We start from the raw sequence: 138,404 nt of genomic DNA on the forward strand, positions 1-138,404 counted from the left end.
GGTTGGTACCACTGAATTTAACTAGGGTGTGGCACAAGAGTACTTGGAACCCAAACAGTTGTGTTCTAAACAACTTGCAAGTGTGTTCCAAGGAGGTTTTGAGAAAAATGAATAAGGAATTGCAGTAATTCAGATAAATGAAAGCAAACAATTTCTAATTCCAAGTGTGACACAATAGAAATCAACTTGGCATTTTTCATAAGTGGGGGGGAAAAAAACAAGAGTGAACAAGAGATTTGTCATGATTATCTAAAGTGAAGGCTGAAGATTTAGTTGATATGGCACAGAAATCATTACCTTGGGCACAAACAAGGAATGTGTTTTCTGTTTGAAGAAAATTGTCAGCCATTCAAATTTTAATAGTCCAAACACCTACGCAAGCCCTGCTGCTTAGAAACAGCAAATGGTGTTTATACATCACTCTGCATTTAATCTTTAGTTATTCTCTGGCTCTCTTCCATAACATGTTGTCTGTCTTGTCTCCCATCACCTCAACCAGTTGCAGCAGATGGCCGCATCACCTGAGCTTGGTTCTGCTGCAGGTTTCTAACAGAATGGAAAGGAATACTTCCTTCCCACTACCAACAACCACTTATATGGGGTTGAGTTGTGGACCTTAAAGTGACTGTAATTTGTCTTTAAAAAAAAAAGCCAAGTTTGACTGCACTTTTCCCCCCCACCAGTTATAATACATTTATAATAATAAAAATAAATTGTATTTATAAAGCGCCTTTCAAGACAACCAATGACACTTTACAATAGAATAAAACACATAATGGAAAAATGAAGAACAATAAAATAAAAGCACAAGATAAAATGAACAAACAGTGGGTTCACAGTGAATATGCAAATTTGAACAGATGGGTTTAAAGTGTTGTAGTGGTAGTGCAGAAACGATGGCTTTTGACAACCAATCCACATTTCAAAGGCTTCAGAAAGTTGAGATAATTTTGAGGGATAAATGAATCTGATGAAACATGGGCTGCATCTATTTGGTTTCACTTTAGTTTTCTATAGAACAGTCAAGTCACTGTAACTTAATGTAAGTGCAACAACCATACCAGGGTTGGAACACCCCCTTGATTTGGTGTGGTGAAACAACTCCCATTTGGCAAAACCAGACTGAAGGATGGTGGTCATCTGCAGCTTCTGATTGTTGTGTGATTGGAGAAAAAAATGGCAGCGCCATGAACAACCGAAAGGACAAAACACAAACTATGGAGAAGACAAAAGTTGGTCCATTTTATGTTTTTTAATAAGCTAGTATTGCAAATCATTGAGGCAAAATGCAAGTGGAGCAGAAGCCCATCATCTGAGTTACATATAGAAACAATTAAGTTCTCATGGTATTCCCAAAGGTACACTTGTACGTTTCACTGTGTGATTATTTCTGGAGGCTTTACCTTTGCTCAAGTGGTAGAGCAAATCGTCTATCAAATGGAAGGCAGGTAGATCAATCCTCAGCTCCTCCAGTGTGCAAGTAGCATCCTTGGGGAAGATGCTGAATCTTTACTTGCCCCTGAAGTATCCGTACAAGAGTGAGAATGTGAGGGGGAAAAATACTTCTTACAGCACTTATCTATGCCCAAGTGTAAAAGTTTTAGTAGGAAAGGCTTTGAGTGATAAACCTGAGCTAGTTCCAATTTACCATTTAAAGGAATTTGGAACTCATAAGAGGGTACTATCAATATCATTTGATATGTTGTATTTTAGACTCCTATTCTGAAGTCTTTTGATTAGTCAAACTGCAGTTTGACCAAAGTTTGACTATCAATCAAAAGAAATGTATACTACAAAAGGTTAACCTTTTTTTCGTGTGTGTGAATAGCCAAATGAAATACTTCAGTGTGTGACAGTTGGTGTGTTTGGTTTTCAGGGAGCACATCCAGTGTTGGGCTGCCTGGTTATGATCCTCTCACTCATCCAGCCTATTGGGGCTTTGCTGCGCTGTGGGCCACAACATCACCTGTATGTATCAATCTGTGTTTATTCAATATACTGTGACATTCAATACACATTTAAGAGTACTGTGTTCAATTTTTTTTTCAAACAAATTAAAAAATAGCCTGACTTTTTTTTTTCTTTTTTTCCTTTTTTTAATTTTATTTAAATAACCCATACAATTACAAGTTTTGTAAAAACCATGAACCAAAGGGACAGGAATAGTTTTCCTTAATAACTGCAGAGGGAGCAGTGCATTTAAAGTACCAGTTATAAATTTAGTTGTTGGCCTGAGAGTTGTATTCATACTTCATCCAGAAATGTTTTTGCAATTTCAAACTTTTGCAAAGTTTAACCTATTATCACAGAACAATTTTACACTGACACACCAAGTAGGAAATATTTGCATATGAGTTATTCCTTTGGCCTCTTAGTGCCAGTGCTCCTTTTAATAAAAGTAGCCTGGCTGTAGCTTTGGAGGCAAGGCTCAATGAATGCAAGACTGGGCTCCCCATGGTTTCAAAAAAATCCTACTACAAGTAGCTTTGCCCTGAAACTGTCCCCCACCAGTTTTTCCTGAACTGGCTGGCTAGGTGACTGTAGGGAAGAAATCTAATCCTAAATGGAAGCCACTGATACACCACCAACCTGTTTGCGCTTTTTATTTTACTTTTTTTTTCTTAATTGACTTTCCTCACTCGGCAACACATCTGCAAAGGAAAGCAACTCCGTAACTACTCTAATATTAAATGGAAAGCTAGAGACTCCAGTGACTATATTAATGGTCTTTCACAGTCCAGACTTTGGAACATATGCTACTGACTAAGGCTGAATATTGATTTAGTAAAATTGTAATTCACATTGGCAGTAATGACACTTGGTTTTGTGAATTAAAAAATGAATCTTCCAATCAGATGCAGGAGATGGCTGCCCCACCCTGAGCCCAAATTGATTTAAAATGCATCTTTTTATTTTAGCCTCTATTAGGACATGAGTGCTGGGTATTGCCTATTGTTCAACAAATGGACTCCAGAAGCTGATGAGTTAATATTTCTTCTCTTTTCTTTGATAGGAGGTATCTGTTTAACTGGACACATTTTTTAAATGCAGTGGCAATAAAATCTTTAGCAGGTATGCTTGTTTTACTTGATGCTTTTTTGTGCCCTTGAATAAATCCTAACCTTTCCAATAGCGGACTCACGGTCACCCCTGCTGCTAATCTTAAAATGCCTGCTTCTTTGTATCACACAGTGGCAGCCATATTTACAGGCCTGGACAGGATTGACAGTGATGATGGGTGGCTAATGAAAGTGATGGGTGGCTTCCTTGCCTGGGAAGTTCTCTTCATTATCATGTTGGAGGTCCATGACTGGATAGTTAAGCACAGAGGTAAGGCTTTTGTTTTTCAGCATTTCAGTGACAGAGGAAGCAATCCTCACTACCCAGACACATTTTAATGACAAACTGATCTAGACCCAACAGTCCATTTGCACTGTGAAGAGCCACCTGATCAGTTTGGCAGCATTTAGCTGAGTGTGCAGCGAGTATAACCCCTGTACACTTCAGAATAGGGTTGGATGGGTTTTTTGGGGTTTTTTTTTTTTTTTTTAAAGGCATTGTATTGCAAGATTTTCTGTGGAGATGGTACAATACAGTGGCATCAAATATTAGTATTTATTAATTGATAAGTGAAAACACGTAAGAATGTATGCCAGTCTGCTGGAACAAAAGCTGTTACACTTTAACTGCGCTGAAGTGTAGTGACGATTTATTAAATAAAATACTCTGTCAATACTATATACAAGGGCTCATCTCTCCCCACTAATTGACCCTTAGAACTGAAGAAGCTTCTCGGATGAGAGGTGAAACGTCTTCAAGCAACTCAAAGAAGTCCAGACGCTTTTCTTTCCAAGCTCCTTAGTCATTCCATTAAAGCTTAAAACTAATATCATAACTCAAGCTGTATAAATACAATGATTAAAAACATAGCCGACTGTTTTAGTTCACTTCAGTTAACGTGTCCTGCAATATTTCACTGTTCTTTGCTCTGGGTTTCAGATGGTACTGCTGATCAAATGGAATCGGCATTGGTAAGCTGAAAGAAATATAAAAGCAAACATTCACTGATTGCCACAAGATGGAGTATTTGTAATGTAATTTTACTGTTTTTTTTTTTTGTTTGTTTGTTTGTTTTGTTGTTGTGTTTTTTTTGTTTGTTTGGTTTTTTTTGGTCTGTCAGCTCAGGGGCGACGGTTGCCTGATCATTGTTTACCTTCTGGGAAACCTTTGCTTTTTGGTGGCACTTCTGGTTGGAATTGGACAGAAATGAGCAGCAGAAGAATCTTCCAAAGAGTTTCCCTGTAGTTTTTATTTTTATCATCACTTTTGACATACTTGATGAGAGACTGCACTGAAAATTCAGACCATTGATGAATCCTGGAGAGTTTCTCTCACTAATTTCCTTTAAAATATATATTTATGTGGTGTTTTTCAGTTTGCCAGTATATTTTAATGATAATCAGCATTAAACCTCATTATGCCAAAGTTTACTGTCCATTATATATGTAATATTTTTGTTTTGAAACACTAGACTGTGCATTCTAGAAGTCTTATTTTGAAATCGTAGTTTGTTACTGTTCAGTGTGTTTGCAGCCGATTTCTGCCACTCAATGTTTTCTTGTATAGTGTTGTCTTTGTCTCTATTGTTTCCCTGTTAAGTTGCTTCCTGTATTAGATTTGAGTCTCTTCTGCTTTTCCTTTAGTTTTACTTCCACTTTCATTGTCTGTGGTTTGTGCCTCATCACCCATGTTTCCAGTCTTTGCATGTTTTTATTTTTTTACTTTGACATACTAAGTAATAAAGAGGAAGTTTTTGATTATTCTTTTTATTTTATTTTTTTAAAACTCACAGAACCCAAATGCAGGACTCTATCTTAACCCAAAAAGAAACGCAAAGCTAGCACATCTTATCACTGGAATATCTTTGGTTTCTTTTCCACACTGTATCCAAGTTGATTCTTTGAGCTGGGTATTCCTTAAACCTTAACTAGTAAGGATGAGTTTCTTCACAAATAATTTCAACTAACAATTTTCATAGAGCAACTCTAATATCTGCTCAGACTCAGATTAAACTCAGTTTGATAGGAGAGATTAAAGGAAAAAAGTTGAAGTTCTTATTAAACCATCAAGGTGCCAAGATTGAGTATTTGTAACGTAATTTAACAATGTTACATCAGGTTGATTTAAAAAGCTTCCATTATTTGATTTTAAATGATTAATCTCTTAACTATTGAGTAGATTTCAAACCATTCTGATCAGAACAATACTGTATTTTGAAAAGTTAGGATTCAGTGGCTCATACCACAGAACATTATACAGCATCTGACAGTGGACTGATGTTTCAGCTTGTCCTGCTAGACCTTGGTGCACTGGTGACCACAAAAAAAAACTGCATATCAGAAGATTCATCCACAGGCATTAAAGGTTTTCTACACAAGTGAGAGAGATGTTGCCTGTAGTTTTTTGGCTGAGTGAGCGGGTCACGGGGATAAGAAGTTGCTTCAAAACTTTAATGATAAAACATTTACATTATTTAACAGTTATGCACTTTGTTCAGTAATTCATGCACAGTTAAATTTCCAGCTTCTTCAAATACGCATTTAAAAAAAAAAAATGAAATGCAGATATTTGTAACCAACAGCCTTGAAAATGTAGCACCAACCCTGCTAATTTGTTGTTCTCTAAATTGTTAATTGAATGGTGTAGAATCACTGGCTGAAGGGGAAAACATAATTTTTGCAAGAAACAGACATTGTATTGTAGGCAGTAAGCAAAGCAGTATACAGTCTGTGTGTTTGGTTTTTAAGTCACAGTTGTGCACACTGATTTGTCCATGATAGCTTAAAGTATGATTTGACTGCTTTAATCAGTTGGTGCAGATAGTCCTCAAATTATTTAGGATTTTGAACAGTATAAACGTATTTATGTCTTGCAAACAGGTGTCTATCATATTTTTTCCTTGGCTTTAATAATGAATATGTTACCTACCTGGAATTTATCTTGAATATGAGATGAGAGATGAGATGAGATGAGATAGCCTTTATTTGTCAGTTGCAGGTCTTTTGCCCACAACCGAGATGACAGACCTTGCCGATCGTACATACAATACACAAACATCACATTGGGGAGACAGGTCAGGCTAGGTAGCGACGAAAAAAACATCGAAATGTGTAACACAAAAGGATAATACAGGAAGGCACAGATATCAACACACCATAGCACAATAAACACAGACAAGCAACATGGGAAAGTGTTCCAGTGTGTACATCTGATCTGGGACCGCTGCAATCTTTCGACTGCGCCTCCAACTGACCCAATGTCCACATCAGAGGGGAGGTAAGCGTTGGAGGTGGCGTTGGATCCGGGGTAGGGAGGGTGATGCGTCGGTGAGCGCTTATCAGTATCAGTATATGTATGTGTGTGCGTGTGTGTGTATGTCCAGAGTTCAGCTGAGACAGTGTCCTTCGCCCTGCCAGGCTAAGTAAACAGTCTTCCAGCCAACCCAGGTGGCCTTGCATAGAATGGGAAGGAACAGACTAAACACAGTCGTTATCAGGGTGTTTTGTTCAGCTCAGGCCTTGCAGCTGGCACCAAAGGGGTATCCGCATAAGTGATGTTATTTTTTTACTTTAGTGCGAACAATTCATATGAATTTCAAAGCAGTTCTACAGTCCAACACTGGTCTCTCAATCTCCCGTTGGAGAGCTGCGAGCTTCGCCATACTTGCGTTCTGTGATGTTGTCACTTCTTGTGCTCAAGGAGCCAATTTCTGAGAACTCACGGCAGTGTGCCTCCCCGAGATGTCATCCATTTTTGCACCCAGAGATGTTATTCCGGGCTAGCCCTTCCGAGATGTATCCAGTCTGCAGTCAGAGATCTTATTCTGAGTATTCACAGCAGCCGTAGCCTCTCCAAGATCTTATCCGTGCTGACTCAATGAGCCCATTTTGAGAAACTCACGCCTCTCCCATCGTTTCAATCCCAGCAAGCAGCCTTGTGGAGGTTTGAACAGCCGGTTCCGCTTCCTTAATTCTTCGATAAGTCAGGGCCAAGCCAGCTCCGATCAGCCAGAACCCTGTTACCATGGTTCTGAATAGGTAGATATCTTCACCACTCAGGCTCACCCGAACCCAGACTTCTCGTTGAGAAAGGGGTGTCAATTGCATTTAGGGACCAGTTGATCCAATCCATAATTCCTCTTTAAGGTTTTAGAGAACAGACTGTGAGAGAGTGTTCCAGGGAAAATACAAAAAAAACACGAGACTAGACATGTAATCATGTTTTCCTCTTTTTATTAACATTGTGCTCTCGTTTTATTGTCAATTTTCAGATCCCAATAAAGTACAATCCATCCATAATTAAGGAAGATAATCAAGTCCTTAAAATATTGGTAGTGTTTAACAATTTATTTTACCTATTTATCTAATTATAACATCAAAACCCTCATTCATATTGTTAAATATCATCTCATTTTGATTTTTTTTAGATTCCAGAGAGTCTGTGAGGCTAAAAGTTCTAAAATGCTGTACTTTGAACCTGTTGATGCTGGGGTTTTGCCTCTGGATTGTCCTTTGCACAATATGGACGAGCTGAACAATACAGTTACCGGAAGCAAATAAAACAATGGTAAATTCTTAATTACTTTTGTAATTCAGAACTTTATGAAATGTCCAATGTGGTTAAACTGGTTAAAATGGCCTTGCTGTATGCTCTCTGGAAGATCCAACAATAGGAATGAAAAACCATTTTACTGAAAATATTTTGGTTAATTTCTTTCATCTCTGTAAAATTAGGCTTTGGAAAAAAATTATCTCTTACATCTATTTCATGATGTCAACACATGAAATAGATGTACTCATACTAAGGGCCATACTTTGGACCTAGTTTGTTGCTCTGGACTTACTCCTTTTGACTGCAAAGCTGATGAACTGCTAATTTCTGACCACTTGCTTCTTTCTTTCAATATCAAAATGACCTTTTCTATAACCAAGAACCTTCGTACCATTTCTTTTCGGAATATTAAGAAAATCAATCCTGATACTCTTTCTTTTGCTTTCTCTAGTCATTTGCATTTTCATAACCTGCTCACCCAAGAGGACTTAGTTTCCTATTATAACTCTACAGGGAGTGCAGAATTATTAGGCAAATGAGTATTTTGTCCACATCATCCTCTTCATGCATGTTGTCTTACTCCAAGCTGTATAGGCTGGAAAGCCTACTACCAATTAAGCATATTAGGTGATGTGCATCTCTGTAATGAGAAGGGGTGTGGTCTAATGACATCAACACCCTATATCAGGTGTGCATAATTATTAGGCAACTTCCTTTCCTTTGGCAAAATGGGTCAAAAGAAGGACTTGACAGGCTCAGAAAAGTCAAAAATAGTGAGATATCTTGCAGAGGGATGCAGCAGTCTTAAAATTGCAAAGCTTCTGAAGCGTGATCATCGAACAATCAAGCATTTCATTCAAAATAGTCAACAGGGTCGCAAGAAGCGTGTGGAAAAACCAAGGCGCAAAATAACTGCCCATGAACTGAGAAAAGTCAAGCGTGCAGCTGCCAAGATGCTACTTGCTACCAGTTTGGCCATATTTCAGAGCTGCAACATCACTGGAGTGCCCAAAAGCACAAGGTGTGCAATACTCAGAGACATGGCCAAGGTAAGAAAGGCTGAAAGACGACCACCACTGAACAAGACACACGAGCTGAAACGTCAAGACTGGGCCAAGAAATATCTCAAGACTGATTTTCTAAGGTTTTATGGACTGATGAAATGAGAGTGAGTCTTGATGGGCCAGATGGATGGGCCCGTGGCTGGATTGGTAAAGGGCAGAGAGCTCCAGTCCGACTCAGACGCCAGCAAGGTGGAGGTGGAGTACTGGTTTGGGCTGGTATCATCAAAGATGAGCTTGTGGGGCCTTTTCGGGTTGAGGATGGAGTCAAGCTCAACTCCCAGTCCTACTGCCAGTTTCTGAAGACACCTTCAAGCAGTGGTACAGGAAGAAGTCTGCATCCTTCAAGAAAAACATGATTTTCATGCAGGACAATGCTCCATCACACGCGCGTCCAAGTACTCCACAGCGTGGCTGGCAAGAAAGGGTATAAAAGAAGAAAAACTAATGACATGGCCTCCTTGTTCACCTGATCTGAACCCCATTGAGAACCTGTGGTCCATCATCAAATGTGAGATTTACAAGGAGGGAAAACAGTACACCTCTCTGAACAGTGTCTGGGAGGCTGTGGTTGCTGCTGCATGCAATGTTGATGGTGAACAGATCAAAACACTGACAGAATCCATGGATGGCAGGCTTTTGAGTGTCCTTGCAAAGAAAGGTGGCTATATTGGCCGCTGATTTGTTTTTGTTTTGTTTTTGAATGTCAGAAATGTATATTTGTGAATGTGGAGATGTTATATTGGTTTCACTGGTAAAAATAAATAATTGAAATGGGTATATATTTGTTTTTGTTAAGTTGCCTAATAATTATGCACAGTAATAGTCACCTGCACACACAGATATCCCCCTAAAATAGCTAAAACTAAAAACAAACTAAAAACTACTTCCAAAAACATTCAGCTTTGATATTAATGTGTTTTTTGGGTTCACTGAGAACATGGTTGTTGTTCAATAATAAAATTATTCCTCAAAAATACAACTTGCCTAATAATTCTGCACTCCCTGTAGTCTCAATAGTATTCTAAACTCTGTTGCCCCACTCAAAACCAAATCTGTATCATTCTCTCAGTCAGCACCCTGGTTTACAGCTGAACTCAGGCTCCTGAAAGCAAAAGGACGACGACTTGAGCGCCTTTATAAGAAAACTGGTCTGAATATCCACAAGGAAATGTTTAATAATCATATTATGTATTATAAGGAGTGTATTAATCAAACAAAATCTGCTTACTACTCCACCATTATTGGTTCAAATGATTTTCACTGTTCAACTCTTCTTTCAGGTCACCAGATTTTTTACCTGCTCACCTTTACTCGTCTTCCTTCTGTGATTCTGTAATGTTATTTTTCATCGAGAAAATTCACAAAATACACCAAGACCTGGTTTCCGATGTTCCATTTAGCTCTTCCTGTGTAATTCCTCTCCCATCACACTGCTTTTCTGCTTTCCAGCTCCCCTCGGTTACTGATATTTCAGATTTCATCTGTAAGTCAAAACCTTCTACTTGTCAGCTAGATCCCATTCCTACAGTTTTGGTTAAGGCATGTCTACCTTCTTTGCTTCCCCTCATATCTGCTATCATCTGCTCTTCACTTACCACTGGAACTGTTCCTGCTTCCCTCAAAATTGCCGCCATCACCCCAATATTAAAAAAAAAAAACTGGTCTAGATCCCAATAATTTTGAGAATTTTCGGCCTATTTCCAATCTACCATTCCTTTCAAAAATTCTTGAGAAAATAGTTGCCACACAACTCCACTCACATTTAACTAATAATAATCTGTATGAACAGTTCCAGTCTGGTTTTCGCCCCTCCCATAGCACTGAAACAGCACTTATAAAAATAACCAATGATCTTCTTATGGCAGCTGACTCCGGCTTACTTTCCATCCTTATTCTCCTCGATCTGAGCGCTGCTTTCGACACTATTTCTCACTCCATTCTTCTCAGTAGGCTAGCCTCCATCGGTCTTTCCCATACTCCACTAGCCTGGTTTACCTGTCTGATCGCACTCAGTTCATTCAACTCAAATCCTTTACTTCTCAGCCCTTTCCTCTGACCACTGGCGTGCCCCAGGGATCTGTCCTGGGGCCCCTTCTTTTCATTATCTACCTTCTACCACTTGGACGCATTCTCCGTAAATACAATATCCACTAAACCTGATTCTGCTCTTCCCCCATCCTCCCTCACCCTCTGCTTAGCTGAACTAAATTCATGGTTCTCTTCTAATTTTCTCAAACTCAATAGTAATAAATCCGAGCTCCTCTTGGTAGGCACTAAATCAACATTATCCAGAACCAACAGTTTCTCTATTACTATCAATAACTTGCCGGTCTTCGTTTCTTCCTCTGTGAAAAGTTTGGGTGTCATCCTCGACAGTACTCTATCTTTCAATTCACACATTAATAATGTTACTCGGTCTGCATATTTTCAATTGCGCAACATTAATCGTCTCCGTCCTTTTCTCACCCCACATGCCACTGCCATTCTTGTCCATAGCCTTGTTACTTCCCGGATTGATTATTGTAATTCACTTCTTTTTGGTCTTACTCAAAAATCCATCCACAAGCTTCAACGCATCCAGAATTCTGCTGCCCGTATCATCACCAGGACCCCTTCTGTCCACCACATCACTCCTGTCCTGCAGCAGCTTCATTGGCTCCTGGTCAAATATCGTATCAATTTCAAAATACTCTTGTACACATTTAAAGCTATTCATCATCTCTCTCCTCCATATCTCTCTGATCTGGTTAACATCACCGCCCCATCTCGTTGTCTCAGATCTTCTTCTTCTTCCCGTTCACTCTCTGTCCCCTCCCCCCGTCTTGTCACCATGGGGAGCAGGGCTTTCAGCTGCTCTGCTCCTCGACTATGAAATTCCCTACCTCCTGATTTAAGAAATATCTCTACCTTCTCTCTCTTTAAGTCCCAACTCAAAACCCACTTGTTCAAAATAGCTTATCCCACATAACCTCTCCATTTGACTATTTTAAATTTGTTTATGTCTTATGCTTTTATGATTGTGTAAACTCCTTGCTTTTATCTTGCTTTTTACTCTACTGTGTACAGTGACCTTGAGTGTTTTGAAAGGCGCTTTCAAATAAAATGTATTATTATTATCATTATTATTATTATTATTATTATTATTATTATTATTATAAGCATATTCATGCACATTTAAGCCATAATTCACGATAATTCCGTTTTTAAAAATATATTGATAGGTGAGATATTTGCTTTGATTGAAGGGACCACACTGGAGGTATGAGTCCGTCACATGCCATTACAAATGAGCTGGCCTCTTGACTTAACTGGGCTGGGAGAAAAAGTAAAGACCAGACTAAGCAAAAGAGGGCATTTAAAGAGACAGTGCTCTGTAGATGCATTTTTTATTGTTTAATGTTATTATCTATTTCTGATTAGCCTTCAGTGAACAATAGTTTTCTTTAAGGATACATGGCACACCACGCTAAGATATGCCAAATTTTCAGCTAATAGCTGGGAATAACTTTGTTTGTACAAAAATATTATTTTTTGCCAATCACACTGGCATTTTTCATGATTCAACTTGACAGTTTAGTTTATTTGGAACCACTTAATTGGAGTACCAGCCAAATATTTATTTGGACAAGCTGAGCCACCATGCTGAGATTTCAGCTAATAACTCTCAAAGTTTCTTAAAATCTCTCCACAGGCACCTGTGGAGAGATTTACATCTTGTGTCAGCTGATCTCAATAGGTCACATGATAGGATCAGGCAAGGTCTCACAATGGTTTCACCCTAAACCTCTGCTGATAATATCCCACACCCTTTTTTACACCTTGAAAAAGTCACCTTTCATACATGATCAATAGTGGGTCGTTGACCCTCTTAAGGGACTACTCGCACTAGGGTTTAAATACTTGGAACTCTCAACCATTTGGTCTTAGAACTGAAGAAGCTTTTTCGGATAAGAGGCGAAATGTCTTCAAGAAACATAAAGAAGTCCAGTTGTTTTTTTCCCCCAAGCTCCTTAGAAAATGGTCAGGTACAAGGAATGGGCTGAAAATGAGCAAAAAAGCAGCCAATGTCCAAACAATGTTGAAAGACTGGAAACTATTACTGAGGTCAAGGTCAGGAACAAAACAATCAAGTCTGGCACCTTGGAAGCAAAAAACAAATAAATAAGGTGTAGCGCAAGGCTTTTGCACAGTACTGGCTGATTAGAAATTTAATAACAGATATTGAAAAGGTGCACCTAATAAATTGGCCACAGAGTGTAATTACAGTTTTAACATACCAGTACAAAAAGCTGTGTTGAATATTTAGAGATTGTACTAGAGTGGCTTATCATAATTGGATGCAGCAGCTCACAACTCTGACTTTTAACAAGCTAGAAAGTTGTTGTGTAGCTCCCATGTTGGGTGCTGCTACTTTAGCTTGGTGCCTCGGTGTTTCTTCTTCTGTTCCCCTAGTCCAGCTCACAGTGTTTCTAGGTGCTGCTCTGTTTTTGCTAGACTTACAGCTTTTAGTTTGTTACAACATCTGGGCCAGGGTCCTGGGGGCTCAGAGAATCCCCTGCAATGTGGTCCTGTCACAAACTCTCCACACTGCTGGAGTAGATGCTCCAATATAGAGTTTCAGTGATGCTTTACCCAATGCTTTTGCATTAATAAATTTGGTAGACTTATTTCTATCTTAACCTCGGCAAGGTGATAGTTGTGGCTTGCCCAGTCCTCCTCGTCTGAGGGATACAGGAAAATGCTTAGGACACTGCCTGGAATTCGAGGCCACATCTTTGGTCCTGCAGCCAACCAGACCGCAAAATATAGCACACAGGTGAACAAAGTGAGGCAACAGTTTAATGATTTCTGCCTTGTGACTTTGATGTTAATGCATATGAACTACTATGGCCTAGTAGCTTATATGCTTTCTCCCTGTTAAAACTTTTGACAAAAGGTTATTCTTATTTACGATAAGATAAGATAAGATAAGATAAGATAAGATAACCTTTATTAGTCCCACACGTGGGAAATTTGTTTTGTCACAGCAGGAAGTGGACAGTGCAAAAGTTATGAAGCAAAAATTAGAATAAAATAAAATAAGAATAAATACAGTACACAACTGTACAGAATAGAATAAAATAAAATACTATACACAGTAGAATAAAATAGAATAAAATATACAATAAGATAAAAATAGAATACAAATGCTATATTCAACTGAGTAAAAATACAACGATGCCAGAAAAGATTATTGCACATTAGTGTTATTGCACATTTGTGGAGGTGTGTGTTTGATCAGTTAAAGTCTTTGTTGTGGAGTCTGACAGCAGTGGGGAGCTTTAATTTAAGCTCTAATTGAGCCTCTCTTTCTTTCTGTTTTCTTTGTTTGTTTGTGTCCTAGATGGCCTGACTCAGCAGGTGGGGGTAAATGAAGTTTCTGAATTTGCCTTCGCCCAAGCAGTGCAGAAATGGTTCTGCTCCATGGGTGTTGCAGGACGCCCAATATCCAGCCCCATCCCAGAGTAAACTAAAAACAATTAATTCTAAATGATACATTTATCAAAAAAAAAAAAAAAAATATTGATGCAAAGATGTCTGGTGTCATTTTTATTTTAATTAAATAATACCCAATGCTGAATATTATAGGGATATTGTTATGGACATGTTAAATTGTACAATAATGTTCAACATATAATGGTTAGCTGTTTTTTGGATAATACACAATTGTTTTTTTCACAGGTTTAAATACTGATGGTAATTTGCAACAACAACAAACAACCTTTATTTGTCACATACACAATTATACAGAGTACAACATGTAGTGAAATTCTTCTGTCCGAGCTGCGAACAGGCTGCAGACATAGCCACGCCATTCCAGGGCTTGGTTTTAGCATGGGGGGTCTAGCCAGGACCCTTACTGGATACCGGGTAGGAATCGAACTTGTGACTCCCTCTCCAAAGGTGTGCAGTCTTACCACTACACTATCCAGCTGCCTGGATACTAAACCACCTGCAGTGGTTTAGTATTGATTGAAATACCTGCTAAGTCCTTTTGATTTTCAATCATGATTTTATTGTTGTTTCAATATTAACTAAGGGTGCAAAAGAGGTGGAGAAACAACACCCAAATTCAACATTGATTCATTATTAACTGAATGTTAAAAATTGATATAAAATCAATGTTAAAATATAACATTGATTTTATATCAGACTCTAACACTGTTTACATATTAACACAGGGTGCAAAAGTGATGTAAAATCAATGTTAGATTTCAATGTTGATTCAACCGATTTGCCTGATATTGATTTAATATTATTTCAATGAATGTTCGCTATCTGGGTGTAGACGGACCTCGGCTCCATGTTAAACTGTAACGTCACAGTCTCTTAATTGTTGTTGTTATCAGGCTTTTTGTTTAATCATGGGGAGCTCCTTTGGCTTAATGCTGTCATAGTTTTTGTGCACAGCTGTGCTCCTAGAAACGTTACTATTGTAAATATGTTTTTAATCGCAGATGCGATGTGAGACACACGTGTGTTTTAGTGGTCACTGAGTGTTGTGGCCATTTTTGTTGATTGTTTATAAAATGCAATTTGTATTCATTTTAGTTTTCTTTAAAGTTGCAAGAATATACTGAATAGGATGTATACTGATAGAATATAGTTTTGTTATGTAAATTTGTAATTTTATTGGAGAAGCTTTTGGAAAGTGATTGGTTTATTAGCTTATGGACCCTCCCATTAATCAAGAGATTAAGAGCACCCTGGATGGGTGTGGTAAGGATGTTTTGTTTTTTGTTTGCCAAATGTCACATGGGAAGACGGGAGGGTTAGAAAATGATTTTTTGACCACTTTTGAAGTTGTTAAAGCAAATTAAGTTAACTTTCGTTTAATTTTAAGTTTTAAGAAGTTATTTGGCTGATTTCTGTTTATAATTTTCCACGAAATAAATGGCATATGATTTTTAAACAATGGAGTCAGAAGTGCGTTCTAAAACAAACCTCCCGTTGCCACCCACGGCCTTTTCTTGGACTTTTTTTTTGGTGTTTGGAACATGTTTGGAACATAAAAGGCCGTGACATTTAAGTCAAAAAATCATTTTGACTTGCTTGGATGTCAACTTGGAAGCTGGGAAAACTTGCAAGACTGGACTTGGAAGATTGGATCTTCGCAGAATGGACTGAAAAAATGACGCAAAGTTCGTGAGTAAATGCGAAACTTTGTTTGGATCAACCGAGATGCTGAGCTGCAACATGAAACATTTGTATTAAAGAATCATCTTTTGGACCTTGTGAAACGAATTTTCTGGTTAAAATGGAGGAACAAGAAAGAGAGCTTTTTAATTTAATTAAAAAACGCAGAGCGAAGCTTGGCGTTCTGACAAGAAAACGAAATGACATTAATGCTCTCATTGATGCTGGAGAATCAAAAGCCTCCATAGATGAACACATGAAAACATTTAATGATTATTTGGGAGAGTTTATGGACTTACAGACTTCAGTTCAAAAATTGCTGAATGATGATGAAAAGGAAACAGATCACAGCGATTGGTATGAACCTAAGCTGATCAGTTTTAAAGACTTTCTGCATGGAATCGACACATGGATAAATGCAGACCCTGATCCACAAAAGGATGAAGTTGCAGCCTCTAATGTTGAATCAAAGGTAGCATCTCATGACAGTGACATTGCACCGCATGATAGTGTCTCACAAGTAGCGCAAGAAACGAGCGACATGATTTCTGAACGAGTTGCTAAACCTGTCAGCAAGGGCTCTAGTAAAGCGCCCAGTAATGTTACTGCTGCCTTAAGTTTAAGGAGTAAAAGCTCGCGTGCGGCTTCAATGGCGCTGATGGAAGCTGAAGTAGAAAGAGCCGCTTTAAAAGCGGAGGTGGACGCACTGCAAGAAAAACATGCGCTCGAACTGGAAGAACTTCAATTAAAAGCAAGAAAAGAAGCATTGGCTCTAAGAACTAAGTTGGTTAAGGCTGATGCAAAAATGCAGATTTTCACCTCTGCTCAGGATCGGCAGAGCTTTGGTTCGAGGGCTGAGGTTGAATCAGAAGGCGGGATTACAGCTCCTTCTGGAACATCTACTGAGTTCATACCTGCTGCTACAGCACAAAAGGCTCCAAGAACAAAGAAAGACCCTTTAGTTCATTCTCCTTTGCCAATGCCCCTAGAGACACATGCACCTGCTAAGGTCAAACCAGAAGGGGAAAGCCCAAGGCCAATCTCTTCTCAGGTTGAGGTTCACAGCAGTGCCCTAACAGAGATTATGAGAAAGCAAAATGAGATTACTCAGATGCTTGTAAAACAACAGAGGTTGTCACTGCTTCCAGCTATAGAAATTCCTGTTTTTGGTGGTGATCCTTTGCATTTTAGATCCTTTCTTAAGGCGTTTGAGCAAGGAATAGAAACTAAAACTGATAACATGCAGGATAGGCTTTATTATTTGGAACAGTTTACGACAGGACAGCCCAGAATTTTAGTGAGAAGTTGCATGCACATGAGTCCACAGACAGCTTATGTTGAGGCAAAAAAGCAGCTTGAGTGGAACTTTGGTAACAGAGCAAAGATAACATCTGCATTTATAGACAAGGCTCTTAACTGGTCAGTTTTAAAGTCTGATGATGCTTCAGCATTACGAGCTTACACATTCTTTCTAAGAAGCTGCTTCAACACAATGGATGAAGCCGGGTTTCTTGATGAGCTGGAAAATTCAACCAATATGAGGATTCTTGTTTCAAAGTTGCCTTTTAGACTTCGTGATAAATGGCGACTAATAGTTGTTGATATAACAGAAAAGTGCAATCGCAGAGCAAGATTTAAAGATCTTCTTGATTTTCTTGAAAAGCAAACAAGAGCTGCATTAGATCCTGTTTTTGGAGAGAGTCAAAACACAAAAGAAAAGATGGTTTCAAAACCTTCAAAGGCTCACTTTAAAACTAAAAGCAGTAGCTTTGCTACTTCTGTTGCTGTAGTTTCAGAACAGAACAATGACAAACACAAACTGGAACGGTTTCAGATAAGCCATGAAGATAAAGGGTTAGATCAAGCTCAGTGCTTGTTTTGTGACCAAAATCATTTTTTGGACGTATGTAACTCATTCAAACTAAAAGCCAACAAAGAAAAGGTGACATTCCTTAAGAGTAAAGGTTTATGCTTTGGTTGCTTACAGAGAGGCCACATGAGTAAAACTTGTCCACATCGTTTGACGTGCCACACCTGTAATAAAAACCACCCTACTGTTCTCCACATAGACTCAAAAGAAAGGCAGTGGCAAGCAGCTAAAGCTGAATGTAAAGAATCATCAGTCTCAAATGCTCTTGTTTCTTTGAACTTTGGTAGCCATACTGGGGCCGGGTCTAATGAATGTGCCTTGTCAGTTGTTCCAGTAAAAGTGAAGTTGGAAAATGGGACGAAGGTTGTGGAGACATACGCCTTTCTTGATCCTGGCAGCTCTGCAACTTTTTGCACTGAGGCGTTGATGATGCAGTTAAATGCATCTGGAAAGAAAGTGGAAATCATGTTAAAGACTATGGGACAGGAAAGGCCAGTAAGTAGCTATAAACTTTTTGGATTGGAAGTAGCTGCTTTAAAACAGAATGAGTATTTGAGGTTGCCTGATGTGTACACTCAAAAGTCTATTCCTGTCACTAAAGAAAATATCCCTAAAGAAGAAAACTTAAGAAAATGGCCTTACTTAAAAGATGTCGAGTTGACACCAATAAATGCTGGCATTGGGCTGCTTATTGGTGTAAATTCTCCCAAAGCGCTGGAACCTTGGAGAATCATTAACAGTGAGGGTAATGGACCCTATGCTGTGCTAACTCGTCTTGGTTGGGTTGTCAATGGGCCACTCAATCATGGTAGTGAGATGGATGGGCGTGATGCTAGTTTTGTCCAGGTAAACCGCATTTCTATAAGTAGTTTGGAGGAAATGCTGGTTAAACAGTATAATCAAGATTTTGTGGAGAGCCAGTGTAATGAACGTGCAGAAATGTCTGTAGAAGATAAACGGTTCATGAGCATAATGTCAGAGTCAGCTGTACTTAAGGATGGTCATTATTACTTGAAATTACCCTTTCGTAAACCTGAAGTAAGAATGCCAAACAACAAGCAGGTGGCTCAGCAGAGGGCGCAATATCTGCTAAGACGGTTTCAGAAAGATCAGTTATTCTTTGAAGAATACAAGGAATTCATGCACAATGTTAGTATGGAGGGACATTCAGAAATCATACCACAAGAGCAATTGAAGCATGAGGAAGGAAAGGTGTGGTATATACCTCATCATGGGGTCTACCACCCCCGCAAGAAAACACTGCGTGTTGTGTATGATTGTGCTTCAACATTTGCTGGAACATCACTGAACAAAGAGCTATTACAAGGCCCAGATCTGACTAGCACTTTATTAGGTGTGCTGATTCGCTTTCGGCAGGGTCCAATAGCGCTTATGACAGACATTAAAGGGATGTTTCATCAGGTCAGAGTAGTTGAGGAACACGTAAACTTTTTACGTTTTCTCTGGTGGCCCAATGGTGACGTCACAAAACAGCTGGTGGAACATAGAATGTTAGTCCACATTTTTGGTGCAGTATCCTCCCCCAGCTGTGCCACCTATGCACTACTAAAGACTGCTGATGACAACCAACATCTGTACCCAGAGGAGGTTATACGTACAATCAGGCATAGTTTTTATGTAGATGACTGTCTTAAATCTACTCAGTCTGTTGAGCAGGCCATCTCACTTTATCAGCAGCTTACTGAGGTGTGTGCCAAGGGGGGATTTAAGCTCAATAAGTGGGTATGTAGTGATCGCTCTGTCCTCTGTCAGATCCCGGAGGAAAATAGAGCCACAGGTGTAAAGATGCTGGACCTTAGTCGGGATCAGCTACCCACAGAAAGAGCTCTCGGTGTGCAATGGGATATTGAACATGATGTTTTCACATTCAGTATTGTGAACAAGGACAAACCACTTACAAGACGTGGTATTCTGTCCAATGTCAGCTCCGTTTACGACCCTTTGGGTTTCTTAGCACCAGTCATTCTGCCTGCAAAACAAATTCTGCAACATCTATGTAAACTGAGGTTTGGCTGGGATGAGACAATACCAGCAGAAATGGCACAAACTTGGCAAAAATGGGTTGAAGATTTAGTTCTTCTTAACAAGTTTAGTATTAGTAGGTGTGTCACACCCAAAGGATTTGGGGAGATAAAAAGTGCACAGCTGCATCACTTTTGTGATGCCAGTGAAACTGGGTATGGTGCTGTATCATATCTTAGGCTATCTAATAGCAAGCAGGAAGTGTGTGTTTCCTTTATTATTGGGAAAGCAAGGGTGGCGCCGTTAAAACAAGTCACCATCCCACGTCTTGAGCTGGCTGCTGCAGTTTTAGCTGTGCGCTTGGACAAAATGCTATCAGTTGAACTCAATCTTAATCTGAGTGAGTCAGTCTTTTGGTCTGACAGCACAACTGTGCTACAGTACATTGCAAACACAACCACACGGTTCAAAACGTATGTAGCTAATAGAGTTTCCATCATTCATGCTATGACAAAAGTTGAGCAGTGGAGGTACATCAGTTCAAAACTGAATCCAGCTGATGCAGCCTCTCGAGGAATGACAGTTGGCTCTTTCCTGAAATCTTCCACCTGGATCAGTGGTCCAGAATTTCTTAGTAAACCTGTTGTTCACTGGCCTGTAGGCATGAATTGTGTATCCGTCCATTTGGAAACTGACCCAGAAATAAAAGGGGAGGGCCTGATGTGTGCAGCTGTGCTGAAAGAAGATGTGTGTCCCACTACTAAGCTGCTGTTGTACTTCTCCAGATGGACAAAATTAAAAAGGTGTGTGGCATGGGTGCTGAAAGTAAAAGAAAGGCTTAAACTGCAAACAACGAAAAGACAGAAGCTGCTGGACACGCACTGTGGAAATCAAAGATGTGCTAAAAAGGATAATAAATGGAACACTCTGCTCAAAACTGAGGATTTGTCCAAGGCTGAGGAAGCTATAGTGAGCTTTGTGCAGAGAAAACATTATGCTGATGAAATGACTGCCCTAAACTCTGGCACTGTAAGGAAGTCAAGTCATCTGTATAAGCTTGATCCTGTAGTTACTAATGGTGTCTTGAGAGTGGGTGGAAGACTGAGCAAAGCAGATTTACCTGAGGAAACAAAACATCCTGCAATTTTGCCAAAAGAAAGCCATGTTTCAAAGCTTATTCTTCAGCATATTCACGAAAAGATTGATTTCTTCCTCTGTGACCACATGCTTTCAACTCTTCGCCGTCAATACTGGATCCCTCATGCTAATTCAGCAGCTAGAAAAATAATCAGAGACTGTATAGTGTGTCAAAGACAACGGCAAAAGCCAGGTGAGCAGAAAATGTCTGATCTTCCTATTGAAAGAATCTCAGCTGATCTTCCACCATTTACTTATGTTGGTGTTGATTATTTTGGACCAATAGAAGTAAAGAGAGGCAGAAGTCTTGTTAAGAGGTATGGAGTTCTTTTCACATGCCTAACCTGTCGTGCAGTTCACCTTGAGGTGGCGCATTCTCTTGATACAGATTCCTGCATTAATGCCATCAGGAGATTCATCTGCCGCAGAGGACAAGTCAAAGAAATCCGGTCAGACAATGGAACCAACTTTGTCAGCTCAAATCGTGAGTTAAAACAAGCTATGTTAGAGCTAAACCAAAGTAAAATCCAAAAAGGTTTAGCGCAGGATGGCATAAAGTGGACCTTTAACCCGCCTTATGGGGCCCATCATGGTGGAGTATGGGAGCGCTTGGTGCAAGAAATAAAGAGAATATTATGCTCTATCGCAAACCAGCAAGTACTAGATGATGAAACCTTGCATACAGTTTTGTGTGAAGTGGAGGCTATACTGAATGACCGCCCAATCACACCTTCTTCTGACGATCCCAATGATGTAGAAGCTCTTACTCCAAATCACTTGCTCCAATTAAAAGGCAAACCTGTGCTGCCACCAGGTTTAGTCAAAAAAGAGGATCTGTATCTGCGAAGACGATGGAAACAAGCCCAGTATATTGTGGATCTATTCTGGAAAAGGTGGGTGAAAGAATACCTTCCTATGTTGCAGGAACGACAGAAATGGAACAAGATTCGTAGAAACTTTTGCATTGGTGATGTTGTGCTTATTGTTGATGGAGCTGCACCAAGAAATTCTTGGCCCATTGGCCGCATCACTGAAACCATGGCCGATGCACACGGAGTAGTTCGCCGTGTTAGAGTTAAGACACGAACAAATGAGCTAGAGAGGCCAATCAACAAAATATGTCTCCTGGTGGAGGCCATCTAGAGGAAACAATGAATGTTTGCCTCCAACTGAGCCATGTTCTGGAACCTCTGGCTCTACATTTAGGCTCTACATTTACACTGACACTCACTTTGCAACATTATGCAACATACACCCTTGTTCGATACACACAAAGCAAACACATGAACAACAAAGACTTGAAATCATAGAACATTGACCTTTATGGACATATATGGACTAATGAAGAAAACTAATGGTATTGCATTTTGTGATGGCCACTTAGACAGATATAATTCATGTTACACAGGAATTAGGGGCCGGAATGTTGTGGCCATTTTTGTTGATTGTTTATAAAATGCAATTTGTATTCATTTTAGTTTTCTTTAAAGTTGCAAGAATATACTGAATAGGATGTATACTGATAGAATATAGTTTTGTTATGTAAATTTGTAATTTTATTGGAGAAGCTTTTGGAAAGTGATTGGTTTATTAGCTTATGGACCCTCCCATTAATCAAGAGATTAAGAGCACCCTGGATGGGTGTGGTAAGGATGTTTTGTTTTTTGTTTGCCAAATGTCACATGGGAAGACGGGAGGGTTAGAAAATGATTTTTTGACCACTTTTGAAGTTGTTAAAGCAAATTAAGTTAACTTTCGTTTAATTTTAAGTTTTAAGAAGTTATTTGGCTGATTTCTGTTTATAATTTTCCACGAAATAAATGGCATATGATTTTTAAACAATGGAGTCAGAAGTGCGTTCTAAAACAAACCTCCCGTTGCCACCCACGGCCTTTTCTTGGACTTTTTTTTGGTGTTTGGAACATGTTTGGAACATAAAAGGCCGTGACACTGAGCGTGCCAGTTATGCATGAAATGATGCATCAACCTCTGGGGAAAGGAACTTTTTTGTTTGTTTGTTTGTTTGTTTTTAAATGTTTTAATAATTGAGGTATTGTATTTAATCGATGAAGCGCTGCAGCCTTTAAAGTGACCAAAATTATCATTGGCACTTCCTCAGTAATCTTATTGTCAAAGAGAAATAACACTAGTTACATTTAAAGTATCCTAATATCTAAATTCACTGTCAGGTCTTTCCTGAATGTGACCGCAGAGCTAACATTTTATTTTTCTGTGATTCCAAGTGGAGCTACAGGGTCCAGACTCCACACCGTTCACTGGTTTCCTGTTGGAGGCTAGAGAAGTGGGAAACAAGACTCCTGTGGGTTCCTTTGCCATACCAGCAGGGGCTGCTAAACTCCTCACCTGCAGCCAAAGACCTGTGAGTTTCCCTTAATTTTCTGGACGCTGATGCCAGCAGCATGCGTGATACGCATCATTCTTGTACTGAATATACTGTCATTTGTTTTGCTGACTGTTAGCATGGAAATTGTAACAAAAGAAAAAAATGTGTACTTCAGCACTGCAGCAGAGAGCATGTGGACCTACCTATCCTAAATACAGTGCTATTAGTTTTTGTGACAAGCTAATGAACAGTAAAGTGCATGGCATGTCAAGATCTCTGTCTAATGAAATAAATAAATAAATAAATAAGTTTGGATAAATTCCCAGATGATTAAACATGCAACTATTTTGCTGGTAATAACTGAAATGAGTAAAGAAAATCAACAGCCTATTTATGCAAGATAATTCATAATTTTGTTGGGGGGGTTATATTGGTTGGGTCTTATTATTGGGGGGGGGTCATAACCCCCCTAACCCCCCTGGAAATTACGCCCCTGGACAAATGGATATATAATAATGTCATATTCATGGTGTAATGATGGTAGCATTATGGGTATGTTTGCAGGTTCCTTGATGCTGATGCTCTCTAATGCAAGATATATTATTATAGGTTAAAATACAAAAGTGAGGAATGTCTTTAAAAAGAGTGACCTGTCTCATTATCATTATTTTTGGAACAATCCTTAACTGTCATTGGCTCTGCTCCTGAACTTCCCATTGAATGTAGCACACTTCACCCAACACATGATAGCTGCTTGATTATTTTTATTATTATTATTTTATTTGTCATTGACTTTTTTAAAACCTTCGAAGGAAGAATATCAGCCCTAAGGACTGTGAGCCTAAGCCTGTTTGGGGGTGCATGTTTTGGAAGTGAGTACATACAGTACTGTATGCTGCTTAGTCAACAGAAAGCTGAATTCTGTTTAGACATGCTTGACTGTTGAGGTGTTTAACATAAATAATCTTGGAAGAAAGCCTTCTTCTGGAAGATGGACCAGCTTTAAATGAAGAATGTTTTCGTGTCTCTCCACTTCTGCTTCTTTTTAACAGTGGACCTCTTTCAGGATTTTGCTCCACCCTGCGGACATTGAATCTACTGCCTTTAGATGCTGCTTTACACTTGAGCTAAAAGTATGTCAGCAGGGAAAATGGTATCCTCTGCTCTCCCTTTGACTTGCTGACCAGCCAGTTCAACTATACTACATTAGGAAGATTAAGAAAAAAAGACAAGATGATGGATGGAGGGAGACCCAAGGCACTTCCATGCTCACAAATATCACTGAGTTTTTCTGACAGTGAGGTGAAAACAATACTTACTTGGAATCAGCAAGGTTTCAAAAAGTGTGTGTTTGATAGAAAGAGAGAGAGAGGGAGTGTGTGTGTGTGTGTGTGTGTGTGTGTGTGTGTGTGTGTGTGTGTGTGTGTGTCCGCCTGCCTTCTAAGAGAATCTTAAAACAGCAGTTTGTGTTTATATGAAGTAAATAGGAACAGGTGGAAGTAAAAAAGGCAAAGTGCTGATCAGGAGCTGTTTCAACAAAACACAAGAAATCATGCTTTTATTTAAAGCACAGATTTATTTGTCTTATATATATATATTATAAAGGCAAAACTGTAAATCCTTTTTGATTTATTAACTTGTTTCAGGAATATAAAGGACTGGATGTGCAGAATCTGTTAAATTTAGACTGCTCACAAAGCAATCCAGTTAGAATGACACATAGGTGGCAGTGCTGACCCAAAGATAATATAATGCTAAATCTCATTGCCTTGTATAATAATGGATTGGATTTCATACAGCGCTTTACAATGCCACTATTCATTCACTCTCACATTCACACACTGGTGGAGGCAAGCTACAGTTGTAGCCACAGCTGCCCTGGGGCAGACTGACAGAGGCGAGGCTGCCATATCGCGCCATCGGCCCCTCTGGCCAACACCAGTAGGCAGTAGGGTAAAGTGTCTTGCCCAAGGACAAGACCAGGACAGGACAGGGAGCCCAGGGATCGAGCCGGCGACCTTCCGGTTACAGATACGCTTCCCAACCCCCTGAGCCACGGTCCCCCCGTTACCTCTCTTGTAATGGTGTCAGTTCAAATATTCCCAATGAACCTCTGTCTCATCATAATAAAGGGAACATTTAAGGGAACTTTTCATTCACTTAATTTTGTCTAAGTTACACAGAGTGTTTGATTAGCAGGACATCAGATTTATTGGAAGACATATTTGAAAGTATTAAGTTGAAAGTATTAAGGCCTTAATGTAGGGTCCAGTAGGTGGCAGTGTTGACCAGAAAATGCTTAATGTCACTGTAGTCTCAGTTTTTAACCCTCATGTTATGTTGTTTCTCGGGTACAGCAATGTTGTTGCTGAGTCAGTTTGACCCAAGACATGTTTAGTCATCCAAAAGTGTCAGAAACCAAAAAATTCTAGAAAACTTTGTTGATATCTTATTATCAACTCCATGACGAACAATTTCAATCAATATTTGTCCTGGTGCAGCCACAACAACCTGGTGCTGAATGCCCAGAAGACAGTGGAGATTATTGTGGACTTCAGGAAGCACACAGCCCCACTCCCCCCCATCATCCTGACTGACACCCTCATCACCTCTGTGGACTCATTCCACTTCCTGGGTACCACCATCACCCAGGACCTGAAGTGGGAGACCACCATCACCTCCGTCATAAAGACAGCCCAGCAGAGGATGTACTTCCTGAGGCAGCTGAAGAAATTCAACCTGCCAACACGGATGAAGATGCAATTCTACACCGCAATCATCGAGTCCATCCTCACCTCCTCCATCACCGTGTATTATGCTGGAGCCGCTATCAGGGACAAACAGAGACTGCAGCGTGTTGTGCGCTCTGCTGAGAAGGTGATTGGCTGCAAACTCCCATCTCTGCAGGACCTGTACACCTCCAGGACACTGGGGCGTGCAGCTCGGATCACAGCTGATCCTTCTCACCCTGGACACAGTCTGTTTGACCTGCTCCCCTCAGGCAGGAGGATCCAGTCCATTCGCACCAGAACGTCTCGCCATAAGAACAGTTTCTTCCCCTCTGCTGTTGGACTCATGAACAATAACCACATGACTGTTCCCACCACTAACACATGACCCTACACTGTGTTCACTGCATCATTCCATGTCTGGCACTGATCACCACCTGCACTCATGTACATATCTATCCTCTTAGCACTTTTAATTCTTATTTTTATGTCTATTTAAGTGTTGTATAACATTATGTTTGCACTAAGTACCGCAGCAATTTCCTAATGTTGTAAACCTGCTCAACATTTGGCAATAAAACCCTTTCTGATTCTGATTCTGATTCTATTTAGTGCAATGGGCTTCTATACCTCTCGGAGATCATGGTCCAAAGAGGATATATCACTCGTTTCAGAGAATCTTTATATATTTTGGTGCTTTCCTGCTGAGTGTCCCTTCAGTGTGAGTGGAGTTTGCCGACGGGAACAAGAAAGTTCACAACGACTATTCTCACACTTTACACATGAGGTTAATATAATAGGGGGTGTGTGTGTGTGTGTGTGTGTGTGTGTGTGTGTGTGTGTGTCACAGTTGCAAAACTTTGAATGCCAAATCTTCCATTTTCATTTTATATGCTGGATACATTTTTTTAACAAAGCAGCAATTTTGTATTAAAAAAGTACTTTTAACAATTTTTTCTTTTTACATTTTTAAATCAGGTCAATTTGACCCACTTCATAATGAGAGGGTTAAAGCCTTTTTTACATATTAACATCTTTTAATCTGACAGCAACTCTCTATATATGAATCTGCACCTTTGTCACTTTAAAAACAAAAGCCAGCTATTTTTCTACTGTTGACCTTGTAAGATTTATCAATTTAACCATGGAACAACTCTAAAAGCATAACTGATAGGCAAGCATAAGACCAGGCTTAAGAGCATTTACCATTAGACAGATCACTTTGGTTTTAGCCCTGAATAAGGAAGAAACCAACAAATGAAATTGAATAGCTGGCATTTAGTGTAAAAGTTAATGAAGGTTTGGTGATGATACATATTGTTAGGAAACTAAAAGTTGTTCAAGCAGCCTCATTCAATGTAAAATAATCTGCCCTATTTTCAGTAAAAACTAAATGATGTCTCACCTCCTGCGTGGACTGACAACCAAATCAAACCTGCAGCAAACAATTAGCCATGACTTGGACTGAACCACAAACTCTATGGACTGAACCAAATGATGGGCGAGCACTCAGACGCTCTTATTAGTGCTGTCAATTCCTAAATAGTGGAAAATGGTTATCTATGTGCAAGCTGCATGTGCATAGATAACCATTGTGTTCTGCTGGTGGTTTTATTGCAAGTAATGGCTCATTAATATAGGGCGAATACAACCACATGACTACTTTTTAAAAAGGAACACACTTTCTAAAATCCTACATTTCTATACAAAGGTAAATGGTAAATGGCCTGTATTTGTATAGCGCTTTACTAGTCCCTAAGGACCCCAAAGTGCTTTACACATCCAGTCATCCACCCATTCACACACACATTCACACACTGGTGATGGCAATATCATTCTCCTACCATTAATAGCCAGATTAGCAAGTAGCACATGTACCGTGCTAGAAGGTTGTCTAGTTAGCTGTGTTGCTGTCATTGTCAATATGTTTGAAAAATTAGCTGTTTTGTTAGATATTGTTATTCTAATTATAGACAAAATAATGCAATCAACTGCACACTGCCATCTCATCCTACACAGTGGTCCTGACCAATGTTCCCTCTAAGCTGCGCACGTGCGCAATTGCGCACTGCTGGCACGGTCTCTGCGCACAGAAAATCTGCATTGCGCACAAAAAAAAATCTAACCTGAATTGAAATTAAACTTAAAACTTTAACAATTCTGTTTTGCAGTGTTAGTCAGTAAGTGACTGGCTGCTCCTGTATGGGATTAGAACGATGCCACCTTATCCTATAGTCCAGCCAATAATGCGATTCACATTCGTATATACGCAGCCAATCAACGTTGTTGACAGGCTATGACAGCGTCCTTAGTATGTGCCGACACCGGTGTTTTAGCTGGCAAAGCGGCGTGGCTGATGTGGAGTGAAGCCACGTTAATGACAACGTGTACAAACATTGGAGATGTGAGCAGGACAGACGGAACAATTGACGGAAAAAGTGTGGACTTTATACCAGTTTTTAAATTGTGTTGATAGGCCACGTAAAACCAGAGTTATGATAAAAAAAATATATAATGTTTGGTTTTCTTCCTGAATACTATTGTTGTTTATATTTACTGCGGGAAGAAACGGTAAAAACGGCGTTTTATAAGAAAAACACTCGAAAGCACTCTCCGCCTGTGAGCAAAAACAAAACCAAAAAACCCCACCCTTTCCTATTGGTCGAAAAAAGTACCATGTCGCCCAATCAAAAAATGATATGGCAAGTTGTTAAGAAACGGGGGGAAGTTTTAGAAGTGACGGCGGTGTTTTGAGATGTGAAAGATTTGCGACGTTTAGCGCAAATCTTGTGTAGTTAGTGTGTAGTTAGTGTGTAGTGTAGTCAATAGTTTTGTTGTGTGTGTCAGAACAATGAGGTGTTACAGCAGTGATACATCTCCTGTTGTCAGGCCTGCAGGTATCAGGCTGTTGTTCTCCTTTATGTGGACAGAAATTATTTTTGGAGTGGCACAAATAATTTCTGTGGCATCAAATTTGATGCAGAACAGCTGATTGTTCTGTAAATAGTTTGAAATGTTTATTTAAAAAAACACCTTGGCTGCATTTTAAAAAATAGCTGCAAAAAACTTTGTTGTTTGCATAACTCAGTTAATTTTTGAAGAAGTAACTATATAATTAATTGCCAAACATTGGTCTTTATATACTGTATTTTGCAGACAGAGAGTTACGGGACTCTCTCCCAGACCACAGACTCAGACTCATAGTACAAGTCAGAGCTTTATTTTAAAAAAAAAGAAGAAGGAGAAAGTTGTGTTTTCAAAATTCAAGTTCAAGTTATTTTTACTTCCAATAGTGTGAACATACTACACAGGCCAATGACTACATTTTTGTTTTACATTTTCATTGTAAGTGGGCTAAAGCAGTTAATTAAAAGTAGTCTAACATAAATGTAAATGCTGTAATTTGATTATCTTAATAAACCATGTAACTTGGATGGATTTGATGCTGGCGTGACCACAGTGCACACGTCTGATGTCGTTCACAGTGGTCCAAGGGACGCTCAGGGAGTTTGTGTGTTCGCTCAGACACATGGAAAATTAGAGGGAACATTGGTCCTGACACTTACTAGTCCCCGGCCTACTTTTTCCGCTTACTGTATAGCCCCAGGGTGCTGGATTTGTGGTGAAACCCTCCATGCGTGATCAGGAGCTTCCTCTTTTTCTTGTCAGTGGCTTCTATCTCCTCCTTTGGCCAACTTATTATCCCACAAGGGTATCCGATCACTGGCAGGGCGTAGGTGTTGATAGCCTGCATCTTGTTGTTACCGTTCAGCTTACTCCTCAGGATTTGCCTTATCTCTGCAGGTACTTGGTGGTTGCCTCTCTCCTAGAGTGGCTACGGACCAATGACCAACGACTGTTTTATTGGAACCTTGCATCGTTGATCCACTTCCTTCTTGACTACAAGAAGGCCTATGACTTGATGCCCCACACCTGGATCCTGGCATCCTGGCTCCCTCTCGCCTCAGCATTTGTGTTGTATCTGGTCTATCTTTAGCCGTGAGAGGAGCTCCTTCTTCTGAATTTTGGAATGCTGAGTAGTTTCTGCGTCAATCTGGATGCTGGGTATTGAAGGTTCCATAGGTCTCATTCTATTCTTCCGCTGGGTTTACTTGTGTAGTAGCATTCCAACAACACTCTCATCTCATCTCATCTCATCTCATCTCATCTCATCTCATCTCATCTCATCTCATCTCATCTCATCTCATCTCATCTCATCTCATCTCATCTCATCTCATCTCATCTCATCTCATCTCATCTCATCTCATCTCATCTCATCTCATCTCATCTCATCTCATTTCATCTCATCTCATCTCATCTCATCTCATCTCGCACCAAATCAAGGCTCTTTATATTCAACTTACAATAATACATAAAACAAAAAAACTCAACAATCATATGCCCCCCTATGAGCATGCACTTTGGCCACAGTGGGAAGGAAAAACTTCCATTTAACAGGAAGAAACCTCTAGCAGAATCAGGCTCAGGGAGGGGCGGGGCCATCTGCTGCGACCGGTTGGGGTGAAAGAAGGAAGACAAGACAAAAGCCTTGCTGTGGAAAAGAGCCAGAGATTAATAACAAGTATGATTCAATGTAGAGAGTTATATTAAAGCATAGTGAGTGAGGTGACTGAAGTAGAAATACTCAATAAATCATGGGAATCAGTGTAGGCTGCAGGGGGTTAGGGGATAACTAAAAGAGGATCACCCGATGCAGCCCTAACTATATGCTTTAGCAAAAAGGAAAGTTTTAAGCCTAATCATAATAGTATAGATAGTGTCTGTCTCCCAAATCCAAACTGGAAGCTGGTTCCATAGAAGAGAGGACTAGAAACTGAAGGCTCTGCCTCCCATCCTACTTTTAAATACTGTAGGAATAACAAGTAAGCCTGCAGTGCAAAGTCTTACATATTTGTTCAATATGTGCATTGAAGGACATATTCTGGTCAAAATCTCTTGCCCACTGATGCCCTCTTGTTCAAGGAGCCAACTTCTCATCAGTGTGTCCTGGTTCCTCAACATCTGACGCGGACCTTGTTAATCCGGGGAACGTCCGAGACGGTATGGCTTCATTTTCTGTCTCTCACTCAAATCCGTAGGCTATGTTGCATCGGGGTGGTGATAGTCTGGCCAGTAAGGGGAATTGAACATTGCTATACTCAACGACATGTGCTTTTCACTTGTAATTATCACTTATAAATTAAATTATTCACACTATCCTTTATATGGTGAAACATTTTTATTTCATTTTTTTCCCAGTTTGTCATCTTGGGCCGACAGATAAAGTGCTCCTTGTCCTCCACCTGTTTTCATCTTATGCTTGTAGTCTGCTAGTCTTTTTTCATATCAGCTTTATTGTCCAATCTTTTTTTGCACTTGAGGTACAGTCAGTGTCTTTAGGGCTCTAAGCTCATGGCTTATATTTGACATTGTGCAATTCACAAGTTGTCTGTTTTTTCCAAGGAATTATAGTATCGTATACATTTCAGTACATTTGAATGTAATTTATGAAATTAGAATGCATCTCAAATTTTCTGTGTTGACCTTTTATTAGTTACTATTGCAAAGTCCAAAAACAAAGTAAAAACCACAGGAATACATACGGCCAGTAAACCAACACAATGACAAAGGAAAAGTAAGGCTGTGTATAAAAAGTAATAGAAACTAGGATTACAAAATATCATGAATTAATTATATTGCAATGCTCATGGAAATAAACAGTATTACACTATATAATGAACAATCAATTTTGACATAATGAGGTTTGCTTAAATGCTGATTTACATTCTACTAAGGCAGCTGAACTCAATTTTAGTTATGAAACTGAAAGTATAAGAAAAATATCAAACAAAAACATCCACAAAAAAATGACATTACTGAAGGAGAAAACAAACTTTCCAGGATTTGCCAGCTGATGCCTTAATGGGTCAGAATTTTCAGTGCATATTCTTTCACTAAATGTCTTTTGATCAAATACAACAAATTAAATGCTCTAGGTGATTCTTTTGTTGCTCTTATTTCTGCCCAATTCCGACTAAAAGTGCCACCAAAAAGCAAATGTTTCCAATAAAAAACAGACCGATCAGCAGACCATCACCTTTGACCTGACAAAAATAAAAATGTAAATTGCATTAATAATCCTTGTAATGTTACAATTATCAATGATTATTTGCTTAAATATTTCTTTCAGCTTACCAATGCTGATTCCATTTCTACAGTGGTGCTATCTGAAATCCAGAGCAAACGGAACAATTAAAATAACACAGCTCAAAAAAACACACCCAAAGAATATTTCATGGCCACTGACCTTGCCCCTTACACCTGAATCTTCTTTATTTTTCAGTTCACTTCAGTTTAATTCAACGTTTATTTTAATTATTTGACTTATGCTTGTAGCACAAGTTATATTATTTTTAAGCTTGACTGTAATTTCAAATTGTTTTAACTCATTTAAATATTATTCAAACCATTCTTAAATCAAACAGTATGTTATTGAAATGCTTTCAGCTTTAATTCAGAGGTTTTTAAAAAATGCAGTAACTGTTTAGGAATTAGCCATTTTTATTGATAATCTCCTGTTCTTTTGGTTTTTTTTATTTTACAGTACAATTTACTGTAAACTTGACAGTAACTTAACAGTTTAATTGCCAAGTGAGGCCTGTTCCCTTTTTATCTAATGAAAAGTGATGCACTTACCTAAAACACAGAGGTTTCTAAACATTCACTTAAAAGGTACATGGTTGATTTTTTTTTTTTCATTCTAATAACATAAGGCCTTTACCGTACAGAATAATGTACCTTGAGATGGCCATTGTTGTGAACTAATCCCATTCAGTAAGGGTCCTGGCTAAACCCCCAAGCTAAAAACCAAAGGCCTTGAAATGGCGCAGCTATGTCTCCAGCCTGTCAGCAGCTCGGGCACAAGTATTTCACTCCACTCTGTATAATGTGTATGTGTATGTGACAAATAAAGGTTGTTTGTTGTTGTTTGTATATAAATAACACTGAAAATTAAAGTATTTTCTGTTGTGGTCTCTAGATGGCAGCCCTAGACACAGTTGTACCGTTAAATGTGTATGAACTATAATAAATATACAGGTGAATGACAAGGAAAAAAAACAAAGTGGCCGCCACGTGCTCTAGAACATCTAAAACAAATCCCTTCACTGCAGGTGAATGACTGCTTTATTCTGTCACTGAAATGAGGAAAAACAAAGCTTACCTGTATGCTTAACTATCCAATCGTGGACCTCCAAAATGATGATGAAGAGAACTTCCCAAGCAAAGAAGCCACCCATGACTTTCATCAGCCATCCATCACTGCTGTCAATCCTGTCCAGCCCTGTAAATATGGCTGCCACTGTGTGACACAAAGAATCAGGCATTTTAAGATTAGCAGCAGGGGTGACCGTGTTGAAAATGTCAGCATTTATTAAAGAGTGCAGAACAGCATGAAGTAAAACAAAAGCTTACCAGCTAAAGCTTTTATTACCACTGCATTCAGAAAATGTGTCCAGTTGAACAGATACCGCCTGTCAAAGAAAAGAGAAGAAATATAAAACCATCAGTTTCTGAAGTCCTTGAACAAAGAAAAAAAAAAGCACAGCTCATTTGTTCAACAATAGGCAACAGCCAGCTCTCATGTTCCAGTAGAGGCTAAAATAATAGATGTAATTCAAATCAGGATTCAGGTCACCTGACCCATAAACATGGGTCAGGTCGGTTAAATGTTTATTGGGGACTTCTGTTTAGGCAGACTCTTCCTCATCACAGTCCGCTGACCAACCTGATTTCCCAACTGCTCAGAAGACCCTAGTTGGGGAGAACATACTGGTGCTGGGCTATTTTGGCATGGGGTCTGGTTAGTTATGAGGTTTTAAACAGTACGGAGCCAAGTCTGCAATTCACGGAGACTGGCCTCAAAAGATAAATTATAATTTATAAACTATAGTGTTTCCAAAACTTGTTGAATAGTTGTCGGGGAAAAAAAGTCAGGCTATTTTTGAATCTGTTTAAAATAATATTTGAACAGAGTACTCTTCAAGGTGTATTGGCAGAGTAAATTGAATAAACACACACAGATGGATACATACAGGTGATGTTGTGGTCCACAGCGCAGCAAAGCCCCAATAGGCTGGATGAATGAGAGGATCATAACCAGGCAGCCCAACACTGGATGTGCTCCCTGGAAACCAAACACATTACCAATGATTATCATGGAGGTGTAAATATCAGTCTGACAGCTGAAACATATGATTAGAAAGAGAGCTTGAGGAATATCAAGATAAGTAAACGAATATCCCAAAAGCTCAACAAAAACACAGCCACACAAAATTTCCGACATTAGCGCTACTTAAAGAACAACACCAATAATCAGCAGCTAGTAGATAGATAGGCACTTCAAAAATGATGGGCACTTGGCTCCATTGGTTTCTTTTGTCTCTCGGTGCATTTATAAGCTAATACTGCACGTCAATGACTTTTGTCTAGTTTGTGTTTTGTTCTGTTGGTTGTGCATGGTGTCAGAATTGCTCCTCTCACCACACAGTCAGAATCTGCAGATGGTTGTCTGTCACTGGTTGCCAATTTAAGGGTTCCCCAGCTTTCTCACTTTAACCCCTGACTGTAATCATTTTTACATTTAAGTGTGAAGGCAAAGAAAAAAAGGATTTGCATCTAAAATTTTTATTATACGTATTTTTATGGCCAGTTTCCATTAATGTTGCACCAAAATAGTTGGTAGACCTTCAGATAGCTACTTTTGTACTTTTTACTTTGAGTAAATTTCAGAGCCTGTACATTTTCACCTTTACTTGAGTAAAGAACTTAAATCAGTACTTTAGTATTTCTCAACAAAAGTATCTGTACTTCTACTTAAATATCTCCAAAAGTTGATTCTGTTCATCTGGACGTAGCGTTTTGTGGGAGAAACGTGCTGAAACCTGCAGTCAGCTGAGACTGAAGAAGTCACTTGGATGAGTGATGAAACGTTTCTCCCACAAAACGCTACGTCCAGATGAACAGAATCAACTTTTGGAGATTTACTTTCCTGGATGATTGAGCATGCATCAAGACGTTCTACTTAAATAAAAAATGATTTTAGCTTCCAGCGTGGCTTTGGCAGAGCTCACTCCAATAAAATAGCTCTTCTTAGAGTTTCCAGTGATGGAGGAGAATGTTCTGGTTTGTTGATGTTGGACCCGACCTCTGCCTTTGACACTCTTGAAAACTACATTTGTTTCAGTAGGATGAGATACTGGATGAGTGTTTGAGGGTCATCTTTAGATGGGTTCTCCTTAAATCTTTCTGAATGATCCTTTTCTGTGGCTTCTTCTAATTTCAGGTCCTCTTGCTTATGTGCCACATGACTCCATTTGGGTTTGTTTATTCTTTCTGTTACATCTAATGTAACACATCGGCACATTTTGAGCCTTTTAAGGACATTTCTTAATACTGCAACATTAAGTTATAGATCTCTTTAAAGCTACATGTCTTGCGTAGGTGCTTGGGTCTTATCAAAGACTGGATGGACAATTTTCTTTAATTTAATTAAGACCTCACATATTTGTACTTTTCTTACCCACCTGTCTCAACCTTGGAAAATTGAGGTGCTATACAAATAACGTTTTACTTACTTATTTTACTTACATGTAGCACTTATAAACCAGTATTAGATGAAATGCACAACATAATATGAAGGGCATATGCATTCATTTATCAAACAGTAAACAATTTGTATACAGTAACCATAAGTTCATATAGGACCAACTTCAAATCATCAACACCAACTCATACAAATTATATTGTATGAGTTGGTATTATTGAAGTTCTAGTCTGTTCTAACTGCGTTTCCTTGTATGTAGATTTGTGGACCCGTCCCCATTTGCTGATCTGTTTCGTTTGGACCCGTTTCCCCTCCATCCCTGGAAATCCTTGCTCTGTGCACTGTAAATACTTTCACCTGGTGTAATTGTAAATAAACTTGTGACTTTCATTCTAAATCCAGCTGGTCTGCACCTGAGTCCGTTCCACCTTTGTAACACCTGTATTAAAAAATACAAAACTATAACAAATCTGCTTTGATCAGAGTCAGTGTACTAACCCCAGACCAGTCCTGAGCATACGAGAAAATGAGGATGAAAGCAATGATTGTGGCAGCTACTGTCAGACACATTACTCCAACATGGACCTGGAGGAACACAAAGAATACAATATGATTTTAAGCCAGCCAAACATATACAAAATCAGCTTTTCCCAAAAAAGATTAGGACATTCTTTATGACTAATTTTTTATAATCTGGTAAGCAAAAGCTTTGGTTACATGTTGAAAAGACATAATACATTGTTTTGTCCACAATGTCTCACCACAAACCAGAGATCTTTGTTGCACATTCTCGTTCCCTTGGCCATTTTTTTCAGATATCGGGCAACCATCATTCCCAGTGTTCCTGTGGTCATCCAGGCAATCAGCATCAGTGACCCTGAAACACAGTTTAAAGTTGGAATTCTCTGCACTTCTCTTTGTTTTTTGAGTTAAGATGAATTTCTTCCCCTGGTCTCAACATACACAACAGAAACATTTGACAGTAGCCGTTAAATTCCTGATTGAAACTGATGTAGTCAACAGAACAAAGGTAATATAACAGTGAGTAGCTCAACAGCAACATTGGGCCAAAGTAATAAAGAAACTGGGTCCATTGCCATAATTAAAGGTAAACCATTACCAGGACAACAGCACAGAAATATTTTTCAGGTCTTCCAAATTATATTAAAAAACAATTTTGATTATGGTTTTTTAAACATTTTTACATTATGTTACAAATAAGTATTTTGCAAGATGGTAAGTCCTTGTCTGGTGGAAATGGCAAGTTATTGCCAAGAGATCACCCATCCAATGTGTCCAACCCAGTCAACTGTTTGGGTTCCTTTTTCTTGTGACATGTCTCTGTGAAATGCAACAGGCACAGTTCAATGTAAGGAACTGTAAGTCTACTTAGTATTATAAGTTAAACAGTTTAATCTTATTTGAAGCATAAATGAAATGCCTTAGAAATGTCCCGATGTTCCCAGCAGCATTTATCCTCTGTGGATCCTGACTGTTTTAACACAGTGTATTAGCTGTGAACAGGTTGGTCAAATTAAGTGACAAAAGACTTTGCTCACACTGAACATAAACATTTTCACATTGAGATCTCTCTGTGCAGGTTCTTACCATGAGCTTTGACGATATCAGGAATCGTGTCTTGACTGACAGCCAAAGGAGTAGACATGGCAATCTTGCTGTTGCTGATGAAGTCATTTGTATGGATGCGGATTTGTCCTGTAGGAAAGATGTTGCAAAGCTTATATGCACACATTTGTATATGTGTGTGCGTGTGTGTGGCCCTCAAATGAAGATTTTGGACACTCATTATGAAGTAGGTACTAATATTCATCACTCCTCCATTTGTTCATTTGCCAGGTTACCACACTGGTTTCATCAATCGGATACAGAGACGGCATTCTTTTTTGTTGTTTTTTTAAAGTGCAGCTGTGGGGATGGTTAATGTGTGGCTCTGTAGATCAGTCATCCTGCAGTTATGTCTTGAGACTAACTGCTATTTCCTGTGAATATCTTATGAAGTCCTGACTAAATACTGACTATTAACACAATGACTAAATAGCTAGTTTTCAATGATTTTCAAACTAGGGTTTGAGTTCATGCTCACTTCATCTTACTGATCTGATTGGTTGAGTTAGACAAATAGTACCATGCTCGTTTAAAAAAAAATGCTTTTTATCAACTGGTTTAAAAGGATGACTGTTTTGGTGCAAGAAACCATGTGGCACATCAAATTACATTACCATTGCTGCTGGGCCCATAGACAAACAACAGGTAGTAGGATTGGTTGAAACCTGAAGTCCCCTGAATAGAAATGATGTTCGTAGTAGTGAAGGAACAGCTGATGACACCGTTCTGCACCGACATTGTTACATTATAAACGTTCCCCTGTAGGACACACACAAAAAATGCCACAAATTTCAGATATAATTTATTTGATCAAGTAGAATTCAGTTCAGTTTTTCCAAGAGCAGCAACAAAACATTATATCTAAACATCCTAGCCTTATATAAATCACTGATATCAGAAAAACGTTAGTACCAAAGCAACAGCTTGTGGAGTTGTGTGTCCCGTTGAATACATGTGTTGCACAACAGCTTGTCCACTACTGTCTGTGACACAAACATAAATGTCATCGTTTCCCTGAGGAAAGACAAATATAGTCAAGAATTAGCATGCTTTTACACATATGAAAGTTTTAACTATTATTTACTGGTTTATTCTTTTGAGATAAAACATCCAAATTTGTTGATATTAAAAAAAGAGTGTTTGTGTAAACAAGACAACCAGACATTTTTTAAAAATTGTAAACTTTCAAAAACAAACAGAAGCTCAAACAGCAGCTGTTCACCAACAGGTGCTGCTCAATACAAGTACACCAAACGCCTTATTGTTGTTATCGCTTAAAACATTTAACATTTCAAAGAATCAAGAATTTTGTCTTTACACTACCATCATTTGATCAGCAGAGAATCCAAACGCGATGTATCCTTGACTAGGACCAGTCATCTCATAGCGGACGGCTGTACCACCAGGTAACATCATGGCTGACATTAAATAACAGCTAGAACTGACTGCTGGGTCACAGTTTGAAGGCTGAGTGAAGCACACCTTGGTGACACCACAGTCAGCACTAGAGATGGATCTGGCTGATTTCTGGGCATACACACAAACAGAATGAGAAGAGAGAGACAGAAACTATGGCGTCATTATGTTGTACTGGAATATACCATCTCATTTTCTCACTTTACATTTGCATCTACATTAAGCCAAAGCTCATTACAAAGTCTCAGTACTGCACAAAGTCTCAGTACTGCACATCACTGTCATGCAGCTCTGCTAACAAACTATACAGAGACTGTATCCATGGTTTCACGCTTTCAAACGTTTTAGTATTTTACTGTCATTTGCACAGTAAAGAAACATATTTTCTGTACAATGAAATTCTTCGTTTGCTGCCCACTACAGATACCAAACAAATCAGCCCACATATAAAATAGATAAATAAAATAAATGATTATAAAAAATAAAACATAACAGCATATGAGAATTACTTAACTAATTAAGATATACAAAAAAAATGTGACTACATAAATAAAATAAAATAAAAACTGGGCTGCAAAACAAAAAGATATGAACATATTTATCCAATGTAGAATGTGCAGCAGACACCAGTGAATAAGCAAATGAATAACTGCGAAATGTAGACAGTCGTAGATTGAAGTAGATGAAGGTCTTAAACAATTGCGTAGGACTGCTTTCTTCTATTTGTGCCATATCTCTAAAAACTTCTTTTCTCAGAGTGACTTTTTCAAACTTTTCATGCATTTATTAGTTCTAGGCAGGACTTCTGTCATTTTTATATCAAGATGACATAATGACAAAACTCCCTGAAAAGCCTTCAGTTGATCCAAAATGCAGCAGCAAGAGTCCTGACAGGGGTTAGAAAGAGAGAGCATATTTATCCTATTGGCTTCTCTACACTGGCTCCCTGTTATATCCAGAATCAAATTTAAAATCCTGCTCCTCGTACCATATCACCCCATTAGAGCAGTTTGCGCTAGACCTGCGGGCTCACTTGTGGTCTCGAGAGTACTTAAAAGCAGAATGGGAGGCAGAGCCTTCAGCTTTCATACTGTGTTAAAAACAGACATTGTTACTTACAACAAGTGGTGCAGGGTCTGTACTGCCATTCCCAGTGAGGGAACCTGCAGATCTGGCAACCCTGGCATTAGTGAAGGTCAGGACAGGGCTCGTCACATTAACCCAAAATGTTGTGGAATTCAGCACAAAGGATGCACTGCAGCGACACCAAAAGAAACATGAACTGGGGTATAAACACTTGAGCGTTATCAAAGTGCTTTGCTAGAATTAAGAAACTTTACCGGAACTGAACAGCTTTGATGTCTCCTGATGGTTCTGATCTCCATGCCACCTGAATGTAGCTGCTATTAAAGCCTGATGTGTGGGACACAGCTGAGTTCTGGACACACACACATGAGAGAGACTGTGGCATCATTATGTTGTTTGAATATACTGCATGTCATCTGTTTTTGTCATTTCACATGTGTACTTACACTGAACAACAAAGCTTATTCAGTATTGTGCCTGAATTTTGTATTCAGTGTTATGCAGCTCTGCTAACAAGCTACACCCAGGGTATAAGTACAGAAAATTTACAGTCTTCAAATGAAAACAAATCAAATGATATAATGGGAAACACAATATACTTTGTTGCAATCTAATTTTAAAAATACACCTTGCAGCATGTCACAAAAACTAATAACATTGTTTTAGAAAGTCTAAGGTCTGCTATCTTACACGTGCATACATTGTTTTCATAGTTAGAACTTTCATTATTTAAAAAAAGCTAATCAAAAAACAATTTAAAAAACTGTATTCAGTAAAAGCAAAACACTGACAGGAAAATTACTTTTTTTACAGGGACTTATTAAATATGTATTAAATGCTTTCATTTTATCTCATTTCTTTGTGTGTTTTTATTTAGGGCTATTTCACTATTTTACACTGGTGAAGCTCTGAGTGTTTTAGCAGTTTTCTATCCATTTTACAATAGTTATAGAACTTCTTCATACAATGATGGATAAACAGTTCAGATAAATATTAATTTCATATTTATTAGTGATAAGTCGGGAATCCATGTTTATTTTTCTCTCTTAAATTTGAATAACACAAGCATTGGAGAACAATAGACTGTTCTATCCATCAAAAATGAATTGTCACTTTGAATGGCAATGTTGGTATAAAACTAACAGCAGAATCAAGGTGTGATATATATGATTATACATTATCCTTCATGGTGTTCACATTAACGTCCAGAATATGAAAGGAAACTCACAGGTCTTTGGCTGCAGGTGAGGAGTTTAGCAGCCCCTGCTGGTATGGCAAAGGAACCCACAGGAGTCTCGCTTCCCACTTCTATAGCCTCCAACAGGAAACCAGTGAATGGTGTGGACGCCGGACCCTGTAGCTCAACTTGGAATCACAGAAAAACAAAATGTTAGCTCTGCGGTCATATTCAAGAAATCCCTACTGACAGTGAATTTACATATTAGATTGTGAATGAATGTAACTGTTTATCTTTCTGACAGTAAGATTATGAAAAAAATTCAGACAAGAATTTTAGTGACACTTAGTTAAGAGATGAAATTCGACCAAAGAAAGAACCCACTGAGTTTTGCTGCTGATCAGCTAAAGAACATTCCGAACTCATCCATCCTCTTACGCGTGTCCTTCATAGGGTTGCAGGGGGTCTGAAGCCTATCCTCAGCTACCAGAGGGTGAGAGGCAGGGTAAACCCAGGACAGGTCTCCAGTCTGTCACAGGACTAACACAGAGAAACAGGCAACCATTTACACCTGCAGGATATTTGGAAACCTAACCCCACTAACTGCATGTCTAGTGTGGGAGGAAATCAGAGTACCCTGAGAGAAGCCATGCAAACATGAGGAGAACACGCAAACTTCACACATCTGCCCCAGGCTGCACTATAAATATTTTATAGTAAAAATCACCCCTGCTGTATTATTACTATAAATGGGAACAATTTAAAAACAATAAGTGAATAAGGATAAGGGGTGAGTGAATCCATTTAACGGCTAGATACCCTGGGAATTTTGAACAAGCTTTAAGATATAGGGCTTGGGATAAATGGTCCAGTGAAGCTGGCTATAAACTCGTTAAGTTAAACCAGGGTTTTCATGAAATGGGTGATGGTGGCACCTTCTAACTTAAAATGGCATTTCACGAATCATATGACTTTTATTCCACAGAAATGATTCCTGTTAGGGCCCCTTAGTCCAGAGACATTTTCAAATAGTGATGAAAACTCAACATTGAATATTAAAAAAACCAAAACAGTAAAATGTAAAAAGAACATGCGATGAATGCTGCAGCAAATCGTTAATCTGGTCGTTTAGAACAATGAGAAAAGAAACGTTTTAACTCTAGTTAATTTTTTTGAGACTGACTGCGCTCTCAGTGCTCCCCTTTACCTCTAAGGTACTTTATAGCTCTTAAGCTTTAAGCAAGATCCATTTAAACTTTAAAGTTTAGTCTCGCACCGCAGATCAATAACAGACACATGGAAATCATGCCAGTTTGTTGCAGATCAAAGTGAGACTAATTTGACTGAATATCATAGGCCTCATTGCAGACAACATTGAGACGGCCTATAGAGAGGAGATGAGGGCGCTGTACAAATGGTGTCTGGATAATAACCTGTCTCTCAGTGTCAGCAAAACAAGGCGAAATGATAGTGTACTACTGAAAACGACTAGTCAGGGAACACCAGCCCGTCCACATCAACGGTGTCAAGGTTGAAGGGGTCAGCAACTTCAAATTCCTTGGAGTCAACATCACCGAGGATCTCTGTTGGATCCTCCACACAGACACTGCAATCAGGAAAGCTCACCAGCAACTCTACTTCCTGAGGAGGCTGAGGAGGTTTGGCATGAACGCCGACATCACCTCAAATTTCTACAGGTGTGCAATCAAGAGCCTGCTGACGAGCTGCATTACAGTCTGGTATGGGAATTGCTCCGCCAGCAGCCCGAAATCACTACAGAGAGTGGTGAACATCACAGGCATGAGGCTTCCTGCCATTTAGAAAGCCTCACACACACACACACACACACACACACACACACACACACACACACACACACACACACACACACACACACATATATATATACTGCTGATGTTGGAATGTTGACCCTGTGCTAACTTGCATATGATAAATAAAGCAGAAATTGAAATTGAAATTGAACTGCAACTAAACAGGCATTCTTGATATGTGTCCCGTGTTTTAATAGTAGCAGTTCTAGCAGTGTAAACAAGACTTGGCAGGAGATCAGAATGAAGTACGACAACATTTTTTACATTTTTTTAAACCGCCAAATTAAAACAGGCACATTCCTGTGAGAACAGCACACAGTCTGCGCTTCATTCATTGCTGTTAGTAAGGTACGGCTTAACAGGCTGTACCTTACGTATAAAAACATAGTCCCCCAATCTATAATACACATAAAACATGCTGTAACCAAAAGAATCATTGATAACAGGGAGCTTCCAGCTGGCTTTAAACTGAAACTCTAACCTGCTAAGTGTTAGTGTTTATTCTGTCAGCTGCGGACTCCGTGCTGTTTAAAGGTTTGACAATAAATATTAAATAGAAACTTCACACTATAAATCTGATATGAGGTCAGCAAGTAGCCGAGAATGTAGGCGTCCCGTTTTAGGATCATATCATTATGTAAAATAGTTTGTCAGCAAAAAAAAAAAAGAAAAAAAAGGAAGAATAATTCAAGAAATATTTGATATTTATTAATGCTCATTAAGGAAACACAAAGACATTACACGATAAACTTTAGACCCTCTTACTTCTAGTGAAGCTGTTTTCAGGAGAACAGATTGCAATTGTAATGTAAGCTCAGGTTTTACGCAAGTGTCTTTCTGCCACCCCAGATGACATACGTTAATGTGCCACCTGCGTGTATGCGCACATCGCTTCATAGGTTTAATAGCACATTCAGGCATTATTTATTACAGACTGAGTAGAGAGAAGTCGCTCGCTGTATGCCGAAAAAAATGAAGCTCATTTCAGTTTATTTCTACTCTGTTTCATAAAATTCTGAGCCGGGGCTCACCCCTAAACACTCGGCGTAGTAGGAGTTTTGTGACCCCTACTACGCCGAGGAGTCACTGCGTGAACAACTCTGAGCAATCCACGCAAAGTGCGATTACGCACTCGTTCTGATAACATCTCCCCTCCCCCAAATAAAGTGCCCTTGTAGCAAAAATCACAACCACATGACAGGCCTTGTTTCAGTTACATTTCATGCAATTTGCATTAAATTGCGTGCCACAAAAAATACTCAAATACTCATGTTCGAAACTGACTAGATCCTCTGCATGTTGCAATTTCAACACGAAGGAGAGAAGTTCTAACCATTCAACAGTTGTCACACCCAGTTTTTATTGACCTCTAGAAAAGAGGTTAGAAAACGACAGGGACGCGCTTTTATGAATGCTCGTGGTACAGGTGTGGAACAGGTTATTCTGCCCCAGTGCGTCACAGTGTGTGGCACAAGCAGACTAACATCCACTCCTCCTTCGTTAGCTTTGTAGCCTGGGAACATTATTTTCAGCTGATGTGTCGTGTTAAAAACAAGCACAGAAATGCATTTTTTCAAATGAAATTCTCCGCGTTTATTTTCTAGTTTGACGGTAGGAGATGATTATTTTTTTCAAGGCAACTAATTAGTTAACCTGCAGTCAGCTGCAACATTATTATTGTTGTGCAGGGTGGAGCGCTGCGGGTGACTGGGAGGGTCAGCAACTGGTGTCTAGGGATGGTCGATGCACAGTGCTTAGAAAGCATAGAAAGCGCAGATGTTTTAAAACTCTGCTTCGGAGTGTGGTTAAAAATACCAGGTAACGTGACCATGGAGTTTCGACATGTGGCACATCTGCTGGTTTTAGGCACTTTGATGCTACCTTTCTCTATTTATTACAAACGGGCACGCGCATATTAAAGAATATCCGATCTTTCATTATCTCAAACACAGAGGAAGCTGAGTCTGAAAGAGGCTATCATAATAAATATATCAGTTTTTTTTTCATCATTACATTTTATTTTATAAAGTGATATGAAGAGCACTGTTCACAGCCACAGCTTGTTGTTTTTATGATGCTGGCTTGTTTGTACTTCCCCCAAAACATGTATTAATAATAATTAATAAAAGTCTGGTATAATCAATACCCTTATTTAGAATTGCTCAGGACTGTCTTTGTGTGTGTGTGTTTCACAACATTAGATGTCACTTTCGCAACTAGTGTAAACCACCTTTTTGATTAAAGTGATGATAATGAAAAGAAGATATAATCGGTCACAAAATCATCTTGCTGTGAATTACTGGAGGTTGTGATCACCATCGCTCACTGATTCAGGACGAGTTTGATGCCAGATCTGAGGTAGCAGCCCTTGTTAATCCATGACACATTACCAGCCTCTGAAAGTCCGTCATCGTTCGGTGATTTTGTGAAAGGCTCCCTAGAACTGCTGATGAATTTTTTGGTAAAGTTTGGAGTGGTCTGCATTACACCGACACTACAATTATCCCAAGGGACTGAACAACGCTGTATTCACTCAGAGTACAGCCGTCTGAGCTGGTAACCTGTTGCTCAACTTAGAACCTCAAGAGTCACAGAGCACAGTGCCTTATTTAATTTTTTGTTGACCTGTTTTTCAACTGTCTTTATGGCTCTGGGTTATTGCACCTTATAACCAATCCAGATATTTTTGGCCACTTAAAATATCTTTATAAAACAATTCAGTTAAATTTGCTGCAATTTCTGCTACCCTCTTAGCCAGAAACATCTTAAAGAAGACATTTTTAATGCCGATAATACTTTTTCACTGGATAAATAAAATATATAAAAGAAATAAAAGAAGAAAAGTCACTTTTCCAAAAACTGCAGCTTCTACAGTACCTTGAGACAGAAATGTTGTTTGTGACTCAAGAGGTCATGAAATCATTCATGATGCGTACATTTGACTTGTTTCAGATATTAAAGGCCAACAAGCCATTTACAGCAGTTTAAAATCATTTTTTGGCAAAACACCGGACCTCTGTTACTCCTGTCTACTTACCTTTGACATCCTCTCCAAGTGTGTAGCGCCTTTGCTCTGCAGTGACAGTGAAGGGTGATGGTGCATGCTGTGGGCTCAGCCCAGAGTGGTGGAGTTGCATGTCTTCACAGCTGTCTATAACCAGTTCTAAACGGTGGCCCGGGATCAGTGGAGCAGTGCACAGCAGCAGCAACACAAGAAGATCCATTGCAATGAAATGATGTTCGGGCGACTCGTTGCTGTCAGTGAAAAAGACTTCCAGTATTACAGTACTACTGATGAGCAGGGTGAAGCACCGCAGGTGAAACTGGTAGTGCTGGTAACTGATGATCATTTGACGCTAGATACTTCTTTTTCAGACCGTTGTCTTTTTTTGACAGTTTGTCGAGCTGAAGAAGCAGATATTTCGCAATTCTAGTCCGAAATGTGGTTAAATACACCCATGACATGTGACTATGGAGTGTTCAGGCAGGGGAGGAGCCAGGATTGTCATTTTAGCAACCAGAGTCATTTGGGCTTGGCCCTGTAAATACTGAATTAATGTTTTTAAATATTTCCGCCATCTATCTCCGCTTTCTATCTCTCATTGTTATTTGTACACTGAATTGTGAAGACTGATATAGGCTATCCATTAACTTTTAACACTTAGATCAAACGTGTAACTGAATAAATCAGCAGAGAGATGGGCGCACTGCCCCGCAAATTCATTAAATGATCTCAATAGAAGCCGCCCACACTTTTAGGGAGAAAAAAGAAAACAGGAAGTTGACGCCAGTTTAGTTGATATTTTTTCAGAAAATGTATTTGCGGTTCACTTCATTCTCACCTTAACTGACACGCATAGAACCATGTGTACTCAGATTTAAAAGGTATTGGTCAACGTGAAATCAACTACGTGGTAATTTAATATATTGGCCTATAGTCAGTTATTTAGAAGTAAAGACATTTAGTCTTTTATTAATGTAAATATTTATTTTGCAATATTTTGAAAATTAAAAATAAAAGCTGTTTGGCATTGTTTAGACACCAACTCCCAGAAAGCTTAAAAGTCAGCAAAAACCACCCAGCATTGCAGGGTTCTTTTCCAGGGATGTCAAAAAACGAAGTGTGCTGCTTTTCTTCAGTCTGCTGAGATGCTGTTTCAGCTTCTAAGGATTTCCCATACGGTAAAAAAATACATTTTTCCTGGCCAAAATATATTTAAAATATATGGTAAATATATTTTGTATTTGTGATGCTCCAAAAAAATATATTTTTGAAATTGAAAATATATTTCTTTCAAACCAAAATACATTTCAAAACATATTTTAGGGTGAATAAAATACATTTCCAACCTTTATTTAAAATGTATTTAGTGCAATAATGATGATAATGATAATAATACTAAAAGTAACATGTTTTATGCACAGCTGCAAAAAACAGTTGGATTCAAACAAAACAGAGTCAAAGGTCTATCACGAATTAGGTTGTTTATTCATTTGCTTATAGTATTTCACATTACACAATATCTCACTATAATGTAGCGTTCATTGACTTTGAAATTATCTGTCAGTGATACAGTAAACAAGATACAACAACTGCTATGTACACTTTAGTTGTTGACAATATTTACAATATAGTACTTAAAGGAACACACTCTACTTTTTTTGGAAATAGGCTCATTCTCCATCTCCGTCAGAGTTAAAAATGCAGCACGTTAATAGGACTCTGGAGCGTGATCTTATGGGATGGGGCGTAGCCAGGATTTTTGGTCGAGGCGCCATATTAGCAGGCCAAACAAATGCTTGCTGTGTGGCGGTTGTAATGTTAGATTGCACTACCGGCAAAGGAATAAGCTTGAAAACAGGCTCTCTTTTCATTGTTTCCTCACCTGGAAGCATCATGAGGGAGCTTATGTGTTGGATGTTACCAAAAGAAGGCGTCTAGCCTGGATAGCAGCTGTGAGACGAGCTGATATTCAGTTCTCTACCATCCCCAGATATCTGTTGGTGTGCTCCAGTATTTTCATTCAGGTAAGTTCTAAATAAGTTCATATTATTCTTTATATCCTGTTAGTTTCATTTTCAATGCGCTCTGAGATCATAGCACAAACTTAGATCAAACATGCAGAACTACCTTCTATTTATAGAGTTGCTAATTATTTGGCATTATTGCAGCAAACCAGCCTATGAAATGAATGAAACACATCCTGACTGGGTTCCAACACTACACATGGGGCACTACGAAATCCCTGCTTCAAACTACATGCTACATACCACCATGCCAATGAGATTACTTTTTCCATGTGAGGGTGAAAAGGTGAACCTCCTGGATAAGATGGCAAAGGTTTGCTGCGTTTTGGTGAACATGTGCCCCAGTGTGATAGTAAAACCAGGGAAAAATGCTCTTGTTAAATACTTCTAAGTCTTGTGCTGTTTATGTATTGATACGTTTTCAAAAGAGACAGTAAATTACAGAATGCTAGTAGTGGGTGATATTATTTACATGCTGTCATTTTTTTATGTGAACATTTTGTCATTTGTAAACTATACATAACATTGATTCTACATTTTAACTGATTTGATGTTCTACAAAGTGCTTTTAATTAAAAATAGGCAAACATTTCTTTGTTTCTTTATTCAACTTTTGAACAGTGGTACTTAGTAAGTACATATTCAGTAAATGCAAAGTATTTACATGGCCCCCTAAATTAAACATTATGGGATATTCAGAACAGAACTATGCTTGGAAAAATATTGTCCCATCAGTTGATCCAACTCCTCCACAGTAGCAGGATGAACTTTTCTTTTTTGAGGACGGCTTCTTTTACCTGTCACAACGAATGGTCTGTTTATGTTTTGATCAAGAACCTTTTTTTGGGCAGCTGAAGAGGAGAAGTCTATCTTATGGCCAACCTCTGGCTGTATCTTGGTCATATTACCAAGCAAAACCCAGTATGCAGGTTCATCTGTAAAAGTCCTTGTGCCACAGATCAACACTGTTGCTTCTACATTAAACAGAAGAGCAGCAACATGGGTGCAGGTCTCCACGACTCCGGCCATACAGGTGCAGTGGGCGGCTTCAACCTTCCCTGTGATGCTCACAATGACCTGTGGCTGCAATGCTGCAATTCAGTCTTTAAGAGTGCAGTACCTGAAACACACACAGACAAAGTTAATTTAAAGACAAGAGCTTTAATAAGCCAAGGCCGACACAAATGTGCTTTATCTACTTTCAAATCCATTTATCATAAATGTAACAAATAAAGTGTTTTTATGTATCCATCTATAGAATGCTGCATGTTATATTCTAAATCTGCCTGTTTCTTTTTAGAAACCTATCAGCAAAAAATGAGCCTAAAGTATGTAATGCAAGGATGTAATCACTTTCAAGAGGGAGAAAACATAATGTTTGACTTTAAGTGACAATTATGGACACCTAATATGATAAGGAGATTCTGCAGGTCATTAATCAATGTATAAAACTAAAACAGAATGTATTTTTAGTGACACAGGACACAAACAAGGAAGCAAGATGTGTAATTAGGATTATTTATAATAAATATGAATTAATTAGGGTAATTTCTTTAACCATAAAGAATAACTAAATCCTTCAGGACAATGTCACATCAGTGCACTGAACTCACTATGTTATCCCTCTAACAGAGCCTCCACATGTTCTCACTGTAATTTCCCACTCATGAATGAATTTATGCTAGCACTAATCTGAATGTTCAGGGGGAATCAAACACATTTTACTCGCAGTACTCGAGCTGACTTACCTTTGCTTGAATGACGGCGTACTCACAACGTGGAGGCTTAAAAATAGCCAAATCTTGTACCCAGTCCTTGGTGAATTGGATGTGCGCCTCCAGAGATTTATAATTGCAAAACTGGTGCGCCGTGTATGCGCTGACTCCACAGACAAGGTATGAGAGTAGATCATGCTAAGTCAATAGCGGTTTGGTCTTCAGGGTTTCTACTCCACGGCTATATTCCATACAGGTCCACATTTCACCAATCAAGTACCGTCTCTTTGCATCTGGACACAATCTGTCTCTATACTGTCCTTTTTCTTTTCAGCTACGTTTCAGAATGGTTCGTAGCAATCTTGTTTTGATTCGTGACCAGCCAAGATGGTGCTGCGCTCCCACAATGCATTGCGACATTACGTCAACGCCAAAGCCCTTTGCGTGCAGGAGAGTATGCGCATGCTACGGTGGCCCTGAAGTGCAAACCACAAAAACAAATCACAAAACGCACAACAAATTGAAAAGCGCAACAACAAATTGAAAAGCGCAAAAACAAATTCACTAAACGCAAAAACAAATTGAAAAGCGCAAAAACAAATTCACTAAACGCAAAAACAAATTGAAAAGCGCAAAAACAAATTCACAAAACGCACAACAAATTGAAAAGCGCAAAAACAAATTCACTAAACGCAAAAACAAATTGAAAAGCGCAAAAACAAATTCAGTAAACGCAAAAACAAATTGAAAAACGCAAAACAAATTGAAAAGCGCAAAACAAATTGAAAAGCGCAACAACAAATTGAAAAGCGCAAAAAAACAAATTGAAAAGCGCAAAACAAATTCACTAAACGCAAAACAAATTGAAAAGCGCAAAAACAAATTCACTAAACGCAAAACAAATTGAAAACGCAAAACAAATTGAAAAGCGCAAAAACAAATTGAAAAGCGCAAAAACAAATTGAAAAGCGCAACAACAAATTCACTAAACGCAACAACAAATTGAAAAGCGCAAAAACAAAAGAAGAATCACAAAAACAAATTGAGAAGCACAATTACATTAAGAAAACCGGAAAGGGTAGGTACCAGTCGGCAACAGGAGACATCACTGATTGGATGTCCGCGCTGTTCGTCTTTGGAACCGGAAGTTACTCTGCCTGTAGCGCATTATTTTCAAACATGAACATTAGCGGTGACCCAAACATAGCTGTCACTATTCGAGAATATTTTTGATTCAGGACATACATACGAGGTGATACTGGATATGCTCAAGTGTAATCATGACATTTCAATTAGTATGCGTACACTGAAACTACATTTAAAAGAATCTGGACTGTACAGACGAGGCAACTATTCTCCACTTCCTGAGGTGAGGCGTGCCATTTTGTCCGAGCTTCGAGGACCAGGACAATTGTTTGGATATCGGACCATGTGGCAAGTTCTCAAACAAAAACACAAGCTGCGTGTCAAGCGTGATGTAGTTATGAGGCTGTTGAGACAACTAAATCCTCAAGGAATCGCTTTGAGAACTCGAAGGAGGTTCACAAGACGCACGTATCACTCCATGGGGCCCAGTTACATATGGCATGTAGATGGCTATGATAAACTGAAACCCTGTCAGGATTTATAGATGGCTTTTCAAGAAGACTGATGTGGCTTGTGTGTGGAGCAACAAACAACAACCCGGCTGTTATAGCTCACAATTATATAAACTGTGTAAAGAGTCTTGGTGTGATACCAATGAGAATACGAACAGACTTCGGGACTGAGAATGGGACTATGGCAGCAATACAGTGTACCCTCCGTCACGCGCACACGGACTATTATGCTGGATCGTCAAGCCACAGTTACGGATCATCTACTGGGAATCAGCGATCGAGTCATGGTGGTCTTATTTCAGAAGAGGAAGGTGGGTACATTTGTGTCTGGTAGGTGTAAGCTACAGTGAAAGCTGATCAGATTGTTGTTTTTTTTTACATGCATTTAAGAAAATAGAGTAGCGTCCTGCTGGACGTGTTGAAAAGTTGGATGAGATAGACGTTAACAGCCGTCACTTTATTGCAGGAACTCAAAATGGTCATTGTCAGCTGTTGTGCCGAAATGAGCATGCTTGCCTAGATTTAACGACGCCAATACAAAATGAAAAACTCAGACCAAACTCTCACTCCTCACAATCAACACACAGAACAGAGTGAAAAGAATACAGCATTTTTAACAAGAACATTACTGCAGGGTCGCTACAATATTTATGGAAAACTAATATGCATTACTTTGTTTGACATCCATTTGTGGCATGTTTTAAATGGGACCAAAATGTAACAAACCCTATAAAATGACCAAGAACAAAGCTAAATTGATTCTTAAATATTAATTATATACCCAGGTCTCAGTTTTGGATGGACTTTTTGGAGACCTAAGAGACTCTGGAAACTTCAATGGAAGCCACTGACGCCAATGCTTGCTGAGATTCTGCTTCACAGGGGTTCTACAGAAAGACCTGGATGAATGCAAAGACCTGTGGAACAAACACAGGATCCGGCCAAGCAGACTTGCATCGTGTCCAGGGGGATTCCAAACAAACTCTCTCTTGCCTCACAGGTATTTGAGTTCTTAACAAAATTAACCTTTGCATCAAACTAAATGCAAGGTGTTGTTATTGCTTAAGTTGGTTAATATATATTCATAATTTTACACATAAGTATGATAGAGCAGTTTATAACATGTCACTGCATGCGTTGATTTATATAGTTCCATATTGTCAGCAAAAAATCCTTCACTGTTCTATTTTCATTTTGCAGATATGGTTCAAGAGACTGGATTTGCTGTTGAGGAGAGGGAACTGGATGTGTTTCCCGAGGAGGGGCTACTGGTTGGATTGTGTGGTGATCCAAACATTGGGGAATATTTACAACAGGCTGTACAACAAAACACACTGCAGCAGCCACAAGACTGGGAATCGGCCACAGAACTGTATTTGGCCCTGATGGACATAGCTGGGTTTTAGATACCAACTGAACTTCAGTTTGTAATGACATTTGTCAGAGTTACTCTGATGAAGACACACACGGTGTCGAAACGTTAGTTTCTTTCCTTTTTTTGCACCTAATAAAACCTTTGGACTTACTTGAGTGCTCCAGCCCTTCTGTTTTTCCTTCATTTTTAATGTTAGTAGTGTTTCCTTTCCTCTTGCTAAATTGAATATAATATTGTTCATAATATACAGCAACTGGCATGGATTTAAATATTAACATTTAACCACAAGGAAACATTTAAAATGTTCTTTAATAAAACCATTTACAAATAGTGTCCAGCATTTCTGTCACTTTTCCAACATACACAATATTCAGAAAAACAACTAAATGTTTAACAATATGGAAGTTGCTTGTCACATAAATGTGTTAAGTAGTATGCCAACGGCAGCTGAAACTATCAGGGTAACTCAGTAACTGTAACTTGATGACCTTGCTGATTTAAGAACATCCAAATCCTGGAGCATTTTGAATTCCAAAGTCCATGTTGGCCTTAAAGATGCTGTATGAGTCACAGATGGGTAGCTTCAGAGTATTTGCACAGGTGTTTGAAACTGGAAAAGGCGAAACACTTAAAAACTGGATGCGTGGTGGTGGTGTCATTCCTGCCGGTGGAACTGCCGTCAGCCCTGTGGCAAACATCATCAAATCTTCCAGACACACTGCTGTTGCCTTCTCTGAAAGAAGAAAGTAAACACTGTAGTACATTACAGAAAATTTATTTCCTCACCTCTCCTTTCATAAAACTATAAACAAATAAAAATGGTCATTCAAACCTTCACAATCAAGGAGATAATCTGCCCAAAAGCCAAGTGTTAGGACCTCCTTATGCCGCTTGTTGCTTCCTGCTGGGCTGAGATCTGGTCTGAACATGCTCTCCAGTTCTGAAGCAGTCAGGGCCTTGGCAGAGAAGCATAGGAGTGGGGCCAGCACACTGGAATTTTGTTGCAGTGCACTTAAAAATTCAGACTTTCCAGTCCATCTTTAAATCTGCAAAGGATAGACAAATAAGTAATAATTGGTTTATAGCTATAACTATTGCAGTCTTCTAAATTGTGTTTAAATGTCTTTACCTACTAGATCTTTCATTATAAATTTGGACAGATTTCAAATGCATAGAATCATTCATACACAAAACAATTCATAGCGCTCAGAAATTAACTGTGACAGCAAAAAAAAAGAAGAGCTCATTGGGATTTTAGCATTTAAAAAAAAAAAAAAAATAGTGCTTTCACACTGGAATAAACAAGTGTGTCAAACAAGGGATCACCTCTTTTATAAATAACTGAAAAATGAATCATGTTGCATGACTATGATTATTATGGGTCATTGTGAACAATAAATGTATACTAAATTAGAGTTCTAGTGTCAAAAGGTTAATAGCGTGCGACAGTGGCTCAGGAATTAACTAGTTGTTCATCAGATCACCGATGCTACTGAATCAGTTTTTTCATATACATCTGAAGGTCTGAAAATGTCAGTGGCTGCTGTGATGAGCAACTGGCCATCCTGAATTTAAAAGGAGTAATGAGTTTACCGTTGAATGACACTTTGGTTTCTTTCAAGGATGTACCATCTGAGGTACTCCTCCACAAATGCTTGTTTCTCAAAAGGCTTGACGTTTCTGAGGCATCCAGCAGTTTGAAGATTGTGCTGTTTTGCAAAATAAGATTATGCAAAGACTCCTCTGATTCAGCTTTCAGGACCTATAAAAAAAAAAAAAAAAAAAAAAAAAAGGTTTACTGTAAGAAAAACAAAAATATAATTTTCACTACTTTTACGATTCATTCAAACATTGGATTAAAAAATAATCAATTTGTTATTTCACTTGTGTTGTTGGGAGTTGGAAATCCGTCCTTTCAGATTACAGAATCTACCTTGAACCTACTTTCAAGATATGATCCAACCCGGATAACTTTTATCCCGATTAAATCTTTTAAACTGGCCCCAAGTGTCTTCTAAAGTAAACCCATTCCCTGAGCCTAGGTAATTTTCTACCTGATGTAAAATTTTGTGATCTCCTCATCTTGCACATCTTCTACAGTGGCGCTGAAACTCTGATTCCCTGTGATGTGGTTGACCAGGTTCTTGAGAGGAAATGTGGTGCTGGTCCCCATGCACAATGGATACAGCGATCATCTTTCCTGCTAAAAAGTACTCATCTTGCCTGGCAGCTGTTATACAGGGCACATAATTATCATGGTTAATTGCTATTAAATATGCTAATGAAAAAAATACGCCAATTTTTATTAAAATTTCCATTGTAATAATTACGGAGAAAACATCCACCTCTTGAATTATATACAAGATAACGGCTCTCTGGAGGTCCATCAAAGATGGGGCGATTTTCATGAGACTGCCCATAAGAAGTGTGAGGAATTCACGCCCGGGCCACCTGTATCCAAACCTTCTTCAAAGCTGCCAGCATCATCATTAAACTTGATGAACATGTCGTAGTTGTCAGAGTATGTGCTGCGTCGAAATCCTCTAACAGCTCCATCCCATACAGCTGACCTTGATATATTGAACCTGCTGACCTTCTTGTGGTCAAGTTCCAGTCCCAAATTTGCAATAATTCCATGTGCCTGCAAATTGGTGTCTCTAAAAAAGGGAAACTTTTTTTTTTTAAAGGTATATATACTTCTCTCATGATTGCATGATGTCTTGTATAGAACAAGATGGCAGTTAATTGGATTCAAATGTTTAAATTACTAACACAGGTTCTTCTGGGGGCTCAGCAAACAGTGAATCGTTATCTAATTGCAAAGTAAAGGCGGTGGAGATTGTCTGCTGCACTGTTTTACTAATAAAATAGTTTTTTACCTGTTGTACTTCATTAGCAAGCACAAGATCCCCAGCACCCTTCCTTAGAGAACAAAGAAAAGCATTTTTGTTGTGTACTGTGAAAATATTAATTGACACTTTGAAAATATTTAAGCATCTTGATTAACAAACAAGCAATACAAGTATTATGTAGTCCATGTTCCAAAAACCATATACAGAATGAATGACAAAAGTGTATATCTCATTAATACAAAGTGTAGGCAAAAACAGTAAAAGATTACATGTTCTTCAAATATCACTTACTCATATTCTGCTGCTTTCTGTAAAGGACTGCTGTCATGTTGAAGTTCCCATGGCTGAAACAAACAAACAAACACACGCACGCCTTGAGGACGCACACACACACACACACAAAATGTATTTCACATATAACTATTAACTGTTTTACTGAACTGAGGCAAATGGTGGTGGCTAAACAACAAGAAAACTCTATTAAAAATTTTAAATTGTACTTACCAATGTATCAGCAAGATCAAACTCAGAGGGCCTTTTAATAACAATCTCTGGGTCAGAGTCAGACAAGTCTGAGTTTTCTCCAACTACAAAACATGAAAACAAATTAAGCTAAGCTAACTAAATTCATACTAATGTATGAAACTTTATTTGATCATCAATAATAGATTAATACGAAAGGCATAAAGTTAGCATTTAAAACTCATGACTCAGTAGATCCAAAAATGGCTGAATTTCATGTTTCCAGGAAGAAACATAACATATACAAGCTAATTTAGGGAGCAATGGTGGCAGAGGAGTTAAAAGCCCGCCCTGTAATCAAAAGGTTGAAGGTTTTAGCCCTGCTCAGTCTGTCACAGTCGTTGTGTCCTTGGGCAAGACACTTCACCCTCCATGCCAGGTGGTGGTAGTGGGAGGGATAGGTGGCATCTGTGTACAGCAGCCTTGCGTCAATCAGTGAGTCCCAGGACAGTTGTGTCCACATTGTAGCTAATCACCAGCAGTGTGTGAATGTGTGTGGGTGAATGACTGGTTTTGTTGTGAAGTGTCTTGGGGGTTGTAGAACCCTAGAAGGTGCTATATCAAATACAGGCCATTCACCATTTTAATGTAGGTATGCTATTGACTTGGGTGCTTTATGCGTAATGTTATCATTTCACAATTTCAAAATTAGCATTTGTTGAAACTAAGGGAATGTGTGTCAAAATCCAAACAAACATTAGCAGCTTACCATCTTCAAAGTCACTCTTCAAGCAGATGAAAACAGTGATTCTTTGATAAGGCTTGCCAACTTCAGCCTTATAAGCCTCAAGTGTAAATGGTCTTTGTGTTCCAGGGACAGTAATGACCTCAGTGCCATCCGGATACAGAAGAAGGAAAGGTCCATCTTTTAGATCTTTGTTAAAGTCCTTCATTTTTTAACAGCTTGATTGAGCAGACTTGTGGCAGTAGCGTCAGGGTCTGTTGTTAGGAAAATAGTTTTTCCACGGTATGGCTTCAAACCACCCTTTTAATGGTCATCAAGCCGACATTTATCTGTAAGGAAAAAGACATGAACAATGGGCCAAGTAGATACTAATATGACTCTAAGCAGATCTATTCAAACTTGAATATTTATTAACTGCAAAAGAGGGATCTTCCTGACAACCTAAATGTACAATTACATTTTCTTGAACCTGCCTCGATTTTCATTTAACAGCCCCTGGTTTCATATCGTAAACAATTGTTCTTATTCTAAACAATTGTTCTTATTCTGGATAGCTTTACTACACTGAACTTTTTTACACAACTGAACCCCTAAGGAATAATTCTAAGAAAAAGAATGTTATTAGAAAATTAACCTCAACTTGTTTTCAGACAGAGCTAGCCAAACTACCTGAACCTTTCAAGGAATGACAATTTTTCCTTTTCAGTAAGTTTTTTAAGCCCTTCCTCCCTTCAGAAAACTTTTGCCTCTCTTCAGAGGACTGTTCCACGAAGCAAGCTAATTTCTTTTTCTGTATTCTAAGAAGGTGCTGAAGGTCATTCCCACAAATGTGCAATGTCCGTGGCGTGCAAAAACTCTCTTTATTAGTTGTTGCTGTTTCTTTCTTTCTTTCTTTCTGGTTTTTTTTTTTTGAAAAATAATTAACGTCTCTGAGGCGCGAATTCCGACAGTGAGAGGAACGGCCGGATACAGGAGACAGGAAGAAACAAGCCGATTATGTTCAGCGTTAATTAGGTGGTTGGAAGATGTAAAATTCTCAATTCTGCCAACTGAACATATTTGTTTTGCGCTTTGAATTTCGCTTTTTATACGAGATTTTAATGAGGATGAATAATTAGCCGGCATGGAGGAAACGGACCTTTATTTGGTGGAGTGGCGACAAGGAGCCAAAAGGCGGTGGTCGGTCTATGAAGCCTCCATCATCAAGCTAGCAGGTGCCTTTTCTCATATAATATTACTTTATTCTCGCTTATTTGGCACGGAAGCGTGGAGCTGCCACCCAGGCAAAAGAAATATAAGTATTTCACGTTATAACGTGAAAAGGTTATCGTTCTAATAGGGCAGGGCGATATGGCCAAAAATATTTATCACATATATATATTTGAAAATTTGCGATAACGATATAACTGACGATATAATTGATGCGAGACAAAATACAACTCCACAACTTTACTAGCGTGAAAAAAAAACACCATCCATTTATTTTCACTTAAACAAGCAGCTGTTTTTTATGTGCATTAAAGCTATATAAAAACTTAACAGTGCAAATGCAAATTCCTTGCTGAAAGTTTAACCAGTTTAACCAAAAGGCATTTCCAGTAGAAATGGGCTGACATATCCTGAGCATGACCATGTATAATATCCACTTGTTAAAAAGAGTTGCTTTGCAACATTAAACTGCAGTGTGCCAAATAAAAAGTCAAATACATATTTTTCGGACCATAAGGTGCAGTCAGATAAATCAAACTTTATTCAACTCATTCTTCTTGCTTCCTCCATTTCTGTACCATTGATTCATTAATGCTGTATTCTATCACAGCTTCTCTATTCCCATGTTGTTGCAGTATGTTAATGACTAACCTTCTATTGTAGATGGATTATCTCAGTTGTTCTCCTGACTAAAGTTTGGTCCGTTTACAGCATCCTGCTATGCGATTGCATTTGTCTCTAACCATCAGGAAACTTCACGTTAACTTTTATTGAGTGGAAAAGTGTTAGCGTTCATCCTCCAGCTTCACTGTTTATGTTATGCTAACATAGCTGTGTCGCTAGCGATCACGTAGCACATCATTATATACCAGCTAGCCCAACTTCAGTAACCTTACAAACGTCACTGCTGTGTAGCTTCCTGTCTTCATTTATGTTGGAAGTGATAGCAGAGCTGTACGTTTGAATTTTTTCAGAAATCTCTCAGTCAGAACATGCTATATCATGCTTAGGTAACTAGCGAAACTAGCGAGCTAACTCCGCTAGCTTCCTGCTAACTTCTAACTCCGTTAAATGTAATAAATTCTGTTTTCATGGGTGCCTGGATCTTAAACTTCATAGTTACACCTGGTAAAGCAGCAATGCTGATCATTTTATTAAAGATGAAAGAATTTAGACCGTTTTTAACTCTTAGTGATGCTGCAGTGTTTGTTTGACTTTGGGACCTGAAGAGAGGGAGTTTAGGACCCAGATTCCTCCCAGATTTACGAGCACCTTAGTCCGACAAATACGGCAATAACGACGGCCACTTGAATGTTCTACAAAAAAAATGTGCTTTGTTGTGTATCTGACGGACAAACACCAAACCAGTTCCACATCACTGAAGTGGCACCATTTTTACAAACCAATTCTGGTTCATCTGTTTCACTCAACAATCGGCCATGTGCGTATGAAAACAAAGGCATTGCGCATGCGCTTTTGACCCATATTCTATCGCGATATTTCATTTTCCTATCGTTGCCTAACATTATACCGGTATTACCGTGAACGGTATAATATGGCCCAGCCCTACGTTCTAACAATATACTATCATGTTAGTACAATATACTTTTCATGTTTGAACAACATGTTTGAACAACATTGTACGAACAATGTACATAATTATCACGTCCGTACAATATTGTGCGAACGTGACAATTATGTATATTGTAATAACGTGATATTATATTATACAAACATGAAAAGCATAATGTTATAACAATAAACATTCAAGTTATAACGTGATATAGCTCTATTTTTCTTTTGCCTGGGTGGCAGCTCCACGCTTCCATAATTTGGTAATCAAAATATGTAACTTAATTAATTTTATTGTGATGTACTTTTGCCTTTTCTTATTATTCTACCTTCTCAGAAAGGGAAAAATTACAAATAAAACTGTTTACACTTGTTATATACAATAACTATCAAAACCTATTCACATTTAATTTGGCTTTCACAGAAATCCCACCTCTCCTTCTGGCTACAGAGCACTTACTTACCAAGGTTAGAAACAAAGCACAGTTATGCTTTATTAATGTTCGCTAATTACAATGTTCCACATTTCCTTGCTTTTTAAGTCATTTTTAGGCTTTTTAGAGTTTTTGTTTTTTTAGTAGTAATGTTTCTGCCTATTTATTTCAGCCCATGAAATCGAACGCAGATCTTCCTGATGTGAGATTTACATAAATGTAAGTAATTTTGTTTGTCATTGTCATTAATGTTGTTGCTGTTGTTGTTTTTGTGCAGTTTGCAATCATATAAACCTAGCAAGCATCAGTCAGCACAGTGACTAACCTAAACAGATTCTTGCTTTATTCACATATATTATATGTAATTATATATACCTGCACATTGTACCTAGGGTTACAGCCACTTGGCCCCACCCCATTGTTGTGACAGCCCTGATTGTACTTATACACTGCATCTGAACAGGGAACAGTCTGCCACATTATTGTATTTTTAAGTGACTTGTTTGTAATACATGAATTTGTTTCTTACAGATGTCAAAGTCTCAACCTCATGCTGCCCTCCCCATCCTCCTAAAGTAAGTATTTGTTGTTGTAGTTTTTATGCAGTGTCTGTGTCACATGCTAATCATAATTATTGAAATAACTGTTTTCTAACAGATTTTCCAAAACACTAGTTATGTTTGTTGTCATTCAGACTAATACTACTGCTTAGACATTGCTTAGTGGTCATGCATGTTTGACAAGCTTGTTATGATACCAAAACAGTACGCCTATCACAATAATCAATATATCGACTTAACACACAATACATGTACATGACCTCAATAATTGTTGATGATGCAAATTATCTGTCATTATATTTACAAAAATAAAATATATAATAATAACAACACAATAACATTAAATAACATTGTTTTCTATTTGTTAGAAAAATTACTATTTATTCAAGTTTTTATGGTATCTAATATTTTGATACCTAATTTCCATGATCTAAATATTTTTAGAATTAGATGTTGGTTTGTCAATTGAAAGTGTGTAGATCTTGCATTATTATGGTGTTATATTATGATTATACATTCAAAGACATAAAATGGTCTTAAAATGACAATGACATAACTTGTCGCAATTGTTTATGGGCAATATACAAACCAACAAAAAGTTGTTATCGTAACAGGCCTTCAAAACAGATGGTTTTATGATTGATAAATTCAAAAAATAAATACATGTAATTTCTCCGAGATTCTCTAATATTCAGTTACAGTTCACAACACAGATACCTGTACATGCTGTATTATACTGTAAATATAAATCTCTACATTTAGCATCCCACTAGAAGAGTCACAGTAACTGCCTCTTTTTTTTTTTTTTCAAATACCTGTACTATTACTAACACATTTACTGTTTTACTTTTAGCCTGTGGATACAACTGCAGATTTCCTTAATGTAGGTTGTGCATTTTAATTACATCATGTTATTTTTATTATTATTTATTTATTTATTTATTTTATTTTACATTCAAATATGATTGCTAGTAGGTAAAGAATAGTTCACCTATAATTGATATTCCCAATTAATTTCTCACCTCTGATTGAATGCCTTTGTTTGTTTGCCTTTTTGACTATAACAAAACATTTTTGCAGGATATATATGGTGAACTTATATGCATAGATACAGTTGTAGTGCTTGACACATGCACACACCAGTAGATGTACTAAAAGGAAATAATTACAATCATGATGTTGATTGCTGATGTCAGTATATATGTTTTAGAGGAATGTTTTGTTTTTCACCCAAAATGAACTATATTGTTTCAGAAGAGATTTATTACCTGACTCTTATATATTGTTCTGTTTTTGTTTGTTTTGTTGTTATTTTCAGTTTCAATGGTGCGTGTTCTCCTAATGGCCGCCTTCCCACTGGAGGTTTTGATCCACAGCAATTTAAAAGGTAAACAGCTTTGAAAGTCAGTTCAAATGGTTAGCTAATAGTATTCTAAAAGCCTACAACTCTGTCACCAGTTTCTTTACCAAAAAGTACCCATAAAAGTATCTCTCAATAGCATATCATTGTAGCTCAAATGTTTAGTTGTACAAATATCAGATTTTTGGAAATCTAAAACTAGTCAAACACTCAAATGTTCATGCTTTTATAAGAGGACAAAGCAAAACGGACATCGGCAAGAGAGTGAAAACTGCCCTTCATAAGGACACTATGACAGCCATATATAGTAAGTGAAGACTTTCTGTGTATCTAAAATTGCATACAGCACAAGTAACTTACTTTGCAACCATTACAATAGGTTGCAAAGTAAGTTACCAATACAAATAGGTGATGATGCATTGTAGTGGTTGGTCTCAGACAAAGAAGGTCAACAGATTTATGAATGCTGGAGGGTAAGGAGAGACGACCAAAAGGGGTGTTAGCATTACTGTAATGTGAACTGGATAGACTTTCCATCTAGGAAAAAAAAAGAGGTAAAATTATGTGTAAAATATATCTGTATTAATATCTGTATCTATATAAACAGAAATATCTGTTTGCTAAATGAAGCTAGCTAACATAAATCATATTTTTATTTTAACTCTGATAAAAGTAATAGAACTGTGACTTTTGTTTGTTACAGTGGCGGTAAGGAAGAGGTTTCCCAATTTGTGCAGAAGGGCTTTGAGGATTGCAGTGAAAGCTGGGGGAACTGAGACTGCTGGAAAAGGAAAAGAAATTACATTTTAAGTATGTTGACTTATGTTCATACAATCACACACACATATACACACACATATGTGTGTGTAAATGTGTATATATATGTATATGTATATATATATATATACACACACACACACATATATGTGTATGTGTGTGTTTCTTTTAGAATGTTTAAGTATGTAATGAGAATAAAATTATAAAATGAATATTCCTTGCTTGATTTATATGCATGTTTTAAACATCAAATAAAGATTTCTTTCAGCTGTTACATGTGAATGTGGTTTCTTAGAAATATATGAACGGTTAATTTTATATATTTTTGAATGATTTTAAATAAGTTTAATTGTATTTTGAAATATATTTTATAAATATATTTCAAAATATAAAAAACAAAAAAAATATGTGTTAAAACACATTTCAAAATATATTATAAATATATTTTTAAATATATTTTAAAATACATTTTGAAATATATTTCAAAATATACAAAAATGGCCAAAAAATATATGTGCTAAAATATATTTCAAAATATATAAATATATTTTAAAATATATTTTAGCACATATATTTTTGGCCATTTTTTGTATATTTTGAAATATGTTTCAAAATGTATTTTAAAATATATTTTTTTACCGTATGGGTTCCGCGAAATACACAACAAACCAGTTTACAAAAATGCACTCGGAAAAGACTGATATGTTTAGTGATAACTTCAAAGGTTTTCAGATTGTTTTTGCGGCTGAGTCCACTACAGTCACAGCCTGCACTGTTAAAGCTTAAAGCTGCAGCGCCCGGATTACTTGCGTCGCCAGCTACTTCCGTGCCACTGATAAAACGTGGGGGGAAAAAAAAACAAACAAACAAAAAACATTTATGCCTTTGTTATTAGGCAAAGGTATGCATTTATGGAACTTTAATGTTTCTTGTAACCGAATTGTGACGCTTATCAGAAGGTTGCTTTCAGTGTGTAGCGCTGTCACGAATGACTACACGCATCACGATGGAATAATTAATGCCTACAGGTTTAGTATGTCTACTCTCGTTGTTCATATTTGTTATAAGACTGTCGAATAGTAGTTAAAACAATAAAGACCTATTGTGCCAGTATCACCATGACTCTTTCTTGTTTGTTCAGAATAACGACTGAGAACATGGCATTTTAGCGCTACCAAAAAGTGATTGTGGCCTACAACTTGTCACTGAAACAATATTTCGGCTTCAAACTTGTTGGATATATTCCAAAAGGGTTACATGTGATATATTATATCCCAAAAACTCTCCAAGAACTGCTGAATAACTTGTACAGGAACAATAAAACTGATAATATGCAATTTCCAACCTGCCAAAAAGTGATTGTGGTCTATAACTTGTCACTGAAATACTATTTCTGCTTCAGACTTGGCAGATGACATTCAGAAGGGTCATATGTCAAATATTACATCTCAAACAGTTCCTTAGAACTGCTGGATAACGTTTAAAGGAACATTAACATTGATAATATGCCATTTTCAGCCTGCCAAAAAGTGATTGTGGACTATATCTTGTCACTGAAACAATGTCTCTGCTTCAAACTTGGTGGTTGTCATTCAGAAGGGTCCTATGTGACATATATCTCAAACAGTCCATTAGAACTGCTGAAAAACCTTTAGAATAACATTAATACCGATAATATGTCATTTTCAACCTGCCAAAAAGTGATTGTGGCCTATATCTTGTCAGTGAAACAATATTTCTGCATCAAACTTGTTGGGTATCATCCAAAAAGGTTATATGTGACACATTATATCTCAAACAGTCTCTAAGGACTGCTGAATAACTTTTAAAGGAACATTAACATTGATAATATGCCATTTTTGGCCAAAAAGTGATTGTGGACTATAACTTGTCACTGAAATACTATTTCTGCTTCAAACTTGCTGCATGTCGTTCTGAAGGCTCATATGTGACATATTATATCTCAAACAGTCCCTTAGAACTGCTGAATAACCATTAAGGGAACAATAAGACTCATAATATGCCATTTCCAACCTGCCAAAAAGTGATTGCCACCTATATCTTGTCACTGAAACAATATTTCTGATTCAAACTTGTTGGGTATCATCAAGAAGGGTTAAATGTGACACACAGGAGCCCAAACATTCCCTTAGAAGTGCTGAATAACTTTTAAAAGAACATTAATACCGATAATATGTCATTTTCAACCTGTGCATAAAACGTCAAATTTCAAAAATGTTGTAATTCAAAAATAATACAAAAAAAGGATAATGGCCAAATGGAAACAGGTGGGAGGAGATCTGCTTAAACACATTAGGAACACTAAGTAATAGGAAAGAGAAAACAAACAGTAATAAAAATGTCATTCCAATACAGCACTTATTAATTGAAATGAAAACCAAAAACGAATAACAATTACATCCAATTAAAGAAGAAACCACCAGTTAAAATAAACTAACAAATAGACCAGAAACAGGGGGTATAGCGGAAGCTCAACACCAGTAAACCATGGAACAACATATATATTAATTCTTTGCATACAGTAACTATGCTAACATGTTAGGAAACACAAAATAATTGAATAATCCTACAAACAAATTGCAATCAAAGCTGAACTATAATGTTGTGAACAACACAAACACACACAGCAACACAAACATAAATTAATGAATTAATAAACAAATAAAAAACCAATAATTATAGGAGACAACGATACAAAACAATAAACATTTCAAATCCCTAGAAAAATTGACAGCGACCCCAACTTTCTGACCAGCATGCTTCACAAACAAATGCGGTTTTTTTTTGCTCTTGCGGGGCTTCTTGGCACAGCTCCTGTGTCACCACCACCCTGGTCAGTGTTTTCATTACAATCTTCCTCCTCAGAATCTGTACCCAACAAAGTGTCCAACACAGACCTCTTCTTCGTCAGGGGACTTGGTTGTATATTTGGCTGTGCAGAAAATACACACAAAAAAGGATCCAATTACCAAGTGATTTTAGTGATGGTAAATAAACACAGAGGATATTGCTTGTGAACAGTTTATTAGACAGATTAAAGTAGATAACCAATAAGTAACAGCAATAACTAATAATAACTAATATAACTAATTTCTCGTTCCACAGGGTGCACATAGAAACCTCGGTTTTATTTGATCATCGTCATGGCAGGGTGTTTTTTCTTTGCATGTGGTTTTGCAAGTGCGTGTAAAAGTGTGCGTTTGCTCAGTAGTCCAGTGCACAGATGAGTGCAACACCCCGTTTGATCCAGTGCCTCTGGGTGTGACGTGTTGGCAACTCCAACGATATCACATAGTTGGTAGAGTGGCCGGTGGTGCAAAAGCACACAGAGCACTTCAGTGACTTAAAGACAAAAGTGTTTTAAACCATTTCTGTTTTCTCATCGCTACACTGAGGGAAGGATTTGTGAGCAGCCTAAGGTGCCAAGATGTTGGCATTGCGAGTGGAAAAAACTGAGCTGCACTTTCAGCACTTTCAGATGCTTCATGAAATTGGACCCTCACTGGAGTCTATTTTGGGTGAGTAATAAAACCAGCAAACAGAGATACGCACAAACCTATGACGGCACACCTACTGGCTACAGATCATAACCTGAGCCAGAGTTTCACAAACATGGACTTTTCTTTTGTTTTTTCCCCACAAATTTACAAAAAACTCTAATAAATCTATATTCTCTCATAATCTCTATACTAATCTATATCACTCCTCTATATACTGACCAGCTCGTGTGAGTGTCTTGTAGATAGGGCATACATAGATCCCTGAGGCTGGAGGTTTTCAGTTGGGACTCTGTGAGCTGACCTGCCTTGTTATCCCAGCGAGCCCCCTCCAGGAATGGACCGTGAATGTAGCAGCCTGTGTCTGGTATTTCTGTAATCTCTGACACTGACTTCACTAATACCTGAAGGATAAATCATCACAAAACAGTAGGTAGGTCAAGACCACTGAAAACCTGGGTTAGGGTTGGGGGGTAAAGTCATTATGAATATAGCACTTTATATACATACAGATACGAAGCAATGTTCTAAATCTGTAAGACTGTTCTTTAAAACATTGCTGCTAGTGAGGCAGCCTACAGTCTGACCTCAAAGTCAAATCCAATCGTGTCAATTGAGGTCCCGGAGCGACGGGCATAATTCTGGAGGGTTCCGGTAAGAAAAGCCTGCGGGAAAAAGAAGCCGCTAATCCAGAACGCAGGTGGAATGCCGTTAGAGATCCATCTCTGTAGGAAATTGATCCTCTGAAGCAGGTCTGACACCCAGGAGGCCAGAGGCTTCAGAGACGCGTAGGCCTGAAGAACAAGAACAGCGGAGTCAAACTGTTGTATTGGTTGTATGCTCTGCGCATTCTCAGAAAGCACATTATTACATTTTAGGAGAACAGAAATATCACCAAAAATTTATTTGATTTTCTGCCCAGTGAAATGGCATTTCAAATATTCAAGTCACAAGTGTGCACAATCTAGAGATACAAAAATTTGAAGAAAAAAAAAAAAAAAAAAGGATAACAACATAGAGAAAAAAAGAGAATACATTCACATGTGCAGCCCCTGCTACAAAGTGAGTCACATGTAAAGTAACAGCTGTGTGTGCCTTGCCTTGCCACATATCAGGCACCGCATTGTTGAATAAGCTGCGGGCCATAAGCTCGAGCGCTGATGACACCACCACTGAACCTTTCAAAGCCTTCACAGTCACACCTCCCAGTCCACCAGATACTGCCAACCCCGCCCGCGGGCATCCAGGATCCGCCGGACCATATAGGCCGGATGACCGCCGATGAGCAGGGTGGGAGGAGGGGGCACGGAAGGAGGGCACAGAGGGCTGTGGCGGACCGGTTTAATCTGAGAGACGTGGAATGTGGGATGCACTTGCCAAGAAGCCAGAAGTCGGAGCCTGACTGCCACAGAGTTGATGATGCGCTCTACTTCATACGGCCCAATGAAGCGGGGAGCCAGCTTCCGAGACGAGCCCCGAAGCGGGATGTTCCCAGCTGCTACCCAGACCTTCTGTCCTGGCCGATATTCAGGGGCCAGGGCACGGTGGCGGTCGGCATAGTGCGCGTGCCGTTCCTTGGCACGAAGGAGGGCTCGGCGAACGCTGCGCCACACCCGTTGACAGCGCCGGAGGTGATGTGGGGCTGATGGAACGGTGAGAGCTAGTTCCTCTTCGGGAAAGAGCGAAGGTTGATAACCGAGGGACGCTTCGAATGGAGACAAACCGTTGGAGGACGAGGTAAGAGTGTTATGGGCATACTCCACCCAGGGCAGGTACGTGACCCAAGAGGAGGGATTTTGACTCGCTACGCACCTCAGCATTGTCTCTAGCTCCTGATTTAGGCGTTCGATCTGTCTGTTGGATTGCGGGTGGAAACCGGAACTCAGATTAACCTTTGCGCCCAGAATGGAGCAAAATGTCTTCCACACTTGTGAGGAGAACTGGGGACCTCGATCGGAGACGATTTCGAGGGGAATTCCGTGGAGTCTAAAAACATCGGTAACCAACGTTTGGACCGTTTCAGCAGCCGAAGGCAGCTTTGCCAGTGGGATGAAGTGAGCGGCTTTAGAAAACCTATCGACGACGGTGAGAATGACACTTTTTCCAGAGGAGTTAGGGAGACCGGTAACAAAGTCAAGGGAGATGTGGGACCACGGCCGGTGGGGTGTAGTGAGCGAGTGGAGCTGACCTACAGGGTGCTTAGTGGATGACTTATTGTGAGCGCAAACAGCACAGGCAGACACATAGTCCTTTACATCCTTTATTAGTGACTTCCACCAGAAATGTCGTCTAAGGAGGTGTATCGTTCTACCCACGCCTGGGTGGCACGAAAATCGTGCAGTATGGATCCAGTGAATGACAGCCCCATGGGCAGCAGCGGGAATGAAGCGCCGCCCAGGTGGGCCGGTACCTGGATCAGGGTCCCCCGAGAAAGCCTGGCGGATGGTCTCCTCAATGTCCCAGGTGAGAGCGCCCACCACGCAGGCGGCGGGCAGGACAGTGGCGGGAGAAGATGCTTCATTGTCGGAGGAATACTGACGAGAGAGAGCGCATCGGACTTGACATTCCGTGACCCCGGACGGTAGGAGAGAGTGAAGTTAAAGCGAGTGAAGAATAGAGACCAGCGGGCTTGACGTGAATTTAATCTTTTGGCTGTTCTGAGGTAAGTTAGATTTTTATGGTCTGTCCATATGAGGAAAGGCTGTTCAGCCCCCTCCAACCAGTGGCGCCATTCTTCTAAGGCAAGCTTTATAGCCAGGAGCTCCCTGTCGCCGACGTCATAGTTCCTCTCTGTGGGGGTGAGTCGGCACGAGAAGTAGGCGCATGGCCGGAGCTTACCTTGTGGCCCGGACCGCTGGGAGAGAACTGCTCCAACTCCGGCGTCAGACGCGTCAACCTCTACCATAAACTGCTTAGAGGTGTCAGGATGGGTTAGAATGGGTGCGGAAGTGAATAATTGCTTTAATTTAACGAAGGCTGTGTGAGCTTCTGGGGGCCAGGTGAAAGATACCTTAGATGAGGTGAGCTGGGTGAGAGGCGCGGCCACTTGGCTGTAGTTCCGAATGAAGTGGCGTTGGAGCTTCTTCCGTGTCTCTGGGACCGGCCATTCCAGCACCGCCTTGACCTTCACTGGGTCGGTCTTCACCTGTCGTCCTGCCAAAATGTAGCCCAAGAAGGAAATAGATGAGGTGTGGAACTCACATTTCTCTGCCTTGACGTACAGTCTGTTCTCGAGCAGCCGCTGTAACACATTCCTCACATGGACGTGATGCTCTTCGAGAGTCCTGGAGAAATCCAGAATATCATCCAGGTACACAAAAACAAACACGTTCAAGAAGTCCCGTAACACGTCATTGACTAGGGCCTGAAAAACCGCTGGGGCGTTAGTTAAGCCGAACGGCATCACCAAATATTCAAAGTGCCCTAATGGAGTATTGAAGGCAGTCTTCCATTCATCACCCTCTCGTATCCAAACCAGGTGATAGGCATTTCGTAGGTCCAGCTGGGTGAAAACTGTGGCTTCCTGGAGTGATTCGAAAACAGAGTTGATCAGTGGGAGAGGATATTTATTCTTTACAGTGATGTTGTTCAAACCTCGGTAATCGATGCACGGTCGGAGCGACCCATCCTTCTTTCCGACGAAGAAGAAGCCTGCAGCGACGGGGGAGGAAGACGGTCTGATTAATCCTGCTGCCAGCGACTCTTGGATGTAGTTCTCCATAGATTCTCTCTCGGGACGAGACAGGTTGTACAGTCTGCTAGAGGGCAGCGGAGCTCCCGGGAGTAAGTCAATAGCGCAGTCATATGGTCGGTGAGGTGGTAGTGAGAGCGCCTTAACTTTATTGAACACTTGCTGTAAATCATGATATTCTGGGGGGATGGAGGAAAGGTCTGGTGCTTGTGACGGGGCTGGAATCCGCTCTGCTGAGGCAGGGGGAACGGCTGACCTCAAGCAGTTCGCCAAGCAAAACAGACTCCAGCTGGTGATTTTTTTCCCGGCCCAATCAATGTGAGGATTATGTCTCTGTAGCCAGGGGTAACCTAAAATAAGCGGGGTGTCAGGGGAAGGGAAAGTGAAAAAGGAAAGTAGCTCATTGTGGTTTCCTGATGTGACTAACTTTACTGGCGCGGTTTGGTGAGTGACAAAAGCAAACACCTGATTATTCAATGTAGACGCGGGGATGGGTGGTTCAAGCGGTGTAAGTGATAACTCCAATTTCCTTGCCAGTTTCTCATCCATTAGGTTCTGCTCCGCCCCGGAGTCTACCAGCGGGGCATGTGAAAGTCTCGTTGTTAGTCACAATGATAACAGACATTAACAATCAGGGTCTAGTTGTGCTGCCCACCCGTATCCCCGGACTTACCGGTGGGCCGGTTCGTTTGGGCGAACCGGGCAAGCAGCGATGCGATGACCAGGCTTCCCACAGTACAGGCAGTCCCCAGCCCGAAAACGGCGTTCCCTTTCTTCCAGTGAGAGCCGGGAGCGACCGATTTGCATGGGTTCGGGCGGGGGAGGCGATGGAGAACGCACGCACGCAGCCGCGAGTAGGGACGACGAAACGCGAAACTCGGGGCGCAATACAGATCTTAATGGCTTAAGCCGCCGCTCGGCATCCCTCTCCCGCAGGCGTCTATCAATCCTGCGGGCGAGGGAAGCCAGTTCTTCGAAGGATTTTGTTTCCTCGTGGAACGCTAGCTGGTCTCTCATCTGATCGTTCAGCGAGCGTAAAAAAAAAAAAAAAATCCCACGGAGGGCCGAATCGGGCCAACCCACGGCAACCGCCCTGGTTCGAAATTCAACTATATACTCGGCTACACTGCGCCACCCCTGACGGAGCGCCAGCAATTTCTGTGCGGCGTCGTCCTCCGAGACTGGAGGAGAGAATGTCGCCTTGAACTCCTCCAGAAAATCATCATAATCGCAACGATGAATGGGGTGAGAGGTTTAATAAGCCTCAGCCCATGCTAAAGCTCGTCCCCGTAACAGCCCCACAAAGTGGGAAATTTTAGCAGCATCCGTGGGGAAGGCGTGCGCCTGAAAAATAGAGAGCATTGGAAAAGGAACCCCCCACACAGGTCTAGTTCCCCATGGAAGGGTTCCAGCGGCGGAGATGAAATGCTGCGGTACGCAGGGTCGGGCTGCTTGCCCCGCAGTTCATCCTGAGTGTCACTAAGCTCCTGGTATTGGTCCTGGAGTGATTGGAGCAGCTGATCGTGACGACCGAGAATAGCGCCCTGTTTGTTAATTGCGGAGCGTATTGGATCTGCTGGGTCCATCCTGGCCAGTCCGTACTGTCAAGAACCGTAGTTCAGCACACAAGCTGGACCCAGAAGCAGAGACAACACGCCAAGGTGCACGCAAAATAAACTTTATTTTAACTAAGGGTGTCCCGGAAGGGTCAAAGGAAAACCCGCTGAGTAACTAGAAAACCAAGGGACCGGGAGATAAATAACTCAGGAATGCCGTAATCGGGACTGCGGGAGGCTGCAACAGAAAGAGGAAGAGAGTTACTGGGGAACGGGGAAATAACAGCATACGTGGGGTAGAGTATTAATCTTACGGTCAAGGTGGGGCCGTGGGAACCGGAGGGAGGGGTGAGGGTCCGTGGGGGCGCTCCAGGAAAATAGAGGAGATGAGTACCGGTAGTGATCCAAACTCCAGGCGGGCAGGAAGACAGGCAGGAGAGGGCTCAAAATACGCCGAGCTGTTACCTGAGAGCACAAGGAAAGGATTAGCGTTTGTTCCAGCAAAAGAAAATTTCACAACCTCCTTCACGTGGGTGCACGTTACCGCTGAGAGGCGACTAATGGACTGGTGTGGAGCCGCTGGATTAAATAGTCCACCTGATGATCGCCTGGGATGGGATGCAGGTGTGGCGTTGACAGCCACACCCGTGGGCGTGGGCATCCCATCAGCTCCTCGGACACCAGGCCGCGGACCATGACACTAAATCTGTAAGACTGTTCCTTAAAACATTGCTGCTAGTGAGGCAGCCTACGGTCTGACCTCAAAGTCAAATCCAATCGTGTCAATTGAGGTCCCGGAGCGACGGGCATAATTCTGGAGGGTTCCGGTAAGAAAAGCCTGCGGGAAAAAGAAGCCGCTAATCCAGAACGCAGGTGGAATGCCGTTAGAGATCCATCTCTGTAGGAAATTGATCCTCTGAAGCAGGTCTGACACCCAGGAGGCCAGAGGCTTCAGAGACGGGTAGGCCTGAAGAACGAGAACAGCGGAGTCAAACTGTTGTATTGGTTGTATGCTCTGTGCATTCTCAGAAAGCACATTATTACATTTTAGGAGGAGAACAGAAATATCACCAAAAATTTATCTGATTTTCTGCCCAGTGAAATGGCATTTCAAATATTCAAGTCACAAGTGTGCACAATCTAGAGATACAAAAATTTGAAGAAAAAAAAAGAAAAAAGGATAACAACAGAGAGAAAAAAAGAGAATACATTCACATGTGCAGCCCCTGCTACAAAGTGAGTCACATGTAAAGTAACAGCTGTGTGTGCCTTGCCTTGCCACATATCAGGAACCGCATTGTTGAATAAGCTGCGGGCCATAAGCTCGAGCGCTGATGACACCACCACTGAACCTTTCAAAGCCTTCACAGTATCTCTGAGACTCAGACAGATGACTTCCAGCAGCTTGTTATATCTGAAAGATTTAAAAAAAAAAGCCCACATAATTACAAGTTACTAACGCACTAATAACCACATGCCCACAGTTTGAGTAAAACGTAATTTTCAGGGCATGACTTACCAGAAATCTACTAATATGTGTGAGGTAATGAGACACTCCCAGATCAGGTTGATTAATGTGCAAAAATTTCTTTTTGTGCATAGTTCCACAAAAACAGATAAGCATTCACCTTGCAGAGGAATGATGAAATGACCCCGTATATTTCATTCCTCCTCAAATTTCTTCATGATAACAAAAAATCTTCACTTAATGGACAAAATATTTCTACTCTCTCTATTAGAAAAAAAAAAAAAAGTTTGTTGATCAATACGAATGACTCGGGAGATGCTAAGTCGGATTCTGGGACCTTCAGCCTCCAGACTCACTCTGGACAAATTTCTGACGCCAGCTACATCAGCTCATACACAAGTATGATTACATAGTTATTGATATCTATTTGAGTGGTGTTTCTTTTAAAACCCTTTTTGTCATTCCACTCTGCTCTTATAATGAAGATCAGAGTGGAATGACATTTTTTTAACCATGTAATTAATTGTTTAATAGTACAGCCTAATGTTACCTGATGACCTCCTGGATGAGCACAGTGTTCATGGACTCCTCGTAGAGCACCGGGTATTTTTCCATCACTTCTTCAACGTCAAAAGGAGGAGGGATCTTTTCAACGATGCCTGCCACTATCTCCTTCACTATCTGTAGCGAAGAAAGAAACACAGATGATAGACAACACATCACATGCCCCGCACCTCTCAAACTCTATTTAATTACAAAGCAATCAATAACAATTAGTGCTAAATTGAATTATTAAGCAATCAATAACATGATGCTAGTAGTAATAATAAAGACATCTAAAGACAAATGAATCTGTATCGGTACCTCCTCAAGAGTTTTGCCCCCAGCAGATGTAGCTCGGGGCTGGAGACGAACCACAGCTTCTAACAAGGCAAAGGCCTCATTCTGAGCAAAGCTGATGTTAGCGTTGTCATGGAGACCAAAGATCTCAGGTGTGTCATTGATGGGCAAACCACGAATGTATGCCAAATAGCCCTAGGGTCACAATTGCCATGACAGCGAGTCAGTCAAGCAGTCAGTGTTTGACATGATCGAAGTTAACATTTTACAGCATTTTTAACAAAATGTCTTGATTGGACTACATTTCTAGTCTAAGCTTAAATCACAAGCTTTCTGCAATCTGTGTTACTGCAGGCAAATACTCACAGCCTCTCTTGTTATATTTCCTTGTTTGGGAATGCAGCACAGTAACTCCTGTGATAGTTTAACTTCTCTGAGCTGTGGAAACTTTTGTTCTCTATGACTGATTTGTATTTGATGGCTGTGTGACTCATGGTGTTTTACATGACTGATGTTTCCCCCCAGGCTTGGCTAACTCAGCCTTACTTCCAAAAAATGTATATAGCATGACTCTTTTCTGCTTTTTAAAAAAAACATATGCCCCTATTTAAGTTTGATAAGGCACACACTTGCCTTTTATACTTTGCTTGTCTCACAATCAATAGCCTGTTATAAACTCTGTTTACTATACATAATTTTGAGAGTTCTGAGTTTATCTAACCTTGATATCCAGTTTTGTGTCTATTTGCTGGTAGACTCCAGATGCAGAGTAGACGTGATCACTACTGAGGACAGCAGGACAATAGAAGTCCTCCAGCACACTGAGCAGACATCGTCTGTCCCAGTCATCTGTCACATGGCCACCATAATTAATCTCCCCTGCAGTGTATTTTAGAACCTGGACAGGTGGAGGACAGCAATGGGAGACAGACAAATGAACATGCTCGGCACACACATAATTTCTACCGAAAACCTGAACACAGGCGTCTTTCCTAGATGGCCTGTGTTTCTGCTTATAGCTTATACATCAACTATCTGTAAGAAACATTCTTATAACTGTAAGAAACAGTATGTATAAGTAGGAGCAATTTGAAACATCATCTTCAAATAGGTAATGAAACAGAGACAGAAGTGTTGCCTCCACCTTGTATGGGATGTCCTGGTACTCATCCAGGAACATTTTGAGCTGGCTGATACAGATGTTCAGGTTGCCATCAGTGAACTCATAGGGAATGTTGAAGCCCAAAGGGCCAAACTTTCATCTCTACAAAGCAATTCCATGGAACAGGCAGAGAGACAGGAGCAAAGACTTGACTTGAAAGTCTGCTGTTTAGACAAGAAAGAAGAGGAGAGGAACCATCCATAGCAAATCTACACACTGGTTTGAGAAGACTTTACTACATGTTGTCAAACCAAAGCAGCAGGAGCTAAATATGGGAAACCAATCAGAGACACTAGAAGTACTTGAGACAGACCTTGGTGGAAGAGGAGAGAAAATCATTAGTGAGGCTCATGTAGGTTTTCTGTAGGTTGGCCTTGATGCCTCTTGGAGGTTCAATGGTCATCTTGGAACCTTTCTGCAGAACAGACACCGGGAACTTATTGCTGGGAAGACTTGTGAGCCACAGGCGGAAGTTCTCGTGCACCTGTACAGGAAAAGAGACAGATTTTTCCCTTGGAATATAAAGGATGAAAAAGCTCTGTGTCCTTGGCTAGTCTAGCATATACACACTGAGGATCTGTTTTGCTTCTGGTTTATATTTGTGTCCTCTTGTTGTCACCTTTAGTGGGTTGATGTTTTCAATAAGTCTCACCAGGGTAGGCATCCAGCTTGGTGCCAGATGACAGTTCTGGAAAAAACCCCAGTGACCTCTTTCCATGGCATCGTGCATCATACTCTCAGCCCAGGGGCCCTGAATCACACAAATGACAGCATTTCTGATAGGTTTAATATGGAGAAGCTGGTCTCATAAATAATATTTTGACTGTGGGCCTCAGTGCATCTCCCTACACTGGAAAAAATGGAGCTCCAAAAACAAGAAAAAAAAACTTATTTCAAGCTAAAATATCTTGTATTAAGTGAAAAAAATCTGCCAATGGAACAAGTGAAAATTCTCTTGACAAGATTTCTTGAAATAAGACAGTTTAATAGGCCTTACAAGATCTTGAAATTAGCCAGAAAAACTCATAGCTATATTTTACTAGTGTTGTGAAGTTTGTCTCATAATAAGTTTGTGACGCTCAAAAGTAGCATTTTCCCCTCAAAAGTAGCTTCTTTTTTTAAACCTTCCAACATCACACTCTTTGTTTTAAGTGTATATAACTTAAAGAGTTCTAAAATGTGACACTGTTCTAGATTTAAGTACAACACCTTACTTGAAATAAGATCAGAAACTGGCATTTTGAGACAAAATTTATTTAAGTTAGCTTTTTACTAGTATTTTTGTAATAATTCTCCATTTCTAGTGCATTTACCTTTCTATACAGCAGTAATACTGTTCTAGATTCAAGACATTTACCTACTGCTTATAAGACAAAAAAATGAAAACTATAGATTTGCAGAGCAGCAACTTTATTGGTAAAGCCTCATAAACAGAGAGGACTGCATTAAAGAAGCCATTTTGCAGTGACTTTTTGTTCTGCCCAATCTGGCCCTTAATACACTGCTAAAATCTGTGCATTGCACAGGCACAATTCAAAGCACAGACAAACACACTGCTAGGCATACTAAAACTGCTCAACCTGTAACATTTGTTATTAATACAAAGTGTTTTTATCATTTAAATTAAAGGTCCTGGGCTATATTAACATGGACATTTGACAACATTCTTCAAACAATTCCATTGTAAAATTATCATTAAGGATGCACGGAGCCTATCTGCTGAATACACTGTAGCCTAAACTCAACATTAAAACAAAAAAACCCCCCCAAAACCTTTAAAATCAACTAAAAGCTAGGCAGTCTGCACTGCACAAACCAAACATAAAATGTCGGCATGTTCGCCAATATTATCGTGCACCCTTAATTATAAAACTGGGCTAACCTGGCCAATTTCCAAACAAAAATCAATCGCAACCAACATGGATTGTAGTAGCCTTGGAAGGAGAGAAGTGCTTTCCTATAGTCCACATCTTAACCACACTGGCTCTACTGGCCAATAAAAGCATTCCACTCAGGCATGCTCTTCTTGTAAGATGATGTGAGATCTCCATCCATCCATCCATCCTCATCCGCTTTATCCGAAGTCGGGTCGCGGGGGCAGCAGCCTAAGCAGAGAAGCCCAGACCTCCCTCTCCCCAGCCACCTCCTCCAGCTCATCCGGGGGAACACCAAGGCGTTCCCAGGCCAGCCGAGAGATATAATCTCTCCAGCGTCCTGGGTCTGCCCTGGGCCCTCCCGGTGGGACATGCCCGAACACCTCACCCAGGAGGCGCCCAGGGGGCATCCTTGTCAGATGCCCGAACCACCTCAACTGGCTCCTTTCGATGTGGAGGAGCAGCGGCTCTACTCTGAGCCCCTCCCGGATGGCCGAACTTCTCACCCTATCTCTAAGGGAGAGGCCAGCCACCCTTCGGAGGAAGCTCATTTCTGCCGCTTGTACCCGCGATCTCGTTCTTTCGGTCACTACCCACAGCTCGTGGCCATAGGTGAGGGTCGGGACGTAGATCGACCGGTAAATTGAGAGCTTCGCTTTTACACTCAGCTCCCTCTTCACCACTCACTCATGGATTTTATCCAAGAGAACCTCTGTCTGTATGACGGAAAGCAGAGAGGCTACACACTTTGGGTATGTAAGGTGTAGTGTATAATAGTAGGCCATAAGGTATAAAGCACCCTCCGTAACCTCGTCTTTTGGAAACATGGTTATTGGCACATCTCCTACCGCTAGGATGCAGTTGGACGGACTCACGATCAGGACTGGGCAGGAGAGAGGACGTTTCATCAAATAGGTATTAGTGTCTTCTTGGTCCTTTAACACAGACATACTTTTGTAAGGATTATGCACTTTTGTTTCAACACAAAACTAAAGTTAAATTACAACAAAAGTTGAAGTTGTGGGAAACTACATCTGAATTTGTTACTTTTAATTATTCTCAATGCAATTACTGTTCACATATGTCTAGTCTTCCTGAAAAACAGAAAACCAAGGCTACATTTAATTGGTTATCATTGAGGTGATAAAATCTGCTACCACATAATACATCCATGTTTGTATTTACTGGCCAAAAACAAAAAGCTACATTTTGCACAGCTCACCTCAAGGACATGCACCAGAGCCTCACTTGTATCTCGTACCCTCTTTGGAGGGGCAGAGGTGGATGGGAACAATGATGGCAGCACACGTAGGATCTCGAGAGCCTGTTCAGCTGTACAGAAAAAGGAATCATCATCTCATTACCACACTTGAACAAAATGCTCAAGATTAAAACTGATCAAAAAGGTATACAATTGAAAAACAAACAAAAAAACCTCACATTTGGCCAGTGATTGGATAAAAGGTGAACAAGACACTAACATGGCAATTAAACCTGTAGTCCATAGTTTTAACTTGTTAAAGTAACCTAAAACATGCTTAAATGTGACTATCCGACCATGTTCTCTGATTTAAAGTAGGTAATTTGTCATACTTTTTATTTCCCCCAAGTCCCTCCTCCTGCCTCTACAACAAAACAAATCAGTCAAGTGAGCCTAGAGCGTTGACCAATAGGTTTGTGTATTCTCTAGAGGGAGCTGTCAGTCAATGAATATGCACCCCAGCTTGCACAACAATGGAACGACATGCCGAAGTTAGCTTTTAATAAGTATCGAGAGGAGAAATATTTTGCTGCTATTATTTGCTGCTACTTTTATAATCATCATTACCATTTCATGATTGAGGGTGATGTTGCTTTCACAGATGCATTCAGATGTTCAAATATATTGGTATTATATCAGTCTTTATTACAAGTCCAGTTATAACCACTTCGAACTGTTGAGTTGAATCTATAATTGTAAATGTTTTTAATGCTTCTATGATCTCAGTGTTTCTGTGTAGAGGGCAGAGACAGGAAAATACACTCTGTGCCAAAATGAGACAGGAAACGCGTCTGCAGAGCATGCTTTTGCAGAAGTGAAACTGAAGCCAGAGTTTAACTGCAAGTTAAGAGCAGGGTGTTATTATGCATGTATCGTTGATTAACACACACACTTAGTTAGAGGGATCACTGATAGGGGAAAGTTCAAATTGTGTTGCTTGGGGTGGCTTTTAGACTATATTAGGAGGAGCAAACATATTAGCAGATCTGAAAAGGAAAAACCTGTGTTATGAAAATGATTTTAATCTTTTATACATGATTGCATTTGAGCTTATTGAAGAGCTGTGGCTCCTGGTCAAGTGAAGGTCAGAAACTCTTGGCAGGCGTTAATGATCAGCCAATACAAGCTGAGGGGGAACAGGAGCTCTGAAAGGAATTGCAATACACCTGCTTACATGACATATGCCTGGAGTTATATCCTTATATCCTTATAAGAGTTAAGTTTGTGTCATTTATCACGTATATCCTTTTAAGTAAGTTTAAGGTTCACTTATGTTCAGTTTAAGTAAGTTTCCTTCATGGTTATGTTATCATCATTGGAGTGTGACATTTAGGCCAAAAGTCACTCATAGTTTAGCTGTATGAGCTCAGGCCTTATGTCTGGCTAGGACGAGGGTTGTGAGGTGAGCCGGAGTGCAGGAGAGGTCATGACACATACATAGCATATACTGCAGACACGCACACACACATACACACCATAATAGATCTATTTTGGTAAGTGAGAAGTGAAGATGGGTTTTTGCGGCAATTGCAGAATTGTGCCGACGTACTTAGAGGAAGTGCAACAGATGTCCTAGGAGATAAGCGACAGCGAAGACGAGCTGAGGGGAAGCACCGACCCGAAGACAATGTTCTTTAAAACTATGTTAAAGGTTGTTGACAGAACATTTGTGGTTTTGAGTTGACGTATGCTTTGTTTAAATCTGCCTAGCAACAGAAAAGGGGGCTGTACTATCTTAACCCTATAAAACTGTTGTCTGAATATCGTAAAGACAGTTCAATACTGATTGGGTTGTTGAACTCACACGTGTTCATTAAAATGCCGTCTAAATTGCACACGCCTGGATCTGTGGTTATTTATGGATTCCTCTCTCAACATTGAACCCTAACATAAGCCAGAAGGAACACTGTAGAGCAATCAAAACAAGGAGCAAAGTTACCAATCCCTGGACTGCCTTCTACTTCACAAAGAAAATTTAAGCAGTTTAAAAGTCCTTCTTCAAAAACTGCTGTTAGATGTTTACGACAGTTGAGCGGAATTTGCTTTTAAAAGATGGACGCAGCTCCATGATGTACAAGGGCTCAAAACTGATATAAAGTTGGCAAAGTTTCTTTTAGACAGGTAAAAAACAAAAATTATTTTAGGGAACTGTAAACATTTATTTATTTTTTTAAAAAAGTGGTGTAGATAATTGCTGTATACTGTGTTTACAGTAGGCTAATATGACTCTAGCTTGAATGCTAACTGGACCTACATTGCATTAATGTCAGTCTGTAAGCTTCATGCTAACTCAGTAGGGGAGGGATAGGAACGAAAAGGGATTTGCCTTGCACTGTATGTTATGTAGGCTCACTGATTAGTGCAGTGCTCAACCTTTCACTACATCAACCTGTTGGTTTTTATTTTTAGCCTTTGAGTCTGCTTTCCCTGCGCGTGACTTGTAGGAGGTGTGGCTTTCAGCTCCTTCCAGGAGGAGAGGGGGAGTGGGGGATTAGGCCTTTAAAATTTCAAAATCTCCTCCTCCTGTCCTCAGTGACATCACTTTACGGACTACTGCTTTAACATGCCTTAAGATCCAAACTATACTCTGATCACCAATAACACCAAAACATCATTGCTTACCTTTATCCATTCCCATTGGGGGTTTCAGCATCTTTTTCCATACACCAAAAAACTGCACCTTCTGGCAGAAATCATGCCATCTTTCCTTCAGTTTAGAGCTGGGCGATATAAGATTTTTTCATATCACGATATGTTTTTTTCATTTCAGGCGATAACGATATATATCACGATATAAGCCAAATAACTATATTTGAAATAATCAGCAGCTTGTTTTGATTTAAATATTTATTTCCCCATAATAAGTTCAACAGGGTAGATGTACTGATACTGATGGAACATGAGACTTTTTCAGACACAAAGGGCAGCCGCTAAAGCGTTTAAGTTTCAAAATAGAACAAAACAGACTACTAAATTGTCAATTCCACTTAGAAACAAAATATTAATTCTAAAAAAATAAATCTTAGTTTGTTTTACAGAAGAACAGACAAAATTGACTAACTTTTGTCAATATCAAATAAACTGAGAACTAAAAGGAAATTCTCAATCTCTCCTTGTTGTATAGCTTAGCTTTTCAAACAGTTTTAACAGTTACTTTAGTCTGACAAAAACCGAATGACGAATTAGCGCTTTCAGTCAGAGATTGAGCATGCACCGCTTTATTGTACTTCCAGACTTGCTTTCGGCACAATTTACAGTGCTCGCTACTCTGTTTTTTGTCAGACTTGAAATAGCCGAAATACCTTCACACTAGAAACTTCTATGGCCTTTCCGTTCGACAATCTCTCCAGCATTGGAACCATCATCTGTTTTCTCTTCGATAACCTTCGGTCACGCTCTCGGTTGATTTTTCTCTAGTCAGCAAACTCATTTCCTCCATTACCCAGGTGGCACGGCGGCTGGCTGCTTCCCAAACAAATACACACGTGCGGCTTGGCACTTGTGCTGTACGTAACAAGTCACGTGACGTGACGCTGCGGCTGTGATTGGTTCGGCTCTGCGCTACTTAATTTGGATTGGCTGTTCTTTTTTTTCTTTTTTAAGAGCGCAAGAGAGATGAGGCCTATCGCAATAATTTAATTTTTCTATCGAGAAAAAGTTATTTCGCAATACATATCGTTATCGTTCTATCGCCCAGCTCTACTTCAGTTCATTGATGAAGTTGCCATTATCTTTATCCAAAATGCGATGAAGCTCCTCCATCACCTATAAAATATTCAGCATACCAATACAAACATGTCAATGCTTCACTGAGGACCAAGAAGTTGGTATGATAAACATTGTGTTTGGTTTGAATCACGTGCATTCAATAATGACTTACATGTCCAATGTCCTTGAAGCAAGGATATGCTTCTAGAACCTTTTTGTGTCTGTCCTCCTCGCGAATAGTATTTGAATCAATGAATGCTCTTCTGGCTGAAAATTCCAAATCCAGGAGCTTAGAGACTTCCTGGTGGTTTGGGTTTTTTCTTTTAAACAAAGTGTGTAGGGTCTTGTTGTGCTTGGCCAAGGTTGCTGGACGGTAGGTGTCTGGACTGTTGATATCTGCAGGCTTGTATGCTGCAAGACACATAATTACATAACTAATATCTCTCACTTTAAAATAAAAATCTTATGTTATTAAAATGACAGATGTCAGAAATCTGCCATAAAAAAAAATATATGTAATATAATGGAGTTAAATCTTTAAAAACATCTCACATTTTTCAGTCTTTTGTTTACACAATGACCTGTACAGGACATTTTTATACATTTTTCCAGCCACTACTAAAAATGTCCAACATGAAACACTTTGGTCATAAATTGGATGCATTTCACTTACCCATGTATTCTTGATGCCTTGGTCCTGTAGCATGGGGTAGTACTGCACTATTCTCTTTGCCATTGCTGTAATTTCTGGTTTTGATGGGTATCTATGCAACTAGTCATGGTTTTTCGGATGAGCCGACATCTGAGGTCCTTTGACATTTTGCAGCTGCGCTCTTCACCTCAAAGTATTGTTGGCGGACCTGCTCAAGCTCAGTGTCGGTGTGCAATACATATTCTTGATAGGATAACTTCACAACCTTTTCAGGGCTTGTGCACTTTGCACAAGTTGCATTTAAAGTAGTGGATGTCTGTTGCTTGGGTGACTCATTAATGAAGGAGCTGCTTGAAGATTTTGAGTCATCTTGGCCAGATTCCTGCAAAATAAAAAATGGTAAATGGCCTGTATTTGTATAGCGCTTTACTAGTCCCTAAGGACCCCAATGCGCTTTACACATCCAGTCATCCACCCATTCACACACACATTCACACACTGGTGATGGCAAGCTACATTGTAGCCACAGCCACCCTGGGGCGCACTGACAGAGGCGAGGCTGCCAGACACTGGCGCCACCGGGCCCTCTGACCACCACCAGTAGGCAACGGGTGAAGTGTCTTGCTCAAGGACACAACGACCGAGACTGTCCAAGCCGGGGCTCGAACCGGCAATCTTCCGATTGCAGGGCGAGCTCCCAACTCTTGAGCCACGATCGCCCCAATGAACAACACCAAAATGCAACATTTTTTTTGGGGGGGGGGATCATCCAACTCTGCCTGCGTTTGGGTTAAACTAGCTGTAATTGGCGGTTTGATAACATTCCACAGCTGAAAAACTTGGTAAACTCTTGGTTTGACAATCAGACTGGTTGTAACTCCGCAAGTGTTTCCTATGACGGACGGTGGTTCCTACGATGTAAGGCAGCTTCAGGAGGACAATATTTTACATTCACAACTAAGTGACCATAGACTGACCATGATGTGACTTGTTTATGAAAGTTTAATAGGTGGTGAGTGACTGAGAAACTGACCTCCAGTACATTCTGACAGGCACTCCAGACTGCTTTTCTCCATAAAAAGTTCTCTGGGCCTGGGAAAAGATCCTGCAAGTCTTCATGAGAAAGGGTGCCCATCATTCCCTCGCTGATGTTTGCAGCTATGAACACATTGGAAGACAAACATAGAAAGATGAAATGATGTCCTACAAATGAAACTGCATGAGAGACGAGACTTTTAAAATTGATACTTCTAAAATTGATACTTCATTAAAATTTTGTTGCCATTGCTAACTAGTTTAGTATAAAAATGTGGATACCTCATTGTTTGCTACTGTTTGTTGTATAGAGCTAATGAGCAACATGCTAAGAGGCAGCCACCAGGAGCTGTGTTGGCAATGACAGCACCCGAGAAGCTGGCTCTCTGTTTTGTCCTAATCAGTCTCTTGCTTCCCCCCCTCTGAGAGAGGACACACAGACAGCTGTCTGTAGCTGCCAGTGCTCGTTTTCTGTTAGCATGTTACACATTAGCTTATGAGAAAAAAAAACTGAACTTAAGTAAAAGTAGTGTTACTTCAAAATAAAATGAAGTAGAAGTAAAAAGTATTCTCCTAAAAAAACCAATTATAACTGCTGTGGAAAAACTCCGTTTACAGACAAACATAAGCCGTCATGCTACTTTAGTAGTATTGTTGACCTCATTTTTATATATTGGACACTGAGTTTTTATTCAACTTTAATTATCATTAAGGAACTGAGCTTTTGTGAATGTAGTGGAGTACAGTTACTTCTTCACAAATCTACTCAAGTAAAAGTGAAAAATATAGTGCAGTTAAACTTCTCTGAGAAGTACCTTTTTTCCCAAAAGTTAATCAATTAAATGTTAATTAGTAAATGTTACTGAGCACTATCCACCTCTAAGGATGAATAAATACATTTGCATAAGTAACACAAATAACTACAAATGTTCCTAAAATGGGGAAATGATCATGTGAAGTAGAAGGTAAAAATTAACTTAAACATCATAGACCACATTATTTATAAAATAATTTAATTTACACACTTTCGTGTTCATACACCTATGCAAAAAAAAAAAAAAAGTCAATTTAATCTGTTTAAAAATAAAACTTGCATACATTACCCCTTAAAATCGACACCGTGACCTCACCCAGTTCTTCCATGGTGTTAGCTGATTTAGCTTACTAGTTAGCTCTGCTGGCGTTAGCTAGCCTCGTGTAGTCTGTGTTCGGCTGCAATATTACACAATATAAATGCACCGAAACATTTAGGACATTTAAAAGGAGTGTTATATGTAAGAAAAAATGAGCACTGTACAATACATTTTAACTTACTTCCAATGAAACACGGATGCAAAGAACTCTCGGACAGTAGTGGCAAGCACGTGTCTGCGTGAACTGAAGATGTCCACCAGATCATTTACGACAGTCAGACACGAAGTTCGTCCTCAATTTGCCTGACATTTCTTTGGCTTAAAAAATCCTAAAAGGAAGATTGATTCATTGATTGTTTTTAATCAAAACAACTGTCTCTGTGCATTGCAAATTAACGTTAATTATTATAGGTTAATAAAAGAGAATTTAGTTTACCCCCACATTTACGACAATTTAGCAGGCGCGTGTAACCATGGTAACGAGTTATTTTACAGCAGTCAGCCTCGCGCTACCGACTTAAACTTGCTAGCTTCCGACGTGATTTGGCGTTGCTTCATATGCTACGTGTTTGTAGCATTGACTTTGATACAACTTTTGAGTCACATTAACACCATGCACAGCCGCAGCCCTGACTTCTGCGTGGTGTGTGGAATTGGTGACTGTCCGAGTGAGTACAAAGTGTATAACTCCTACTGTCACGTAAAGCGGACACGCGCGCATCACCTTCTCGGAGTGGAAGCGGATGAGGAGGAAGGATCAACTCGCCATGGTTTACCTGGGCTGGAGCAGGTGAAAGGACGGCCCCAATCAACCAAACTAACGCCAGTTCTTCAGTAACTGACGAGGGCTCAAGCATCCCTGCACTAACGGTAAGTTATTTTAACACAAGCCGGAGAAACGAGCTGCAGAAGCTGTAACATAATGTTAGCATTTACTGTGCCTGATCCAAGCACGCCCATTAAACGTGTTGTTTTTTTTGACAGAGTCATGTTGTACTTTTATTTTAGCAGTGATGAGTGGCAGACTAGAGGAGAATAAATTTATTTTAGTCTGACCCCAGTCAGAAAACAAGCACAGTGCAAAAGAAAAACTGCAGCAGCTACAATAGAGAAGACAGACTGAGCCATCAGAGGTGTTTCTTCTGCCGTCTCTTAACACCTTTTAACTGATCTTCAGAGAGAAGAAGATGGTCAGAGGCTTAATGTGATTCGTTCCCGCTCTATTTGGGTCACAGCGATCTATTGCAGGCTTTCCCCTACGGAACAGTGTGGTTGCAGTGACACACACAGTCTTTTGGCAGAACATTAAAAGACACAAAACTTTCTTTGTGTGTTTCAGTTCTGTCATTACTTCTGACAAAAGACAAAAACTTGCTGGATTCAGATTAACATTTTGCCTGAAGATTTTTTCCGCATCGGAAGTCTTTTTCATTTTAAGTAATTCTTTCTGCTCATATTTCTAAGCAGAATTGTTTTCTTTACCGGTCCCACCCTTGATGCTATCAAGAAAAGTATCCCCTTTCTGATTTTGATTTCTATTCATCTATCTGTCTATGTCAAACACTGGTTTTGTTAGTAACCTTTAACCTTTCATGTTCCTGGAAAAAGAAAATCCTACTTCCATAAAGGTCATAGTTCTTGATTCTTGTCTACACAAGTTTCCACTCTTATATTTTAAACCCACAGTGCAAACAAACACTTTAGGATAGCTTATGGACCCGTGTTTCCACACAGTTTGGTATTTAAACCATACTTGTATTAGATTAGGATCAAATTTAGAGGAGCAGCAAGTGATATAAATAAATACCTAGACACACCACCATAATCCAACATAATGGACTGACGCCTGTTTTTCCAAATGGATTGACCAGTCTGGACAGTCGACATCTATGTTATTACATCCAAACAAAGTGAGAGATAAACTTGTATCAGAAACAGGTGTTCTTTCAGCTGGGATGATCTAGAGTTATCGCTTAAAAGCTATAAAGTCTGCAGTTATATTGTGAGAGTGTAAACAGGAGGGTCGGGGACAATTTATGATATACTCATGAGACTTCCATACCTTTAGCGCGCACTTCTCTCCAGTTTTCTTGTTAAAGCACTCGAGGACTTTGCCGTTGATCCTCAAGCCCAGAACCTGATTGGAGACTTTATAATCGTCCGTCACCGCGTTTCGCTTTATCTCCAGTTTAGGGTAAGTGGGCATGGGGAAGTGTGTGGACTCTGCGTCCTTCTTGTCGGCGGCTGGGAGAACTGCCGGCTGTTCTTGCTGCAGTTTCGGGATGCCATCCGTGGAGTCTGACTCTGTCTCACCAGCATTTGGCGGTTGCGGAGCTTTTTGCTTTCCGTTTCCATTTTCCTACAACTGTTCATAACTTGCATAGTTCACATTTCTGTATAACTGTATATCTCATATTCTGTATAGTTTTTTTCATATTTATATCCTGTTCATAGCCTGTACATAGCTTGTACTCACTACAGCCTGTACATACTTATAGTTATAGAATATTCATAACATACTTCATACTGTGTACATTATAACATACCATAATAGACCCATTTCTGTAATATACTTACATATCTATATTATTGCTAATATATATTGTAATATATCTATATCATGGCTAAAGCACTTCTGGATGGATGCAAACTGCATTTCGTTGCCCTGTACCTGTGACATGTGCAATGACAATAAAGTTGAATTCTATTCTATTCTATTCTATTCTATTCTATCCTATTCTATTCTATTTTGCAGCATGTTTTACACCGGCTTGCTGTCAACAGCGGTGCACAGAGGGACAAACTGAGCAACTCTCTGGATTAACGCGATGAGTCCAGCCCTCCTCCGGTAAATGCATAAAGCTGAGACCTCTAACGCATCCGCCTGTCCCATGCGGACTCTACCACAGTGACTCCACTCTGTCTTCACACAGGCTTACAAGTCAGAGTCCATTTGGGGAAACTACACTATAATTATATTCTTTAAATATAGCTCTCTGAACTTTAGCGATCCGGGGTGGCCCGTGAGAGAAAATCTAAAAAAGAATTTGAGCGCAAATGAACCATTTAAGAAAATTCCAGTCAGACGTGTTTGGGGGGGTAAAAAAAAAAAAGAAAAAAAGGCAGTGGTGACGATTATCTGTTGATCTCGGTTTCCCGCTGATCACTCCTTCAGCTGCATTCACATGGCCGGTCGCTGTCACAGTATTTTAAGCGCCACCCTCCAGTCAAGTCATATTTCTCAACTGACCTACGTGGCCGCCTTAAAGGAGCAGGACGGATATTCAAGTATCAAATGAGCGCTGCGGGCAGGTGAAACTAGTCAGTGGCAATAACGGTTGTATATTTGGCTGTGCAGAAAATACACACAAAAAAGGATCCAATTACCAAGTGATTTTAGTGATGGTAAATAAACACAGAGGATATTGCTTGTGAACAGTTTATTAGACAGATTAAAGTAGATAACTAATAGCAATAACTAATAATAACTAATATAACTAATTTCTCGTTCCACAGGGTGCACATAGAAACCTCGGTTTTATTTGATCGTCGTCATGGCAGGGTGTTTTTTCTTTGCATGTGGTTTTGCAAGTGCGTGTAAAAGTGTGCGTTTGCTCAGTAGTCCAGTGCACAGATAAGTGCAACACCCCGTTTGATCCAGTGCCTCTGGGTGTGACGTGTTGGCAACTCCAACGATATCACATAGTTGGTAGAGTGGCCGGTGGTGCAAAAGCACACAGAGCACTTCAGTGACTTAAAGACAAAAGTGTTTTAAACCATTTCTGTTTTTTCATCGCTACACTGAGGGAAGGATTTGTGAGCAGCCTAAGGTGCCAAGATGTTGGCATTGCGAGTGGAAAAAACTGAGCTGCACTTTCAGCACTTTCAGATGCTTCATGAAATTGGACCCTCACCTGGAGTCTATTTTGGGTGAGCAATAAAACCAGCAAACAGAGATACGCACAAACCTATGACGGCACACCTACTGACTACAGATCATAACTAGGGCTGGGCAAAACGATTATTTTCCTAATCGATGAATCTAGCGATTAATTTTTCGATGCATCAATTAATCTAACGATGAATTTTTCAATCCGATTCGATTTTGATTCGATTAACGATTTTTTCCCCGTTATTTGACTTGTATAGCAATTTCACATTTACTAATTTATGTATATCAATGAAAAACACACATTTCTTCATTTGAAGACCTTTTAATAAAAAAAAATGCAAAATAAAGTTGTAGAGGTTGTACAATCAATACAATAGAGATAGCATTTAACAAGAAATGAAATGTGCAAACATATAAAATTAAGGAAAAGTTAACAAAACATTTCAAATAAATAGCAACAATGGTGTCTTTAAACAAACAAAATGTAACATTCACTTTGCTTTCTGCCAAAAAGTGCTCTTCATTCACAAAACAAAATCCACAATAACATTGCACTACAATCTTCTGTTTTTAACAAAAATTAAATGTTGTGCAAAACAAATATGAACAAAGGAAACCATACCAAAAAATTAATAAAATATAAACAGCAGCAATGGCGTCTTTGAACAAATAAAATGCAACATTCACTTTGCTCTCTGCAAAAAAAGTGCTCTTCGTTAACAAAATATCCATTTTGCTGCCTTCTCTTCTATTTCTGTGTGTGTGTGTTCAATCACGGTCATCACATAAAGTAGTTATGCATTGGAGTGGAGGAATGTTAGCATTTCTACATGCTCAGCAGTCAGGCTTGCCCTTTTTCTGGTGACAATGTTTCCAGCAACTGAAAAAAGCCTTTCAGATGGTGTTGATGTGGCAGGTACAGCCAGATATGATTTGGCTAAAGTAGCCAGTGTGGGGAATCTTGCTGCATTATTCTTCCACCATGTAAGGGGGTCATTATCCCTTGGAATAGGGGCTTCCCCAAAATACAACAGTGCTTCTTTCCTCACTGCCTCATTTTCTCCATCCCCACCCTGGTCAGTGTTTTCATTACAATCTTCCTCCTCAGAATCTGTACCCAACAAAGTGTCCAACACAGACCTCTTCTTCGTCGGGGGACTCGCTGAGGCTTCCTGTCCCACATCTTCCTGCTGTAACTGTGATCTCTGCTCCCTTTTGAGATCAAGTGCCTCCCTCTGTACTGTTACTTGCAGTTTCAGAGCATCTTCTGGAGAAAGGAATTTTAGTTTACGAAAACGTGGATCGAGGGCAGCAGCAATGAGTGACACATTTTTTCCATCTGCTTGAAATGCAGATACTTCTGGCTGCCACCTATACAAGATTTCCTCTTCTGCACAGTTCTGGAAAGAGTTCACTGCGGCAGAATCAAATGATTTGTTTTGGGTGGATTTCAGGAGACCTTTCAGCGGGGGGGAAGAACAGAGACTGTGACATAAGACTGTCCACTAAGAACATTAGTGGCTTGCTCATAAGGCTTGAGCACCTCCTTCAATTCATCCAGAAGAATCCACTGATCACTTTTCAGATCTAGGTACTGTTTCCCACGCTGTGTGACTTTTGGATCTGAAAGCGTCGCAACCACTGGCCATCTCTGTTCCAACAGACGTTCAATCATGTAGTATGAACTGTTCCATCTGACAGCGACATCCTGGATTAGTTTATGCTCAGCTGTACCCATCTGTTTTTGCTTCTGCTTAAGTTTGGTGCTAGCTGGCTCACTTTTCCTGATGTGCTTTACAAGGCCCCGTGCAGCTGATAGTGCCTTATCAATCTTGGGGTCTTTCAGTGCATGGTGTACAACCAGTTGCAGTGTATGCCCGGCACACCGATAGGACACCACTCCAAACTTCTCTTTCAGGATGTGGAGAGCTGCAACTATGTTACTTGCATTATCATGCACGATGGCAAGGACATTATGCAAGGAAATGTGGAATTTTCTTTTTTTTTTATGATATGCCATTTCCACCTTACAAAGCCGGCAAACGACGGAATCACTTCCTTTTCGGTTAAAATATCCCCATACTGTAGAACTGCGTGTTCGGGTGGAGTGGTTTAAGTCGACTGCCTCACTCATGTTGCCACTACTCGCTGCCGCCATGTCTTTTTTTGAAAGTGACGACGCATCGACGCAGATTTTTTTACGTCGACGTATTTTACACGTCGACGTAATCGATTACGTCGACGCGTTGTCCCAGCCCTAATCATAACCTGAGCCAGAGTTTCACAAACATGGACTTTTCTTTTGTTTTTTCCCCACAAATTTACAAAAAACTCTAATAAATCTATGTTCTCTCTCATAATCTCTATACTAATCTATATCACTCCTCTATATACTGACCAGCTCGTGTGAGTGTCTTGTAGATAGGGCATACATAGATCCCTGAGGCTGGAGGTTGTCAGTTGGGTTTGGGGATCAGCCAGATGACGGCCATTTGCGTGTAGAGCTCCTTGGGTCTGGACTCTGTGAGCTGACCTGCCTTGTTATCCCAGCGAGCCCCCTCCAGGAATAGACCGTGAATGTAGCAGCCTGTGTCTGGTATTTCTGTAATCTCTGACACTGACTTCACTAATACCTGAAGGATAAATCATCACAAAAAAGTAGGTCAAGACCACTGAAAACCTGGGTTGGGGTTGGGGGGTAAAGTCATTATGAATATAGCACTTTGCTTCGTATCTGTATGTTGTCCCGATTCGAAATACTGAGATCCACAACAAAATACCAAAGGCCCAGAAGGATGCAATCAAACGGAAGAGTTTATTGAATACACATGCGGGGAGGTACGAACTGCCAAACATCAGTTGTAGAACTCCGCCCAAAAATACACTTCAGATTGCTTTTATACCATCAGGGTATTATGACGCCCCCTCATGCGTCTACAAGCACATAATTTGCATCTTAAGAACATTATTTGCCTCTTTTACAGACAATGATCAATTCTAAGAGATAAATGCAGACACAGAAGTTCCCCTTTCTGGCATCCTCTTCCAAATATGGTGGTGAGCTCCCCATGGACTTGTCCTCCTCTTTGCGTCACCTGTTACTAGTGTAACCGGTTTCTGCTTCATCCTGCTGCAACAGTTCGGCCCAAACAGACTCCTCGACTCTGCGTTGTGTTGTGTTTTAAGAAAACAAGGAGTCTCTGATCGATGCCACTTTATTTCCTGAATGGAAACAATGGTGTTCTTTATCAGTGCACAGGCTCGCCACACACCACTCCGCACAGCACACTCTCGTATGGCTACGGCAGACTGGCAGCGATTACTGCCGCAATATTACAATTTATAACGTACAATAAAGTAACAGCAACAACAAATGATGTACCTGAATGGAAACAATGGTGTTCTTTATCAGTGCACAGGCTCGCCACACACCACTCCGCACAGCACACTACGGCAGAACATCCCATTAGCATTTCGCTTTAGCATACATGTTTTACACAATAATAAACAAATGAAAAGTACATAAAACTGGTGTTGGACATGTGTCCACTAAGCACTTATCACACTCGGTGCCCATCAGCTAATCAAACATCTTTTATGTGTCTGTACTACTTAGCTATATCGTGTGCGGAGCAATACAACTCACCTCTCGTATGGCTACGGCAGACTGGCAGCGATTACTGCAGCCAGCCTCCCCTAACCAGCCACACCGAGAGGGGGGGCGCTGTTTCCCCATTACACTGACATTTGTGGCAAGTGGGATAATACCACATAAACACTGTTACATTCCCCCCTGCTGAATTCCACTTGCACACTCAAAAAAACAAACACCACAAACAAAACAACACCCTTAAAAAAAACACAGGTACACCACAATCACCATAATACAACAGAGAACAAAAACCCAATAATCCTCAAAAAAACCCCAAGATTTAAAAAAAAAATCCGATAGCTAATCCACAGCTATCAACATGTGATAAATCCGTTCAGCAACACCAGGTCGTACAGTCACAAAGAAAATTCAGTCAGAGGACTATTCCCAAAAGAATCAATAGGAGAAGAAGTTGGCCAGACCCCTTCCAAAAAAAAAAGAACAAAATATGCCAGTTACATATTTCATCACATCATAACTGTACGCCACTCTGACACAGAAAAATCAACGACAAATAATCTGTCTCAATTCTAAAGACCAAAGTCCCACTTCAACAACAAAAGGATCAACTTGCAGTAATCCAACAATATTCAAACTTTAACAGGTTTCTGGTGCATCATTTCAATCAACCTGGAGACAGGCTTAAGTAACCGTCCCACTCTCGATCTAGCACGGGCCCTCACCACCCTGCTAACATCAGTCAGATCTGCGTTGGGCAGAACAACTGTGGTTGAGACATGACCCTCAATAGCAGCTGTATTGTCTTGGTCACCATCAGTAGTGGCTGCCAACTCCAAAACAGAGGAGACTGTTACTGGGGCCACAGACATAAGCAGGTCAGAATGTTGACCACCAGAGGTGGCATTTACCTGCTCCTCAGTGTCAACAGGGGGAACACTGGTACAGGCAAGTTCTTGATCTACAATGCTTCCTTCTGGTTGAGCAACCTCTGTCATCAGCGAGTCGCTGGACACTGCAGACGGTAAGTCAGACACCCAAGCTCTTGTTCTGTATTCAGCTGTGCCCACCGATGAGTTGCAGACAGCTTCTCCGTCGCATCCAACCATCAGCGAGCCAGACTCAGAAAGCTCATCTCCATCATCCTGAACTGAAGCACCACTGAGGGGAAGGAAGTTCACCGGCATTATCAGGTTGCGATGCACAACCTTCACTTGCCCTGTGGAATCATCCATCAGCTTAAAGGTGTGACTCTCATCATTTTTGTCAAAAACTGTATAGACAACACTCTCCCAGCGATCGGCAAGTTTTCTCTTGCCACGTCCCTTTTTGTTGGCCAAAAGGACACGATCACCAATCACTACCGGTGCTCCCCGCACCTTCCGGTTGTAGAGGTCCGTGTGACGCTTCAGATTTTTGCGTGCCACCTCCTGCGCCAAATCCATGGCCTCTTTGAGGTCCCTCCTCAATGTCTGGACATATCGATCATAGTCCATGATGTCTTGGTGCTCAATAACAGAGCCAAAAATCACATCAATCGGCAGTCTTGGCACTCTGCCAAACATCAGCAGAAATGGCGCATAGCCAGTCGTCTCATGCACCGTACAGTTGTAGGCGAATGTGAGAGCTTTCAGTGCATCAGGCCACCTTTGCTTGGCTCTGGGGGGTAATGCACGAATCATGTTGCCCAAGGTACGGTTCATCCTCTCGCAGGAGCCGTTTCCCATCGGATGGTATGGGGTCGTGTGAGACTTCTGGACACCTGCTACATTCAACAGCTCGGCAATGAGCACACTCTCAAAATTAGCTCCCTGATCCGAGTGAAGGCGTTTCGGAAAGCCGTAGATGCAGAAGTAGTTATGCCAGAGTTGGTGTGCTACTGCCTTAGCAGACTGATTGGGGCATAGAAAAGCCTGAGCCATCTTAGTAAAGTGGTCTGTGATCACAAGCACATCCACTGATTTGTTCGCCGAATCCTCCGCAGACCAAAAATCTATGCAGACCAGTTCAAGGGGCTCTGATGTTCTGATGTTCTCCAAAGGTGCTCTCGCCTCTGGCTCAGGCGACTTGCTAACAACACACCTTCTGCAGCACCGTACATACTCTGACACATGTTTGGCCATACCAGGCCAGTAGAATCTATGCCTGGCCAGATAAAGTGTTCTTTGTTGTCCCTGATGACCGGCCTCATCATGGACGCCTTTCAGTACAGCAAGACGCAAGGTTGGCGGAACAACATACAGATAAATCTTTGTCTTTGTGACAGGATTCTTGGACACTCGATAGAGCACACCATCTCTCACAGTTAACTTGTCCCAAGCCCTAAGAAGTCTCTTCATATCAACCGGTTCACTTGCCCGCTCCCTCCTCGAGGGTCTCCGTCCCCTTTCCACATAGGAGATCACTCTGCTCATCACGCCGCTGGTGTCCCACTAGGTCATCATGCGAGAAGGGTTCAGAGGCAGACTGGTTCGGCGGAATCACAGTCTGAGAGCATTGGGGTAGAAGGAGAGCATGTGGCCACACCCTGGACTCATGTTCACTATGAGCCTGGAAGACAGCTCCCACTCCAGAAGACGTCAACATTCCAGCCCGTTCAACAGCCATGCACTGAGAAACAACAGGCTGGTCAGTGCTTGAGGCCTTATCAGCTGAATGAACAGTCCATCTGAAGGCCTCCTGAACTCCACCAGTGGCGACTGCCTCCGCTTCTGCCAGAAGTTCATTATATGGAACCCTTATCAACCGGTGGGAGGCCCTGGGGTGCACGAAGGGCTCCCTGCTCAGCGCGTCAGCAACCACATTTTTAGGACCAGGAATGTACTTTATGTCAAACTGGAAGGGCGCTAGCTTTGCGATCCACCTCTGCTCACATGCATCCAGTCTTGGCTTAGAAAGTATGTAAGTAAGAGGGTTATTATCCGTCCATATGGTAAACTGATGACCCCTCAACCAGTGATGGAACTTGTCGCACACTGCTCACTTCAATGCAAAGAACTCCAGCCTATGCGCTGGGTACTTGGACTGTGCATGATTGAGTGTCTTACTGGCAAAGGCGATCGGTCTTGAAGTAGAAGCCCCAGCAGGGACTTGCGACAACACGGCACCAAGGCCACTGCTGGAGGCATCAACAGAGAGCAAAAAGGGCTCCTCAAAATTAGGATGGGCCAGGAGCACTCGATCCAACAAGGCCTGCTTCAGCTCATTGAAAGCTGCCCTGCATTCATCCGTCCAGTCCTCCTCACACAGCTTTGTACGCACCAGCCGGTGCTTTCGCCGTGAACCACGAGGGCCTTTATCCCCAGATGTCAGCCGAAAGAGAGGTTTTGCGATGGATGAGCAGTTCTCAATAAATTGTTGGTAGAACATTACCATCCCCAAAAATGAGCGGACTTTCTGTTGGGATGGAACACTCGAACCCTCTTCCATAAGGTCTGCCTCTGTAAGGGATGTAATGGATGCTATTTTGTCAGGGTCCGACTGTATCCCATCAGCATTTACAATGTGCCCTAAGAATTTCACAGACTGTCTCAGAAAATGGCACTTCTTTGGAGCCAACTTGAGGTTGTGAACCTGGAGTCTCTGGAACACCATATGCAAGCGCTCCAGTGCCAATTCTTCTGTGGGGGCAAAAACCAGAACATCGTCAAGATAGCACAGCACACTGAGGAAGTTCTGATCCCCAAAAATGCCTAGCATCATCCTCATGAAAGTTGCCGGGCTGTTGCACAGTCCTTGTGGCATACGATTATATTCGTACAAACCAAATGGAGACGTAAATGCTGTGTACTTACGGTCCTCCTCATGCACCTCCACATTATAATAACCCGAAGTCAAGTCCATTGTGGAGAACAATCCGTTCCCTCCCAAAGCAGCCAGTGCGTCAGCCGGATGCGGGAGTGGGTGAGCATCTTTGACAGTTCTAGCATTAAGCCAGCGAAAGTCATTACAGATTCTCAACTCACCAGACTTCTTCCAAACTAAGACCAGTGGTGATGCAAACTCACTGCAAGACTTCCGAATTATTTCCCGTTCCTCCATGTCATTCAGAGCCTGTCTTAGTTTTTCATAATGCGTCGGCGGCACACGTCGGCATGGCAACCGGAATGGCTTGTCGTCCACAACTCGAATTCGATGTAGGCAGCCGTTAGCCTTGCCGCAATCCAGCTTGTCTCTCGAGAAGATAGACTCAAACTGGGCTATGAGGCCAACCAGTTTCTCTCTGCCAGCCGGCGAAACTGCACATGAATCAATGTCAATATCAGACAGCCCCAGATTTTGCAGTACTGCATGTAAGGGGCTACAACACCCTGTCATCTCCTGTGAGGGTGAATCATCAGGCAGAGTGGAAACATCGGTGACTAGACTCTGCTCATCATGGCACCAAGCTGGGCTAGTAGACCGTTGCATGTTCTGTTGCAAGTAGGAGCCAGTGGGGGTGAAATTCTCCACCGCTGCACAGGGGGACACGTCAGCCAACTTCATGTTCCGTTTCAGGGTTATCGGCTTGTCAAAGGGGTTCAGCACTTTCACAGGGAGCCAACCATCACTGTTTAGATGCGCTACAGTTCTCCCAACCATAACTGACCTCGAACCAGACCTCGACCCGGTGGGCTCTACAACTACAGCACTGCCCACCTCCTAGGGCTGGGCGATATATCAAAAATTTATCGTTACCGAAATTTATGACTCTCATCGACGTCATTTTGCCCATGTCGGTAAATTCGGTATTTAAAAAAAAAAGAAAAGGCACGTGCAGGTTGGCGATGTTCATGTCCCTTTAAGACGCTGTGCTACGTTACAGACTTGACGGGGTGGAGTCACATGACTCTACTACCTGTCAGTGTTGCCAACTTAGGGACTTTGTCGCTATATTTAGCGAGTTTTCAGACCCCCTTAGCGACTTTTTTTCTAAAAAGCGACTAGCGACAAATCTGGCGACTTTTTCTGGTATTATTGGAGATTTATTTATGACGACTTTTTGACGTGAAAGTGGGTATCGCTTTTACTCTCAACAAGTAGCGGGTGCTGCCGTGGGCACCTCGCCCGCACTAAAGCGCTCACAGGCGGAGGATAGTCCTCCCCAGCTGCTATCAGGGCAGGCGATGTTCACACCTATGCGTCCGAACTGCAAATGAATCGCGCATGAGCGAAGCCGCTGCTCCCGCACTGACTGTAACGCAGTCAGTTCTTCTTTTACTGTTATGCTGTTTTGTGGATCACGAGGTTTAAAACTACTTATAAACACACACACACAAAGTAACTCCACCAGAGTGCCTATTTCGGTCTCTTTTGCGGTCCAAGCCCGGATAAAGGAGCAGGGTTGGAATTCTGACTTAAAAAAAAAACAATAATTGCTAAAATAAATTTAATTTGTAGTTCTAAATAAATTCTAAATGCATTTAGGACGTTTTTACTCACTTTATGTCTCTTCCACAATGTTATTTCTCTCTCCAACAACGTAGGTTACAATTATATTAGCATGACCAATTATGCAAATTAGGCGATGATGTCATTTAGTGACTTCTGGCGACTTTTAGGACAGCCAATAGCGATTTTCCTTACTGAGGAGTTGGCAACACTGCTACCTGTAACAAGGCGAGACACGGGTGAACAAATGGAGGACGATTTAAATGTTGAAGCAGCAGCGACGGAGGTAGAGCTGGTGGAGGAGGAAGAGGAGGCGCTTGTTAACAAAAAAAAAATGCATCATCAATCGTTTGGCAACATTTTGGATTCAACAAGGATGATATTGATCAAAAAATTGTTAAATGTAAACTCTGCAAAAAGACTGTTGCGTCAAGTCAAGGTAACACAACCAACCTCTTCCACCACCTGCAGCACAACCATGTGATTCGTTTGTTTCAACGTTTGTTTTTTTGGCACTTGGGGTGGTTATCGTCCATTTATCGTTATCGAGGTTAACTGCTCAATTTATCGTGATATTGATTTTAGGCCATATCGCCCAGCCCTACCACCTCCCCACTATTCACTAGCTGCAGCCTGCCCCAAACCAGGTGTTCTGTCAGGGGCTCTAATGTTACAGCTCTCTTCAGCTTGACAGTCCCGATCTTATCACCAACACGCCCTGGGGCCACCACTCCTGACATTGAACTCAGGAGATTTTTATTAGGCTGTTCTTCAGCACTCAGGGTCTTGCTGCATTCCTCTCCTAAATCTCCCTCTTCCCTCAGGCGATTACCCAGATATCTCATTAGGTTACTGCCGAGAATGAGGTCCTCACTCTGCCCTGCGACCACCAACATTGGCACAACAACTTTGCAACCATACATCTCCACCGTAATGTCACACACACCTGACGGAACTGTCCTCGAACCACCACAGCCAATCAGGACAACATCAGTGGGTTGCAAGGTGGGGGTCTGCAGCACTGCATGATGCAATAGTTGGGGCATCATATTGGTGCTGAGGGTGCAGGCCATAGAGCCACTGTCAAGCATGGCTTTAACAAACACTTTGCCACCCAGGGTCACATTTTCATAGAACAGCTCATCATGCTGTTTTAGTCTGTGTGTGTTCTGAAAAATCGGTCGCCGGCCTAACTGGCGCTCCTCACAAACAGTGTAGTATACAGATTCTAAATCATCAAAATCATCCTTCTTGGGGGCGATTTCAGGCCTAACACTTGCCCCCTCCACATGTAGGCCATCTAGTTTCCCAGCTGCTGGGTGGCTGATTCAGGCCCCCTCACTCTGACAGACACGGCCCTGGGGCATTGAACCCGTGTGTGGTCCCCAGCATGGCAGATGAAACACAGCTGATGGACTCTACAGTGGTGATACGTAGAGTGTTCAGTGTCACCACAAATCACGCAAGGCACAATTTTGTGTGTTTGGGTCCGGGGGACCCTTGCATCATCCTTAGCAGGCAGCTTTGCTTGTCGAGGCTGTCCCTCCAGGACTTTCTCTAACAGGGCTATCACATGATCAAGACGATCAGTAGGTGGTTGTGCATTAAGGTTGGTAAGTGATGCTGAGGTAGAGGTAGGTGATGGTGTAATACACTTACTGCTGCCTGTCGCCTGCTGCACATTGGGACTCACCTCCTGTCGCCGAAAACTCAAGGCACTGACTGCACTAAACTGAGGGGTGCACTTCTGGTCCTTGCCATGCTCCAGCAATTTCTCGTGCACCTCAGCAACCGTCCACTGCTGCAGGGGCTTGCACTTGAAAATAAGAGACAGTTCTGAGTCTGGGCAGTGACGGATAAACATAGCAGTCAGCTCTTTTGTCAGATATGCAAAGGACTTATTTTGTCTCTTCAGACAGTCTTCTGTCACCTCCATGGCTCTGTTCAACCTGAGCCAGTAGTCAAACGGTGTTTCACCTGAGTTGGGTAGTGTTGCATAAAAGTCAGCTAAAGGCATGCTTGAACAGGCAGTGTCACTGAAGTGCTGCTTTAAGATCTCAAAAATGGGCTCTGGGCCCCTCTCAAGGCACACAGATGGCTTACTACGTATGCCCACCTTGACTATTTCTCGTGCCCTCCCCAGCAGTTTACTTAACACATCATCAGCTTGTTCAGCAACTGGTACCCCTCTTCTCTTAAAAAAAGTAATCATCATTTCCTCCCATTCCTGAACACTGCATGTATCACAGCCATCCCCTCTAAAACACACAGGTTCTTTAACATCAGACTTTACAATCACATTCAATAGTGAGGGTTCTGATAACACATTATTGGCAGACCCAACAACACTGTTTCCCACTCCAAAGCCCAACCGAGATTCAAGACAAGAGGCAATGCTTTCCCCAATAGAAAACCCAATTTGCGTTGCAATCTCCGCATAAAGGTTCTCTTTCGTGGGACTGGTTTCTGATCTAGCATTTGGTAGGTCATCACAGTTCACATCAATAGGGCTTTCATTTAACTCAGTAAGGACAGGCTTAGGTGTGGATGAAACTGGAGCTGTCAGCAACCTTGATCTGCCTCTGCCAAATGACTGCAGAGGGGTAAAACCAACTGCCCCCCTTCCCCTACCAAAACAGGGAAAATCTGCCATGGCTCAGCAATGAGTCTCTCTCTCTCTTTTTTTTTTTTTGTTTAAACTCTCCAAAAAAAAGAAAGCACAGAATCCCACCCCGATGTCTCTAAAGAACGCAGAAAATGGCGGGACTAAGAAAAGCCAGTCTCCCGCGACTTTTCCACCTTCCAGGAAGTAGACAGCACCGTTGCGGTCGCAGGACTGCAGGAGCTTGGGTCACGGCACCAGTGTAACCGGTTTCTGCTTCATCCTGCTGCAACAGTTCGGCCCAAACAGACTCCTCGACTCTGCGTTGTGTTGTGTTTTAAGAAAACAAGGAGTCTCTGATCGATGCCACTTTATTTCCTGAATGGAAACAATGGTGTTCTTTATCAGTGCACAGGCTCGCCACACACCACTCCGCACAGCACACTCTCGTATGGCTACGGCAGACTGGCAGCGATTACTGCCGCAATATTACAATTTATAACGTACAATAAAGTAACAGCAACAACAAATGATGTACCTGAATGGAAACAATGGTGTTCTTTATCAGTGCACAGGCTCGCCACACACCACTCCGCACAGCACACTACGGCAGAACATCCCATTAGCATTTCGCTTTAGCATACATGTTTTACACAATAATAAACAAATGAAAAGTACATAAAACTGGTGTTGGACATGTGTCCACTAAGCACTTATCACACTCGGTGCCCATCAGCTAATCAAACATCTTTTATGTGTCTGTACTACTTAGCTATATCGTGTGCGGAGCAATACAACTCACCTCTCGTATGGCTACGGCAGACTGGCAGCGATTACTGCAGCCAGCCTCCCCTAACCAGCCACACCGAGAGGGGGGGCGCTGTTTCCCCATTACACTGACATTTGTGGCAAGTGGGATAATACCACATAAACACTGTTACACTAGGCAAACTCAAATGCGACAAGAAGCTGAATACATTCAGGCCTTCACTCCAGCCTGTTTCTTGATTAAATGTATTATATGTGTTTTGTAGGCGTGCATGCATTGAACCTTCCATAGCTCCAAGCCACTTACTCCATGTTTCGCCGGGACATTCACGCCCAACGGAGCTTTCAACCTTTTAATTAATTGACTGAGCCACAACTCTTTAATAAGCACCAAATTGCAATGTGTATAACATGATTACAGTTGCGCCTGCAATGAGAGATTATTATGTGATTATGATAACACCTGTAATACAGACTTTAATGTAATGTCAGCAGCTTCAATAACTGCTTCAATGAAGTGATTATTATATGGTTTAATGCAATGATCATGACTTAATGCAAAGTTAATTAATGCAATCATAATGCTGATAATAAGTATAAGTAGCAGTAAAATATTCCTTATTCCACACTCCCTCTCTTGACCCTGTTCACAAACAGGGTCACCACACTCCGTTGAGTCACTCCTCCTCCCAGTCGGCCACCTCCACGCCCATCAGTGGCATCATGGCCACCCAAGTCACCGATTCAGCGTTTACGGCCCTCGTTATTACCTTCTCCAGCAGTCCTCTGGCACAGGGAATGAAACAACAACCTCAGGTGTTCGAGGTGGTCGACCAGAACACACTTCGTAATAAGCACTCTGTGTACACAATTATTATAGTTGTCCCGTTCAGTGCTTTCCTCAGTATGCAGAATGCTTCGTAAGGTCCAGCGTGTTTAACATATATGGTTAGATGTACTGATGTGCTTATGTCATGTGCGTTAGATGTGAGTTGTCATGTGTCCATCTCTCTTCTCGGCTCGTGTAGTGTGTTCTGCCGTCTTCCATTGCGGATAGCATGATGAGCAGAGCCGTTGCCAGTAGTAAGTTGCCAGCTTCCACCTGAGAACACTTCATGCTTGGGGTTGGTCACACCCAAATGTATCAGTACATTACAATATACTACTATACTACTAATATACAATAGTCCATTATAATATTTTATTCATATTTCATTTTGTATCCATCAAGGGCTTCGGGTGATCTGCAGTTTCACCCTTTCCCAAGCTGGAGACATTTTCCTTTACACATACATCACTCCCTTGTCATCGAACTTCCCTGAGCTATCCCTCAACTTCAAGCTTTAAATGTATTTTATTAAACATTCACACCATTCTATCACTCATACAAGTAGCAAGCTGATCTTCATTGCATATGCTTGTGTTCTTAGCCAGGTTTAATCAATGTCTATGCATTACTCCTCATGAGCTTGTCTTTGTAAGGTTAATGCATTCTCTATTTGTATGTGTGGTTTTGCATATGTTTCTTTGCAGTATTTCAGACTCCTTGACAATTCTCCACTTAAGCAGTCAGTTTTTCTCTTTCCCCGAATTACTAACCCAAACTTTGATTTCCCACTTTAAATGATAACCCTCCTGGTCTTCAGCCAGGTGTTAGGGCTTGCTTTTCAGGTTCATGGACACATCATGCTGTGAACAATTCAACCAGAAACTTGCCTTAACTTATCCATTGATGTTAACCTACAATTTCCTTCCGACTGCGGCATCTGGAGAACTGGTCCGGGTCTGCTTTACTCCTGAAAATAACAAACTAAGACATTTTCATTATTATCACGAGTGTTTAAACGACCCACTTTTCTCTCTTTCCTGCCCCAAATACCAGTTATGTCATGTTTATGTCATGAATATGAATGTAAGCGTGTTCTTCCTCGTTACATTTCATGTTAATTAAGTGTAAGCTGCATCTTCACTGAGCTTTAGCTTCAAACTATCTCACTTCTGATTCATTTCACAAATAATTTCACATGTAACAATTTGTGCATGTGTGTTTTCTATTCGTGTTTACCTCTTTGTTGTGATGTGGTGGACATCCCTAAACCATCATGAGTTCCGGCTTCAATTTTCAGTCCAATCATACCCTGTATTCTTGCAGTCAAACTCGTCCAGCTTCATCTCTCACTGGTCCTTTTTCATTCACACTGTCCTGTTCGGGCTTCAAAGCTCCAGCAAACACAGGCTCAACTCAGCTGTTATCTTCTTCTCTGTTTCTTTACAGTCTTTTCTTTTAGGTTAAGTCCCAGCATGGCAAAATATCCCATTCAGTGCCATCAAGCAGACATATCACACTGTTCTTCACCAGCAACTGTGCATGTTGCATCATGTGCTTTCTTTCATACTGCTGGACTCATCAGTCGTCGTCAGTGTTACTGCTTTCACTTGCACTGTCTTTTAGCTTCAGTTAATTCTTCAAGTCCACGATGTTCTGTCGGTCTTCATCAGGAGATTGACTGTCCTTTGAGTTTCTTCTTAGTTTCAGGGACAAAGTGAGAGATCAAGCCGCACAATTTCGAGCCAAAGACTGGCTTATTTTCTCCCAATTCTGTTAATCTATTGTTCTGCCGCTGTACTCAAGGTTCCAATGTTGAGAGAAGTCCACCTGTATTGGCACACTAAAGCATATAATTAGTATCATATTCATTTTTTATCTTAAAACTTCCATTCGCTTCGTCTGCCTAGAGTTAACTCTCTCTCTCTTCTCTGGGTGCACACTTGTCACAGTGAGTTTCCATTTTATGGGCATGTAGTGCCTGTCACACACATACTTCCTGTTACTCTTTCCTGTTTCTACCGGCTAATCAAACTCTTTTTGTTTTGTTTTTTAAATACATTTACAGTCTAAACCCTCTATAATTCTGCTAGGTGTTATCTAAAAAGAATGTACCCTCAGTACACGCACACATACTTAAATATACTAAGCTCTTTGCATTTGCAAGCATTCACATCAAACTCTTCAGCATGCTTAGCGGATCTCTTTCAGACCTCAGGACAATTAACAGTTTTGTTGTTTGTTTTTCCACACATATCACCATTCTTTTAGCCCAATTTTGTAACATCATTCACACAATAGTTTCCTCAGCATTTTGTATCCTTCCCTGAACTTCGTTGTCCCACACACACTTTTCTCTCAGACTTCGTCTGTTCACGCACTCTAAGTCATTCTACTTATTTATTATTTGGTACCAATCACACAGAATCACTCAAATCAAATACTGACAGCATTCACACAGTTAGAATCACTCAAAATATGCTTTCATACAAGTATTTTGGACATGCTTTTCATAATCAGAAAGAGCAAGTCAAAGAAAAACAATTGAAACCTCTAATCATTCTCACAGCACACACAAAAATGGAAACTAGTTCTTTATGCTTTTGGACTGGATTGAGTCGCTACAATCCTTTTAGACAGGGACTTTCAATCTGATCAGGTCCCCACAGGTAGCCTTTCCTCCACCCATTGTAATCTGGAAAAGTCACCTTATATTTGTTTGTCCGGAAATTTTTTACAGCGCTGTTATTCGCTCTCCTTCAGGCCTGCTTAGAACAAAAATGAGAAAAAGAGAGCTGATTATTAGCTCATCAAAACACAAAACAAAATCACCTGACAGGATTTCTAAGTGCACTGTTATCATTTTAAAGTGCCCAATTCTAGACATGTCCATGTCTAATAAAACTTCCTCTATGAAAATAAAAACAAAAAACAAAAGAGGAAGTAGACAACACCCAGTAACTGCGTCTGTCCTTTTACAAGAGAAGAAAAATAAACCCATATCGGACAATTCTCCCCATCTTAGACAAAATCTGACCATAAATGTCCTTTTCTAAGTCATGTTCTTCTCTTCACACAACTCTTGGCCTCCAAGGCATAAACTTTGGACTTATAACCGTCAGATAAGTCCTCACAGCGCACCAAGCACGGAGAAAACTCAATCTCAGTGCTTCAAAATTCTCACACAAGATTCAAAAACTGTTTCTGTCATTTATCTACCCAAGGACTTCATCAAATGGACCTCACTGGGTCCAGTAATCTTCAGCACATGTATATCACTGCCGCCAGTGCTGATTTAAAAACAGTTTCTTGTCTCAATGCACCCAGTATTAACTTATCACATGGACTACAGCCAATCCATCAATATCAACACAATTGTGTATCCCCATGTACACAATTTATTCTTCACTTGTATCACAGCACATCTAGTAATATTTTCACAATTACTTCAACATGGTAAACATTGATTTTCCTTTAAAATCAATTTACCATTAGAACTCAAGATCACAGCTGACTCGATTCTCTGAAATCCTGAGTCATTCAAACACCTTGCTCAACTCAAGGTGTCCTTTTCTCGGACTTCCTCGTCCGAACTCACTCTTTTTACCCCGGCATCTCACCATTTGTTGCTTTCCTTTTTAGCCTGCTGCTTACTTGGCAGCCTCATCTGCTTTCTGGTTCCCTTGTGCCACCAATGTGGTTGCTTGAGAGTATCCTTTGCATTTTATGATACTGACCTCGTTTGGGTCATCCAGGACCTTTTCCAGTCCTCCCATTTCTTTCTTCTTTGAAATGTGAGCATTTGTTGCCGCTCTGAAGCCTGCTCTCTTCCATTGACCGGGCTCCACGTGTGCTGCCCCAAATGCATAAGCTGAATCTGTGTATATCTTCGCTCCTCCACGTGTGCTGCCCCAAATGCATAAGCTGAATCTGTGTATATCTTCGCTCTCTTTTCTTTAGCCAGTCTCAGGGCCCTGCTCAGTGCAATTTCTTCTGCTCTCTGAGCTGACTGTTGCCCCTTCAAGTCTCCAGGTCTCTCCGACTTTTCTTCAGCTTCAGCTTTCTTGGTGCAGTCATGTGGTTCTCCTGACTGCATCGGCCAGTTGATTCTCCACTGTGTCATATGGTACATCATTCAGGAGCTCCAGTTCCTCTTTGTTTATGGACAGAGTCTGTATCTGTCCCTCTAGTTTCTTATTTTCCTGTTGCAAATCTTGCAAAGACTTTAGGATGCTCTTTACATCCTCTTTCATCCAACCGGATATTCCTTGGCACATGATCATCCATTTGCAACACTCACTGTGGTTCTCTTTCAATGTTTTCATCTCTGCACTGGTCTTCCTGTTCACTTACTGGCCCAGTGTGTCTTCATTCAGCTGCTTCAGTTTCTGTTTTCACTCTAGGGGTGAAACACAATAGTCAACCCAGCAATGTCAATACTGGATTCACCTAGAGTATGCACCAAGCCCACCACAATTATCAGCTCAACAATGTTAATCTTGCATTCACCTCATGAATGCACCAAACCAGCCACTTTTGGTGTAAACACGCACAAAGCTTGAAAATCACCCCTCTGTTCTCTCAGTCCTTTAATTCAGCTGCACACAGCTGTTCACTGAGAAAGAGGAAGTCAGCTCAGGCAGTCAAAAGACTGAGCAAATATAAACTCTCTGCTGGTTTTAAAATCAATAAAAACAAAACGTCAAGATCCACTATCTTCAATTCAACATCCAGTATCTCAACACTGTATGTTGTCACAGAGATCACCCACTGTTATTCAATTTTCATAGACCCAAAAGTAAGCATATTATTTCCCTAATCACAAGTGAAACCGTGTTTCACCCAGTAATACGTAATCAAACTTTAAAGTGAAACCAAAACTCTTCTTTTTCGAAACTGAAAAGAGGAAGTAACCAGCACCCAGTTCTAACTGCGTAGGCTGTTACTCAACAGCTCACACACACAGAGACAGACCCAGGGCAATTCTTCCTGGATCATTTATCAACATTCAAACCAACGCAGTCCGCACTGACTATTCTTCTGGACCTCAGCGGATCCACCAAACTTCAGACCACGCCGGATCTGTTAATATCAACAACGCTGTACACCCAGCTGATTCTACACTTCAGACCACGCCAGATCTGTTACTCCAGCACAATAAACACTGATTTTTCCTTCAAAATCAGTTTACCAAGAGCCACAAAACAGTTTCTGACTCTATTTTCTGAAATTCTAAATCCCGTCTCATTCACTGCTGAAGTTCTAGTTCAATGAACTCATGTGTCGCAGTTTAAAATTAAAAGAGGAAGTTGTTCACACCCAACAGCTGCAATGAATGTGTGTGTGTGTCTATTCGAACACAAGCTTTCTCAAATCACACAAAATATAGCATCAAAAGTCCTTTTCTGACTCCTATTGTCAGGCAATTCATCACCTGAAAATCATGGGATCCGACACTATTTCAAAACCTGGGTATCTGCCAGGCAGTGATACACGCAACATTCAGTGTCAAATCAGTCAACCTTGACGCCTGCACTGACTCAGAGTAGACTCAGAAATATTCACTCAATACTTCTCACAACCAGCAATGTTTCTTTACAGGACCACAGCAGATCCACTGACATTTATCAACGTTAACTCAGTAATGTCAACATTTATTCTTCTCAACATTACTTTCTCAGAAAACCTATCAAACACTTGGCTTCCTGAAATTCTGCCTCACATGAGAAAACCTTGCACAACCCAAGGTTTGTTTGTCGGACCTCTATGTCCAAGATTACTTTCTCTATGAAACAATAACTTTATACCAACATGATCCTCTGATCATAACCAATTTTAATACCGCGGTCCCAAGTCGTCGGCAGATGGTCAATCTGGAGTGACCGCAACCTTAGCGGGCTCTAAAGGATGTCTCCGATAGAGGGGGGGTCTCCACCCCTGAACTTTAAAGTTATTTCACCTTCAATATATTAACTTATTTCACCTTCAATATTCTAAAGACACCTTATTGTCTTTCTCACTTTTATCAACAAACATCAAGCTTGACCTTTTCAACATCTTATGAAGCTTCAATTTCTCAACAATTACTCAAACAGACATCCATCAGTAATTTAGCTGAGTAAATTTAGAATATAATATTTCAATCAGCACATTTTGATTTAACAGGCTGTGCCTGCCTTTTTTGTCAGGGCCCTGAACACTCAGCCGAACCACTGGGTCCCGTCTGCCTGCTTGACCACCTCTGGCCTCTGTTTTTCTCCACCAGAACCTCAGAACCAAGTCAATGGACTCAGATATCCGGGTCACGGCACCAAAACTGTCCCGATTCGAAATACTGAGATCCACAACAAAATACCAAAGGCCCAGAAGGATGCAATCAAACGGAAGAGTTTATTGAATACACATGCGGGGAGGTACGAACTGCCAAACATCAGTTGTAGAACTCCGCCCAAAAATACACTTCAGATTGCTTTTATACCATCAGGGTATTATGACGCCCCCTCATGCGTCTACAAGCACATAATTTGCATCTTAAGAACATTATTTGCCTCTTTTACAGACGATGATCAATTCTAAGAGATAAATGCAGACACAGAAGTTCCCCTTTCTGGCATCCTCTTCCAAATATGGTGGTGAGCTCCCCATGGACTTGTCCTCCTCTTTGCGTCACCTGTTACTAGGCAAACTCAAATGCGACAAGAAGCTGAATACATTCAGGCCTTCACTCCAGCCTGTTTCTTGATTAAATGTATTATATGTGTTTTGTAGGCGTGCATGCATTGAACCTTCCATAGCTCCAAGCCACTTACTCCATGTTTCGCCGGGACATTCACGCCCAACGGAGCTTTCAACCTTTTAATTAATTGACTGAGCCACAACTCTTTAATAAGCACCAAATTGCAATGTGTATAACATGATTACAGTTGCGCCTGCAATGAGAGATTATTATGTGATTATGATAACACCTGTAATACAGACTTTAATGTAATGTCAGCAGCTTCAATAACTGCTTCAATGAAGTGATTATTATATGGTTTAATGCAATGATCATGACTTAATGCAAAGTTAATTAATGCAATCATAATGCTGATAATAAGTATAAGTAGCAGTAAAATATTCCTTATTCCACAATGTATATAATGTTCTAAATCTGTAAGACTGTTCTTTAAAACATTGCTGCTAGTGAGGCAGCCTACGGTCTGACCTCAAAGTCAAATCCAATCGTGTCAATTGAGGTCCCGGAGCGACGGGCATAATTCTGGAGGGTTCCGGTGAGAAAAGCCTGCGGGAAAAAGAAGCTGCTAATCCAGAACGCAGGTGGAATGCCGTTAGAGATCCATCTCTGTAGGAAATTGATCCTCTGAAGCAGGTCTGACACCCAGGAGGCCAGAGGCTTCAGAGACGGGTAGGCCGTGGGGGTGAGTCGGCACGAGAAGTAGGCGCATGGCCGGAGCTTACCTTGTGGCTCGGACTGCTGGGAGAGAACTGCTCCAACTCCGGCATCAGACGCGTCAACCTCTACCATAAACTGCTTAGAGGTGTCAGGATGGGTTAGAATGGGTGCGGAAGTGAATAATTGCTTTAATTTAACGAAGGCTGTGTGAGCTTCTGGGGGCCAGGTGAAAGGTACCTTAGATGAGGTGAGCTGGGTGAGAGGCACGGCCACTTGGCTGTAGTTCCGAATGAAGTGGTGATAAAAGTTCGCGAACCCGGGGAAACGTTGGAGCTTCTTCCGTGACTCCGGGACCGGCCATTCCAGCACCGCCTTGACCTTCACTGGGTCGGTCTTCACCTGTCGTCCTGCCAAAATGTAGCCCAAGAAGGAAATAGATGAGGTGTGGAACTCACATTTCTCTGCCTTGACGTACAGTCTGTTCTCGAGCAGCCGCTGTAACACATTCCTCACATGGACGTGATGCTCTTCGAGAGTCCTGGAGAAATCCAGAATATCATCCAGGTACACAAAAACAAACACGTTCAAGAAGTCCCGTAACACGTCATTGACTAGGGCCTGAAAAACCGCTGGGGCGTTAGTTAAGCCGAACGGCATCACCAAATATTCAAAGTGCCCTAATGGAGTATTGAAGGCAGTCTTCCATTCATCACCCTCTCGTATCCGAACCAGGTGATAGGCATTTCGCAGGTCCAGCTGGGTGGACCAGCCTGAAAATGGCGTTCCCTTTCTTCCGGTGAGAGCCGGGAGCGACCGATTTGCATGGGTTCGGGCGGGGGAGGCGATGGAGAACGCGCGCACGCAGCCGCGAGTAGGGACGACGAAACGCGAAACTCAAGGCTCGCAAAATTTCAAAATCTCTGGTGGCCCTTCGGGCAGGCACTGTTCAGTTTTTGGTAGCCAAAAATAAATTTAAGTAGCTCGAATAAAAAAGAGAGCAATTTTTTAATGTTTTGTTTCCTTTACAATATTATACTTTAATGTATAATATTGTAACGGAAACAAAAATTAATCAGAAAGTTGTTAAAATACAAATCACAACAACTGTATAAAAATCACAGTCATCAACTCAAATACTTGGTTCTAATTGAACAGAAATTTCTATGAATTTGCAAGAACTGTGTAGAACATGAATCAGTCTGTGTCAGATCCTGAATCTGAAATTTCCACTGAAGTCAAGGGTAAGGGGTAAGTGGAACCAAGATCTAGGCCATTTGCTTTTTGAAGTTTGCAAAGACTGCTAAATTTTGACAATGGTAGTTCACTCTTTGCAACATAGTACGCTTTTGAAAGATTTTTCAGGACTTCTGCTTGTGCTTGGAAAAAACATACTAAAAATAAACCAATTGCTGTTTGTTCTGGGAAAGATATTGCAGACTGAGCAATAATGCATTTCTTGCATTTCTCATGGGTTCTGATGGGGTCTTTCTTAAAATTACTGGTCCCAGTTACAAAGGTGCTTGTCGACTCAAATGAAATGAAACTCACAACACACCTGGCAGAACATTATGTTATTTAGCTCGTCATATTCCAGCCACATAAATTCTTTTGTCCATGAAACCAAAAAAGCTGAGCTTTCTTTTTGCCTCATAGTCTGATTTGTCATAACTTTTCCGTTTTGTGGTAGGCTTTTATTTGGCTGCCCCTTCTTCACCCTGACCTGTCTTATTTGGCTCAGCAGAACTAAAATACCGGCGTAAATCCTGCTGCTTTTACACATGTACTTACATAACGGTCAGCGATTCTCTGCGCAATCAACCTCTCACATGTTTAAGCTTGCTGTGGGAGATTTCACTTGTCACGTTTGAATAGTAAGCTAATGAGTGATAAGACGATGTCAGAGGAATTGTTGCGCAATTAATCGTCACTCACCAATCAGTGCTGCTGCTCTCTACACACCGTTCGCGCGATCGCAAAGTGAAAGTGAAAGCAAAAAACAAGCACAAATTCAAACGCGATTTCAATATGTCGTATATTGGCAGTGGCTCATCGATGCCAATGACATAATTACTCAGCTACATTTTCGAAAGAATGCAAAAGCATAGACACATATTTTCCCTTCCTATGATAGCCCGATGGGCAGGGCTGAGATAGATTTGGTAGCCCGACTGGAAAAATCGCTAGCGCCGGGACGTCGGGCTCTATATGGTTTGAAAGAGGAGTGAAAGAGGCCATCTATATCCACTGTGAGCGACCATCTTTGAACAGAGGTGGTGGTTTACGACACCAACTGTCTGCCATCTATAATCCAGTTTTGAGTTCCCTCCCCAGACGCCTTAACGCCCACTCACATCCTGGGCCATCTGACCTCAGGAAATCACATGATAGGGTGGGGCCAGGTTTCACAATGGGCTCACCCGAAACCCTGGCTGATTAGGTCCCACACCCGCTTTCACACCTTGGCGCATGTGATTAGAGGATCACCAGGGGGTCCTTTGTCCCTCTTTGGGGGGATACTCCCACTGGGTTTAAATCTGGGACTCTCGGCCATTTGACCTTAGAACTGAAGAAGCTTCTCGGATGAGAGGTGAAACGTCTTCAAGCAACTCAAAGAAGTCCAGACGCTTTTCTTTGCAAACTCCTTTGACTACGATGACCTGGATGACTGAGAACCTTCACAGACAATGGGGTGAGAGGTTAAATAAGCCTCAGCCCATGCTAAAGCTCGTCCCCGTAACAGCCCCACAAAGTGGGAAATTTTAGCAGCATCCGTGGGGAAGGCGTGCGGCTGAAAAATATCTTTGTACACAGACACACAGACACACACACACACACACACACACACAGACACAGAACTGTATAAATAAAGAACGCAGACAGTGATGAGACGCAGATCTTGCGTTCCATGACTGCCCACTCGCGAGTGAAAAACTTCTGCAGTGTTTGTGTTTTCTAACTCAGATGTCTCAGCTGAAGAACGGCAGGGCGATTTAAAGAAATCCCCTGTCATTTAAATTGGTCCTTCGAGCTTAGCGATGGAAAAAGCAGACACGTTTCTGTGACTCCAATGTAAGGTCTGACGTCTGCTACCCTGACGTCGTGAGAAGCCAGCACCGAAGTCTGTCGACAGCCCTCTTTAGGTAGAGGAAAAGTCTTGGAACATCAGAATTCGGGTCCAGGCCGGTCCTGGTCCACGACGTTGGGATTCAGAAGACCTGAATAACCAGCAAAAGACGACTGAGGGTGAGAAAACACTGTTTGGTCTTAAACCGCCGGAAAGGTTTAGAAGAATGCGCAAAATAGGGTTTGCTGTAGCCGAAATTACTTCGTGAAATGCGCAAAATAGGTTGGAAGTAGCCGCAATTACTTCATAAAACACGTGAAATAGGGTTTACGTTCACCATAAGGAACTGTGTTTAGAGTGGTTTCAGAAGTGACCGTGAAATACTTCGTGACAAATTAGCGCACAAATGTCTATCTGTGTGTATGTATATGTGTTTTGTGTATATATGTTTTGGAAGTAAGTTGATTTTACAGCACAATACGCTGCTGAACTACTTCCATTGTTGTTTGTTTTTATTGTTTTCTTTGCTGAGGCTCACGTACTGGCAACAAAAGGGAAAGGTTGAGTTCCGCCTCATAAAACTGACACCGCTCCGTGCGCGGAGTAGAACGGCGTGTCAGCCACCACCCTGAAGTCAAGCGTGCCAGTGACGGCCCAGCAAAATCTTTGAGATTGGAGAATAAACAAGCAAAATTAACACCTGATGAGAAATGTTTAGAAAAACAACAAACCAGAGTAGGACTAATCCAAAAGAAAGACAGAGGAATGCATAGTGGAACAGCAAGAGGTAGAGGTAGACCTAAACACACACCAAAAAGTGGCTTTAGCACTGCATGCTGGAGGTGTGAAAAAGAGACACATTTTGTACGTGACTGTAAGAAACAAAGAAGCAGTTCAGACTAGGAAGAACATAATAATCCCTGGTCAAATAAAAGATTAGAGATCAAAGTTTAAAAAGGGCTGGATACAGACCCAACTGAATACATATAAATACAAGAGGAATGAAGTGGAATAAACAAAAGGTATATTAAGGCTGTGTCATTGTTCAGCCAAGGAAAGTGTGTGAAAAGGAAAATGTCTCCAGCTTGGGGGTGAAGCTGCAGATCACCCCCAGCCCTTGATGGATACAAGCAAGCAAGCAAGCAAGCAATTTATTTATATAGCACTTTCACATCAGCCCCCAGCTGAACACAAAGTGCTGTACACTTGACATGCCAAAGTGATACATTGAACATGTTAAAAAATAAGAAAAATAATAATATAAAAATAAATAAAATATATATATAAAAATGATTATTAAAATGACATTAAAATAAATAAAATTAGCACAAATAGCAAAGACAATAATACATACATACATAATACATACATAATAAAATATAAAATAATAAACTATTATATATTAGTAGTATAGTGGAATATACTAATAAAATATTGTAATATACTATTGCTGTTATAAAAGAGGAAAAACAAAACAATAATAACATTAATAATGACATACTATTAATAAGAAGAGGCACCTCAGTCAGTTATGATGTGAGGTGGATAATTGTTAAAAGTAGTCTGATTCAAGCTTAACCTCCTAAGACCCGAACTCTTCCATAGCATGCATTTTTAATTTCTCTTTGATATTTGGGCTGATTGGGGCCCGATGAATGTAAAAAGAAAGAATTACCAGATTTTTTTTTTTTTTTTACCTTATTTTTGCTTTTAAGACAAATACGAGCCACATATGAGGATATCCTTTTAAAATTTTGATAGAACAGTAGCAGTATAATCTCCTCGTAAGTGGATATCAGGCCCATGTAGAGCAAAATTAAGTATTTTGGTCTAAATAACCCAAAATGTGATGTCCACATATGTGGACGGCAGGTCCTAGGAGGTTGAGGTCTGCTCAAACTCAGTACAATGATATATGAGATGAAGAAAATAAGGAAAATACCTAAACTAATCAAGTGCATAGAGACACTTGACCTGTTTGTAAACCTGTCATCCTAGATGAGACTTTGTTGAGATGAAGAGCAAACCTATACAAACAAATAATAAGCCAAACCCTGAATACAACAGCTAAAGCTACAGGTTTGAGAAGCTGTCAGGCCTGAGAGTGATTGTAAATAAAAGACGTCTGTGTAATATAAAAGAGACTGTGTGTGAATGTGAAAATGCAAATGAGTAAGCTGTGACCTGCTTAAACCTCCGTTGGTTTCAAAAATAATGCTGCAAACATTGTTGAATGCGTGTGTTTAAGACGCCATTTATGTTTATTAGAGGCCTATAAATAAAGTTTTGAGTTGTTGCAGTATGTATAGTAATTCACTGAGTTTTGACTATATATTGAGTGCATTGTATAGTACCTAAGACCACTATATATCTTTCAGTAGTAACCTCTTTTAAGCAATAAATGCTGGTGTGTTTTATTTATTTATTTATTTTTCCAGTTATGTGTGTGCTGTGAGAATGATTAGAGGTTTCTATTGTTTTTCTTGGACTTGCTCTTTCTGATTATGAAAAGCATGTCTAAAATACTCTTAGGAAAGCGTATTTTGAGTTATATTCCTGAACTCTTGTCGCAGTTCAAGTGTGTGAATGCTGTGAGTAGACATGCAAAGAATTTAGTATATTTAAAAGGTATTGTGTGTGAGACGATTATGAAATTATTGTGTGAATGACGCTACATTTTAGATCAAGAGTTAGTAGAATTACAGAGGGTTTGTAGAATGTAAGTACAAAACTAAAAGAGTTTGATTAGCCTGTAGAAACAGGAAAGAGAGAAACAGAAAATATGGCTCTGAGCTGCTGTGTGGGTGACAGGAAGTGTGTGTGTGACAGGAACTACATGCCCATAAAAGGGAAACTCACTGTGACAAGTGTGTACCCAGAGAAGAGAGACAGACGAGTTAAACTCTTGGTAGATGAGGCAAATGGAGGTTTTAAGAAAAAGAAATGAAAAGAATATTAATTGTATGCTTTAGTGTGTTAATACAGGTGGATTTCTCTCAACCTGGAAGTTTGAGTACAGCGGCAAAAGCATAGATTCAATTGGTGAAAACAAGCCAGTTTTTGGCTAAAATTTTATAACTTGACCTCCCATTTTGTCCTCGACCCTGAGAAGAAGCTCAAAGGACAGTTAATCTCATGATGAAGACCGACAGAACATCGTGGACTTGAGAATTAACAGCAGGCAAAAGACAGTGCAAATATAAAATAAGACTGACTGACGACTCCAGAAGCAGAATGAAAGAAACCACGTGATGAAAACATGCACGGGGAAACTGCAGGCTGGTAAAGAACAGTGTGACATGACTGTTCGAAGGCACTGAATGTGATATTTTGCCGGGCTGGAAACTAACTTAAAAGAAGAATACTGAAAAGATCAAAACAAGAGAAGAAACAGACTGTGTTTGCTGGAGCTTTGAAGGCCACACAAGGACACTGTGAAAAAAGGGACGAGGACCAATGGGAGGTGAAGCAGGACAAGTTCGAGTGCGAGAATATAGGGTATAATGGGATTGAAATTGAAGGCTGAACTCATGATTGTTTAGAGATGTCCACCACGTCACAAACAATAAGAAGGTAAAAATAATGACAGAAATAACTGACAACTATATTAATGAATAGAAAACACACATACACAAATTGTTATATGTGAAATTATTTTTGGAAAGAGTCAGAAGAGAGAGAGTCTGAATTTAGAACTCAGTGAAAAGATGCATGAATTAAACCTTATTGTAACAAACACTTGCAATGAAGAAAGCAGCTTACACTCAATTAACATGAACGCAAGGAACACACTTACATTTATACACTTGTACACATGACATAATGGGTATTTATGACCAGAGAGTAACGCAAAGTTTTTTCCTAACTTAAAAGTTTGAAATATGTAAGATGTGTGAGTTCTTTGAAAAAAGGAATTGCCTAAAATGCCCTAAGTCAAAATGTAGTGTTGCATCTACAAAGAAGAAAGCAGAAGAAGCATTCAGTAACTTGAAGCTGGGATTACAGACAAATACAGTTTTGGCTTTGCCTGATTATGATAAGCCTCTTTCTACTTACATGTAGATGGAGGTGCAGGCCTGTGCAGCCGCAGCAGAAGCAGTAAAAAAGTCAGCTGACATTGTTTTAGGGCATACTTTGATCATCAAAGTACCCCACGCAGTGACTTCAATTTTACTTCAAGCCAATTTGTCCTACCTCACACATGCAAGACAACTGTGGTATGTTGGAATCTTGTTGTCACAATCACACATTAGAATCGAGAAGTGTGGTCAGTTGAACCTGAGCACACTTTTGGCCTTGCCCGAAGAAGGTCATCCACACTGCTGTATGCAAAAATTAGATGAGGAGACAAAGCCACATGTTGACATTCACAGTACACCACAAGCTGGTTTCAGTGACGTTTTTGTAGACGGCTCAGCGTCTAAAAATAGCCAAGGACGAAACTGTGTAGGTTATGCAGTAACTACAGCAGATAGAGTCATAGAAGCGAAATCGCTAACATCCTCATACTCTGCACAGAGTGCAGAACTAACAGCAGTCATACGTGCATGTGAATTGCACGCAGGCCAAGACATAAATATATATATATGTATGTATACTGACAGTCAGTATGTTTTCTCAGCTGTGCACCACTTTGCAAAGATCTGGCAGAACAGAGGAATGGTTACATCTACTGGAAAGCCAGTACAACATGGAAATCTTCTGAAAACACTATTAGAAGTAATTACATTGCCAAAACAGTTAGCATCATGTAAATGTGCTGCACATCAGAAAGATGAATCAGCAATAATTAAAGGCAATAACTTTGCAGATCAAGCAGCAAAGTTAGCCGCACAGCAAATTGTAGACACATTAATGTCTGCATCCTCTATGCAAATACCACTTGATGTACTTAAAGATGAACAAAAAGCCGCACCAACTACAGAACAAAAGAAATGGTTAAAGTGTGGAGCGCAGCTAGAAAATGATCTTATGACTTGTGAAGGTAAACCAATACTCCCCAAGTCCCTGTGCAGAACAGCAGCATTAGTGACACATGGGGTGACCCATGTGTCCTCAGGGGGGATAGTCCAGGTCCTTAATACACACTTTTATACTCTAGTGATTATAGACGTATTCACAAAATGGCCAGAGATTTATCCAGTGTAAAAAGCAGATGCAATCTCAGTTGCAAAAAGTGAACCTTTAGAAAAATCCGTCAGAGAAACAACTCTGGCAGAATGGATGGCAAAACTACTAGAAAATAAGGATATTGTTTTGAACAATAAACTGCCGTAAGACTCTTCTCCAGTCTCTTGCAGGTTGAAACCAGGCGAAAGGGGTGTTCAAGAGGAAAAATTGGCCAATACCAAGTGTTATTGACAACACCCACAGCCTGTAAAATTGCAGAGAGACCATCTTGGATTCATCAGAACCACTGCAAGAAAGTAGAGCTTGAAGCCCAGACCACTAGAGATGCACAAGTGTAAGGGGAGTTTCCCCCGGGTGTCAGTAAAGTCCGGTGGTGAGGGAGGAGTGCTGATTGAGCTCAGCTCCCACTCTCATTCTCTCTAGCCATTGACCAACTTTAGGCTCACTGATACATTTGGATGTGACCAACCTCAAGCATGAAGTGTTCTCAGGTGGTAACTGGCGTCTCTGTTCATCACACTATCAACCCTGGAAGATGGAAGAAAACAATACACGAGCCAAGAAAAGAGATGGACGATGCCTGATACAGATACGTGTTTAACAAAACCACAGAGAAAGACTGTTACGTCTGCTCGCACATGCCAAGCATATTGACACAACCATATATGGGAAACATCCTGGAACAAGTGCACTAATTCTGATCTCCGATCACACCTTGAGAATGACTTTTGTAAAGTGCACAACATCATCATCGTCAACCAGGAAGAAACGCTCCACTTCAACACTCAGACCACATGACTCAATTTGGGAAACCGACATACCTGAAGAATTCAAACTCTGGACAACTGGACAAAAGGTACTCAACTCACTCTTCCTGTGGGCAGGAGTTGGAAAACATGCTCTCAGAAGTGAGATACTGGACTATAGATTCGGCTTGTTTCTCAAAGCATCCTGGAAGGTCAACGAAGGACAAAACCAAGAAATAGACGCTCTCAGAATTGCTGTAATGCAACATCGTGTAGAACCTCACATGATCCTGGCTGAGAAAGGAGGATTGTGTGTCTTATTCAATACCACATGCTGCACTTACATATCAGATCATGTACATTCTTCAGACATGACTTCAGATTTTAAAGAGATTGTTGATTGTCGTTGGACTTTTCCTGATTTTATTTTATTTTTCTTTATTTGAGTTATTCCTTGTTTAGAAGCTGTAATTTCACAGATGATAAGTTTATCATTCGCAGCATACGCAGATGTACTGAAATCAATGAAGATCATGAAGACTTCTTTTCCTATTTGTTAGATAAAGATGAAGTGTAACTAATGATGTAGTAACTGAGAATGTGAAAGACAAGTAGTTACTCACTGATGAATTGTACATTTCATTTTGTGATCAACAGGAGGGAATGTCAAAGGAGAATATTTTATAATGTGATCAGCTATATGAAATGTATCTTTTTATTTTATCATTAAGCACATGTCTACGTGACTTTTCACCTAATAACTTTTGACATGAACTCTTCTGTGATAAACAACTTACAGCTTCCTCTTTCTGTTTTGGAACATACAGACTTAGAAAAGGGGAACCTCAGCTCTGAGTTCTGAGAATAACTCTGTTATCTTTGTACACACACACACAGACACAGAACTGTATAAATAAAGAACCCAAACAGTGATGAGACGCAGATCTTGCATTCCATGACTGCCCACTCGCGAGCAGTGTTGGGGAGTAACGGAATACATGTACCGCCGTTACGTATTTAGAATACAAAATATGAGTAACTGTATTCCGTTACAGTTACCGTTTAAAAAGGTGGTATTCAGAATACAGTTACTTTGTTGAAATAAATGGATTACACGGCGGTACTTCCCTGTTTCATATTGTCGCGGGTCAGGACTGTTTGGGTTTTGTTTGACAGCTATGTTCTGTTGTTCCAGGCGGCAGCGTTACGGTTGCCATGGTTACAGGGTGACGCTCTCTCTCTGCGTGATTCCTGGGTGAGAGAGCGCTTTTTTGTTGTTGTTGTTGTGCTAAGCTAAAAGGCAGAATGCTACAGGCATGGCCCTAAAGAATGTAGCATCATGGGCAGTGTAGTCCGTGCTGCAGGGAGAATGGACTGCCATACACGTTATGTGTCTGTGAGCGACGGAGGGAGAGAAAGGAAAAGTCCGAGCTGTCACGGAGCAAAAACGGGAGCTGGAAGCATGTAAATATAATAATAACCACTGCAGCCAAGAAGAGTGCCTGACGAGCCCAGCTGTAAGTAAGCTATTAAGACTCAACTGTACACTGTGTTCGTGTTTTCCTCCGGAAAAAATAAGTTCCGTTGGAGCAGCCTTTCAACGCCTCTCTCTGTCTCTGGCAAGCAAAGTTGACCCAGACAACAAAGTAAAGCTAGTTTTCGGCTACCAGCCTGACACGGAACCCACCGTATTAGCCAGAGGTCCCTTTACTACGGTTCGGAGCCGCGGACCTTCAGTAACAGTAATAAATCACAGCAATAGTACATTCACGTAGTTGTAAACAGCACGATAATATATTAAGTAATCCAAAGTATTCAGAATACGTTACTCTCATTGAGTAACGTAACGGAATACGTTACAGAATACATTTTGGGGCATGTATTCAGTATTCTGTAATGGAATACATTTTAAAAGTAACCTTCCCAACACTGCTCGCGAGTGAAAAACTTCTGCAGTGTTTGTGTTTTCTGACTCAGATGTCTCAGCTGAAGAACGGCAGGGTGATTTAAAGAAATCCCCTGTCAGTGGTGTTTATTTTAAAACCCTTTTTGCCGAAGATCAGAGTGGAATTACATTTTTTTGGTGTTTAATATATTTATCATTTTTCACAATGAAATACAAAAATACAAAGCATCAAATGAAAGTAAAGGAGGGGAGAAAAATTAAAATAAAAACCCACCCTAACAAACAACACCCCTGTTCGCTGTCAAGTAATCAAAAGTTTAAAAGGAAAAAACTTTCAATCAGTGCAAAATAACACCAGCCAAGGTATACAGAATAAGAAGGAAGAAAAAATGAGCAAACAAATATAATTAAAAATAAATAAATAAAGGTCATTCCTGAGCCTGTGTAGATGGTTGGTCAAAAAATATCAAAAAGGGTTTCCAGACTTTATAAAATTTATTTACAGAGCCTCTCAAAACAAACCTAATTTTCTCTAATTTAAGATGAAATAATACATCCTTAACCCAATGCGAAACCATGGGCAGGGCTGCGTCCTTCCACTTCAAAAGTATTAGACGTCTTGCCAATAGTGTAGAGAAGGCAATAAGTCTTTGACCACCTGCCGGTTGCGCCAGACCATCGGAATTGACCCCAAATAAAAATAAAAGTGGATTGAGTGACACTCTCATTCCAAATATGCATGACAAAGCCCCACAGACATCCGTCCAGAACTTTTGTATTCTGGGACAGGACCAAAACATATGGATCAAGGTGGCCTCTGCCAATTTACATCTTTCGCACGTTGGGTCAATCTGAGGATATATCTTTGCCAATTTCGATTTGCTGAGATGAACCCTATGTACTATTTTAAACTGCAGAAGGCAATGTCTTGCACACATGGAAGACGAGTGAATATTACTTAAAACATTGCCCCAGTCTGCTTCACTAATACAGATTCTAAGATCCTCTTCCCAGGATCGCTTAATTGCAGACATAGAAGAAGAACCCAGGCGCAAAATCAGAACAAGTATTGATGATATGGCCTTTTTCTTAACCGGGTTAAAACACATAATGTCATCCATTGCATCATTAGGGGGTTTAACAGAGATCGCACAAACCTATGACAGCACACCTACTGACTACAGATCATAACCTGAGCCAGAGTTTCACAAACATGGACTTTTCTTTTGTTTTTTCCCCACAAATTTACAAAAAACGAATAGTTATGTCTATAACTTCTGTTCCCTGAAGGAGAGGAACGAGGTACAACACATAAGTATGGGATATCACGCCCTCGCGTGTCCTGGCTGAAGAAACCTTTATTCACGCCTTTAAGGCAGATGACGTGTGATGACACGCGCACGGCCCCGCCTGCACATATAGCCGCTGTCATCACAGTCATCCCTCAGTTCGATAGCCGCTCTTCACCGAGCCAAACTGCTCAGTGGGGCCACCTTGTGTTGTACCTCGTTCCTCTCCTTCAGGGAACAGAAGTTATGATAATAATAATAATAATAATAATAATAATGCATTGGATTTATATGGCGCTTTTCAAGGCACCCAAAGCACTTTACAATGACATTATTCATTCACGCTCACATTCACACACTGGTGGAGGCAAGCTACGGTTGTAGCCACAGCTGCCCTGGGGCAGACTGACAGAAGCGAGGCGGTAGGGTAAAGTGTCTTGCCCAAGGACACAACGACACAACGACCAGGACAGAGAGGCCGGGGATCGAACCGGCGACCTTCCGGTTACAGGTGCCCTTCCCAACCCCCTGAGCCACGGTCGCCTCCAATAGACATAGTTATAGACATAACTATTCGTTCCCTTTCAGTCGATTTACTCGGTACAACACATAAGTATGGGACATATATACACGCCCCGCAGAGCAGCCACCGAACCGGAATCGGGCCACCATTTCCTTAGTGAGTGGTAGACCCAGAAAGGACAGTATGAGCCACCGAAGGGGCTGTAACGTCCAACCGATAAAACTGCACAAAAGTGTGCGGTGATGCCCAACTAGCTGCCGCACAAATATCAGCTACAGGCACCCCTTTAAAAAGAGCCCATGAGGTTGCCATCCCCCTAGTGGAATGAGCTCTCACCCCGTGGGGCAAAGCAAGACCTCTGGTGCCGTATGCCAGTGAGATAGCTTCTATAATCCAGTGGGACAGCCTCTGTTTGGACAGAGATCTACCTCTATTTGGATTGGTGAAGCAGACAAACAGCTGGTCACATAAATGCACATTCTGAATGCGCTCAATGTAGATGCGTAGCACACGCACTGGACAAAGAGAACGCATCCTCCTCTGCTCCTCAGATACACACCTGGTGTCACCCCATCAAAGCCAATATGACAAGCAGATATAGCTGCTAAATAAACCTTAATTGTCGAAAATGAAAGGCCCTTATCCAGCAGCTCCTGCAGGAATGTCAAAACATTAGTGATGGTAAATTCGATTCTTTTTACTGAATCGAGTTTTAATGAGTCACTCACCAAAGTGAATCGGGTTTCTTGAGTCATTTGAGTCACTGAGTCAGTTGACCAGAGAGTGCAAAAATGTATATTTTCACTCAAACTTAATTTGTTTCTCTTTTAATGTAAATCCTACTGCTAAGATGAATGATTGTAAAAGAAAATTATTTTTTTAGAGCAAAAAAGAGCAAAAAAAAATTCTAAAGGGAACATTTATTTTTATTTTATTTTATTGGTATTTTCCTTAAATGTGTCAAATATATATTTTCTCATCTAAATGTCCACTGAGCTGTGAGCCAGGGGGCGGTAAAGCGCCTTAACATTGGTTGCCAACCAAGAAGAAGAAGAAGCTGTGAGCCAGGAGGGAGGGGGTGAGTGAGTGATTCGTAACAGGAAGGGAGGGGGTGAGTGAGTCAGTGATTCGTTCAACTCGTTTGAGCTGTGAGCCAGGAGGGAGGGCTGATCACCCCCTCCCTCCTGGAGTGAGTGAGTGATTCGCCTTACGCTATGATTCAGCACAGCAAGGGAGGGGGTGAGTGAGTCATATGGAATCAGAACGATGCCACCTTGAAAGGAAACTGAAAAAAATATTGAAACCGAAAAAATCGCTTACAATTTTTTTTTTTTCGGTTTCAATCCATTTTTTTTCGGTTTCAATCCATTTTTTTTTCAGCTTCAATCCAGTTTTCGGTTTCAATCCATTTTTCAGTTTCAATCTGCTGGCACTGTTTTGGCGTCCGGGGGCGCGCTTGAGGGGGCGGGGATTCCGACCCGCATGAATTTGCATACATTATAGAGTCCGTTGCTCGTGCTGACCAAGCTGCCATTTTTCTCTTTTTGCCTCTTTCAATGGCTGCATCAAGTTCAGGTGGACCCTCTAAACCGCAGGTAAGTAATCATTTTCCGTCGTCTTTCTTTGCTATTTCACTCGACTGGACATAGGTTTAGTTTTTATTAGCTAAATATGGTGAAGTTGTGGTAAAATGCCAACATTAGCCTATTTGTTGTAGCAAGCTAGCTGGCAGCTAAAATTTGCTAAATTCAGTGATGCCCCTGTCTCTTTTGTGAATAAACAAACACTTTAACTTTGAAATGGATTCTGCAGTACAGGGATTTGAGGTTCAAACTGCAAAAGTATCTACAAGGATGCCAGAGCCTTACTCCTGATGGCCAGTGGTGATGATAACATATTAAGCAATGGCAGATTCCAGGCACATAACGGTAAGACAAGTGTAGGTTTGGAAGTAACGTCTTTATGGCAGTGTTGCAGGTCACCTTTTTTTTTTTTATACATCTTTGCTTGCCGTACTCTTTAAAACAAAATAGTTGTCTGTCTGTCAGTGTAAAAAGGTTGCTGTGCCAAGCCATTTGTAACTAAATTAATTTCAAATATGAATATTCTGCTCCAATCTGGACAAAAAGTTTTCACATATTTTGCATTTTTTAGTATTTTTAAATCACAAATGTATTTTAAAGTACATTTGTATTTGTATACATTTGTCACCAACATGTAGCCACACATCTGAAAGCATATTGATTTGCTCTCCTGATATTTAGACTGTAGTACTAATATTTTAATATTTCATAAGAAATACATTCATAAGAAATGTATTTCTTATGAAATGGATGTACTTGTTTATGGAAATGATTTAATTTGTTTATCTTCCTGTTGTGTTCATGTACGTATGCATAGATTATTATGTCATTAGTGCACAATTAGAAAATGTATCAATTTCTGTTCCAGGTACCATTAATAAGGAGGCAGTTCTATGAAAGATTGCTAACAAAGCTTCATGGAGCTCTACAACGCAGACCTGTAGATATGGACTATTTGCATTATGTCATCACTCATGAATTGAGACTTATACGGTCATTTGGTAATATTTTAGCAGTACCACAAGATATTCTTAATGCCTTATCCAATCTTTTGAGACTGATAAATTTTCAAGACAGAGAGAGACACCCACATTCTTCTCTTGTTGATGTTGTATACACAGCAAGAGGACAACGTAAACTTAGTATATCAGAAGAATCTTTGCAAAGCCTCATCAACATGAAATTTTCCATTCCCAGTATAGCTCGGCTTCTGGGTGTCAGCAAAAGGACATTATTTCGTCGGATGCAAGAGTATGGACTTTCAGTGCATGCATCATATAGCAGTGTCACAGATGATGAGCTGGACAGCCTTGTTAGATCAGTTAAAATGAGACTGCCACACATTGGCTATCGAATGATGATGGGGGAACTGCAGGCCATGGGATACCGTGTCAGATGGGAGCAAGTGTCTGCATCGATGCATAGGGTAGATGCTGCAGGAATCCTAGAAAGGATGGCATCTGTCGGCTGTGTTGCAAGAAGAATGTACTCTGTAAAAGGTCCCCTCTCATTGGTTCATGTAGATACAAACCACAAACTCATCAGGTTTGTGTACAGTACGTGTATGTTCAGTACTCTGGATACCCTGTAACTATTTTCATTTCTGATTTGAGCATAAGGCATTTTACGTTAACAGTTAGAGGATCCAGGTAAATTTCTATTTCTACAAAGTAAAAAAAATGTTCCTGTTTAGTAAGCAAAGAAACAAACAAGTTAGGTAAGTAAGGAACTGACCTCCCAGCCCATTGTTCCTTCACTGGGCTGGTTTCAGTCATTATGCAAATGTACTGTTTATAAGATTGGGGAAACCTGCAGTCAGCTGACACTGAAGAAGTCACCTGGATGAGTGATGAAACGTTTCTCCCACAAAACGCTACGTCCAGATGAGCAGAATCAACTTTTGGTGACTTTATTTAAATTTTTACACTGTTGGAAAAGGAAGTAGAGTCAAAGGCCCTGCATAACTGTTTCAAAGAAAAGTGTTATTTATCAGATGTATTAATCATCGATTTGTTCAGAGCAAAGTCTTGTCATGGAAGTTTTTTTTAAATAAACTGTAAACACTTGATGAGTGTCTTTTGAAGTGGGTTTAATCACATGCTGCAGCATGGAGAGAGCACTCTGGTCAAACGCCAAAATGGTCTTTAATGTGGCCTCCGCACTCATGTCTTATATACACACACAGAGAAAAAGGCATTCCACAGCACATCATGTAGGTCTATACCTTCAGTTCAGCTCATCTTTGAACCCTACCCAGAAAGAGAATTACGACTTCCAGAGACGAGCAGAAAGGTCCCACTGTGTCTCTATCCAACCTTCCCACACACGGTGCCAGAATGTCTCTGAGCTACCCACAATGGCCTCACTGTGTGTGTGTGGAACACATATGTGATAAAGCATAAAACGCACTTTTGATGCTATTCTTTATGTATATAACTAAGTGACAAAAGTGATATTACTACTGCGAAGGTGATGATGTTAAAACATGTGATCAATACATAAAATAAAGAGATTTCCATCAGTCCTTAAAACATTTCACAGTTCATGTCTTTTTGGGATTTCACAGTTAAATAATCTCCTAAATTCAAAGAGTGATAGAACAGATCTCTCTTGGTTTAACACGGAACACACACACACACACATACGCATGTACACTGACACAGACCTGCACTCACCCTCCCCCAACCCCTCCAAACGCCTTCGAAGCTTATGTCTTCTGTGTTGTGAGATGTGATGATTCATGTGCTGAGGTGTTTTTTCTGTTCTCAAACTGATCTCCCTGTTGGAGCTCAGTCTGGGGGGAGTTCTTTTTTCTCCTCGTCTTTCCTCATGTTGTGCATTTTCCATTGTTATACCTCTCTGACCTGTCTACCTCGTGATGTTTGTGTAATGTATGTATGGTCGGAAGGGTAAGATGGCGCTGGCACGGCTGGCAGCCTTAACCCAATTTCCCTCGGGATGAATAAAGTATTATCAATCAATCCTCACACCATGTAGCCCTCACATTATTTAATAGTTAATAACATATTCATCACACCCTACATTTGTTCACCTGCCAGGCCACCACAGTGGCTTCACTTATACAGGCTGGATTGTTTTTCTGAATACACCCTAAAGCCTCAAATTTCACTTGTACCTGAACCAATCTTCATCCTATGAGGAACTGTTAGCTATGGGGATGGTTGATGTGTGGCCTGAATGTATGTCTTGAGACTGACTGCTATTTCTTGTGAATGTTTTATGAAGTCCATAAATACTGACTATCAAAGTAATAACTACATGGCTAGTTTTCAATGCTTCTCAAACTGGGGCTCGTTTTCCCTTTTCAGTCCATGCTGAAAGTCCATGGGAAACGGGAGGGAAACACAGCTGGAGTAGATCTAACATAATGAGACAAGAAGCACAAATGAAAAACTAACATAGGACTTCCAAAGTAAAACAGGAAATATGAGACATCCACAAGGACGCTGATTAGACACTTTGACATGGAGACATGACTGACTGGGGAGACAGAGGGAACATAGTCTGGACATGGAAGATGCACGAACACAGAGATAAGGGTGACTAGAGATAAAATGTGAAACATAGGAAAAGCATAGAAACAAAACCTAAATCCAAAAATAACTAAGAAACACGAAATACAAGGATTACACCATGAATAACACTAAATCAGGCAATATTCAAAAACCAGAAAACACAAACCCTGGGTACCTAGACCCAGTACCGTGACAGAATCAGACAAACAGTACGGTGCTGTTTCGAAAAACCTGCCTATTAGATCCCCTGCCAAGCATCATTTGAAAGGGACCTTTTCAAATGGTTTAAAACTTGTTTGGTGTAAGAAACTATCTGGTACATGAAATTACGTTACCATTGCTGCTGGGCCCATAGACAAACAACAGGTAGTAGGATTGGTTGAAACCTGAAGTCCCCTGAATAGAAATGATGTTCGTAGTAGTGAAGGAACAGCTGATGACACCGTTCTGCAATGACGTTGTTACATTATAAACGTTCCCCTGTAGGACAAATTCACAAATATTAGATATACTTTATGTGATCAAGTGGAATTCATAAAAAATACACACACAGTTCACTTTTTCTAAGAGCAGCAACAAAGCATTAAATCGAAACGTTCTAGCCTTATATAAATCGCTGATATCAAGAAAAACTTTAGTACCAGAGGACGTGCTTGTGGAGTTGTTTGTCCTGTTGAATACATATGTTGCACCCCAACGTGTCCACTACTATTCATGCCACGAACATAAATATCATCATTTCCCTGAGGAAAGACAAATATAGTCAAGAATTAACATGCTTTTAACACACGTGTTAAAAAAAGGTGTTTCAAACAATAGGACTAGGTGTTTGTTTTATATAGATGAGATGAAAGTGATTCACTGTGATGTAAGTAGCTTTCATACCTCTTGTGAAATATTGCCAAGACCAAAATACTGATGTACTTTTATCTAAAATCTCTGAAAATATCCTTTGCAATACTTAACCTTTCCATCATATTGATTTTGAGATGAATCAAAGAGCCAGTTATGGTCTAACACACTTTGTTAAGCACATTATTTACTCAGAAAGTGTAGCTACAGATAAACTAGTTTGAATAAAAGACATGAACTGTGAGGTAAGTAAAAAGAACGACATAATTAATGAGGCAATACTCTAATCAGTGCTGAATTATAATTATGGTTCCCATTCTGGATCCCCTGAAGTTCAAGAAAAATATTCTGTAGGTTACTCTGTGATGACAGATCACATTGCAGCAGCTTTTTACCAGTGGGTGCTGTTTAATAGAATTACACAAAGAGCCATATTGTTGTAATTATTTAATTACATTGGATTAAATTTTTAATTTTTTAATTTAATTTATTTATATATTTTTACATTACCATTCTTTGATCATCAGAGAATCCAAAAGCGATGTATCCTTGACTAGGACCAGTCATCTCATAGCGGACGGCTGTACCACCAGGTAACATCATGGCTGACATGAAATAACAGCTAGAACTGACTGCTGGGTCACAGTTTGAAGGCTGATGGAAGCACACCTTGGTGACGCCACAGTCAGCACTAGAGATGGATGCAGCTGATTTCTGATCATACACACACATACACACACACACACAAAGGGAGAGAGAAACGAACTGTGGCGTCATTATTTTGAATATAGAGTGTCATCTTATTATCTTGATTGACATGTGTATTTACAGTAAGTACTCAGTACTGTGCATTACTGTTATACACCTCTGCTAACAAACTGACTGTGTACTCTTGCTGTAAGTACATAAACCTGCATCAGCGTATCCCAGCAGTCAAAGGGTGAGAGCCAGGGTAAAAGCTGGCTGGATAAACAATCACAGGGGTAACAGAGAGGTCACACACACTCTCACACTTATGGCCTGTTTAGAATTGCAAACTAATCTAACAAGCATAGCCTCCACAGAGGCACAGGGAGAACATGCAGAGTTCCTGGGTCAATCATAGTACTAACCAGTGAACTACCATGCTGTCCCTAACATCGGTCTGTCATGTTTATGTGTATTTGACATACTTAAATGATAAAGCTCATGCGAGAAAAACATGCCTGTGTGAGACTTCATTTAAAGTCATAATGTGTAGTTTTTGATAATGTGATTGGTTAGCAAATTTGAGCAAAAACCAAAAAATAACCCTAACACTGGCAGACAAACAGTGTTAGAAATTTGAGGGTGGATATCAAACATAAGCCGTGAGCCACAATCAGCCAGAATCAGAATATAATAGAATATAGGCTGCCTTCAGCCTCAAAACCAATGGATACTTTCAAATCAGCCCATTTGACTAATACACCAGCCAGAATAATTACCAATTTTCTAGTTTGGTAGTGAATTAATTACTGTGTTAAAAACAGACATTGTTACTTACAACAAGTGGTGCAGGGTCTGTACTGCCATTCCCAGTGAGAGCACCTGCAGATCTGGCAGCTCTGCCATTAGTGAAGGTCAGGACAGGGCTCGTCACATTAACCCAAAATGTTGTAGCATTCAGGACAAAGGATGCACTGCAGCGACACCAAAACCAGTGTGAACTGGGGTATAAACACTTGAGTGTTATGAAAGTGCTTTGCTAGAATGAATAAACTTTACCGGAACTGAACAGCTTTGATGTCTCTGGATGGTTCTGATCTCCATGTCACCTGAATGTAGCTGCTATTAAAGCCTGATGTGTGGGACACAGCCGAGTTCTGGACACACGTGTGCATGCACACAGATACAGAGAGAGAGACCATGTCATTTCACATGTGTACTTACACAGTATTACACAGTCTCAGTATTGTGCCTGACCTGTACTTATTGTTGTGCAGCTCTGCTAACAAGTTACACAGAGACTGTGCATACAGGGTATACATATATATTATTTAAAGTCACCAAATGAAAACAAATCAAATGACATGATGTGAAACACAGTGTTACTAATACTTTATTGTGAAATAATTTTAATTATACATCTTGCAGTGTGTCACAAAACGGTTGTTGTGTGCTTTCCTTCACAATGCTGAAATGCAGCACAACTCTTCACAGTGTTATCTTAGTTATAATTTCCATGGTTAAAAAAAAAAAAAAAACTAACAAAAAACTCACAGTCAGTACGGTAAAAAAGGAAAAGATCATGAAAGGAAACTCACAGGTCTCTGGCTGCAGGTGAGGAGTTTAGCAGCCCCTGTTGGTATGGCAAAGGAACCCACAGGAGTCTCGCTTCCCACTTCTATAGCCTCCAACAGGAAACCAATGAATGGTGTGGAGGCCTGACCCTGTAGCTCAACTTGGAATTAAAAAAAAATATCATCCAGGAAAGTCCTTCTGACACTGAATTCAGATATTAGGATACTTTCACCATAAATCTTACAGGCTGGATCAGGTGTCCCTGAACACTCCCTTAGTTATGCTGCAATAGTTCTGAATACTGGAGGCCTCCTATGATGCACTGAGTGCTTCTTCAGTCACCTCTTTTCACTCTCATCTGTTTACACACCACTCTGCATTTAGTCATTAGTTATTATTAATCTCTGGCTCTCTTCCACAGGGTATCTTATGTCCTGTCCCCCTCCTGTGGCAGATGGCTGCCCCCTATTGAGGGTGTTTCTGCCAGAGGGTTTTCTGTATTGTTGTAGGGTCTTTATCTTACCATATAAAATGTCTTGAAGTGACCCCTGTTGTGACTCTTATATAAATAAATTTAAGTGAATTTAATTAAGTTTGTTTATCTTTCTGTAAATATGATTTTGAAAAATGTTCTAAGAGAGGTGAAATCGACCAAAGAACCTGCTGAGTTTTGTTGCTGATCAGCTAAAAAACAATACGTCAGTTTCTGCACTACTGAAGAAATACCTGATAGTATAAATCATCTTTTCTGTTTCAAATATATTTAATTAGAAGCAAGTATCACAGTTGTTACAGGTTAATAGGACTTATGCCCCCTTTTTCTCTAAACAAAACAAAACAAAACAAAACAAAACAAATAATAAATAAATAAACAGCAACACCAATCGGTGATTTAAATGGCATCTTACTACGGAGCCCCGCAGGGGACATGGGAGAAAAAAAAATTAAGACGGACTTTTGCGAGATCTCGCAAAACAAACTCGGGATCTCGCAAAAGTTTTAGCCGCATTCTTCGGAGGCCGCCAGCTCGAAGGCGACCGGGAGGTCGAGGCACGATGTGCCGGGAGAGCGGTGTTCCTCCCGGCTGTAGTAGGTCTCGACCTCCCGTTAGCTTCGAGATGGTGGGTGTCAGATCTCCGAAAACGTCGGAGCACTTTTGCAAATATGTGATGTCTTGTAAACCGAGCAGATATTTGACGTTTACACAGCTACATTCATGCCTCAAAATATCTTAAAAGTTTATTTTGTGACCCAGAAAGAGTAATATTACAACTAAGTAGCTGCCGCCATTGTTGGAATTCAACTTTTGCGAAATCTCGCAAAACAAACTTGGGATCTCGCAAACACAAGCAAACACACCCCAAAATTAGTTTTTTTCCAAGGCTCGGGGCATGACAAAAAAAAAAATATTGAAAAAATGCATACTCAGCCCAAAAACAGCTGAAAACTGTGAGGTATTTTAATAGTGGTTTTTGCCCTATAGCGACAGTGAAACGGGATGGTGCTGTTTGTAGGTTCAGTTCAGATCGGTGGAGCTGCATGTCTTCACAACCGTCTATAACTCTCTGAACTTTAGCCCCGGATCAGTGGAGCAGTACTCATTAGCAGCAACACAAAGACCATTGCTATAAAATGATCATTTTTCAAGTGAGTCATTGCTGCAGCCAGTGAAAAATACGGATCACGAATAACACAGTGCTATTGTTGAGGCCTTCGTAGTTGCCAGGTGAAACTAGGAGGGCCAGTAACCAATGATTACTTTATGACTCAGCGGAATTTCTAAACCAGATATTCAGGAAAGATTGACCATAAGATTCGCTCTTTTTTGCGCTTTCTGATGTATAGTTCATATCCTTTTTAATTATCATATTCACAGTATTTTTCCCCAACGATTTTTGTTTGTTTGTTTGTTTGTTTTGGTTCCCTTTCAGTCGATTCACTCGGTACAACACATAAGTATGGGATATCACGCCCTCGCGTGTCCTGGCTGAAGAAACCTTTATTCACGCCTTTAAGGCAGATGACGTGTGATGACACGCGCACGGCCCCGCCTGCACATATAGCCGCTGTCATCACAGTCATCCCTCAGTTCTTACGCTCTTCACCTCGCTGAGAACACCTCTGCTGAGTTGGGCTAGCTAGCTGCTGCTAGTTAGCTCCGTTGTCTGCCGACTTGAACTTAGCTTAACTGCCCCTGTTGGTGTTAGCCCCCACCGCCCAGTTGGTGTGTAGGCTGCCCGCGAAGCACTAATTTCAAGTTTTCCTGTGCAGCATTTCGCTTTGCATTTTGGAATGGACTCCAAACCGAAGCAAGCAAAGCAGAAATCTTCTGTTCGCCCCTGTCCTCAGGGATGTGGTTTCTGTTTGCACGACAGCGACCAGCACGATGCCTGCCCTGTCTGCCTGGGGATCGTCCACGCTAGGAGAGCGTTGATGGAGCCCGAAGCCTGTGCATTTTGTCGCCAGCTCCGGCGCTCGACCCTGGAAAGACGGGTGACGTTTGTGGAAAAAGTGCTGGGACGCTCGGCTGTCGCACGGCATGACCCTCTCCTTTCCGAGTCTGGAGCCCCGGCTTCGTCCGAGACCGAAGACGAGGATTTTCCGGTCGATGTCCCGCAATTAGCTGGGCTGACCACATGGAATATGTTGACGGGTTAGCCGATGACGAGCCGGAACCACGCAGGAGCGCTGACGGGCTTCAGCCTGGGTTGAAGCCCGCCAGCGCTCCCCAGGAAGACGATGACGTGCTGGACATCGGCCTGGACATCCATGGTTTGTCGGAGGATGAGCAGGAGAGCTCATTGTCGGCCCAATGTGCCGCCGCTGCTGCGCCGGTTGGCCACGATGACACCTCTCTTTTTCCCTGTTTCGCGCGCTGCTGAGAAGCTGCAGGTGGACTGGCCTCTCCTCCGCCAGCTCAGAAGCCGTCGTGGTTCGCGGGTTTTTCCTCCCACGGAGCCCGCAACGGCCAAAACTGCCTTCCCATGTTCCCAGACTTTCTCTGTGAGCTAACAGCATCATGGGACAAACCTCTGTCTACCCGCGTCACTGTGCCCGGCTATGGACAGTACATGGAGTTGGACGGCGCCGAGGGGGCTGGCTTAGCTAACCCACCCCCTATGGAGCCGTCTCTGGCTGCTTATCTGGCCCCGTCCCATAACCATGGTGTCGGTGGCCCCGCAACTCTGCCGTCCAAGCACTGCAGATTCTCTGCTTCGCAGCTGGAGAAGGTTTATCGGGCTCAGGCTGGCACTGCTCGCGCCATGAGCTCCGTCACCATGCTCCAGACGTACCAGGCAATGTGTCTGGCGGAGCTCGGATCGCTGGTTCCTGATGACAGCCCTTTGGCACCTCTTCTTAACGAGGTCAGAGTCGCCACAGATTACATCCTCCGTGCATCTCACTGTGCAGCGCTCTCCCTGGGCAGAGGGATGGCTTCGACAGTAGTGGCGCAGAGGCACCTGTGGCTGACCCTCTCTGACTTCCCGGATAGGGACAGAGCTGTATATCTGGATGCACCAGTGTCTGCGGCTGGGTTATTCGGACATTCACTTGAAGCCATTCAGGCTAGATTCGATCTGAGGAAGAAGCAGATGGAAGCTCTGCGCGACATCATCCCCAGACGTCAGCCCAAGCCCAAGCCCGCAGCTAGCTCTCACAGGCCCGCCACTCCTCTGCCGACTGGCAAGAGACCGGTGCCCACTGCTGAAGTGGGTGTGCCGCCAGCGAGAGCACATCCTCCGGCCCGAGCTCCACGCCAGTCGGCCTGGAGCAAAGGCCCACCCTCGGGCCCCCGGCGGGACCCGACGCCCAGGAGGAAGAAGCCTCAGCCCTCCTAGCTGTGGTTTCGGGTGGAGAAGGGGTCCAGCAGCAGAGAGACACTGCTTTTACCCCTCTGTTGCCACCCAAGAGGTGCCGCTTAAGTTCTGTTCAGGTTGTCAGCCCCAGAAGGCGCTGCACTTTCCTAACACGCAAGGCGCAAATAGATCTTTTTGCTTCCAGGGTAAATACTCACTGCCCCCTGTTCTTCTCCATAATTGACCACGATGCACCCTTGGGCTTGGACGCGCTAACGCACCAATGGCCAGACGTGCTCCTGTATGCATTTCCCCCAGTGGAAATGATATCTCCAGTTCTAGAGAGAGTGCGTCGGCATTCCCTCTCTCTGATTCTAGTGGCCCCTTGGTGGCCCACAAGGTCGTGGTATGCAGAGATAATCAGACTGCTAGCAGCGAGTCCTTGGCAGCTTCCTCTCCGCAGGGATCTCCTCTCTTGTGAACAGATTGTGTAAGAGGCATACAAGAATGGACAAACAAGTGTTTCTTTAACATTTACCTGCCTCTAGAGCTGAAATAGAACTGAATCAGTGGATTTATTTCACGCAAAGGTTCTGCATACATTTTTGTGCTCCTATTTTAAAACTGTATTATTTTCAGTTATTAGAACTGCAAGGACTTAAAGCAGACTGGGGGGGTTGACTAAGTGAAAGCAGACTGTCAATAATAAATGACAATAAATTTTTTAATTTCATTAAATTGAAAATCTATATATGTCAGCATAGAGTTCTTCAGTAAAAAGACCATCACTGGTCACGCAAGTTTCAATTGAGTAGACTAGCCAACATGTAGGTGCCCTCTAGGACCAAGAAATATATTGCTTATACATATCTGCCTTTTATATGATCATGTGAAAGGGTTAAAAATAATAATCTCATTGATAATGTGAAATTTCAAGGCTATTATTATACAGTGGCATTAATGTAACTAAAGAACTGTATTTTCACAAAAGTTAAAGAATGTATTTGAAAAATTAAGGCTTCCACTTGTTTCAGAAAGAGCATTCTTTCTTTTGTTTGCTCAAAAATGCATTCTGGAAATGAGCATATTAGTAAAGAATGTGAATAGATAACAAATAGATCTACATCTATGTGAATAGATAATAGATAATGTTGGCCAAATTAAGCAGTCACTTTGCATCAAAGTGAATCTGTGGTGAATAAGTGTGGCCCACTTATCATTAGAGTTTAAATTGAGTGAATGTAAAAACCCTGAAAATCACGGGGAATGCCCTGAATAATTTAAGAAATCTGCATTTTAAACGCTGCCATAGCTGTCGCTGAGCACCTGAAGAACACAGAACACAGCTGAAACTAAAGCTGTTCCCAGCTCTGTTTTACGCTCAAAGGCATTTTGATGAATTCCACCCACATTACCCTCAGTCTCCCACATTTAACTGGAAGGTCTGACTTTATTGAAAATGATAAAAAATTATAATATATAATTATTTATAATTATTTATAATTACAATATGATTAGAAGTGTATTTACTGAGATTTTTTACTCTACATTGTTATTGACAGAAATTTGATCTTATTTCTTTATAGAGTTCTGAACAAACATGTACAAAATAGCTACATTTCCTCATGAATTCCAAAGCCAAAGAAATGTACTTTAAATTTTTAAATGGCGCAGCAATTTGAACTGAAACTAACCACCATATGTTCTTGGAACAGACTGAAACTTCTGATCCTTATTTTTTCAATGTATGTATGTGTCACGACTGGAGCAGCAGTCGTGTGATGAATAAATGAGGACCCAAGATGCAGACGGTGATGGAGATGCGAGTGGAGGTTTATTTACAGTGAAGATAACAGAAGTGAGGGCAGGACTGAACATAAACCTAAACTGGGTGAAACTAACAAACAAACCTGGAACATAAGGTCAGCGGGAGAAACTCGAGATGGCAGATGAGGACAGCAGAACAGGGAGACGTAGAGAAACATAGGGAATGAACACAGACGACGCAACGAGGAACAAAGGCAAACACACACACACAATAAATACACAGAGGGACACTGGGAAATCACGCACAGGTGGGAGACACAGCTGGACCTGGTTAACCTGACGAGACAGGGGAAACACTCACACCAGGGACCAACAGAGGGAGCACAAACCCAGAAACCCAGTATCAAAATCCCAAAACACAAACCATCCCAAACAGCCCACAAATAATAACAATAAATACACCAACCCCAAAACCGCTGAGTCATGGACTCAGGATCATGACAGTACCCCCCCCTCAAGGGCTGGCTCCCGACAGCCACAGAAACACACCACCAGACCCGGGTGGGCGGTAGGGGGTCCAGGACGGAGGGACCGGACCTGGACCAAAACGGAGGCCCAAGAGTCCCAAACAAAATGGTCACAAACACACGGGGGAGCAGAGTCTGAAACATAGTTCAGGTGGCCGACCTGGGGCCCAACAGCACAGAAGGCCAGTATGGGACAGTTCAGGAGGCCGGCCACGAAGAAGGCAGTGGTGCCCGCAGAAGTCCGGAGGCCGGCCACGCGGAAGGCGGTGGCGGCCGCAGAAGTCCGGAGGCCGGCCACGCGGAAGGCGGTGGCGGCCGCAGAAGTCCGGAGGCCGGCCACGCGGAAGGCGGTGGCGGCGACAACCTCGTTCAGGAGGACGCCCACATCGGCGATGACGACCATCCAGCGGCCTAGAAAACGGCCAGTGAAAATGAGGTGCCGGACGTGGACCGGATGGCGGCGTGCCAGCAGAACCAGGCAAGGACGAGGAGAAGGATGAGGCAGAAGCTGCTGCTGAAGCCGAACCAGGCGGGGCTGGAACTGATACGGAGGCCGAGGCAGAAGCTGCTGCTGAAGCCGAACCAGGCGAGGCTGGAACTGATGCAGAGGCTGGGCCAGGTGAGGCTGGAGCTGATGCAGAGGCCGGGCCAGGAGAAGCTGCGGCAGGTGCTGATGATGACGACGAAGCTGCTGCTGCAGGCGAGGCTGAAGCCGATGAGGAGGCTGGGCCAGACGAGGATGCAGACACGAAGGCTGGACCAGACGAGGATGCAGACACGAAGGCTGGACCAGACGAGGATGCAGACACGAAGGCTGGACCAGACGAGGATGCAGACACGAAGGCTGGACCAGACAAGGACGAAGGTGAGGCTGAAGCTAAAGCAGGTGATGCTGAAGGCTCTGAAGCTGGCCCAGGCGAAGGCACGGAGGCAGAAGCAAAAACTGCAGCCGGCAAGGATGATGAGGCTGCAGCTGGCGAGGATGAAGAGGCTGCGGCTGGCGAAGACGAAGAGGCTGCGGCTGGCGAAGACGAAGAGGCTGCGGCTGGCGAAGACGACGAGGCTGCAGGCGGCGGCGTGGAGGCCGGAGACGGTGGCGCTGCTGCAGCTGCTGGTGCAGCCGGTGATGGAGCTGCTGCAGCTGCTGGTGCAGACAGTGATGGAGCTGCTGGTGCAGACAGTGATGGAGCTGCTGGTGCAGCCGGTGATGGAGCTGCTGGTGCAGCCGGTGATGGAGCTGCTGCAGCTGCTGGTGCAGCCGGTGATGGAGCTGCTGGTGCAGCCGGTGATGGAGCTGCTGCAGCTGCTGGTGCAGCCGGTGATGGAGCTGCTGGTGCAGCCGGTGATGGCGCTGCTGGTGCAGGCGGTGATGGCGCTGCTGGTGCAGGCGGTGATGGAGCTGCTGGTGCAGGCGGTGATCGAGCCACTGGTGCTGCTGGTGAAGACGAAGAGGCTGCAGCTAGTGAAGATGCCTGAGACGATGGCGCTGCAGGCGGAGGCGTGGAAACCGTAGGTGAATGCGCTGCAGACGAAGGCGCTGCAGATGGCGGCGTGAAAGCCGGAGACGAAGGCGCTGCAGGCGGCGGCGGCTTGAGAGCCGGAGATGGCGGCGCTGCAGGCGGTGGCGGCGTGAGAGCCGGAGATGGAGGCGCTGCAGGCGGTGGCGGCGTGGAAGCCGAAGACGGAGGCGCTGCAGGCGGCGGCGTGAGAGCCGGAGATGGTGGCGCTGCAGGCGGTGGCGGCGTGAGAGCCGGAGATGGAGGCGCTGCAGGCGGTGGCGGCGTGAGAGCCGGAGATGGAGGCGCTGCAGGCGGTGGCGGCGTGGAAGCCGAAGACGGAGGCGCTGCAGGCGGCGGCTTGAGAGCCGGAGATGGTGGCGCTGCAGGCGGTGGCGGCGTGAGAGCCGGAGATGGAGGCGCTGCAGGCAATGGCGATAGCTGGATGGGCTCCTCGGTCCCCCCAGCGAAAGCAGCAGGCTGAAGCGGTTCCTGAGACCCCTCAGCGGAAGCTGCTGATGACGGCGAAGGCTGGATGGGCTCCTCGGTCCCCCCAGCGAAAGCAGCAGGCTGAAGCGGTTCCTGAGACCCCTCAGCGGAAGCTGCTGATGACGGCGAAGGCTGGATGGGCTCCTCGGTCCCCCCAGCGAAAACAGGCTCAAAACCAGTGGGCATGGAAGCCCCTGGCACACACAAAACAAAACCAGCAGGCTCGTGGGCCTCTGGTACACGTGAAACAAAACCAGTAGGCACGTGGGCCTCTGGCACACACGAGGAGGGCTGTAGCTGCACAGAGCCCTGACCCTGCTCAGGCAGTGATAGCCGGGTGCAGTCCACAGCTGGCAACTTGGCCTCCAGGGGTCCAGAGTTAGCTGAGGGTTGTAACCTAGCCTCTGGGGAAGCCCTGGAGTGAGTAACAGTCTCTAATGTTGTCAGCGTTTGAGGAACAGTTCCCTTGTGAAACAGTTTGTCTCCCTGCTCAGGAACAGTGGTGGATAAACAGTCCTTTAAAGGGTGCACGGACATAGCTTCCTGTAGAGGGGCGAGTGAAGATCGTGACTCAGCCATTAACTGAACTACTGACTGAGTCATGGACAGAAATAGGGGTTGCAGTGATGTTAGTGGTGATGGTAGCTGAGTGGCTGACTGAACAGGAAATGGTGCTCTTGGGGGAGCTAATGGCGGTGCTGCTAGCGGCTGACCGCAAAACTGGGCTGGAGGGTGG

At 41.2% G+C, this 138,404-nt stretch overlaps 5 protein-coding genes, 4 long non-coding RNA genes and 1 pseudogene across 12 annotated transcripts in view; 5 read left to right on the forward strand and 5 right to left on the reverse strand.

Moving 5' to 3' along the window:
• Positions 1-4,820, forward strand: part of LOC116314049 (putative ferric-chelate reductase 1) — a 13,410-nt gene extending 8,590 nt beyond the window's left edge. The window contains exons 11-15 of the mRNA XM_031731932.2: positions 1,877-1,968; positions 3,014-3,072; positions 3,193-3,330; positions 4,000-4,031; positions 4,181-4,820. Coding sequence (XP_031587792.2) covers positions 1,877-1,968; positions 3,014-3,072; positions 3,193-3,330; positions 4,000-4,031; positions 4,181-4,270 — 411 coding nt within the window. The 3' untranslated portion in view covers positions 4,271-4,820. The remainder of the gene's footprint in view (positions 1-1,876; positions 1,969-3,013; positions 3,073-3,192; positions 3,331-3,999; positions 4,032-4,180) is intronic.
• Positions 4,821-18,364: 13,544 nt separating this feature from the next.
• LOC120442741 lies at positions 18,365-21,984 on the forward strand. Its single transcript, XM_039619890.1, has 2 exons — positions 18,365-20,361; positions 21,766-21,984. Exons 1-2 carry the CDS (start codon positions 18,538-18,540, stop codon positions 21,982-21,984), a joined length of 2,043 nt encoding a protein of 680 aa, XP_039475824.1. The 5' UTR covers positions 18,365-18,537.
• A 9,460-nt stretch (positions 21,985-31,444) lies between these two features.
• LOC116314050 (putative ferric-chelate reductase 1) lies at positions 31,445-46,075 on the reverse strand. Its single transcript, XM_031731933.2, has 15 exons — positions 45,693-46,075; positions 40,875-41,011; positions 39,901-39,998; positions 39,680-39,815; positions 38,468-38,671; positions 38,057-38,158; positions 37,759-37,903; positions 37,127-37,234; positions 36,280-36,395; positions 36,017-36,103; positions 34,008-34,099; positions 33,388-33,446; positions 33,137-33,274; positions 32,110-32,141; positions 31,445-32,018 (listed from the first exon to the last, which is right to left on the reverse strand). The coding sequence occupies exons 1-15, from the start codon at positions 46,003-46,005 to the stop codon at positions 31,929-31,931; spliced, it is 1,857 nt and encodes a 618-aa protein (XP_031587793.1). The 5' UTR covers positions 46,006-46,075; the 3' UTR covers positions 31,445-31,928.
• Positions 46,076-51,852: 5,777 nt separating this feature from the next.
• Positions 51,853-52,522, forward strand: LOC120442533. Its single transcript, XR_005614757.1, has 2 exons — positions 51,853-51,996; positions 52,197-52,522. It is a non-coding gene; the product is annotated as an uncharacterized LOC120442533 (long non-coding RNA).
• Positions 52,523-52,661: 139 nt separating this feature from the next.
• On the reverse strand, positions 52,662-56,744 carry LOC120442516 (annotated as a pseudogene).
• Positions 56,745-57,610: 866 nt separating this feature from the next.
• LOC120442799 lies at positions 57,611-60,209 on the forward strand. Its single transcript, XR_005614931.1, has 3 exons — positions 57,611-57,644; positions 59,818-59,864; positions 60,177-60,209. It is a non-coding gene; the product is annotated as an uncharacterized LOC120442799 (long non-coding RNA).
• Positions 60,210-66,522: 6,313 nt separating this feature from the next.
• On the reverse strand, positions 66,523-76,694 carry LOC120442696 (dynein heavy chain 1, axonemal-like). The gene is made up of 11 exons (XM_039619731.1): positions 75,197-76,694; positions 74,891-75,061; positions 74,560-74,741; positions 74,137-74,313; positions 73,440-73,610; positions 73,126-73,256; positions 72,382-72,521; positions 71,652-72,074; positions 71,422-71,572; positions 70,225-71,345; positions 66,523-66,654 (listed from the first exon to the last, which is right to left on the reverse strand). The coding sequence occupies exons 3-8, from the start codon at positions 74,593-74,595 to the stop codon at positions 71,992-71,994; spliced, it is 738 nt and encodes a 245-aa protein (XP_039475665.1). The 5' UTR covers positions 74,596-74,741; positions 74,891-75,061; positions 75,197-76,694; the 3' UTR covers positions 66,523-66,654; positions 70,225-71,345; positions 71,422-71,572; positions 71,652-71,991.
• A 4,645-nt stretch (positions 76,695-81,339) lies between these two features.
• Positions 81,340-84,546, reverse strand: LOC120442697. The gene is made up of 6 exons (XR_005614874.1): positions 84,422-84,546; positions 84,211-84,319; positions 83,106-83,230; positions 82,094-82,454; positions 81,593-81,831; positions 81,340-81,477 (listed from the first exon to the last, which is right to left on the reverse strand). It is a non-coding gene; the product is annotated as an uncharacterized LOC120442697 (long non-coding RNA).
• A 6,611-nt stretch (positions 84,547-91,157) lies between these two features.
• On the reverse strand, positions 91,158-97,850 carry LOC120442695. 4 transcript variants are annotated; one of them, XR_005614873.1, is made up of 4 exons: positions 97,721-97,850; positions 91,779-96,380; positions 91,515-91,580; positions 91,158-91,354 (listed from the first exon to the last, which is right to left on the reverse strand). XR_005614873.1 is itself a non-coding variant. In XM_039619729.1 (2 exons), the coding sequence occupies exon 2, from the start codon at positions 94,154-94,156 to the stop codon at positions 92,375-92,377; it is 1,782 nt and encodes a 593-aa protein (XP_039475663.1). In that variant the 5' UTR covers positions 94,157-96,380; positions 97,721-97,850; the 3' UTR covers positions 91,158-92,374. The 4 variants fall into 4 exon arrangements, 1 of the variants encoding a protein (XP_039475663.1); XR_005614871.1 differs by having other exon boundaries at positions 91,158-91,580; XR_005614872.1 differs by having other exon boundaries at positions 91,515-96,380.
• A 25,001-nt stretch (positions 97,851-122,851) lies between these two features.
• On the forward strand, positions 122,852-124,653 carry LOC120442845. The gene is made up of 3 exons (XR_005614978.1): positions 122,852-122,954; positions 123,172-123,287; positions 123,811-124,653. It is a non-coding gene; the product is annotated as an uncharacterized LOC120442845 (long non-coding RNA).
• Positions 124,654-138,404: the final 13,751 nt, after the last annotated feature.

This window comes from Oreochromis aureus, linkage group 11 (genome assembly GCF_013358895.1).
Source record: "Oreochromis aureus strain Israel breed Guangdong linkage group 11, ZZ_aureus, whole genome shotgun sequence".
NCBI lineage: Eukaryota > Metazoa > Chordata > Actinopteri > Cichliformes > Cichlidae > Oreochromis > Oreochromis aureus.

What these genes read in the sequence shown, in the direction of transcription:
- LOC120442741 (XM_039619890.1), top strand. Translation starts at nt 18,538, where the DNA reads ATGGATGGGCGTGATGCTAGTTTTGTCCAGGTAAACCGCATTTCTATA. An exon ending in AACCTGTTGTTCACTGGCCT is followed by an intron (nt 20,362 to 21,765) that starts GTAGGCATGAAT and finishes CCTATGTTGCAG; the next exon opens with GAACGACAGAAATGGAACAA.
- LOC116314050 (XM_031731933.2), bottom strand. Translation starts at nt 46,005, where the DNA reads ATGATCATCAGTTACCAGCACTACCAGTTTCACCTGCGGTGCTTCACC. An exon ending in ACTTGGAGAGGATGTCAAAG is followed by an intron (nt 41,012 to 45,692) that starts GTAAGTAGACAG and finishes TGTGATTCCAAG; the next exon opens with TTGAGCTACAGGGTCCGGCG. An exon ending in ACAAAGATCTCTGGTTTGTG is followed by an intron (nt 36,104 to 36,279) that starts GTGAGACATTGT and finishes GTGTTCCTCCAG; the next exon opens with GTCCATGTTGGAGTAATGTG.
- LOC120442696 (XM_039619731.1), bottom strand. Translation starts at nt 74,595, where the DNA reads ATGTTCCTGGATGAGTACCAGGACATCCCATACAAG. An exon ending in ACACAAAACTGGATATCAAG is followed by an intron (nt 73,611 to 74,136) that starts GTTAGATAAACT and finishes TTGTGACCCTAG; the next exon opens with GGCTATTTGGCATACATTCG. An exon ending in CTCATCCAGGAGGTCATCAG is followed by an intron (nt 72,522 to 73,125) that starts GTAACATTAGGC and finishes TAAATCTTTCAG; the next exon opens with ATATAACAAGCTGCTGGAAG.
- LOC120442695 (XM_039619729.1), bottom strand. Translation starts at nt 94,156, where the DNA reads ATGAGCAGAGTGATCTCCTATGTGGAAAGGGGACGGAGACCCTCGAGG.